The sequence below is a fragment of the Prionailurus viverrinus genome, chromosome C2 (genome assembly GCF_022837055.1).
Source record: "Prionailurus viverrinus isolate Anna chromosome C2, UM_Priviv_1.0, whole genome shotgun sequence".
In the NCBI taxonomy this organism is placed as follows: domain Eukaryota; kingdom Metazoa; phylum Chordata; class Mammalia; order Carnivora; family Felidae; genus Prionailurus; species Prionailurus viverrinus.
This window is the reverse complement of record NC_062569.1, coordinates 43,638,154-43,751,417: the sequence shown is the minus strand read 5'-3', so window position 1 is coordinate 43,751,417 and position 113,264 is coordinate 43,638,154. Positions and strand designations below refer to the sequence as shown.

The 113,264-nt window shown below is 41.1% G+C and overlaps 1 protein-coding gene across 2 annotated transcripts; it reads right to left on the bottom strand.

The window, feature by feature from the left end:
• Positions 1 to 6,360: 6,360 nt before the first annotated feature.
• Positions 6,361 to 82,039, bottom strand: GYG1 (glycogenin 1). Of its 2 annotated transcripts, none has more exons than XM_047875590.1 (7): positions 81,923 to 82,039; positions 39,058 to 39,193; positions 37,028 to 37,202; positions 36,579 to 36,741; positions 24,995 to 25,121; positions 9,716 to 9,935; positions 6,361 to 7,224 (listed from the first exon to the last, which is right to left on the bottom strand). In XM_047875590.1, exons 1-7 carry the CDS (start codon positions 81,972 to 81,974, stop codon positions 7,051 to 7,053), a joined length of 1,047 nt encoding a protein of 348 aa, XP_047731546.1. In that variant the 5' UTR covers positions 81,975 to 82,039; the 3' UTR covers positions 6,361 to 7,050. The 2 variants fall into 2 exon arrangements, with proteins under 2 accessions (XP_047731546.1, XP_047731548.1); XM_047875592.1 differs by lacking the exon at positions 81,923 to 82,039 and adding an exon at positions 41,518 to 41,645.
• Positions 82,040 to 113,264: the final 31,225 nt, after the last annotated feature.

Genomic DNA, 113,264 nt, shown 5'->3' with positions numbered 1-113,264 from the left:
TAGTAAATCAAGAAAATGTTTATTACTAGTGAGTACCAATGAAATTATCTTCAAGCAGTATATTCTGTTGGGAGAAGTCAAAGGCTTTGTATTTTTTACATTCTTTATGATACTTGCCGAAAGTTCTGTTCAGTAGGATTTGGAAGATGCATTAAAAATATGAGGATGGCGTGCCTGGGTAGCTTGTGCCCGGTTAAGTGTCTGACTTCAGCTCAGGTCATGATCTCGCGGTTCATGGGTTCAAGCCCTGCATCAGTTTTGTGCTGACAGTTCAGAGACTGGAGCCTGCTTCAGATTCTGTGTCTCCCTCTCTCTGCCCCTTCCCCGCTCACACACACTCTCTCTAAAAAATAAACATTTAGGGGCGCCTGGGTGGCTCAGTCGGTTAAGTGTCCGACTTCAGCCAGGTCACGATCTCGCGGTCCGTGAGTTCGAGCCCCGCGTCGGGCTCTGGGCTGATGGCTCGGAGCCTGGAGCCTGTTTCCGATTCTGTGTCTCCCTCTCTCTCTGCCCCTCCCCCGTTCATGCTCTGTCTCTCTCTGTCCCAAAAATAAATAAACGTTGAAAAAAAAAATAAATAAACATTTAAAAAAATATATGAGGACAAATTTTATGTTTGGTTTAATGAGAACTCAAATGTTCAATCTTAAGTTTTTAGCTATATTAACTTTAAAGTATTTGCAAAAGGCATAATACAGTTTTCCCTCAGCCATTAGTAAGTGTGTAGTAACCTTCCTTACAAGTTTACATTCTGGAATGTGGAACCTTATTTGTGCAGTACTTGTGAATAAGAAGAGCCAAAAATACTGGTAGCCGTGAATAATGACTGAGATGCTTCCCTGCAGTAATGCCTACTTCAAAGGGGAAACTTGATTAGAAACCTTGTAAGCAGACAGGTTATCTTCCCGTATTAATATATTCATACTTCTTATAAGGGAGAGTAGTCTTTTATATGAAGCCATAATAACTTATTCCATTTTAAAGGATAAATGACTTATTCTCAGTTTTTGATTAAAATGAGGTATTTTTTTTAATGTTTATTTGAGAGACCGAGCACGAGTGGGGCAGAGAGAAGGAGACAGAATCTGAGGTAGGTTCCAGGCTCTGAGCTGTCAGCACAGAGCCCAATGCAGGGCTTGAACTCAGGAACTCTGAGATCACGACCTTAGTGGAAGTCGGATGCTTAACCAACTGAACCCAGGTGCCCCTAAAAAATGAGAGGTTTCCAGTTCCTTATTCAACCTTCCTGATCAAGGGTCTCCTGACAAATTTAAACCCATTTCTACTTTTAATATAAAAATTGATTTCTATAGGAAAGGAAAACAATTTTAATAATGTTTGTATTTCAATATATATGGCATAGGCCACCCTCATTAACCTGAACCAAGTGTCCAAAAGTTTGTATTAACTAAGGTTACATTGGGACTTCATTTAGAAGGCCATCAAATGTCAAAATGATTGCTTAGATTGATGGCTAAAAAAGAATTCTAGGACAGGTCTTCGCAGGTTGAAACTCAATTCTAAGAGGCTATTTAATGGGACCAGAAAGGATATTAAGAGTCATCAAAGAGTATATATATATTGTTAAGTATGTGCTGCACTTACTGAAGAGAGATGAATATTTCAAGAAGGTTTTCAGTAAGTTTGCTGCCTTTTCAACATTCTAATTAAAAATAAAGGCAGATAAAATTAACCAGGATAAAGCTTCCTGAATGCTTAATTTATCCTTTTTGTTAGGCGAGGGAAGGGCTATTCCCTAGTGGTACATTGTAGCATTTTAAAGAAATCTTGCCCTGGTATCAGTATGTTGATAAAGAAAAGGTAAATTAAGTATTTCATGAGAAACATTCTAGTGAAGGAGATGGAGACCTAATAGGCCGCTTGCACATACAGATGAAGTAAGGAGCTAAACATTTAATTTTTTTATTTTAAAAAGTATCAGAAGAGAGGGACGGGGGGGGGGGGGGGGGGGGCGGGGCGGGGGGAGAGAGAGAATCTCAAGCAGGCTCCACATTTGGCACAGATCCCACCTGGATCATGACCTGAGCTGAGATCAAGAGTTAGACTCTCAAGCTACTGAGCCACCCAGGGGCCCCAAGATAACCATTCATTTTGTATATGAATTATAGACCTTGAGCAAGCATGGAGCTAATCTCCAAAGGCATGGGTCTGACCTTTGTGTAGGCAAATTTGTCTTACAGCCTAAAGCTGTTCTACCACTGTTCACAAGGAGATTTTTTTTTTTAAAGGATATATTGATCTTCTACAAATGTTCTTATAATCCGAGTTATTTTTGCCATTTTACACATCTTACTAGGTGACCTTTGGTATTTTAGGATCCCTGGAAAAGATTTTACAGTGTAATTGTGCAGCTTTGCATGGAAAAGTTGTACTTTACCTTCATTAAGGCATATCCTTGGAAGATAAAGGAAAGAAATCTGTCTAGGGATTCTAGAGAAGTTCAGGGACTTCTCATAGCCTCTTGACACTTTTATGCACATGTTATGCTATTTTCTATAGTATGCTTATCCTTTCAGATTCCAAGTTAATTAGCCTTCAATATATACTTATTTAAAATAAGTTATGTAAGCCTTTTTAGAGTTTTAGCTCTTATGCAATGTAAAACAGGAAACAAAAAATATTAAGGCAAAAAACATGGAGTCGTAGGTTTGATTTCCCCCACACACATCAAATTTGAGGCTTTCATATCTTTTCTCAATGGTAAAAAGAAAAGGCTTTGAATCTTGTAGTTCTTTTGCTACAGATAAGTTCCAAAATACACTTAACTATCTGGATTACCTATTGCATGGCCACAATAAAGCAGTATTCGTTGTCTGAAGACTGGGTTTCTGTTCATCTCAACCAGGGAGGGACCCAGGAGCCAGAAAGGCTTTGACCACCTAAAATAGGCTTCAGTAAATCCATATACAGTTGACCTTTGAACCAACTGTATATGGTGCTGACCCCATGTGCTGTTGAAAATCTACATATAATTTGATTCTCCAAAAACTTAGCCTACTAATAAACAGCCTACTCTTAGCCAGAAGCCTTACTGAGAACACTCAACACATACTTTAAAAAAAAAAAAAAAACAGTATAAAAAGTATATATAAAGTTTGTGTGTGTGTGGGGGGGGGGGGGGGCAGGGAAGAGCAGAGAGAATCCTAAGCAGGTTCTGCACTGTCAGCATGGAGCCCAATGTGGGGCTTAAACCCACAAACCATGAGATGATGACATGAGCCAAAATCAAGAGTCAGGTACTTAACTGAGCCAGCCAGGCACCCCTATTACATACTGTATTCTTAAAATGAAGCTGGAGAAAATTATTAAAATCATAAAGAAAATACAGGACACTGCGCCCAAAAAAAAAAAAAAATCCATGTATAAGTGTACCCTCACAGTTCAACCTGTGTTGTTCAAGGGTTAACTGTACTAGCATTCAAAGGCCCTATTTCTGAACATTTGACTCTTCCTAGAATTTTTATTCTAGGCAAACAGTAGTGAGAAATGGTAACTGTCAGAGACTGAACATCAAGAAACAAGTGAATACAGAATAAGTAAGTAGATGACAAGAGTTGAACTGCTTAGAAGGTGTAAGGAGCCCTTGCCCTTATAGGTAAATGTTGACCCCGAATACATCACAATATTATAGCATAGTCCTATAACAGAAGTAGTGTCTCTTCTAGGCCCATAAAACTGCTGAAACCAGGATAAAGAGAGTTGTAGGAAACAAAGTATGTTCAGAAGCTGAATCATGTTTGTCTCAGCCAAAACTCACAACAAATTCTATCCTTGGGTTTTACCCATTTATTTTTACATTATAATTTCAGGCAGCCTATTTAGGAATGCCTTTGTGAAAGGTATTTCCCAAGTCCTATTTCAAGCCACCGTCCTCATCCCTATAGCAAAATGAAAGCTTTTCGATTAAATTGTGTTACTCCCAGAGGCTTCTGGTATTTGTATTTCTGGTTATATAGAGGTTTCTCTGATCTCATCGGTCTGTTCTAACCATACATTTGTTTAAAGCAGAGCAGAGCTATGGAGCTTGGAGTACAAAAATTTGAATCAAAATCGTCTGCAGAGTATTTACCTCTCTTATTCTCTGATTATCTGCAAAATGAGTACACTATATATATGTCATAAGATATGAGAATTGAGATGTAAATGCCCAGTAAGTTTTCTTTCCTTTTTGCTTTTTTTACAGTTTTATTTATAGGAGATTGAATTTCAGCAGCTGAAACTCAGAGAAATAAGTTAATCAAATAACTTACCCAAGTATAAAAAGATTGTAATCCATTTGTGTATTTGTAATAACAAGCCGAGAAAAAGCAAACCATAGCAGACTATTTTAAGGACAAGCCAAATCTTACTTAATGCTCCAAGTCTCAGTGACATTAAAAAGGTAAACGCTACACAAATACATTTATAGATGTTATTTATGGTAACGTTTCCTCTATTACTCACAGAGCCGAGATTGTCTTTTGGAAAGGCTTTAATCAGAAGGTGGCCCCCCGGCTATGCAACAATCACCTCATCGCTTCATGCCTCTTCTGCTGAAAACCTCACTCCCTATTGTATTGGTATAAACACCTCAATGTATCTAGTGGTTCTCAAATGTCATTTGAGACAGTCTTTTGGACTGCCTGGTAGTTACTTGAAACGGAGATACTATGGCCTCAGCCAAGACCTACTGAATCAGAATTTGTAAGTGATGAGGTGTAAGAAACTGTACTCACAATTAAGTCTCCAGTGTTTTAGGGAGCAGTGAGGTTGGAGACACAGTTGCTTGAGCGCCTCATCTTCTGTTCCTCCTTTCTCCTCACTCCTCATCCAAGCCATCGGCGACTTCGCTGCCTTCATCCTGGTGAAAGGTATGCTGCATTACCACTGTCTCTCTCCAGGACCACTACAGTAAACTAACTGTCCTTCCCATCAAGTCTTTTGTCCTTCATTCAAGCTGTTTTCCACCAGTTGCAAAAGGAGTGTTCTTAAAACGTAAACCCTAAAGGTAAGGCAATTAGATCTTTAGGAACAACTGCAATGGACTGAAACTAACCACATTAAAATTCATTAATTCATAATGATGCTTAGAACATAATCCCCCCCAAAACCACACTGGTTACCTTTGGAGGATGCCAGGAAACCAGTTCCTTATTTGTATACACATCTTCCTCAACTTATGATGGGGTTACATCTCGATAATCCCCCCCCCCCAATACAAAGATCCTGGGATTTAGGAGTATTTTGAGAAGAGCTATCAAAGCGCCTGATGCATGGAGGCACTTAAATCTTTGGTAAAAGTGCTTTGTATACTTGAGGATTATAGCAACTCATTCTCCACCAGTCCAAATAATTGTAGTGTTACCTTCAGAAATCACTTATTTAATATTCTACAATTTTAGGGAAGTCCTCAGGTTCTTCTGGAGCTCTCTGAAAGCCAGCCTCCAGAATTCCAGCTTGCCTCCAGAATTCCATACACCCCTCTATTCATTCACACCCACATTGAATAGGGCTCACCTGTGTAACCCATAGGATATTGGGGAAAGAAGGGCAACCTTGGTGGATTAGGCCATAAAAGCCATTGCAGTTTCCGCCCAATTAATGCTCTCAAGTTTCTTCTCATCATGGTCTTCTCTCCTGTATTTTTGTTTTTCCCCAATAGAATGATCTCTGATTACTCACATTGGTTTTAAAAGGTCATTTTGGGGCACCTGGGTGGCTCGGTCAGTTAAGCATCTGGCTTCAGCTCAGGTCATGAGCTCACGGTTCGTGGGTTCGAGCCCTGTGTTGGGCTCTGTGCTGACAACTCGGAACCTGGAGCCTTCAGCTTCTGTGTCTCCCTCTCTTTCTGCCCCTCCCCCACTCATGCTCACTCTCTAAAGAATAAACAAACATTAAAAAAAATTAAATAAAGGTCATTTTTGATCCTGCCCTTCCCTGGCTTGCCAAATCCTTGCAGCCTAGAATCATCTGTACATTTAATTACTATCTTTTATACTTCTCATTTTAATTCATGAAGACACCGGTTCCAGTACTAACTGTCCTGAAAGATTATCAAATATGTTCAGAGACTGATAATGATTTGATGTTATAATATTTTCCAAAATATGAATACTCAATATGGACATAAAATGCGGGTTGACGGATTAAATACATCTGATCTCACTTTCCTCCATCAATCACACCCATCACCATCACTGGAGAACACAATATTTAAATATTTCTAGATATCTAGAAACCAATTCCAGTGTCAAGTGTTACACTGGTTTTTAAAACACTGACCAATTCTAAAACTCATGAAAAACTACTTGATACGTTTTTTTCAAGGGGAATGGGAATCCTTTATTTAGACAACCAGGATATGGCAAGAAGTCTTTATTTTCATACAGGGTGCCACTGCAGGTAACCATCAGAGAACACATGGCTGTTTACAGATACAGAGAACTGAACAAAAGCGTTTTCGCATGCTGTAAACTGTACATAGAAAACTGGTGAACAACTTCAGACACTGAAATTAGGAAATAAAATGGGTTAACACCATCTGTTGATAGGTTTATGAATCCCTCAGCAGTGTTCTAGGCTGTCTTTACCTGTAAGCACAATTACAATCGCTCTGGTGGCCTCTGGGCAATTCTAAATTGTGGGTCTAGTCAAAGGTATAACAAGCAAGCACGAGAGAGATACCCTGTCCCATTCTGAAGAGAGGCGGATTTAGAGCCTGTCTTGGCACGTTTCTAGAGTCGATACAGCCAATTTAATAGCTTGAGTTTCCCTTACCACATAGGTCAGCAAAATCAAGAATCTCTGACCGTCTGTGAATAAGCCTAGGGTTAAAAAGCAGAACACTGTCCACACATAACAGAACTGCTACTTCACAACTTTTGCCCAGTTCTCACCTGTTGTCCTGCAAAATCCCCTCATCTGATGAATTTTAATTTTAGCAAAGCTTCTAGCAACTGTAACAGACCTTGCTTAACCCAGCTCTAGATACTAAGCATCCGAAACAAGTGCCTGTGAAATGGATGTGTCCATGGGAAAATGGCAGCGTTTCTACTGGAGGTAAGTATCAAGTTTCCTCTTGATGTTGTCAAAGGAATCTGCTCCCATGTAATCGGCCTGGCCCTGTTCCCACCGCTCCTTCCGTTCTTCTGAGGACACAAAAGGCTGTGCTGTAGCTGGGATCTCCCCGAGGGACAGATGTGATACGGCTCCCGAGACACCTTCCTAAAAAGGAGAGCATAATCAGACTCCTTGAGAGCTGAAAAACAGACTGTTTTAAAAGAACGCAGGAAGTTGCAGAAGGTGAGAAAAGCCAGGATGAATTATCATGCAAAGTAGCAAAAACTGAAAAGTATTACATGAAACAAACAAACAAAAAAGACACAGGAATACAAGGGTCATATGATTTTTTTCCTAACGAAATGAAGACTTCTGGACTCAGTGAAAACATTGGGAGAACAAAGTAATTAGGGTTAATGTTTAAGTTCTGCATACCTTTCTACAGAAGCCACAAGAGAAAGCCAGTGTATAGACCAAGTCTGAAAGCTGCAAACAGTTCATTAGAAAGTGTAAGATGGATGGACAAGGGAACACAAGTCTCACGATAAATTCTCGATCTGTGTGGGCTCTGAAAGGTTGAGAACTTAAACAAAATGATACCTCAGAGTCTAAGCTTCACAAAGGACCTAACCAGAGAGCCGCACCACATACACAAGTTGTCAGGTTAGAAACGTGAGAGCTTAATTGTTTGAGACAATGCACCAAACGTCTCTGCTTGTGGAAGCTTATTATCAAGAAGCATCTCATTTTATAGCATGTGTGAATTTAATTTGCTTAATCTGGATCAACTGTTTCCATTCCCATCGCTTTTCCTTGGTTCCTAATTCTCAGTCCTTGGGTTGTGGAAGCAACAGGGTAAATGTGCAGGAAATGGAGCAAACCTACTCTACGTTAAATTAGGTTCTCATGACTTACACAAAGGCAATTAACTTCAAGTGCACAATAAAAGGATATCAAAGCTATTCTTCAAAAAGCTCTGAGGTGAGAAGGTACTAGAACTAGCAGAGAAAAAGGAAGGCGAATGAAACCATACAGGTACTGCTCTATAACGGAGGAAATGGTAGAACGAAATTTTTGATTACTGGTTTTTGTTGCTATACATATGTAAGTGTGTATGTGTGTGTTTATATATACTGGAACTCTAAGGCATCTGGGCAGATTCCAGGAGATTATTTTGTAGCTGAAGCAACATTAAGTCCTTACCCTAGATTAGCCCTGCCTTTGCTTCCACTTGCAACAGGAATGATACAGGGAGTTTCTTCCAGAATTCTCTACTTCATGATATTTGTCAGAAGGTAACAGTCTTGCAGACCTAGATTTGAGTCCCAGTTCTGCTTTTGATGAGTATATTATATAACTAACAGAGGTTATTTAACTTCTTTAGGCCTCAGTTAATGTTAATATACAAAAAGAACATAGTAACAATAATACTGGATAGAGTAGCTGTCAGGGTTCTGTAATAATAGCTAACTTTGTTTAAGCACTAAGTGCCAGGCAACATTCCAAGTACTGTGCCAATATTATTTCATAGTCCGTAGAAAGCAATTAGGGTAAGAATGTTAGTGTTATTTATTTTTCCCTTTCTCCATTTTACATATTGGTACAAGTGCTAATAAGTAAAATGGCTAAAATCTCTACTATGGCAAATAAAAGGATCTCTTACAACTTTTAGCCTCTTATAATTATACCAAGGTAATTAACTGATTAGTTAGACTGGATTATCATTCACTCATTCAATTCTATTCTTTATATCTTAATATGTAGCATAAAAGTATAATTTCTCCTCCTCTTCCCATTTTTCCAAAAGAATAAACCTCACAGGAAGACTTTTAAAGTCAGAAGAGTCTAAGCAGTTTGGTGTTTTAAATGTTAATGTCATCTTCCTCTTACAAGATTTTTTTCAAGATCCTACGTAACCATAAGAGCACAAACACAGCAAACCAAAATAATCCTAGAAAAGTATCCGTTGTTTCATGTTCATGTTATTGTAATGTTCACTGAAAAATACATTCTTCTAAGCAGATGGCAAAAATAAAATACAGATATTTAAATGTTTGCAGTTTCTTTGAAAAAGTGTCCATTCATCTAAAGCATGAAACAGGGCACTACCTAAACCTTAGGAATAACCTCAGAACCTTAGGACAATGAGCTAAGAATTCTGTAGATATTAGATACACACACACACACACACACACACACACACACACATATATATACACCTCTAAAACCCTTTCTTATGCTCTCAGATCTAATCGAAATTTGCCACAAAATCTACTACTTTAATCTTTGCTGGCACTATTTCTCCCCTCTAAGATGGACAATTTTCTACAAACATCTTTTTATTTATGTATTTATTTATTTAAATTTAAATTCAAATTAGTTAACATACAGGGTAGTACTGGTTTCAGGAATAGAACCCAGTGATTCATCACTTACACATAACACCCAGTGCTCATTCCCACAAGTGCCCTCCTTCACGCCCATCACCCATTTAGCCTATCCTGCCACTCATCTCCCTTCCAGCAACTCTCAGTTTGTTCTCTGTATTTAAGAGTCTCTTATGGTAAAATACCACTAAATACTCTACCTCTACCAGTCTATCACGTTAAAAAAAAATACAGCATTAAATTACCGGAAAGGGTAAAACAGAACCTACCACATTTAGGTACGAGTGGGGATCTTTGACAAGGCCAAACTGTTGAAGCAGAGGTAAAACGTTGGTGGTGAAGATGTCCCACCACAGGTTGAGAAACTCTGGATGAGTCATGGTGGGATCATGGGACTCGCTTTTGACACTTTTTGTTTTAGGATCATAAGTATAATTCCACGGTTTGATTCGCCCCAGGAAATGCACAACTTTGGCATTTGCACCAAATCTGCCAAGGGAACACAAGTTGAAGCCATTAGTGGATTCCGAGCACTGACGAAAAGATAAATAGCACTCTGTTCTGTAGCCTGAACAGTGCACCTTCCATCTTGCAGTAGTGGTTGGTTGGAAAAGATATGAAGCTCACAAATTTTTATACATGCTTTTTAAATCATTCAATTGTATGTTAAATATACACAAAAATCCCAAAGTAGTGGTGGATCAGTGCAACAACTAACACACCAATCCACTGCAGGAAAGGTACAACACGTGGAAAGCCATTTGGTATTACCTTGTAACATCGAAAATGCTCACGCCTCTGGCCTGGAAGCTCAGCTCCTAGGCACACATCCTAAAGAAGCTCTTAAACATGTGCAACAGGAGACATACTCAAAATGTTCACGGCAGCAGCACTGTTTGAAGCAGTCATCACTGGATACAACCCAAGTGACCGTATCTTACTGGGCTAAGATTGTTCAGCAAGTGTTCACTCCGTTTCCCAATCTCCACAGGAGGAATGAGATTCCTGCCTCACTGATAAATTGGGCATGCTCACAGCACTTGCCTTTGGCCCATGAAATGTGGGCAGAAGTGACACTGCCTTTTAAAAACAGTCCCTGCTTGTTTCTGTTCCTTCTCTCTGAGAAGCTGTGACCTCTTCCAGCAGAAGAGTGGATGAGACCCATGGAGCAGATCTGGATCAAACCTGTGGCCTGGTTCCAACCCCTGCTGAGATGATCAGAGCTGCCTCAGCCTACCCACCAACATATGAGCAAGAAATACATACTGTTGAATGTCACTGAGATTTTATGATTACTTGTCCATTTTATCTTTTTTTTTTTTTTTAAATGTTCATTTATTTTTGAGAGAGACACAGTGTGAGGGGGGAGGGGGAGAGAGGAAGGGGGAGAGAGGGAGGGAGAGAGGGAGGGAGGGAGGGAGGGAGGGAGGGAGGGAGGGAGATACAGAATCTGAAGCAGGCTCTAGGCTCCGAGTGGTCAGCATGCGGTCAGCACAGAGCCCGACACGGGGCTCGAACCCATGAACTGCAAAGATCATGACCTGAGCCAAAGTCAGACGCTTAACCAACTGATCCATCCCATTTAATCTTTTTAAAGGATAACTTATGGTGTATTCAGATCATGGGATGTAATACAGCAGTCAAAATAAACAAATTGTAGCTATACATATCATGTAGCAAATGGATAATTTTTTTATATTACAACAGCAAGTTTAATTAACATCCATAACTGTACATAGTTACATTTTTTTCTTGTGATGTGATGTAAGATTTACTCTCAGCAACTTTCAAATATGCAATACAGTACTGTTAACTACAGTCATCATGATGTACATCACATCCCCAGGTCTTTTTATTTGATAACTAGAAATTTGTATCTTTTCACCACCTTCACCCATTTTGCTCCCTCCCTACCCTCTGCTTCTTGCAGCCACCAATTTTTTTCTTTGTATTTATGAGTTTGTCTATTTGTTTTTAGATTTCACATATAAGTGAGATTTTAGAGTACTTGTCTTTCTCTGCCTTCACTCAGCATAATGCCCTTACACTCCATCTGTGTTGCCGCAAATGGCAGGACTTCCTTCTTTTTATAGCTGAATAATATTCCATCTTACATGTACATATACATTTTCTTTATACATTCATCCATCAATGAACACTTGTCTTAGCTATTGTCATTAATGCTGCAGTGAACATGGGGTGTGAAAATGGATGAATTTTAAAAATATGCTGAAAAATTCAAATTCAAATAGAAATACGTGCACAGGAATCCACTCCCATAGTGCAAAGCAAAGTACTGCTTAAAGAGTAGAAACCTGATCAACATATAAGTGTCATGATGTTGGTTACCTCTGGGGGAAAGGGGAGCATGATGGGAAACAGACACACAGGGGCTTCTGAGGTACTGGTTGTGTTCTATTTTTTAACTTGCATTTAAAAAAACATTTTTTATATATACCCTTTTGTGTATGCACTGCATCTCACAATAGTATCCTAAAAAGACTAAGAGTTAAGAGTGGTCCTATTCTGGCTGGGAGGAAATCTGTGTATATAAAACCAAATAATAAAGGTGAAGATAACATGTGCCAGAAGAAAAACGGGAACAGTGAGTGCTCTGGGAATGCAGAGGCAGGGAGGTCGTGGAAGGTAGATTCACTGGGGCAGAGACTTAAAGCTTGTACAGCAGACTGGATCTGGGTAGCTAGCAATAATACAGAGAATTCTAGGCAGGGGGATACAAGTATCAGGTGAGCATATGTGTGTTAGATGGAGGGTCCTCCCAGTGGAGCCAAAGAGGAAATTTTGCTAGGAAAGGAAGAATGGGACAGGTACTTGGGTGTTGGGCTCAAGTGTTGGATTTTAGTGGATTTATCCTATAGGCAACCAAAGTAGCTGAGCATGATGTACAGACTGAAATAATGCAAACTCTATTCATGTAACTTTTCTGATCTTAAAGAAAAAAAAAATTTTTTTTAATGCCAGAGACCTATTACATAGCTATCACTATCAGAGTTTCCTATGTTTGGGGCCCAAATTCTTTTAGGGACATGATTGGGAATAATAACAGTCTGGCACTGTAGACCTTACTAATGTGTTAACAGAGGCTCTTAGAGGCCAGGGAGTTGCCTGCAGCTCTATAGCTATTAAGTAGCAGAAAAAGGATTTCACACATTTCTGCTTCTTAAGCCTGTCCTCTTAGCAATCCTACCATGCTGCCACTCCAAAACTGAGAAAAATAGAGCCTATTGTAAACTTCCTCCTAAGACCACTGGACTATTCCACAGTTCATTTCTTCTGAAAATGCAGTAGATACCTGGTATCCCCAAGTTTGCTCTTTATTTTCTATTTTACACACCTACACACATACACACATAACCCACAGGTACACAAACACATGCATACAAATACTCTCAACTTTATCCTTAAAAGGATAGAAGTCATAATGCTCAAAATTTGTGCAGATAGGGCTATCAACTAAATAAGCACCTGCTACGCATAAGGCACTATGCTCAGTGCATGACCCCAAATGATTTTCGTCCCAACAGGGAGAGGGGTCATCTAACGTGAAAATAAGAAACGAGCACAAATGAGGCAACAAGTCAGGGCTAGCAGTGCAATGCTGACATTAGGGTCTATGAAAATGCCCAAGCAGTTAGTGCAGGTGGGGATTTTCAGAAGAGGCTTTGTGCAGGAAGTGGGGTCCAGAGGAGACCCCGGGCAAGATGGCAGTTAAGATAAAGGCCTTCGACAAACATTCTAATGGTGACGGAGGAGCCCACAGCCCAGAGACCTGACGCTTGTGTTGATGGGGCTGGCGGGCACTGCCTCATCTACAACACAAACACGCCTAAAATCAGAAGAGAGCACATGTGAAAGAACAGGTGTTGCTTCCTCCTTCTCAGACATCTCGTCCTCCCGACTCGTCTTGCCTGGAGCAACAGCCTTGTGTGCTCCTCCTAGAGTAACTGGCCATTAATTTCAATCCACGATTTTGCCTAGACCTAATATGAATGTCATAAATTATATGAAAGGTAATACTACTTAATATATATTAAAACATGAATATAGCATAAACTCTATTCCTTTCTTTCTCTTGGGACGGTTTGCAATAGATCAGGCAGGAGAAACAGTAATAGCTAACATACATGGAGTACTCACACATACCACACTGCTTAACATCTGCATGGTTTATCTCATTTAATTTCCAAAACAACTGTGTGAGGAAACCAAGGCATGAAGGTAATACTTGTCTAGAATCCCATGGCTGGGATCCCACCCAGGCGGTCTGGTTCCAGAGCCAAGGTTCTTAACCACAAGTAGGCTGTTACTGAAAGACACTCCCAGAATTGTAAGGACATCATCTGAGAGTGACATGTCACCTCAGGAATTCCCTGCCTACAGATGGTCAATCTGGAAGGTGGAAAGGATGTGCCTAATGAACCCTAGAAACACTCCAAACATAGTCAAAGACAGATAAAAGTAACTACCAGGAAAGAAAGCTACAGAACAAGCAACTTAGGGCCACCTGAGAAAGACTGTTCTCAGAAGGGTTCGGTTTGCACAAAGGTCAGGGAAGGTGGGTGGGAACAAGAACAAGAAGTGGATGGTGGTGTGCTTAGGACCAGCAGCTGACCCCTAAGTGGACCGTGCTAGACCTTGTCTAAGGGCCACCTCAGCTCCTCTCCGGCAAGTCGGTCCATGAACTGGGCCTTTGAAGCTCATGCAGAGGCAGGGCACAGTGACCCAGTGTGGTGCGGAATGCCACTGGGGTCTGCAAACACCTCACAGTGAGACCGTCCCATCTCTTCTGGAGGCAGGAGTCTACACTTCTGCCTCTGGCTCTGTCTGTGCCCCCAAGGTGGCTCGGGGGCCTCTGCAAACTGCCTGGAGACTGGGCTTCATGCTGCTTAGATCCCACCCCATGTGGCTCAGGGCCTTCCCCTTGCAGGTCAACAGAAACACCATTTGGGGGCAGTCCTCATCCTGCATTTCACTGTGGCTCAGACCTGGGATCTACCTTCCTGAAGCTGTGATCCATAGTGTCTCTTTAATGTGAAATCATGGATACCCTCTGTGGCTAGAGGAAACATCATCCTTCCTCAAAATTACCTTCTTTACCTAGTCTATCCTAACACTGTGAAAAATTGTATCCACTGGACAATCTTTTCATAGACAGGGCAGTCTTAGTTTGAAGAAAGGCTTTGATAAGCCTGTCTGAGGTAGAAACAGAGATCATAAGGGGTCCTAAATGTGGACAGAACTGCCCTTTGTGCCCAAAGGCAAGGGATTCTTTGGTGCCGGTAAGATGGGGGGAGGGATTGGGGCGCCTGGGTGGCGCAGTCGGTTAGGCGTCCGGCTTCAGCCAGGTCACGATCTTGCGGTCGGCGAGTTCGAGCCCCGCGTCGGGCTCTGGGCTGATGGCTCGGAGCCTGGAGCCTGTTTCCGATTCTGTGTCTCCCTCTCTCTCTGCCCCTCCCCCATTCATGCTCTGTCTCTCTCTGTCCCAGAAATGAATAAACGTTGAAAAAAAAAAATTAAAAAAAAAAAAAAAAAAAAAAAAAAGATGGGGGGAGGGACAAGAGGTGAGCAGGGTTGTGGAGATGTGATGTAACCGCCCAAGAGATACCCAAATTTCAGGAAAAACAAAACGAATCATGAAATGCATGATATGAATAGGTTTTTATTGCAGCCCAGGGGTACCAAGGGACAGACCAAAAAGAGCTCATGAGGATTCAGGAGTGTTACGGCCAAAGCTGCAGGTGAGAAGAAGTAAGAAAGATGCTGGGGCACACAGGAGTCATGCACAGGCTCCAGAGGCCATGAGTTCAAGCCACGATTAGCCCTACTTCTGTATGGTGAAGAACGAGAACTCTTTTTTTCAGGTATCTGAGGTATTCCTTTAACCTAGCGGCCACACACCAAACAGATTTATGGAAATGAGTAGGGGCAGGAGAAAAACAAGTTTTAGAGCAAGGATTCTTTATGAGAAGTGCAGGCCTGGACAAGTCACTGAATGTGGAAGGTTCTGGCCAGCCCACAGGCCCTCTGAGGGTGGGAGGATGGGGGCAGGGCGCAAAGTAAGGCAGCTGCTGAGTGGGAAACATGGGGCTCTGATAGGAGGGTGGGAGGAAAGTGAAGACAGTCCTGCAGTTTTGCGTAAGGTGGTCATACACAGCCGTGTTCTGGGAAATCACCTGGGGCGCCCTTGGCTTGATAGAAGGGGGACTGTTAGGCCTAACACTGGCCACTTTATAGGATGATGTGGGAGTTATATCGGTAAAACCATGTAACTGTGCTCTAGCTATAAAAACAGAACAGTATTTATTTACACAGCAGAGCAGCCTCAACGGCTTGCTCTATTAACTTTCATAATAAAACACTTTGTTTGCAAAACAGATGAGCAAAAGGTCTCAAACGCTGTTTTTGTATCCAGAGTTTCAATTAATCTAGATATGAATTTCATGTAATTATGTTTAGGTCTTAATCCTGCTCCCCAAGGAATGTTTCTAAAGATTATTTCCTATCATTTCAATCAATTCTACTTTTCAGTTATTTATGAAAATCCAAAACAACGATATCAAAATGAAGTAAGTAAAAGCACAGGTCGTAACTGAAAGGGGAAATTACTTGTTGCCTAAAAGAATTATTTTAGCCTGGCACCCCTGGGTGGCTCAGTTGGTTGAGAGTCTCTTGATTCCAGCTCAGGGCATGATCTCACGATCGATCGTGGGATTGAGCCCTGAGTCAGGCTGGATGTGGAGCCTGCTTTGGATTCTCTCTCTGCCCCCCCCCCCCCCCACCCCCAGCTCTCGCATGTGCACTCTCTCTAAAAAAAAGAGAAAAAAAAAAGAAAAAAAAAGCCTAAATCCAAAATTTGGGTATATTCTTACAGGAGGGTAAACTCAGGGTATTTTTCTAATTCTCTCCCTCTCTCTCACCAAAAGCAGCAATCAGGTACCAGTCAGAATTTATATCACCTGGCTAAAGCAAAATAGTTAGCTAGTGAATAAGGGGACATACTGATGTCAAAAGATAAAGTTTAACTGACCTCGACCCAGAACAAGGATAACTAGAAGATTCACTGACTCACTGCTTGATTTACCCACTAATTTTATCAGCCAGGAATAAAAACAAACAAACAAACAAAACATTGGGTACATATTACAATTGTCTCTAAATTACTGAGAGCCATTCATTCTGACCCAGTAATGGGGATTTGTCTCAGCTTGCATACATCTCTTAAAATAAGTGTTCTAATTTTAACTTGATAGAATCTCAAAAGAGACGTCCAGATCACAAGACATAGTTTGAACCTGAGCCAGCAATAATACTGCTTATGTTAGCCGTTAAAATAATCCCTGTGACCTGATGTTACCAAAAGATCAGATAGAATTTTCATGACTAGTTTAGCAGCTGGTAACGTGTGGATAAGACTACAGAAGTGTTTGGCATGGAAAAGGAACCACCTCCGTGACAGTGCACACGGGAGCCATTTTACTTCTCGTGAAGCGTTTTTACGTGTGATGTTCAATTAGGCGCCAAGAACAAGAAACACGGTACTGCTTGTGAGAACTTTCTCTGCGAAATGGGGCAGCACTCCCAGTCACCCACTACCCACCTCAATGACTCCTGTTCTCTGAAACATGGCCACTCACGCCTGTACCTCCTTAACGCACAATCCCTTCTGCCACTACCAGTCAGCCACCCTTCCTCTCTCACCCTCTCACAGTCTAAATCAAGGGTCATAAGCCCAGTGCCAAGGGGTGTGCTGGTCATGCAGAGTAGGAGTCAGTTTGGTGAAGGGGACCACAGAGCACAAGTGAATACATGTTCCATCACCAGAAGACAGTAGATACTCAGAGGAAAACATCTGTGGCCACCAGGGACCCACCTGATTGCCTCTCAAGCTAAATAACTTTTCTCAATCATGCCCTGGAAATCAGAACAACATCAGTACTCAAATGTGGACTTTAATAACCTACACTAGGACCTCGTCAACTACTTCACCTACCAAGGTGGCCTGTCCTCAGAGTAGGCCTGGCCACTATGGAGACTTTCCTGGTAGTATGTCAATCTCAGTCCCTCCTGGCTGACTGCTTGCTCATTCATTCATTCAACCAAAAAATATACCCACCTACCTTCATCTGTATCCATACCCTCTGCCTTCCTTTGTGCTACAAGAACTGAATCATCCTGGCTCATAACTGACACCAGCTTCCCCACTTGTGCACCAGGACACATCCTCTTTCAGCTTCTCAAAGACATGACTTCAGTAAGTCTCCCTTCAGTTTCCTGCATTATTAGTGCACTCACTCTTTCTCTTCTTGATCATGCCCATCAAGATACCAATATGTTTGAACTTCTCCCATCTTCAAAAAAACAACCCCTACCACCCTCTCCGGATCCTGTATCCCTACCTAGCTCCCAGCCCATTTCTCTGCTCTCTCTTAAAGATGATGCTTCAGAAGAGCGGTCTACATTCAAGATCTCTAATTCTCCCCTCTCTTGGATCCACTTCAAACTGGCTTCCTCCCACCACTCTACCAGACATGCTCTTGTCAAAGTCACTAGTGACCTCCACATTCTAGGTCAGTACTCATTCTCAACTGTCCTCTTATATGAGTTATCACAGCATCTGAGACAGGTGGATCCCTCCTTCCCCATTGGAACATTTTCTTTGGCTGGCATGTGCAGCACCTCACTTTCCGGGGTCTCCTCTTGCCTTACCGTTCTTAGTCTCAAGTCCCTGCTCCTCCACTTTTTCCTATTTCAGGACCTTCAGGACTCTTCCATCATAATCACTCTCTTGGTTATCGGTCTCTTGGCTATAAATATCACTTATATGTTGACACTCCCATACTTAGGTCTCACCCGGACCTCTCTCCTCAACTCCCCACTCTTTTTTTTCAACGTTTATTTTTTTTTATATTTGGGACAGAGAGAGACAGAGCATGAACGGGGGAGGAACAGAGAGAGAGAGGGAGACACAGAATCGGAAACAGGCTCCAGGCTCCGAGCCATCAGCCCAGAGCCTGACGCGGGGCTCGAACTCACGGACCGCGAGATCGTGACCTGGCTGAAGTCAGACGCTTAACCGACTGCGCCACCCAGGCACCCCATCAACTCCCCACTCTTACATCTACTTACTATTCCACCCTTTCACTAGGATGTTTAAATTTTTTTTTAATTTTTTTAATGTTTATTTACTTTTGACAGAGAGAGACAGAGCATGAGCAGGGGAGAGGCAGAGAGAGAGGGAGACACAGAATACAAAGCAGGCTCTAGGCTCTGAGCTGTCAGCACAGAGGCCGAGGTGGGGCTTGAACTCACAGACTGCGAGATCATGACCTAAGCCCAAGTCGGACGCTCAACCAACTGAGCCACTCAGGCACCCCTCACTAGGATGTTTAATAGGCACCTCAAACTTAATATAACCCAAACTTGATACACTCAGTACATCTCTGGTCAACCCCTGCTCCCACAAACCTGCTTCCCCCAGTCTTCTCTATCTCAGGGAATAGCAACTCCTTTACTCCAATTGCTTAAGGCCCCAAACCAGTAACAGTCATCAAACAGCTTTCTCCCACATCCCACCAAATATCTGATTTTTTTTTTTCAAAAGAAACTGAAAATCTAGGTTTCATGTGAAATTTCCTGATTTCTAAGCACTGGCCACGGAGTACAAAAAGAAGAAAACTATGTAAGGAAAACAAAAACACACTGCTCAGACAAATACAGTTTGCAGCCCACCAGTCTGAGACCTCAGAGGAAGGTATGTCTTCTGCTCAATCCACACACTTTTCCCCTCCCAGCTCCTACTGAAGGCATTTCTCACTTAGACTTCTGTCCATGAGATATCACTCTTTGTGCCTTTTTTGCCCAATGTCAGAGCTGCTTCTAAAGGCTGGGCTGGGACTGATGGGGAAGCTTCTCCCTTGGTGATAAGGGCTGAGATAGGGGAATGCAACTGATGACAGTAAGATCTGAGGACAGATCATCTGATGAAAAGAGATGAGGTCAGAAGGAGCAGAGGGCCATGCTGGAAACTGGGAAACCTGGGGCCCAACAGGCATCACTGACACCCATAAAGGAGGAACAGGACAGTCATGCAACCACTGCTTAATTCTTCTCCAATGCTCAAATCATGGACTGTGCCACGTGACATACAGAAAACCCTCCACATGTAAGCAGATGCAAGGCTGATTAGACTCTAGTTCCCTCATTCATCTTTGCGGCCCTCAGTGAGCAGACTGTGTGGTACCAGCTCTGTGCCGCAGGCCTACCGACTGAACGAACGGGTGAGTGAACAAACAGAAGGCAGAAAAAATAAGACGGATCCAAACTGTAGGGCCTCAGGGTTTTAGGTGAAGACGTAAGAGTGTGAAAGTAATGAGCACAGAAAGGCTAGGTCTTCAAGGACAATAGTCACAGTGGGGAGCTGGACCCAAGGGTGTCTCAGGGGCCAAGGAAAAAATCAATCGAATCAGAAATACACAAGAACGACAGAATTCAGGACACCAAAGGTTCAATTTCATTTTTGGAAAACACTGATTTTAAAGAGGTCTGATAAGGTCTTAGTGAATAAGCCACATTCCAGAAAAAGAAATAATGGACACGAACATCCTCAGAAGAATTTAAAGCAGTAAACAAGTGGAGAGAAAGAAATCTTTTAGGTTTCTACACTTATTTTCTGAGACTAGACCAGGCCAGGTCTCAGACCATATCTAAACTCAAGTAAAAATATAAAGTTAAAATATTTGGAAATTATTTGGTAAAACAAGCTCTGTAGTCAATCAGTATGACTAACTAATTTGCATGGCAATTTGAAGCAAAACCAGTGAATTCATTCCCTTTGCTTTAGGCCCATTTTATATGGCATGAAATACCATGAACAGCTTTCAGTCAGCAGACAGAATAGAAAGCGAAAATGGAAGTAAATGACTGATTTTTAAAAAGGCTAATGAGATTTTGCCTAGCACTATGCACCAGCCAAATTCTAAGTGACATCAATAAAACAGACCCTCTAGATGGAGAAAACTTCAAAGAAACTAATGTTGACTAAAAGCCTGTCATTTCCTAAACATCATGCTAGGCACTTTCAGAAATATCATTTCATTAAGAAATGCGTATATGAACTTGTTTCTCAATATGTATATTGCAAATTACCTTAAAAACTACTAAACCAAGTATTTTAGCTCTCAAATTATGTTGTGTTAAAGAGGGTCTTCTATTATAGAAAACAGTACTCATTTGTTTTTCAGAAGCTAGATTTGAGCATTCATTCAAAGTGGTAGAACCATTAAGTGTTTCCTTTATGTTTTGTTCTATCTAAATGGTATGTAGAGGAATGCATTAGAAATGCTACCTTTGGGTGCCTGGGTGGCTAAGTTGATTAAGCGTCCAACTTCAGCTTAGGTTATGATCTTGTGGTTTGTGGGTTCGAGCCCCACACTGGGCTCTGTACTAACAGCTCAGAGCCTGGAGCCTGCTTCAGATTGTGTCTCCCTCTCTCGCTGCCCTTCCCCCGGCTTGTGCGTGCTCACTCGCGCAAGCGCTCTCTCTCTCCGCCTAAAATAAACACTAAAAAAAAAGAAATGCTACCTTCATGGTTCAAATTCATGTCAAATATGATTCATATCAGGCCATCTTTAGCAGAAACTTCACATAATAACAAGGCTTCACTGTTATAAGTGTAGCATGTGTTCTAAGATCTCCAAGGCTCTAAGATTCTGGGGCATCTAAATACTGCCTTGGTGACCTCATGGCACATTGTCGCTTGGAGCTGGTAAGACAAATTCTTACTTCTTCTGCAAAGCCCAACTTGCTCTCAACCACTCCATGGTTTCTCACTCCGCCTGCCACCACCCATATGCTGTCCTAGTGACAGCACACCACAGGAAGGCTCTGTCCCGGAGACCCCCAACACTATTCTGAGCCCAGCAATGGAGCTTCACATTCATGCTGAGCTCCCAGAGGTCCACAGGGCAATCTGTGGAGTATCCCTGGCAGCCCAAATGTTCATCATCATCTACTTCAGTTTAAAAGATCTGGGTCGGGGCGCCTAGGTGGCTCAGTCGGTTAGGCGGCCGACTTCGGCCCAGGTCACGATCTCGCGGTCCGTGAGTTTGAGCCCCGCGTCGGGCCCTGTGCTGACAGCTCAGAGCCTGGAGCCTGTTTCAGATTCTGTGTCCCCCTCTCTCTGACCCTCCCCCGTTCATGCTTTGTCTCTGTCTCAAAAATAAATAAACGCTAAAAAAAAAAAAAAAAAAAAAAAGATCTGGGTCACAAATTTTGCATTAACATGAAACATATACATACATTTATACATACAAATATATATGTGTGTGTGTATATATGCATATATACACACTACACACACACACACACATATATATATATATATATATATATACACACACATATACATATTTATATATAAACTATCTTTTTTAGCTCTTCCCAACTGAATGAAAAACCTTTGGAGATGGATCCATCTTTGGAGATGGATCTCTGTAAGAAAAACAAAAGCATTTTCTGGCAGAGGGAAGGGAAAAATGAGTTCTTTGATCTGGTTTCAACATTCCTACATAGGCAGCAATGCGGTGAGACAAAGCATCGCCCCGGAAGGTCTTATCACAGAAATGTGGAGCTGACACCCCCCAGGGCGGACTGTACAGAAGCAGCAGTGGCTCCTATCAGGCCACAGGCCAGCTGACGCGCAATGGACAGAGTTGCTCCCAACTTCCCCAGTGGTTCATATACTCTACGGTTATGGAAATAAACCAGGGAGATTTCCAAAATTAGCATTAATTTGTTGAGCCAGGAAGAAGAAACCATCCTAACCATTTTGGTCATTTAGATCTCAAACCGTTTTTCTGGGAAATTCACTCAGAGGATATAAAAACAACTGGGTTTCTGAGAGAGGGGCCATGGTTCTAGCAAGTGAGTCCCTCTTCCCACAAAAAACTTAAGTTCACTCTACCTGCTTCTTGTTCTTCTTTGTCAAAACAAAACAAACGCAAGCAGCATCTGTGCAAACAAGGCTATCACTGAAAGGTACAGTGTGTTCAATCTTGGTAATAAGGAGAAAATCAAATGGAGTCCAAATGAACCATAGGGGAGACAGTTGCTAGGCATCAGGGGCCACATTACACAAAAAACACGAACCTTTAAACATTAGGTTGACTATTTGGGAACTGAGACCAACTGGAAGGAATTTCAGATTCATGCCTCCCCAACATATTCATCGCAAGACACATGCTCACTGTGCAGAATTAAGTGGGATGGTGGGTGGAATCGCTCACACTACTAATTATTCTTGCTCCTTCACCCTCTCATTTTTTTTGCTTGCTCAGCTGAATCTAGTCAATTACATTAAGCGACTGCCGTATTATAACAAATTCAGTTCTAGGGGGTCAAGCTATCATGGTATGCAGGAGCACAGCTGAAAGTAGCAGGGCGAGTTATGAGGCAATACGAATTAAAAGAATCAGGCCCACATTTCCAAGCAAGACAGGTTGGTACTTGACAAGGCCAAGGACTGAGAGACAAAATAATAATAAGAAGAAGAGGAATTAAAAAATGCTTCTCTGAATCCACCCCTTGGTAATGAATCCTGTTCTACTTGCTTTACTCAGACTACAGTTGGTATGTTTCAGAGTTTGCCTGTTTCATTCTAGACAGGGAAGACAATCAAGAACCTACAATATGTCGGAGACATATACCGAGAGAACAGTTAGGGAGGAAAGAACACAAGATACTCGAGACCCTTATCTGGGGGAATGTTGACAGAGTTTTCCCAGAAAAGAACAGAAAAGGAAACACTTCTGCCACAAAAAGCCAGACATGCTCATTACTGTGGTGGGAGACTTAAAGAGAGGACTTTGGATAATGAAACATGAGGAGTGAAATAAAGCCCTTTGTTTTCTGCTCACTCAGGAATGCCCATGTGGGACAGAGAGTGGAGAGCTGAGCCCAACTCAATGAAGAGCTTTGCTGCTCACGGCTGTGTCTCAGATCAACCTGACAGGTTGGCCTCCTTTCAAGAAGCCTGAATCATCTTCTTCGTTCAACACAAATGAGTCAGAGGCTAAAGAACAGGGCTCAGGCCCTCACTGAGACAAGCACTGCAACTAGGTTGTATTAATTGCTAAATCAGAACCACACCAGGGGGAGTGCCAAATAAGTAATGCTGCCAAAAACAAGATGTTCACTGAGAGCTTTGTGTATGTATGAACTCACTTCATCCTCATGATAAGTCCAGAAGGTAGGTATTCTTTTCCTTCTCATTTTGCATATGGGTAAATGGAGGCACAGAGCCTAAGCCATATAGTAGGTAAACAGCAGAGTGACAACACACACCCTGCTTTTCTGGCTTCAGAAATTACTCTGCTAGACCACCTCTCAAACAAAAAGGACTACTAACCTGACATTTACTGAGTGCTAAAGGTAGGTCAGGTCCTCTTCTAACCACTTCATAAAATTACCTCCCTTAGTGATCACAATTAGCCTTGGAGGACCCACAGGCAGACAAATTCAGTAACTAGTCTAACTTCCAGTGAACTACAAGTTCAGTAATTTTTAATTTTTTTAATGTTTATTTATTTTTGAGAGAGAGAGAGAGATACAGAGTGTGAGCAAGGGAGGGGCAGGGAGAGGGAGACACAGAATCCGAAGCAGGCTCCAGGCTCTGAGTTGTCAGCACAGAGCCCGACACAGGGCTCGAACTCACAAACCATGAGATCATGACCTGACCCAAAGCTGGACGCTTAACCGACTGAGCCACCCAGGCTCCCCCAAGTTCAGTAATTATTAACCAATCAGGAAGAAGCTACTCCAGAATGTGAACTGAGGTGGTTTGACTCCACAGTCCCTGCTCTTGACCACGACACCACACTGTTGCCAGCACTTGCTTGGTCTCCATAATAACCATGGAGAAAGCTATTAACACCCTCATTTTAGAGGTGAGGGAGCTGAAGCTCAGCAGCCAATATGAAGCAGAAGTTGGGTTTGTGCCCAAAGTACGTATTTTTTTTTTGTGCCCAAAGTACGTATTCTTTTTTTTTAATGTTTATTTTTGAGAGAGAGAGAGAGACAGAGACAGAGAGACAGAGAGTGAGGGTGTGGGAGGGCAGAGAGAGGGGCAGATACAGAATCCAAAGCAGCCTCCAGGCTCTGAGCTGTGAGCACAGAGCCTGACACAGGGCTTGAACTCATGAGCTGTGAGATTATGACCTGAGCTGAAGTCAGACGCTCAACCAACTGAGCCACCTAGGGGCCCCTTAATTTTTATTTATTTTTTTAATGTTTATTTAATGGGAAACTTTTCCCATAAGGCAGTTAAGTGTTCTCTGGGTCACCGCAAACATAAAGTAATTGATAACATCAAGGCCTTTCCAGATACAGCCATGTTTCTCATAAGAGAAAGACTTCCCCCGAAGTCCCCACTGGTTATTGCCCTCAGAATGATCATGAGGAACCCCCAAAATCTTAAATCCCACTCCCCTGCCCTGACCATCTCCAGTAACAGTTAAACCATTTGCACTTACGCTCTAAATGCTGGGAGGTAGGAGTATATAGAAATGCTGCTTAGATTATAAATAAATGGCAGATGTTTTCTGATATCTGTTGTTGCCCAGCCACTAAAAAATGTGTTCAGTAAACCCTGGTCCCCACCTGAAAGAAAAAAAAAAAGAATTAGTTATATACTTCAAAGAGAGGTCAATTTTATATAAATGTATAACTGGATCTTTAAGAACAGGTACGAATTCCACTGTTAAAATAAGAAACTCCATGTTAAACCTACCAAGGTCACCAGTTTTTTTTAGTTAATTCACTAATTCAACATTTGTTGAGGAGCTGCTATGTGCCAGTCACTGTACCAGGTACTGAAGACTCAACAGTGAACAAAGAAACGGTCATGATCTTCATGATGGGCAGGGCAGGAGGAGGAAATATACACTAGTACCAGCATATTAAGAGTCCATAAACAGTATCACAAATGGGGAGAAGAGCAGCAAAACCAAGTACTGGGTGCTGAGGCATGTGTGAGTGGCTCAAGACCATATACGGGGTCAGGGAAGGCTTCCATGAGGAAGTTGTATTGAAGCCAAGATCTAAGGGGTGTACAGGAGTACTTGACTAATACAGGAGGAGAAGGGGAGGGCAGATGGTGTTTTAGGCCGAACAAACAGATGTACCAAAGATCCAAGGTGGACAGGAACACAAAGCTGTGGTAAGAAGACCATGAAGGTGGCCTGTGTCAGTGGACTGCAGAATGTGGGAAGGGGTTACAGAGCACTGGGGGAGTCTCAAAGAGGCAGGCATGGACTAGACCACACGGGGCTCACACTATAGACCTTATCCTCAGTTACAGATTTTGGACTTTATGTTAAGAACAATGGGGGAAGGGGAGGGTAGTAAAAAGCAAAGAGAGCAAACTGGGATAATGGAATTGTTTTCCAGAGCCCCCAACCACTGGCTCATCAACAGACACCCAGAAGGACACATCACCCTAGTGTACTTTCCTACCACCGACCAAGCCTCTGGACAGGTCCAGGCCAGTCATCTCTGGGACCACAACCACACAGCATAGTACATGATCAGCCACTGGGGGTTCCTGATCTTCAGGTTTTCCTTGGAAAGTGCCAACCATGGCCATTCATTCAAAACAAGAATAAAAATCTAAACAGCTAAGCACCTGACCTAAATCATAAACATATAAATAACCAAATAGGTCACTAAGCCACCTCAAAACATATTCTGTCACATAGCCCATGTCCTTTCAGTTTCAGGCTCATGAGAGTTCAGAAAACATGCACAGAGCCAGAGTCTTCCTATATAGCAAAACAGTAGTTTGGGTATATGGGTGCGTGTGTGTGTACACACGTGCACGGGGGATGGCAGGCAGGGAGAATCCTGCTCTTTTGAAGTATGAGGCTAGTAATCTGAGCAGTTACTTTCCTCCTTAGTCTGCTTTGCCCCAAGACCCAGTTTCCTTCCTAAATATACAGCAGGCTCAACTGGCTGTCATTATTTGGTTTTCACTGGTTTTGAAAGACTTAAACAATCTGGATATTTAATATTTGGAACAAAGTAGGAAGACCAAGCATTAGGTTTGAAGTCCAACTGTACCTTATCCATCTTCTGTATATCTCATCCTTTCTAAATACCCTCAGTCAACTCTATGGACCAAAGGTATTTGTAGTACAAATGTCTATGGAATAACTTCTTTGTATTAGGAGGCTCTGATAGCTCCCCATTCCTCAAGGGACAAACAGCTCAACAGAAAATCAAGATTTTACCCTCATAAGTTCTAAAGGACAACAAAGATGGCATCAGGATGTGCTTCACTGGTTACGTGAACAAGAGCAGAGTTTAGCTGCACTGACATATCAAAATTTAACATATTGAGACACAAAATATTAAACCCATTCATCAGAGGCTTACTTGGGATTCTACAAAGAGACACCCCAACTGTGGGCATAGACAGTGGTGGTTGAGGTACAGAGACCTAAAGGTTTACTAATTTACTTTTACATATAATAATCAAAAATAAAGTTTGAGGAAATGTTTACAGCAGTTTTATTCATAACAGCACAAAAGTGGAAACAGTCCAAATGTCCTTCGACAGGTGTATGAATGTGATACCTCCATACAATGGAACATTACTCAACAATATAAAGGAAAAAAGTACGGAAGCCCACAGCAACTTGGATGGATCTCAAGAGAATTATGTTGTATGAAAAAAATCCAGTCCTGCAAAGTTACATACTACATTGTGCCATTTATAGAACATTCTTTACATTACAAAATTATAAAGACAGAACTTGTGGGTACCGGCAGTTAAGGAGCAGGGAGATGAAGAGAAATGGCCATGACCATAAAGGGGGGAGAATAAAGGATCCCTGTGAAGGAACTGCTCTACTTCAACTGTGTTAGTGGTCACACCAAACTACACACATAACATTGCATAGAAAACACACACACAAACATGTAAAACTGGCGAAATCTGAAAGGTGATGATCCTATCAATGTCAGTGGAATTACGTAAGATGTTACCATTGGGGAAACTGGGTGAAGGGTACATGGGGCCCTTCTGTATTGTTCTTACAACTGCATGTGTATCTACAATTCTCTCAAAATAAGCTTTTTTGAAAGTCTAAGGATTAATGTGCTTAAAATGCAAAATACAATCAAGAACTGTTAGTCATCAGACTCTAAATCCACAAAGACTATGGCTCCTTTTGCTTAGTACTATAATTCTAGCACTTAGCAGAATGCCTTACACACATGTAAGTTACTTAATGTAATGAATATACTTGATGTTCTTTAATAGCAGAAGAGTTGAAAGAACCTGAATATCCCATTACAGCAGAATGGTTAGTACATTAGGATATTAACCACTCATGGGAATATTATTCAGCCATTAAAACTAACGGCTATAAAGATGATCAGTCCACCATGCAATATAATGATTTACAGTGACACACATCATTATAACTAAGACTATAAACACTCGTATTGGAAAAAATAAACAGTAATAGTATACAAGGTGATTGGTATTTACACATATGCTCTCCCCATGACTTTTACTTAGTATAGTTTTATTACTTTTGTAATTTTATAACTTTAAAATAGTATAATGAAGGACAAGAATGTGAATTGTGCTAAACCTTTTTCTTTCTAAATATTCTTTACGTGTTCACTTATTTTCATTATGAAGTATGAAGCTATCAAGAGAAAATTATATGTATAGTTTATAAAGAACAAAATTGTATGCTCAACTTAAAAACTTGTACATTACCAATGCTGTTTAAATTCTGTGTGTGCTCCCTAATCCAATCCCACTACCTCTCCCCCAGAAGTAACTATTAATCATGAGGTTTTTTTTTCAGATTTTTTAAATGTTTATTTTATTACTTATTTTTGACAGAGAGACAGTGTGAGTGGGGGAGGAGCAGAGAGAGGAAGACAACAGAATCTGAAGCAGGCTCCAGGCTCTGAGCTGTCAGCACAGAGCCCAATGTGGGACTTGAACTCATGAATCGGGAGATCATGACCTGAGCCGAAGTTGGACACTCAACTGACTAAGCCACCCAGGTGCCCCTGAGTTTTGTTTCTAATTATCTTGATATCCTTGGTTTTACCACATATGTATGCCCACACAACATATGTAGTTTCACTTGTTTCTGAAGTTTGTAAAATTGGGGATCATGCTATATATTTTCTACTAGTTTTTCTTAGTGCCACATTATAAGACCTTTTTGAAATTAAGCAATTCTACTGAAAAGGACTACTGAGTACATGAAGCACAATGAAGAAATCTAATTCCATGAAGGTCAAAATAGTAGTTGTAAAGCAGAACTTCCCAATCGGACAGGATGATCCTGGTAAAGAGGAATCAGAGCTGTTGATCCCTCAGAGCCCCTGGCCGGCTGCCTCTGGCTACAAAAGGCTGTTTCTGTTTACCCTCAGGTACCCTACAAACATCATCAGTCCCTCAACCATGTGCCATAGCAGGGCAGAGATGCCCTGTGGGGGACAGGCAACGAGAGAGATGAAACAGGCAGAGACAACTTGTGAGTCAGTGGAACCCATTCCAATCATCAAATCTTTAAACATGCAGCAAGGACCTTGAAACTTCCACGGCCACCAACTTCATTCTGTGACTACACAGGGTCAACTTTTAGCCAAAAATTGTGGATTAAAAACAGAATTGAACTCTGCCTAAAAGGCTGAAGCTTCTCATATGATTTTTAAGTTTAGCATTCCAAACCTCTTTTTCCAAATGCCCAATTCCATATTTCAAGGTCAAATAGATGTTTTAACTTCATCAGAAAAATCTATGTTTAATGTTATCAATAGCTTCTTTTTAGAAGTCCCTAAGAGCACAACTCAAAGCAGAATGCAAATCTAAGCACATCTGTGCTACAAAACATACAAGAGATGCGAGGAAGACAGCTAAATTTTCACTACAAAACCCCCAGGACTTTTTAGTCCAGTACATTTTAGTCAGACTTCCCGAGGCAACATTATTTATTCTGACAGGTTAAGATACTTTTAATCTCAATCATCTATGAACCGACAAACATGATTAACAGCTGTGATCCACCAGGCCAGGGCGTGGCAACACAGGTGAGAGCTAGAAAGGAAAAGGAACAAGGGACACATGGCACCTGTTTTGCAAACAAAAGCAAAGATCAGATTCTACATCATCCTTCCACCTGGCTACCCAAGTATAGTAATAACCTTATAACTACTTGGTATTTTCCAGGTCTTTTGACCAGGGTCATGAACCTGATAACCAGAGACACATCACAGCATTTATCAGTAACTCAGTCTAGTATTTTATAAGACAGAAATAGAGTGGAGTGCTGTCTTTCAAATTTGTGCATTTGTTTTTGTGCTCTTCCATAGTTTGTTGGCAGTTGTCTTGACTACTGTGGGTAATAGGGAGGGTGGGTCAATTCTGGTTTAAACATGAAGGCTAGTAGCTCAGCCACAGGAATGTTCCCCCTAGAATCATCCTCCTCAAAGCGGTCCAGGTCTCTGCACCAGGAGCATCATCTGAGAGCTTGATAAATGCAGAATGTTAAGCCCCAACCCAGACCTACAGAATCAGAATCCACATTTCAGTTCCCAGGTGACTTCTTTGCATATTAGAATACATGAAGCACTGGTTTAGAATCTTTCAGAGAATGACTTTAAAAAAAAAAAATTAACATTTTTAATTAAAAATTTTTTTTAACGTTTATTTTTACAGAGAGGGAAAGAGAGAGCATGAGTGGGGGAGAGGCAGAGAGAGGGGGAGACACAGAATCTGAAACAGGCTCCAGGCTCCGAGCTGTCAACACAGAGCCTGATGCGGGGCTCGAACCCATGAACCATGAGATCATGACGTGAGCTGAAGTCGGGCACTCAACTGACTGAGCCACCCAGGCGCCCCTCATTTATCTTTGAGAGGGACAGAGTGAGCACGAGTTGGGTAGGTACAGAAAGGGGGAAAGAGGATCCGAAGTTGGCTCCACGTTGACAGCAGAGAGCCAGATGTGGGGCTCAAACTCATGAACCTTGAGATCATGACTTGAGCCAAAGTTGGATGCTCAACCGACTGAGCCACCCAGGTACCCCAGGGAATGACTTCCCCCTTTTTTTAAACTCTTACCAGAGAATGCAATGCTCAGTGTCGTTTCTACAGAAAATGTCTGAAGTTATATAAATTAGGTATAGGCATTATGGATAGGATGCTTAATAAGAGAAGTTTCAGCTCTCAAATGGTTCTCAATCTAATAAAGGAGCACAGGAGCAGATACTAAGCAAATAAAGTAAAATATACTTAATATTATAAGAAATATAGGCAAGTGCTGAAATGAAAATGTGACTCACTTGTTAATACTGACTTCTACAATATACTGGTATCATTTCTGCCTACCGCAAACATGCCAAGGATTATAGCTTATGAGTGGCCCAGATCTTGGGGATATTTCCATGAGGTTTACCAAAGATGAGAGGATTAACCCCAGGTAGTTCATGGAAATCCAGGCACTTGAAATTTGGGTTTATCACTGCATCTCACTGGCCTCAACCCATTTAAGTCAAGAAAAATTGATTTTTACCACTTCATTATAGTTTTTTTTTTTTACTTCTTTTAAAGAAAGATTCTTAATCAAGATGTTAAAAAATATAAAAATGCAAGGAAGCGTTTATTCTTAGCTTAAATTTTACTTTCTCAATTTAAGGCAGGTCATCCTAGTGTATATTTGCTTAGCATTCTGAATTTATCAGAATCACAATTACATGATTATGTGAGTTATGTAATTAGTTATTAAATTCCTGTAAGGTCTCCTATAAGCTTTATAGAGGCAAGGATAAAAGTTATTGACCAGTCTACTGCTGTCCATTAAATTCAGCATCTTGCCCAGATTAGTAAATTATGTAAATGCTGAATGGACTACCGACATGTAGCAAGTAACACTTCCAAGAATTCTTCCAGACTCACAAACCAATGCAAGACCATCAACTGTGCAGCTGATTTAAAAAGACAAAGTACTTCTAGATACTGTGGTTCACTAGAGAAGAGCAGTAAGCTGTAGACTACAGACTAGTAAGCAGTAACTGTAGTCTACTTGTGGTAGACTTGAGCTTCCATTTCTTTATCTGTACAATGCAGAATGTATCAGCTGTGCACCACTCAGAGGAAGGAATTTTAAGTAATTAATCTGTAATAAGGGCTGTGTAATAGACATTCTCCTCCATCCTGTATTATTACCAGGGTACATTTTTGTGAATGCTGCAGTATGGACTAGTGGGGAGAGAAGGAAGCACACGTACACACACACCCCAGCTACAGAGTCAAGGAACACTGTCTGGTTCAGACCTGGCTCTGCCAGCAGCTAAGGAACACTGGGCAAGCTGCTGTCCTGAATCATTATAGGAAGTTCCTAGTACTAGTCATACAGCAGGCCCTCAATAATTACCTGTTAAATGAATACATTAATGAGTGAGTGGGTGAATGAGTACCCTCACAGGACTGTTGAGAAATAAGTAAAAAAAGGAGTACGACCAGAAGAGCCTGTACATACTAATATGGACCATTAGTCCTTTCCTCCTCCTCAGTTTCTCACGGGGTTTATGATCTCTGCTGGTTACAAGGCTAGAGACAAACAGATGGCTAACTTAAAAGAAATACTCAAGGGTACAATGAGATAAAAATAGCTCTTGAGAAAAAAACATGGGTGCTCATTTGTCTTGATATTACATGTCATGACTTTTGCTTTTTGCACTTGAATTCAAGACACTTATTACTCGATCAATTAAATGATATAAATGTAAGAGAACGGAGTAATTTTCAAAGCAATTGATGAAATACCCTAAGGGCCACAAGCAGCCTAGTGTTTGGGCAGCTGGTGCAAGCCTCCAGGCAGCTGTCAAGGTAGAACCCATCAAGTCAGCAAACTAAGTGAGGCACACTTGAATTTCTGAGCTCATTTGGGTTGAACAAGACAAGTGCTATCTGGAAATACCTCTCACCTTGATTCCTTTTTTGGGCAGGTCCAATCTGAAGCCTAGGTAACTTCAAAGATTAATAGGAGGTCAATTTTACAATTTATAAGAATTTAACACCAAATCTTTTGTTATAAATTATTTTAACAACTTTTCATACTCTCTTGGTTTACTACATCTCTAAGCAGAGAAAAAAGGTCTTCTAGTTTAAGGGTCTCAATGACCACTCAGGATATGGAACATGTAGGTAGAAGGATCTCACAGAAGATCTTGGATTCTACTTAAAGTAAAATCATAGCTAATATTCTACTTCCAATTTATTGTCTCCCATTCTTTCTGAAAATTCAACCATAGACCAAAATTTCATTATTCCAATAACAAGTTTTGGGTGTTTAAGTTACAGTAACATAATCTCCAAATTTTTTTAAAAAGAACATTCCAAGTTGGAAAATATGAATTCCTCTTTTTGACTTAGGTTTTTGAAACTAACACATACAGATAAAATTTAACAGACAGTAATTATCAAACACTAAACTCTTCAACCGTACAAGTACCCTTAATTTAGGCGGCTTTAGAGTAACAGAAAAGAAAATAAGCCTCAACTTGCATTCAGATTGGTTTCAAGAGCCAAGTGCATCATCTTCGTCGTACTTGAGTATGTAGAGACAAAACTGTCGCTTAGTATCTAATATAATCGCTCTCTTCCTCTCATTGCTGAATTAACCTGATCATGTCACGCTCTCGAAAATGTTAGTGCATATATATTTCACAACAGCCATTGTTCAACTTTCAGGAAACATGTAACGTCACCTATGACGTAAGTGCCAAGACAGTCTGCAAATACAAACGGTATAGAACTTAGACGCTTCATTACGGAAAATCAGACATCAGTCATGAACGAGGTGTGCAAGTCACTCGTAAATTCTAATACTCTATTTATATTTGGAAAGAAAAGTCAAAGTGTCTAGTGTGATTGCCATTTTAGGGTTATTCTCTTGGCCAGAGGCCCTGGGGCAGGGGCGGGGGAGGCAGTAATTAGAGGGCTGGTGATTAGAAGTATGACAGTCACATTCCTCTGCATTAGAAGGGCTGGGAGAGCAGCTGCCAACACTCAGCCATCAGCAGCCTGTGTGGCTTGTCAGCGGACACCAGGCCCCATAGTTTTTGCTGAATGTATGCAAGAGATTAAGCAGGACTTGCAAGATATTCAGACTAAGATACAATCACCTACAAATGGGTTTTCTTTAGTACCAGTCTGAAGATGCTGGGTCCTAAGCCCCCTGTGGAGTAAAAATAGGGGATGAAGGTGGATGGTGAATACTTATGGAGATTAGACAATGTGAAAGGAAACATCTGAAAACGTTCCTATCTCAGTGCCTAGGACAGAACATCTAAACAAAATAGGGCAAAGCACTGAAAATCTGAAGCAAAGCAAGGTTACCACCGTCATGAGAAAGAGATGTAGCTCACAAAGAAATGTTACGTGTAAGTCTAAGTAAGTCTTTATGTCGTACAGGTATTAATTCAATAGGACAGTAAACTTCTCCAGAGTGGAACAGGCTTCCACAGTATGTTGTGAGCTTTCTTTGGGAAGTAAAGCTTAACACAACATGAAAACTACCTTTCATTTAAGAGCTGCTAGTCTTCTGTTGAATTTAAACAACATATTGAGAGTAACTGTCAGTTTCCATCTGCATAACTGAATTTTCAACTCCTTTGGTTAAGCATTTCTATTAACAGAGAAAACTCTATCCTTTGCCACCAACAAGCCAGGAAATGGAACACCTTAGAGAAAGACCAGCTCCTGGAAACCTTGCTGAAGACTAAAATATGCTACCAGGCACACAGGGAATCTCTCAGTGGTCTCAGATTCTGGCTGAAAAAGCAGAAAGTGCTTTCTAGTTGAGCACTTTTCACACATTCTGGCTTCTTAACAAAGAATTCAACTCCTCTAGTACCTCCTGTATCTCAAACAAGGTAGATGATCCAGATTGGTTTCTACAAGTTAATCAATTAGTTTTATATGCTAAAACTGTAACCTGGTACAGGTACCAGGTTTGGTACCCAAATTCTCAACTCTCAACAAAATCTAGTAGTACTCTTCTGGATTAGAAATTGAATGGATTCTCTTTACGCTATTACAATCATTGGGATTTCAGGCTGCTCCATCTACTTGAGAATGCAGTGTGTTTACTGGAGCGGAGAATTTACACTAATTTTCTGGCATATTTCCCTACTTCCTTCAAATCTGAGCAGAAGAGGTGAAGAAAGCTGTATTTTGCCAGGAAGGTTAACAGTGGACTTCCTCTGAAAGTACACTCACCTTCTTCCTTTTATGGCAAAGGTTTTAGTAATAGCAGCACAAATAGGGAACGTGTGTTTTGAACTCAAATACTAATACACTTTTCATTTCTTATATGGAGCTAAAAAAAGTCCATCAGAAAAGAAGTTGCATTTGGCCCTGACCACAGTGAACGTTCAACATGTTATTTTTTACTTAGGGTGCTTAACAGAAGACTGCACTTTTCAGATGCTGCCATTCATTACAGTTCACATATTCCTGCTAGTGGTTCTAGAGCATGCAGTGTCTTGGCCTAGCACAAAGTTTCTCAGCCTTGGCACTACTGATATTTGAGGTCTGATAATGCTTTGTCATGGGTCTGCCCTGTGTTGTAGGATGCTGAGCAGCAGCCCTAGCCTCTACCTGCTAGATGCCAGAAGCACCCTTCTTCCCAGCTGTCACAACCCAACAGGTCTCCAAACGTTTCCAAATGTCCCTTGGGAAGCCAAAGCAGCCCCACGTGGAGAGCTCCCGGTATAGAGCATAAACTAGCCAAATTATGACTCAAGATCGAGACTTAAACTTTCTTATTTTCAGTGACATTTCAAAAGCTGCATATCCCAAATCCTCAAGTGACCATTTTCTGTGAGTAGCAACAACAAATAGCAACCCAATTTCAGTTCTTTGTATACCTTTAAATGTTTTAACTTCAGCAATCTGACAAACTTTTAATCTTTTAGTTTAAAACAAGCAAACTGGAGATTTTGACTTTTAACTCTATAACTAGTTAATGGAAATGAACCTTCCTATCTATATTGAGGGCTAAACCCAAGGTCAAATGAAGAAAGCTGTTTCCCCCAGTTTCAAAAGATCTACTCCCTGCAAATCTCAGATCTGCTCTTGGAGAGGAGACAGGGGAGAAAGAATCCCCTGGAGCCAAGGCTCTGCTTCAGGGCTCAGGGCTCTTTGCCACGATGTCAAGTATCTGACAGTAAGTCACTGCTGAGAAGGCTTCGTCTTGGAGCATACCCTTCATCTTTGATACAACTGGCTTTCCTCTTTATTCAAAAGATCCATCAACATTACTGTTAGACCTGCTTTTGTCTTGGGATGGGATTATTGGGATTATTTCAGAGACTGGCCTGAAATGGAAACAGATCTAATTCATTCAATTAAATTTCTCAAAAGGATGTGGGGCCTTAAATCCACAAATAGCCAGGACCTTTCTATATATACGTGTAACTACAGATACACTTATACATTATGGAAAACAGATGCTGACCTTGCCAATGTTCGATTCTTTGGCCTTGCAAACACCACTCTGACGTGCAGCCTTATAGAGAATGAGAACTTGGAGACAAAGACTAATCATGTAAAGTTTCTATCTTCTTTTTTGTAATGTTTCCCAAGAGAATGAGAGCCAAATTATCAGGCTTATTCCTCCAATTTCCACGAAGACAATGCTTGGTCCTCCTGTTAGCTCTTCCAATTAAGCTTTCCCGGGTTTCAAGATAGTTGTTAAAGCTTTTGATTTAAGAATAGTCTTTTGAATTCTTAAATAACCATGGTTCATTTATCATACTCTAACTTAGATGCAAGAAAGCCAGTTAAAAGCAGGTGTGTAAAACTGCCTCTCCTCGTTTAGGTTAATCCCATATACTTAATAGAAGAAAGAGGCATGTATGCGAACACACAACAGTATTTTCCAACAAAAACAAATGAAAGTGTTTACTACATCTCATGCGTTGCTGTCTTCCAGGCATAAGAAATCAAAGCAATTAGATCCCAGAGAAGAGCAGCTCCTAGAAGTTACTAGCAGCTCAAATATAAAGATAACAGACACATACCATCGAAACTGCCCTGCTCGGAAGCAAGGTGCAACAGCTGATTGTAGGTTTCAACTGAGGGCTGATAAACAAAGACTCCAGAATTGAAGCAGTCAGGCCACCCTGGGTCTGGTGCCGCCGACAACTCTTCTCTCTCAAAAAGATCATCAATATTTGCTAGGACCTAATTCAAAAGGGAGATGGGAGAGGAAGCATTACAGATATGTTCTGCCCCAGCATACTCTTAAGTTCTCCCTAAGTTATCCAACACAAAAGATGCAATCTGCTGCTGATCTTAACCATTCGGATGACAGCTGTAAGGCAGCCTGGGCCAACTCTCCTTCATCACCTGATGCTTTTAATGAGTGGCTTTATCTGAACTTTACAGTCGAGTCTTAAGAGCGTTCCTCAAATGCCTAACTGGTCTCAGTTACTATATACATCTTTTCAGTCATCAGACTCACACTCACCAGAGTATCTGCATCCATGAATACACATTTTGAATACTGTGTAAGTGACCAGCAGTGGAGTTTAGTTAACGTGACACCCAATTCAGGCCTCCTCATTAAGGTTAGATGAGCAGAATCGCCACTGTCTAAGACATCTACTGTGAGGACTTCATCGAAGATGGTCTCTAAAACTTTTCTGTCAAGATAAAATCCAGAAAACAGCGCGCTTAGTGTCTTTTCAGACAAGTAACAAGTAATCCATTATTGCAGCCTTATTAGTCTATCCGTCAATTACTAAAGCCATCTGTTACTTTGATATACTATCTTAAATAGGTCTTAATTTACTTCAGGCCAAGCTGTATTAACTTGCATATGTAGTTAACATCACTAATAAAAATTGCTTTGGTGAGGCTGAAACACTGGTCTTAAAACTTTATTACAGAAGTTTCCTAATTTTTATTATACCACTGAATGCCAGGCAAATTGTAGCAACAGCCTGTCAAAATGGGACTCCCATTTGGAAAGAGCACATCTTTACAACAGACTATGTATTTAACAATGATACTTCATTAGAACGGATGCTTGCTGGCTACTGCATGTTTTTATAAATGATGCTAAATCCACAGAATACCTGCAGTGAAGCCTACAACTACCCATTTTCGCTAAAGCAGATGACAGAACCGTGTGTCCCAAAAGAAGTTAAAGGACTCAGTTATTCAGTTGCCAAGCTTTAGCACTGAATATAACCCACACTTATATGCTTAGCACTTCTGGCATGGTGAGAGACTCACTGTGGTTTGTGATGTACAACACTCCTCTGTCCCCAAAATTAACTCAAGATTTATTTTAGAAAGCAATGTTGAGGTGGGTTAAGTGGGGGTATACTTCCGTAAAACACTAGGCTCAGCACAAGGGAACACATATGATAAAAAGATCATTCAAAGTTTATAACAATATGAAACATGCAGAACAAAACTGGTGTTGTATTATCTGTCCCCAAGCTGTAGAAAAATATGTTCTAATTCACACAGTAAACTTGATCTTTTTCAAAATAAATGGTCAGTGGAGCTATTTTCCACAGCAAAGGGGGATCTAAGACTCCATCTGTCTTCTTACACACATCCTCACTAAATAGACTGCAAATTAGGACATACACATTAGGAAACAGTCTTTTTGGCATTTTCCTAAATTACCCTTTAGAAACAAGGTTAGTATTGAGATTATTTATATATACATAAGTGGTGTGTGTGTGTGTGTGTGTGTGTGTGTGTGTGTGTGTAATGCCTTTTCATAGATCCCTGGCATGTGCTTACACATCTTGTAAGAAGTTGCAAGAAGTGCATGTTCAATTTCTAAGACAAATAGAAAAACTAAACACCATACAGAGCTGTAAGTGTGCCCAGATATTTTTGTAGTATTAGGATCTAGGCAGTTCATTCAAATACTTCAAAATTTAATACCAACAAATCAAAGTGAACTAACCCAATCACAAGCAGTGTGTGTCCCCCAATCCCCACCCCCAGGAGGCTCACTTAGCATAATCCTTAGTTCAGAGAGCCCTTTGGCAAATATTCTAGTCTATTAAATGGTAAATGAGGGTCTTTAGGTTACAAATGTCAACTGACAATGGAGAAAAATGCTCCTTACTTTCAGTCACCTAGAAGTTTCCCTAGTTGGGAACAGGAAACAAAGTAGCCCTGCTACATTTGGGGAAAGGAATGTAAGTGAAGTGTGACCACATAAAAGGAATGCCTGGACTAAAACTTTCACTCAGGTCATCCTAGAAAACTTGCTTACTGGAGAGGCCTTCTCCCAGCTGGAACCAGTTAAAGCATGGGTCAGAATAGCACCTCCCAGAAGGAAGATCAGCTGGAATATCTCCCAAGAGCTAGGAAGAGGTTTCAGATCCAGGAATCCTTCACTCAGCAACTCTGATCCTTCTCCACCTACGGCTCAACCCCTGGAATGGGAACGGCCTCAATACCCACTGACACCAGAAGTGGGGTAAGGATGTGGGAGCCCCACCAACAGCTAAGCAGGGAGGTCCTCACCTCATGGAGTCCGAGACCTGCGGTGTGGCAAGAACGACCAGCTTCCTGGTTGTCCTGTGCTGTTTCAGAGAGGAGCCCAGGACCAAGGCTCCTTTGGCATAGGCATCGTTTGTGGTCAGTGTCACAAAGGCCTGATCTTAATACAAAGAGAAAAAAAACCACACTCATTATAATATCCTACCCCAGGAGTCTTTTCAACCACTAACTTGGGAAAAATTAGCTCCTCTGAGATCAACTTCCTTTGTTAATGAAGGAGCAGCCTCTTTGGGAGTGGGGGAAGAACCTAAATGATCACTTTAAGACTAACTCAAGACCATTCTTTGGCAGAAACACAGGCCAAGTTATAAAAATTAAATCCAATTTAGAGTTCGAACATGCAAAATTCTCAGACTAAATGGTAGCTTAACACCAGGTGAACCTCAGGCAATTAACAGGTGGTAATGAAGAAATCAAGAAGTACATTTTCTGTTTCTCCTACAAGTATTTTCAGCCAAGCACAAATCCAACTAATGACCTCAACTGAGAGCACCTGAAAGCAGAGGCTATCTTCTTCATTCTGATGCTTAGGCTTCTGCCAAGCCTCGGGCTTTACAGACTATTTCCTCAACCTGGAGCAAAGGCTCCCACACCACCCACCACATCTCAACAGTCACTTTGAGTCTCTGCTCAAAAATCACCTCCACAGGCCTTCCCTCCTTGGTGCTTCTATCTGAACAGTGGCCAATCACTGTTAATTGGATTTAGGGACCACTTTGTAATCACAAATAAACCTGCTTCCTTTTCCTTGGAGAAGCAAGCAGCACCCTTACCCTGCACCCTGGGACCCCCTCCCCCAACACACACACTCAATCACTCAGTCGCCAGAAGGGAAGGCAAATACACAGATTATTCTTCCTACTGAACAAGCCCCTCCCTCCCAAGACCACCAGCCCAGCCTTTAGGATTTCTCCAGTTCTTCCCTGGAACGATTCTGGGGCAGACTCTATCTCTAAGGGGATTTTGGCAAGTTGGTAGGCATCCAAATGTATAGGATACATTTGGCAGGGGTCACCTGGGACACTCTGTCCAACCAAGGAGTTGGGACATTTCGTCACGAAGTCATGCGCTTTCTCATTCTCCCCTTGCCCATTTTCCAATGTGGAGGCTAGAGGCAGAGCAAATTCCATGGAGAAGTGGGAGAAAGCTGTAGGTTATCAAAGGGGCTAGCACATGAGCCAGCCTCTAACCAGAGGGCATCTTCATACCCTGTTGGACTCTCTTCCCAAACAGGCTCACTATTAAATTGTAGAAAACTGGTGTCCCCCAACACCTCAAGGGCCATGGGCTTCCTGCCTAGTCACATTGTAGGAAAGTTCAGCACAATGACACCTGTCACTTGACATCCCCATCAATGTCTGCCTTTACTTGTTCCTTAAAACCATCGTTAAGATGGCAACATTTCAGGCAGTCGGTCCAAGAGTATTTAATATGGAGGGGCGGAGGGGACGGAGGTGGGATAATGACTAATGTTTTAACTGAAAGGCAGTCCTGATTCCAGGGGAACCTGGATAAGAGTTTAATAAGGTAAATAGGATTTAAAGAAGCAAGGATATGTATGATATCCAAAACGAAGTACAGGACAAATGCTTAAAAACATAAGCTGGAACACCCAGCAAACATTACAAATGAACAGAAAAGACCAATGACAGTTGGGTAGAATATAACCGAACTCTGGGTACATCTGCAATCTTTTAGCAGTTCAATTGCTGTAACAACCACGCGATTAGCCTCGTCAACATTAGAAGGACCGGTTATCTTGGAGCTTCTTTTTCTCGGGGCAGAGTCGACCCCTGCAACAAGTGGGCCGGCGCACGCCCACCGCACGGGGCCCGCTCCCCCAGGGCACTCCCCTGGCTCTGGCTTTCCGCAACCCAGCCCCAAAGGCCTAAAAATAGTCTCAGCGTGGCGGCCAGCGCCCGGGCCAGGGCCCGGGCGGAGGTGCCGGGCCGGGGCCGCAGGCGTCCCCGTCTCGCGGCCGGCCCTTCTAGGTGTTCCTGCTTGTGGGAGGCGGGGGCGGCCGCCCACGATCGCGCCGCGCTCCGGGGCTCGGGACCGGCGCCCCCAGGAGCCGGCTCCCCACCCCCACCCAGCCCCGCCGCAGCTGCTCCGCCCGTCCGCCCTTCACGGCGAGAGCAAGAGGAAGGGCACGGAGACGGAAGCAGGAGCGGGGGCTTCGGCAGAGGGCCCAGGGCCCGCCAGGCTGCCCCCCATGACGGCGCCCCGGGCTCCAGGCGGCAGCTCCTGCGCCAGGGGCGGCCGGGCAGCGGCTGACGCAGGAAGCGGCACGCCCGGCTGCAGCCAGCCTGCAACTTTGCGGCGGTCCTAGTCCTGCCGGCAACTCCCCCGAGGCTGAGGGGCGGGCAGACGGCGCGGGACTGGGAGTCGGAGGTCCGGGGGGCGGTGGGCGGCGAGGCGCGTTACCTGTCATGGTGCTGCCGGGTAGGGGCGGGCGGCCGCCGCAGCCGCAGGTTGGTGGCTGGGAGAAGCCGGGCGCCGGGAGGGAGCGCGGCCAAAGAGGAGGCGCGGCGGGAGCTGAGCGTCCGCCCGGAGCGCTCTTATAGCGGCTGTCACGTGGCCGCGCACGCTCCCCGCGCCCGCCGGCATCCTCCCAGCTGAGCGGCCGGCCCGGGTCCCCTGCCAGCCCCAGCACCTTCGGGGCTGGGCCCGGTTCCAGCTCTCTGGCACCTCTGGTCCTGTTCCCGAGGGGCACCTGCCTGGGACCTCGTGCCTCCGCATCCCCCACTAGACCGGGGATTTGGAGCGGGACTTTGGGACCGAGCGTGACATCAGCAGCACCAACTCCTGAAGAAGCAGCCTCGGGTTAGAGAACCCAAAGACACAAAAACCGACGACCACTGTGGTCACAATCATTCACTTGAACTGTTTGAAATAAAGTTTAAATTTCACTCTTTTCACCTACCAATCAAATTACAAATCAGCCTCTGTAAACATTTCTCAGTGTTCTCACAATGGTTTTGTGGCTTTGACTGACAAATGAATGAAACTTCATTATAGGATTTACATTCTTGGAGCCCTCTGCATCGATTAGATAGTATTTCATTTTAATCCTTATATCAGCTCGATGAGGTGGGTATTACAATACTCATTTTACGGATGAAGAAACTGAGTTGCAGAAGGGTGACATTACTTGCCTGTGGTCATTTCACTAAGTGGAGAAGGTAGGCAGTTTGGTTTACAGAACTGACCCTTCCTGCCAGTATGGCCATGACATTTCTGGTACCTTGGTGCCCTAAAAAGTTTAGCAAATTATGGTAACTGTTGTTGGGTAATGTACTTGTTTAGGTTAATCTGTTTCACAAATCATTTCTCTAGGAAGTTGAGAAATGTCTCTCTATTGTGATCACACCCTTCTCTCACCATCCCCTCCACCCAGTCCAAATATACCAGGAAAGGAGCAGGTAGTACATTTCTCTGCAAATATTAGTTGCCCTGTAAATGCTGAATGGGAGCCAAATAGGAAATTACCAACATAAATTCAAAAAATGAAATATATTCTTAAGAATAAGCATTCTATTGCAAAGGTGGTATTACTATTTCTTATAATTATCTGTTTCCTCAAGTGTATGCCTGCACCTCCTATATCAGAATGCTTAGGGCACTTGTTAAAATGTTAAGTTTTGGTCCTAAGTCCAGACCTCCTGAATCATTTTTTTATGTTTATTTATTTATTTTGAGAGAGAGAGAGAGAGGGAGAGAGGGAGAGAGAGAGGGAGAGAGGGAGATTGAGCAAGTGAGGGGCAGAGAGAGAGGAAAGAGTATCTCAAGCAGGCTCCCCGCTGTTGGTGCAGAGCCCCACATGGGCTCCACCTTATGGGCTCCACCTCATGAACTGGAGTGGAAATCAAGACTTGGTCACTTAACCAACTGAGCCACCCAGGTCCCCCTGAATCAGAATCTTAAGGGCAGAACCCAAGAATCAGCATCTTAATTATCATCTTCCAGGAGACTCTCTTGAATCCTTCCCCTTCCTCCAACCCCACCCTGGCATGGAGACCACTGATGCACTTGGGAAGACATCCTGGTTAGCTGGCTTTATCAACTTCCTTTGCAGAAAGTAGAAATGGGGGGGGCGGGGGGCAAAGGTACAGTGCATGGGTTTCCATATATTCAAACCCTGTGGCTTTAGAAGAGTTGGCACTCTTTAAGGAATATGAAGCCTGTACTTGAACTGTACCTACCCGGGAGAGGGAAAACAGTTGTATTTAAGGTCTAGATTATTTCTTTCCATGCTGGTAAGTGGACCTGGAACAGTGAGGTTTTCATCTTTCACTCAGGAACTGTGCTGCTATTAGTGACTTTTTTTTTACCACCTACTGCTTGACAGCTAAGTGTCCAGGCTGGGCTTTCACAAACGGTGAAGCTGGGCCCAAAAGGGCAAAGCCAGGAGGAAGGTCTGGGGACAACTAGAATAGCAAGGAAGCTTTCCTAAGGAACAAGTTCCTGTCTCTCCATCCTCCAGGATGTTTAAGTAAGATTGGTCACCACAGCCTTCTTTCCTGTGTTTCATGCATATTTACAGTGAGAGAAAGTGTATAGCTTTCCCCATTTTATATCAAATAGGGGCATTTTGAGGTTGCTACAATGCTGTCTCAACCAAGATTGCTAATAGCGGCCCACTGCCTAGTTTTCCTGAGGCTCTACATTGAGGTAGGAGGGCAACGCCTCTCAAACTGTAATGTACACACAAATTGGGGAACTTGTTAAAATACAGATTCTGACTCAGTAGTTTGGAGTGGACTTCCTGGGTGATATCGAGGTTGGGGACCATTTTGAATAGCAAGGTGTTTGAACATTCGGGTTGTAAGGATTTAGAAGCACTGGATAGACATACATTTAGTGAGACAAACATTTGAGAATTTAATTTGTTAACTTTTTTCTGGTGAAATTTGTGTAGCAGAATTTCTAAATCCTAAAAGAAAGATTTATATAAGTTTAAAAAGAAAAGCTACATGAGTACTAGTAACTATTAACATAACTATTAACCATTTAAACCTATGCTCAATGTGTATATTTAGCATGGTTGGTCCACAATTCATTTTTAGTTTTGGGATGCATTATGTAATTTTTTTGGCAGGATGCTTACCTTCCTAATTATGTTTTGTTTAAGATAATGTTGAAATCAGTTTGCATTCCCTTGAGCACACACTCTAATTGATGGAGGAAGCAACTGACCTGGAAATGTATTGCAGAGCAGAGGACGACCTGCTGGCCCAAGACACAAACAGTTCCCATGGATAGTCCATGAAACAGATACACCACATCTGGCTAGACACAGGAACTAACTAGTTAACTAACTATTTAAAATTTTGCCCTTAATTGGTAACACACAAAATCTGCACCCAGAATTGTTGCCAGTGATGCCAATCGAAAGCTTATTCAAGAAATATTATCCCGGGAGGCCCAAAGTTGTTCATTCTTCACTTGAATGAAACTGGAGTCTCAAACTCGACAAGTTGCAAGGACCTGTTGACTAGTTACAATGCCTTTAAAAAATTACTGAGATGTAATTCACATACCATAAAATTCAGCCATTTAAAGTATACAATTAGATGGCGTTTAGTATATTCACAGAATTGTGCAAATATCATCACAGTCTAATTTTGGAACATTACACCACTCAAAAAGAAAGCTATAGCTATAAGCAGTCACTCCTTGTTCTCTCTTTCCCTAGCCCTCAGCAACGACTAATCTTTCTGTCTCTATAGATTTGTCTAGAAAGATTTGCCTATATGTGATCTTTTGTAACTGGCTTATTTCACTTCCATATTTTCATGGTTCTTCCATGTTGTGGTATGTATCAGTGTTTTATTCCTTTTTACTGCCAAATAATATTTCATTATATGGATATATAACATTTTAGTTATTCATTTCATGAATAAACATGCTGACGAACATTTGGGTAGTTTCCACTTTTCAGCTATTACAAATAATGCTGCCATGAATATTTGTGTCCAAGTTTCTGTTCACTTGTTCTCTCTCTCTCTCTCTCTATATATATATATATACATATGTTTTAAATTATATAGTGAGGTATATATTTATTTATATATAATATATATTAATCTCCTCCTGGATATATACCAACCATAGAATTGCTGGATCATATGGTAACTCTATCTTTAACATTTTAAGATGGCCAGACTGTTCTCCAAAGTGCCTGCATCATTTGGCATTACCCTTGGTATGAGAATTTCTTAGCCAATATTGTCTTGTATTATAGCTGTCCTAATGGGATCGGAGTAGTAAGTATCTCGTGGTGCATTTTATTTGCATAAGTCCCTAGTGACTTACAATGTTGAGCATTTTTTCATGTGCTTATTGTCCCTTTGCATATCTTCTTTAGAGAAATGTCTGTTAAAACACTTTACTGATTTTTAAATTGAATTGTTTTTTTTTTATCATTCAGTTGTAAGAGTCCTTTATATATTCTGGGTACAAGCCCTTATCAGATATGTATGATTTATGATAAAGATTATAAATATATTATACATTTTTATTTATAAATATATTATAATTATATATATACATATGTGTGTGTGTGTGTGTGTGTGTGTGAGTTGCAATATATCCTCCTATTCCGTGGGTTGACTTTTTGACTTCCTTGATAGTATTTTTTGGTAGCATAAAAGTTTTAGATTTCTACACAATCCAATTTATTTATTTTTCTTTTTGCTTATGCTTTTGGTGTCATGTCTAAGAAACCACTACCTAACTCCCCATCGTGAAGATTTGCCCTTACGTTTTCTTCTAATTTTACAGTTTTAGCTCTTAAATTTAAGTCTATAATCCATTTTGTGTTAATTTGTGTGTGTCACATGACATGGAAGTCCAACTTCCTTCTTTTGCATGTGAATACTGAATTGTCCCAGCACCATTTATTGAAAAGACAATTGTTTCTCCTTTGAATGGTCTTGGCACCTTTTTTGAAAATCAGTTGAACATAAATGTGACAATGAGTTCTGGACTCATTCTACTCCACTGATCTATGTGTCTATCCTAATGCTAATTCTAGATTGTCTTCATTTCTGCAGCTTGTAGTAAGTTTGGAATTGAGAAGAGTGAGTCCTCCATTTTTGTTCTTTTTTCAAGATTGTTTTGGCTATTCTGGGTCACTTGCATTTCCATATGAATTTAAGGGTCAGTTTATTGATTTTCGCAATAAAAGAAGATGGGGTTTGATAGAGATTGTATTGAATTTTTAGATCAATTTGGGGGAACTGACCCCTTAAAAACTTAAGCCTTCTGATCCATGAACATGAGATGTTTTCTCATTTATTTATATCTTCCTTAATTTTTTTCAACAATGCTTAGTAATACATTGTCTTTTAAAACACATAACAAAATTAAAATAAATTACATCTGTTACTGGGGTGCCTGGGAGGCTCAGTCGGTTAAGCGTCTGACTCCGGCTCAGGTCATGATCTTGTGGTCCGTGGGTTTGAGCCCCGCATCGGGCCCTGTGCTGACAGCTCAGAGGCTGTAGCCTGCTTCAGGTTCTGTGTCTCCCTCTCTCTTTGCCCCTCCCCAACTCACACTCTGTCTCTCTCTCTCTCTCAAAAATAAATAAAAATTTTACAAAATTTAATAAATTAGATCTGTTAGCTGTATAAACTCCACAGGCATGACAACTGATTTTCACATCTAGTAGAGACTCTAAATTTATATTCTTGACTCAAATGGGATTTTCACTGAGCTTTATACAAGGAACAACACTGTTTTGCTTCATGACAAGACAATCTTTACAAAATTCCACTTCGGCATTGTCATTAGTGACAGCTAACACTTACCTGATGCTAAGTTTTTTATACATGTTAAATCATGTAACCTTACCAACAATCTAATGAGGTAAATCGTCTCTAACCCCCAATATAGAGGTGAGACACAGAACCTGCCTAACATTATACAGCTAATAATTTGTAGAGGTCCTTCCCACTGCTTGGTTATGTGTGTAGGTTGAATGCTATTCAAAAGCTGCAAAGGAGATGTGTGCAGTGAAAAGTCACTCCCCTGCCACCTTTTCCCTCCAGCTACCATGTTTCCCTCAGTAGAGTGGCATTATGTTCTTGGCTTTTTCTATGGATCGAGGATGCCACAGAAAAGTCACTGCGTCTTTTCCTATGTGCTGTTGATGATATTTGCTGTGTCACACTGTTTCTTCTTTCAGAGGATCCGTCGGAAAGCTTTCATCCTGGTCTTAGTATCAGAAAGAATGTTGCATCTTCTTAATAGTTTTTTCTTTATCTTGTAGACATTTTGAATCTTATATCTATACAGGTTTCCCCGTTTTTTGGTCCACTTGGAAACTCATGGCAAAAATTGCAGCTATTTCTAGTTTTTACCCTGCACTGACTTGTGCTTTAAGTTTTTCCCTCATTATTACCCTTGCCTCACTTATGAAGTGGATCCTTTGGAAGTGGGGGAGGCATGTTGAATTAATTAGTAAATAATTAAATGATCAGAGCTTTCTAGTGGGAGTAGAGCACAGAAAATGAAATTTCAGCTCAATTTGGGTGACTCTGGAGATTTTTGTAGTGGTTTGTCGGTAAAATGAAGATTCCATAAATTAGAGAGGCACGGTTGCTGATTCAGACATGGGAATAACTTTCTGTAATTAGTTTAAGATTAGTTAAAAAGACAAAGTAATTGCTTGATCTTTCAATCGTACTTTTATTATTCTACCACTAACACGATAACAACATGGTAGGTGCTCAAAAAGCAGGAATAAAGTTGTCCAGGATCTCTAACCCTGAACGCTTTGAATATATACCACCTTTAAAACTTTAGTTACCATATTTGTTATCTTTCAGTTTCTGGGTTAGTTTCTGGGTTAAATCCTTTAAATTAGTTGGTTATAAGACTAAAACTTAAGATAATCTCTTTGGCAGTCACCTTTTATTTAAAATAAGCTTTATTATAGCATAATTTATATATAATAAAAATTACTTTTTAAAAGTGTACAATTCAGTGAGCTTTGACAAATATATACTATCATATGACCATCAGCATAATCACCCCCAAAACTTCCCTCTACTGCCTTTGTGGTTAATCCCATCCCCCTGTCTTGGCCCCTGGCAAACACAGCTCTGACTTTTGTCCATTTATCTTTGCTTTTTCTAGAATCTCATATAATTGCAGCCATACAGTATGTAGTCTTTTGCATCTGACTTCTTTTAGCATAAGGTTTTTGAGGTTTATTCATGCTGTTGAGTATCAATGGTTCATGCCTTTTTATGGCTGAGTAGAATTCTTTTTCATGCATAGACCAAGATGTATTTATCCATTCACTAGCAGATGGACATTTAGGTTGCTTCTACTTTGGGTTTTATGAATAAAGTTGCCATGAATACTCAAGTGCAAGGAACAGGATTACTTGATTGTATAGTAGGGCATGTTTAAGTTTATAAGAATGGCAGTCAGCTTTCAGAGTTCATTGCCAAAACTGGATGAGTCACGAAGAATGGAAGTTATTGTTTTTATATAAAGTTGATTATCTGATCTGAGGTCCATTCATAATACACTGAGAGGGCAGGGGACATAAGTCCCCACATGTATTACTGGAGAATTAACTTTCCTTTAGCATGCCAATGCCATCTGCTTCTAACTCTCCAGCATGTGTACACTCAGAGCCTCATCTGAGAAGGATTAGAGAAGATGACCCCAAAGTTCATTACGATTTAAAGACTTAGTGACCTGTCGACTGTAAGCTTCTGCCTGAAGAGAGAATTCCATTGTCACCAAACCTCTAGGGCACAATATATATTATAGAAAGTACTCTCTTGTGGATTGTATCATTTGATCCTCAAAAAAGCCTATCAGGTAATCTAGCTGGATACATATTTTCACAAGGCCACTGGAACTCTAGCAATGATTTTATTCTTAAAAAAAAAATTAAACTTCCAGCTTAAACAACAACATCAAAACTATAGGTTGTAGCAGGCGTCTCTGCACAGTCCTGAGCCCTCTTACATTACTGGACATCACCCAAACCCTCAGGCTCACCACGTCTCTGAGCTCAGTCCCAGCCTTGAACATCCAAGGTGAGTGTGAGGTTGAGGGATGTCTGTTGAACACAGTGTTTAGAAACCCAAAAAGTTGTTTTGATTTTTCTTTTCCACCAGGCGAAAATGGCTTTCTTTGGTTCATGCAGAACTACTGTCCCTATATGACAGATGATATAACTGAAACTCAGAAAAGTTAGACAATTGCTCGAGGTCATTTGACTAGAGACTGGCATGTCTGGGTCTTCTTAAACTCCACTGCCTCCCTGGAATTTGAGTGGGAAGCAGAGCATTCCTCGGAATTTGGGACCTGAGACACTTGTTGCCAATTCAGGCAGTGTGTCAGAAAGCTCTCTCCAGCTGCTTCTCCTTTTGAGACAGAGGAAATGGAGGAATGAATGAGGCACTGGATTTTTGAAGAAGGATCAAAAGGGGCAGAAAGTAGAAGACAGACAAATGTTGCAAGCAGCTTGAGAGAGTTTCTAGCCCACAAGCAGGCAGGGAAGGAGTGAGTTGAAGTGAAAAAGAGCTAAGAAGGCTCCAAGGTCCTGAAAAAGCTGGTGTCAAAGGACACCACTTCACTTTCGGTAACTCCTAAGCAGCTTCTAGAATAGTTCCAGCCGCCTCTTGTTCCAGGGCGGGGGGCTCACCTGAACAAAGACTTAATGATTTCTTGGAATGTCCTAAACTCCTAAAATATCTTTATCCGTCTGGAATTCCTTTTACAGAGGACAAAATATTCCATCTATAATTAGAGAGAAAAATAAGTTCTGGTTGAAGGAGAAGAGACATTTATTTGAAGAGCTAATTTTATAAGGCACAGTAAGGAATACATACTACATATATAATCTCGTTTAATCTTTTCAACAGCCCTGTGCAGGAGATTTTATTAGCTCTATTTTGCACACAAAATGATGAAACTGAGGGGTTAAGAAACTGTTTACCTTTGGTGTGTGAATATGCCTTTTATGGGCCAATAAATAGATTCTGTGTCCAGAGGTATTTTTGTCATACATGAATACACACAGTTTTGCTTGAAATGATTACTGAAGATTTTTTAAAACAAGCTTATTATTAAAAAAAAAACTTCTTAATAAAGCAACATGTTTTCAGAAGATCCATTCATTGATGTATTGCTATTTTGCACACAGAGTAATTATGGTAACATATAATTCTTAGAATGATGAGTCCCTAGCGCTATTGTGGTCATTTATAAATTAAAGAGGTGTTTATATAGAAATAGACGTTTACTGAGTCCTGGCACTAAAATTTTTTAAGGAATATTTAAGGTTTTTTTCGAAATCTGTATTTTAAGGATTTTTTAAAAGTAAAGTCAGAACAAGTAACTTTTTATTATTCCACACAGATCAATATAGCCCTTGAGCTTTAAAATACTTCTTCATGGGGCACCTCGGTGGCTCGGTTGGTTAAATGTTCAACTTCAGCTCAGTCATGATCTTGCGGTTCATGGGTTCAAGCCCCATGTTGGGCTCTGTGCTGACAGCTCAGAGCCTGGAGCCTGCTTCACATTCTGTGTCTCCCTCTCTCTCTGCCCCTCCCCTGCTCATGCTCTGTCTCTCTCTGTCTCTCAAAAATAAATAAATGTCAAAAAAAATACTTTCTCCCTTCTGTTTTGTTTTATATGGCTCTTAAACATATGCTTCTGGTTGTTTTCACTTTTGCTTCTGATGAACTTTCAAGTTCTTTGTTTTTGGATTTTTTTTTTCTTGGTGTGATAACCAGATAAATCTTTGGCTCCCAAAGTTTTTCAGGTTATGTTCTGTTGGATGATTGAGATAAAAGTTTTGATTTGGATTTAAACAGCTCAAAAAATGTACTAAAATGTCTACCGCGTTAATTTTCATTGGCAAGTATTTAGGAAACATCATCTACTAACATCTATTTTCCGGAAACAGATTTGTGATCAATAGTTTAAGGGCTGGGGGGTACACAGAATCTGTGCAGTGTGGACTGACCTTGAGCTGAAGATTTTTTTGCTGCCAGTACGCATCAGGAAAACCCTTCCTGCAGGCCAGGATCTTCCTTGACTACTACAGAGCTGAAAGCTGTTGCCAGAATTTGATAAAACTACACCATACTATTGCCAAACAGGGTGCCACAGCCCAAACAGTTCGGTCACGGTACATCATTGGGATACACCCAGCCTCTGGCTGGGCCAAAAGCTTAAGAGTGGTGATTGCATCTAACCTCACTGGGCCTATCAAAAAATCAGCATGTGAACTCTTTGGCAAGTTCTGTTGGTGTCAGCTGAGGGCAGCCCTTTCTGGAGGCAAGTGAGTGCTCCCAAAGGAAGGAGGGGCAGAGCCGCCCTGCCACCTGCTAGAATCAAATTCAGGAAAGCCTGTGACCACTGTCGGTGAAACTCATAAGGGCATATCTGTAAGAAAGGTATAACTACCTGACCGACAAGCAGAGAACGGCTTTTACCAAACATATCTGTTACAGCAATTTGTCTGACAGACCTGGACTAATCGGTTCTGAAAGAAATGGCATTTGTCTAGAGAAGGTGTGTGGATGTTTTTTGAGGTCAGGAGAAAAAAAAAATACTTTTAAAGGTCCAGAAACCCTGCTACTAGTGGTTCCCAAGGAATATGCTCAGCTGGTGAGGACAGCTGGGTGTTTTCAACACGTCCGCGACATAGCACAACATGTTCCCTGCCTACAGAATCTTTTGGACTGGAGGCTTTACAGTTAAGACCTTAAACAGCAGATAAATCATCAAGACTCATAGTTGATGTTTAAGGTAAAGTTTAAATAAGAAAAAAATGGTGGAGGGGCACCTGAGTGGCTCAGTAGGTTAAGTGTCCGACTTCGGCTCAGGTCACGATCTCATGGTTTGTGGGTTCGAGCCCTGCATCGGGCTCTGTGCTGACAGCTCAGAGCCTGGAGCCTGCTTCGGGTTCTGTGTCTCCTCTCTCTGCCCCTCTCCTGCTTGTGCTCTGTATCTCTCTTTCTCTCTCTCAGAAATAAATACACATTAAAAAAATAATAAATTAAAAAAAATGGTGGAGGGTCATACAAGAATCCACATTCTTTTAAGATCTGATTTTTCTCTTTTGGAGATTTTATAAGATTTTCTTTACACTTTTATTGGTTTCAAGAAGATTGAAAATTGGGCCCAAATTTTTAGGGTTAGAATAAATAGATCACTGTGTGATGGTCTGTTAAAAAAATATGAAAAGAGTTAACTGTTTGAGGCAGTATTTCAATGCTGAGATTTTTTTTTAACTGACTGTAACACAGGGATAGGATAGACTGTTTTCATACATTTTTAATCATTTTAATTTTTTGAATAATTTTTTTAATCATTCAAAAATAAGTATAAAAAGGTGTATGGTAAAAAGTCTTCCTCCAACTCCTGTGCTACTCCCCACAGGTAACCATTTCATGCATCAGAAAAGTGAATATATAGGTAATCCCTTCCCCCAGTTTACGTGAAGGGAACATCTTATACATCTTGTTATGTGGTATGTTTTTTTTTAACTAACAAAATTTATTTTTAGAGTGGTTGTAGGGTCACAGGAAAACTGAACAGAAAGTACAGAGTTGCCATATACCCCCCTGTCCTCACACACGCACAATCTCCCCCCATCACCATCCCACGCCATAATGCCGTGTTAGTTACGATCAGTGAACCTCCACTGACATATCATTATCATCCAAAGTCCATAGTTTACATTAAGATTTAGTCTTGGTGTTGTGCATCCCCTGGGTTTAGACATATGTATAATGACAAGTATCCAGCATTGCAGTATTGTACACAATAGTTTCAGTGCTCTGAAGTTCCTCTGTGTCTGCCTATTCATCCCTCCCTTCCTCCTCACCCTGGCAACCACTCATCTTTTAGATTGGCTTTTTTCACTCAGTAATATGCATAGAAGATTCCTTCACGTCTTTTCATGAAAGGCTTGATAGCCCATTTCTTTTTAGTGCTGAATAATATTCCATTGTGTGGATGTACCACAGATTATCTGTCCATTCACCTCCTGAAGGACATCTTGGCTGCTTCCAAGTTTTGGCAATTATGAATAAAGCTGCCATAAACAGCCACGTGCTACGTTTTCAGTTCCTTTGGGTAAACACTAAAGATCATATTACATATACAATGGAATACTACTTGGCAATGAGAAAGAATGAAATCTGGCCGTTTGTAGCAACATGGATGGAACTGGAGGGTATTATGCTACGTGAAATAAGTCAGGCAGAGAAAGACCGATACCATGTGTTTTCACTCATATGTGGATCCTGAGAAACTTAACAGAAGACCATGGGGGAGGGGAAGGGGAGAAAAAAGTTACAGAGCGGGAGGGAAGCAAACCGTAAGAGACTCTTAAATACTGAGAACAAACTGAGGGTTGGTGGGGAATGGGGGAGAGGGGAAAGTGGGTGATGGGCATTGAGGAGGGCACCTGTTGGGATGAGCACTGGGTGTTGTATGGAAACCAATTTGACAATAAATTATATTTAATATAAAAAAACTCTGAAGAGCATAACTGCTGGATATATGGTAAGAATGTGTTGAGTTCTGTAGAAATTGCCAAACTGTCTTCAAAACTGTATGTGCCATTTTGTATCCCCATTAGGAATGGGTGAGGGTTCTTGTTGCTCCGCATGCTCACCAGTAGTTGTTGTTGTCAGTGTTCTAGATTTTGGCTATTCTAATAGATGTGTAGTGGCATCTCATTGTTTTAATTTGCACTTCCCTAATTATTATTTCTTTGTGTATTATTTCAAAGTGTTCTTTGTATATTTTGGGCAACAGTCTTTTATCAGATAAGTCTTTTGCGAGTATTTTCTTCCAGTCTGTGGCTTATCTTTTTATTCTCTTGATAGGGTCTTTCACAGAGCAGAAAATTTTAATTTTAATGAAGTCTAGCTTATTAATTCTTTCTTTTGTGGACTGTGCCTTTTGTGTTATATTTAAAAAGTTATTGCCAAACCCAAGGCCATCCAAATTTTCTTCTATGCTATTTTCTAGGAGTTCTATAGTTTGGTGTTTTACATTTAGGTCCATGACCCACTTTGAGTTAATGTTTGTAAAAGGTGTAAAATCTGTGCCTAGTCTCGCATGTGAATATCCAGTTGATCTGGCACCAATTGTTGAAAAGATGAATTTTTTTCCATTGTAGTGCATTTGCCCCTTTGCCAAACATAAATTGATTATATTTGTGTGGGTCTACTTCCGGGCTTTTTATTCTCCTCCATTGATCTATTGGTCTATTCTTTTGTAATACCACATTGTCTTGATTTTTGTAACTTAATAGTAAGTCTTGAAGTCAGGTAGTGTTAGTATTGCAACTTTGCTCTTCTTTAGTCTTGAGTTTGTTATTTGGGTCTTTTGCCTCTCCATATAAAATTAAAAAGAAATTTTTTTTAATGTTTATTTATTTTTGAGACAGAGAGAGACAGAGCATGAGTGAGGGAGGGGCAGAGAGTGAAGGAGACACAGAATATGAAGCAGGCTCCAGGCTCTGAGCTGTCAGCACAGAGCCTGACGTGGGGCTTGAACCCACGGACTGTGAGATCATGACCTGAGCCGAAGTCGAATGCTCAACTGACTGAGCCACCCAGGCGCCTCTCTCCATATAAAATTTATAACCAGTTTGGTAATATCCACAAAATAACTTCCTGGAATTTTGACTGGGATTCTTTTGAATGTATAAATCAAGTTGAAAAGAACCTACATCTTGATGATATTGAGTCTTCTTACCCATGAACATGGAATATCTCTCCATTTATTTAGTTCTTCTTTGATATCTTCTACTAGAATTTTATTGTTTGCCTCATATAAATCTTGTACATACTTTGTTAGATTTATACTTAAGTATTTCATTTGGGGGGATGCTGAAGTAAATAGCCATGTGTTTTAAGCAAATTCCATTTGTTCACTGATGGTATATGGGAAAGTGGTAAATTTTTGTATATTAACCTTGAATCCTGCAGTTTGTCTATAATTGCTTATTAGCTCCAAGAGTATTTTTTTTTTTTTGGTCAATTGTTTCAGATTTTGTACATAGATGATCACGTCATCTGTGAACAGTTTTCTTTCTTTCTTCCCAATATGTATACCTCTTATTTCCTTTTACTGTCTTCTTGCATCAGCTAGGATATCCAGTGTGATGTTGAAAAGCAGTGGTAAGAGGGAACATCTTTGTATTCTTCCTGATCTTAGTGGGAAAGCTTCAAGTTTCTCACCACTAACTATGATGTTAGGGTTTTTTTTGTTTTTGTTTTTTATGTATTTATTTATTTATTTTATGGTGGCTCATTATCAAGTTGAGGAAGGTCTGCATTTCTAGTTTCCTGAGGGTAACTTTTAACAATAAAGTTTGATGAACTTTCTATTATGAACATTAAGAGATGCCTTATTAGTAGTATTGTTACTTACAGCTGCATAGTACTCCATTGCATGGGTATACTATAGTTTATTTAACTGGGTCTTTGTTAATGAGTATTTAGGTTATTTCCACATCTTTTGTTACCACTAACAATACTTCAGTGATTACCTATATAAATAGATCATTTTGCCTGTGTAAAAATTCCTAAAAGTTGAAATAGTGAATAAAAGCATGTATATAGATTTGTTATTTTAATTACTAAATTTTACTCTATAGGGGTTGTACAAATTTATACTCCTAGCAGGAATATATGAGATATTTGAAAAGTTGTATTTCTAATGCTATTCTCTCTTTTTTTTCTTAATTTGCTTTCTTAATGTTTATTTATTTCTGAGACGGAAAGAGACAGAGCATGAGTGGGGGAGAGGCAGAGAGAGAGGGAGACACAGAATCAGAAGCAGGCTTCAGGCTCCACGCTGTCAGCACAGAGCCCTACGTGGGGCTCGAACCCACAAACCGTGAGATCATGACCTGAGCTGAAGTCAGTCGCTCAACCGACTGAGCCATTCAGGTGCCCCTGAAAAGCTGTACTTCAATGTGGTTTTGATTTGATGAGTGAAGTTTAGCATATCTGTGTTTATTTCTTTTTATGTTTATTTATTTATTTAGAGAGAGAGAAACACTAGCAGGAGAGGAGCAGAGAGAGAGAGAATCCCAAGCAGGCTCTTCACTGTCAGAGCTATTATGTAGTAGCCCTCCATGTTATAGAGATTATCCATTTGTCTGATATGAATTACAATTGTGTGTATGTGTATAGACTATTTTAACACAAAGTAGATGCTCTGCTCCAGAGTTGTTCACACATATGATTACTTGGGGGGCACCTGGGTGGTGCAGTCGGTTGTGTCCGACTTCAGCCCAGGTCATGATCTCACAGTTCATGAGTTCGAGGCCCGTGTCAGGCTCTGTGCTGACAGCTCAGAGTCTGGAGACTGCTTCGGATTCTGTGTCTCCCTCTCTCTCTGCCCCTCCCTAGCTCACGCTCATGTGCACTTTCTCTGTCTCTCTCTCTCTGTCAGGAAATAAATAAACTTTTAAAAAAACCATATGATTACTTGGTAGGAGTATTATAGCAGGTATTCTTGGATTAGATCTCTGGATTACATAATTTTTTTAAAGTTTTATTTATTTATTTGAGAGGGACAGAGACAGCACGAGTTGGGGAGGGGCAGAGAGAAGGAGAGAGAGAATCTCAAGTAGGCTCCACACTGCCAGTGCAGAGCCCAACGTGGGGCTCAAACTCATGAAACCGTGAGATCGCGACCTGAGCTAAAACCAAGAGTTGGATACTTAACTGAGTTCCCTAGGCACTCCAAGGCCATATGATTTTTAAAGTACATTCCCATTCTCAGCTTTTATGATTCACTGATCACACATTGCCTTATTTAGACTAGCAAACATAGGTTTAATTAACTATGTACTCTCCACATAAAGCAGTTTGCTTTAACATGGTCTACTCAGCATCTCCTTAGAAGACAGAACCTGAACACTTGGCAATCACACGTTTGTCAAGTATCCAGTGCCTCGCATCTTTGCACCATTTTCCTTAGGAAGAAGGAAGCAGCTGCAGCCTATCACCTTTGTGTGCTTTGGCCCGAAGCCTGGCATCTTGGGAATTTATCCTGCATGCGTTTCAGAGGTATTTGGGCACTTTTATAAGAAAGCAGAGTCACTAAAGGAAACCAAGAACATTAAAGATTTATGCATCTTGTGTAATTTGGCGGCAAGAAACAAAGCCAGTTTCTGCTCAGCACTTAATCTAAGATGGGCTGAAAACTGCAAAGAAACATGTTTAAAGGTAATTAATAAATTTGTATAATATTTTTGTCAAATCACTCACACCGCACATTTTACAAGCAGCTTGAAAACATTTTTCCTACTAGAAAGATGAAAGCATTTGATATTTGTTTCCTGGAGGTGGAGGGACTAGAAGAGTCCGGGTTTTTGGAGTCCCCAGAAGATGAATCTGCATATATTGCACATATATTACCGACTGCTTGAAATCAGCAAGGCCTCATTTGGGACTTTGGACATGTCACGAAACAGTATGGGGCTGATTGAAGTGAATGGCAATGAGAGATCAGCAATTGCTAGGGATTTTTGTTCAAGTGGTTTTTTTTTCTTTCTACTTTTTACTTTCTAAGTTTAACAGCAAGACCTCACTAACTTAGAGTACTTAAAGCCAGACATTTTTCTGAAAAGGAAGAAGTTAGTTCAGATGATATCAAACAGTTCGGCACTTCATTTTTTTTCTTTTTTTTGAGAAGTTTTCCTTCTCTCAACTTTTTTTCTAATCAGTTTTCTGAACCCTATAACCCTGCCCCTCACTTTTTCCCCTTCAAATTTCATCCTTCCCTATCTCCAGCAGGTCTAATCAAAGGAATATGTTCTTTTACTTTCTTTTCGCCTTCTTTCCTTGAGGGCACATCCCCTGTGTTTATGGACGACCTGACATTGTTCAAGAAGGATGAGTTCTGGATCCAAAAATAGTGCTAGATGCAGCAAAGTGCACAGTTGTGACCACAATGCTCCACTGGGAGGTGGTGTTAGGAGAAGCCAAGAATGAACTTGGTTATTCTGGGCATTTGTCATGGCTGATATGAAGGCTGACCGGCTCCATAATGGAGCTGATGCTCTGGGAAACTGTGGACAAGCCAGGCCATGCTAGGATTCATGAAAGCCAAATAATAGTTGGGCCCACTATATTTGGCCCGCCACGAAGAACGCCCCAAGACACCCCACCGGTCATGCACCAGGTAGAAACAGCCAATCTTCTCTGTTGGTGAAAAAAGTGAGGAGGGTGGATGAGAGGAAGGGAGCAGGGGAGACGGAGAGAGAGAGAGAGATTAAAAAGCAGCAGCATTTCTTTTCTCTCCAAAGTTACAAGACTCCCAGGTTGAATTCACAATAAAAACAGGGAGGAGAAAGTTCAAATGGATATATCCCATGCATGGCATTAAAAATGGAGCCTGAGCATATGCAAACAGCATGTCGACTGCAGATCTGAGGTGATGGTGAGGCACAGGCTCTGGGGGTGAGAAATAAGCTTGTGCTGAGAAACCATCTGGGAAAACTCTTAGACTAATTTGAATTGAACCAAGCTGAGACCTTAAGCATTTCTTTCCAATGAGATCCAAGCCAAACAATGACACGAGCTGATGTTCGGTTGTGGAGATGCCCATGTGTCCTCGCCTAACAGCTGTCACGGTAAAGTCCACATCGCTCCTGAAAGCTAGATAATTAACTGCCGTTTTCTTTGAAGTCCATGGAAAGCTGCTTCCTACTGTGGTACATTTACAAGTTCTACAACTGCCATGTCAAATGTTCAGTGCCTTGACTGCATCAGTCCCACTAACTCCTTTAGATGTTCAGGTTTCTCAAAGGTATTCAAATCCCTGAAGCTGCTATGTGAGGTCTTTCAAGACAGATGTTTAAAAAAATATGATGTATTTTTAAATCATTAGATTATTAAATAAGTTTGCCAAAAACATGACTAGGAGTCATGGATGCTTGTAGTTGATTTTTTTTTTTTTTTTAACTGAGGGAGAGCTGTTTCCAAAGGCGTCAGATTTGGAGGAGTGGATATGGAGTCGTTAAATCTATAGAATTGTCCAGCTAGTGCATCACGCTAAGAAACATGAATAAGAATATGTTAATAATTTTTTTAAAAAGCTTAATAAGGGGACTAATTTCTCTTCTCTCCACGTTAGAAGTTTCAAAATAGGCCTTGGGAATATTATTTATAAGAATATGGAGACATAGGTTCAGAACAAAAATAAGTTTAAACTAGTGCCTGTACGTGTTGAAGGTAATGGGGAAAAAAAGCACAAATGACCAGACAATCTGAGTTACCTGCATTCCACATATATCTCTCTGTGTCAATGTGACAGTGCATCTCTGTAAAGGACTTTGGTTTCTAGCTCTTCATCATTCAAGCCAAAGTGAATATAATTTTACTTTGAGACTGTTGTAAAGGGAAAATAACTAACATGATAGTTTTAAAGATAATGCTTCATAGCATAAATGTGAAATGGATTACTAAGACTCTTTGTGAAATTACTTCAGTTAATTCTATATAGATTACACTCTAGTAAGAAAAATGCCAGTGTTTTCACGCTGAGATTATTTGGTAAGGTTAGCAAAGGGTAATTGCCAGTTTGAGTTTATCTTTGTAGTAAAAATCAAATATGGACTGCACTGAGACAGAAATTCAGGACTTAACCTGTCCTATGGAAATCATCTGCACTGAGCAAAGCTTCACAGTTCTTTTTCTTTTAAATTTATGTTGTTTTGCCTTTAGGGAGTTGATGGAAAGGCATTGTGAGTGTTTTTGTGGGTAAAGGTAAAATTGTTTCATTAAATGTTAATGGACTTAATAGTCCAGTTAAAAAGAGCCCATATATTAGCCTGTATCCAGCACTTAATGCTGACGTGGCTTATGTTCGGGAATTGCATTTGGCCCACAGAGCTGAACATCATATGTGAGCATAGGTTAGTAACGGGTTTTGTTCTTTTGCTATAAGGAAACGACCATTCTGTTTATAAATGACTCTGGTTTTTAACAAAGCAGCTATTTCTGATGCAACCAATTGGTTTATTTTGGCCCAAAGAAAGATTCGGACATCTATTTGAACATTAGGAACACAGCATGGCTCACTGGACCCAACAACTGAATAGAATGTGAGTTATAAAAAGTCCATAATGTGTCTCAAACTTTCTTTAGCACCTTCACTACAAAGTGAGTTAACAATACTATTGGGAGGAATTGCTGATTTTAAAGTATTCTGCAAATGTGCAAGAGATTTTTGTTGATTTTTTTTTTTTTTAGAAAGGGAACTATTAGACTACAATAAAGCTGTGTCTTGAAAGCTGCATTTTTTTTCTTGGCTGGTGTAAGAGATTTAAAGCTGTGCCATTCCTAGGGCACCTGGGTGGCTCAGTCAGTTAAGCATCTAACTCTTGATCTCAGCTCCAGTCATGATTTCCCAGTTCGTGAGTTCAAGCCCCACATCAGGCTCTGTGCTGATGGTGTAGAGCCTGCTTGGGATTCTGTTTCTCCCACTCTTCCTGCCACTCACCTGCTTGTGCTCTTTCTCGCTCTCAAAATAAATATTAAATAAACTTTAAAAAATAAAGCTGAGTCATTCTTTCAGATGAGATGAGAATATATATATATATATATATATATATACACACACACACACACACATATATATTTTGTAGTTTTGAGCAGTTAAAAATAGATTATGTAGAGAGAGCAAGGCATGCAGGCTCAGCATAGCTCATAATTCCACATGACCTCCCTTATTCTTATCTTCAGGAATCACCAAATTATGTGGCTGTGGATACATTGTTGCCAGCTCTTCTGCAATCAAACAACACTCATTTTAATATATCTATAAATATTTGGAAATAGAAATGCTTCATGGCACATGTGGCTATGAACCATATGGAGTACATGTAGGCTGAGAACCTGATAATGCACGATGGTCTCTATTTCCTCCTCCTGCTTTATAAAATGCTGAGGAAGTCCATGATCACAAGATAACATGAAATGACAGCTTAAAGGACTTTTGTTCATTCATTTAACATGCAGTTTTGAGCACCACTTTTTGTTTCCACCAAAAGAAATGTAAAATCTGCACAAAAGTCTGTAACTGCCTTTAGCTGCAACAATTCTAGCATTACAGGTATGGGTGGATTCATAGAAAAGAACTCAGAATAAGCAACATATGCAAAATGATGACAGAGATGGCAAGACTAGACATGAAGAGCTTGAGACTCACCAACATGACCTTGAGGAAACAACTGTGTGTTTAGCAAATGAGGGATGGGCTGATAACTTGAGAGACTCCTGCTCACTCTATGACTCTCTGGATAACAACAGAAATCACCGCTGACGATTACCCCAGGACAATGAGGGAGATCGGCACTCTGGGTCCTCCCAGTGTCATGAAATTTTCTAAAATTCCCTCTTGTTTTTAGCTAATTCAAGTGCATAACATTGTATAATGTTTGAGTGCTTCGAAGGCTGCTAGGCACTTGATAAATGCAAGGCATATTTATTGAAAGACCATATCTCTTCAGGGTATAAAACACAATCCATGGATAAGTTTCTAAGTTCAAGTCTCCACTTTGAACTTCTTTTAGAGACAAATGGGGGAAATCGGGAAAGAAAGAACACAAAATAAAATGAAAAATTAGCCAAGCCAAGCCTGCATAGATATTCATCTACCTCTCGAATTTTATAGAGTTGTTACCTTTAGGGAATCTAGATAAAGCTATTGCCTTCGTGACCAGAGAATGCTTGGTTCTTCAAGAGTTTTTACATGTTAATGCAGTAATTTCATCAACATTCAGAACCATAAAGCCAGTCAGTTGTGGGAACACAACAGAACAAAATAATACCTAACGTTTGTTTCTTCCTTTTGCCAGGTGACTTTCTAAGCTTTTTACATATACTAACCCATTTAATCCTCACGGTGATCCCCAGAGAGGTATTGTTATTCTTCCTTCATGGATAAGGAGATCAAGGCACAGAGAGGGCAGATGACTTGCCTGATGTCACTTAAATTACAAATGGCAAGGCTGGGATTTGAACACACGCACTCCATTTTTATGGCCTATGCTTATGTCCACAGCAACGTAGCTGCCTCGTAACGTGACTACTGATTTGTCATTTTTACAGTGACACGCACCAGTAGCTAATAACCAAGAGTTTTCACCTGGCATTTAAGCCAAGCACTGCTGCGCTGGAGGCAGGACCACCTTTATCTTTTAAGAGCTGTAAGCCCGGGCCTAAGGCCCGAGAAAAAAATGTAAATTTCTTTTAAAATCAGAAGAAAAAAAATGAGTATACTCTAACCTGGTTCATATTTGACTTTATATTGGCAACGCCATAATTTATATATTTTTTAATGTGCCCAGGAATGGCATAAGGTGGGCCTGAACGAAGGGTGGAGTAGAGGCAGAGAGGCTGTGGGCGAAGGGGCCTTCAGGGCGAAGGGGCTGTGGCGAAGGCTGCCACCAGAGGCTCCTTGTGTGATCCCTTCCCTCCCGGTGACGGGCTCCCATGCAAACTGCTGCAGAGCACATTTTTGGCAAAGCTGCTCAACCCACCAGACCTTTGCATTCTCTCTGAAGCTCTGCCCCTCCCTCTTGCCTTTGTCCACCAGGTGGATACTGACTCTTACCCACCCTTCGCCCACACGCTGTACTGAGACGAGCTTGCGAACAAGTTTCACTGCTGGCCTGCAGCTGGATTTGGTCTGGTTTGTACAGTTTTGTTTTTTTTTTGAATGTTTATTTATGTTGAGAGTTAGAGAGCACACGAGCAGGGGAGGGGCAGAGAGGGAGAGGAGAGAGAGAATACCAAGCAGACTCCATGATGTCAGCACGGAGCCCGACACGGGGAGCAAACCCATGAACTGTGAGATAGTGACCTGAGCTGAGTTTAAGAGTCCGACGCTTAAATGACGGAGCCACCCGCCTGCCCCTGGTCTATAAGGTGTTTTAACAAGCCATAGTTAGTTGTCAACATTAGAAAAAGGGAAGGGGTGGATTTCACATATAAAAGTGGCTTTTGGGCTTCTTCGGGAACGTCAGCAGACTTGGCAGGAGGAAGGTGGGCCATGTTGCCGGGGCTCACTGGAGCTGTTCGCTTCCGTCCCCTCCTAGCCCTGCCTGGCCCTGTAAGCCTAGAATTTCAACCTTTGCCCTAAGATATACAAGACAGCTTGAAGTATTATCTTTCCTTAGAATTCCTGCGGGCTCACGGAGAAGGAAGAAAGCTGTACAAATTATCCAATAACGAAGGAATTCGAGGCTTCAGCTAGTGGAAAGACCCAGAGGGTACACGGGCCGCTGCATCTCCTGTCAGGAAAGGCCTTTGCCTACTGTCATCATGAGCAAGTCTTGTCCTGAGCCTTCATAGAGGGGGTGTAACCAGAGCAGCCTGGCTTTCCAGGAATCAAGGTAAGAGAAAGGGCAAAGTTAATGATTTGCCACCCAGCCCCGCCCAGCCACCTACACACCCACCCGTCCCTTCAAGGGCTTCATCTTGCCGAAACCAGATGAAATATGAATTGAATACAGAATTCTTGCATCCTTTATTTTAAACCTAATTATGGTTATTATGATTTTGAAAGATAGGACTTCAAAGACTCTAGCAGGTGCTAATTTCAAAGAACACACATAAAATATTGTCCAGACAGTTCAGTTCTGCCGGGCAACTGTGTGCAAGGCCATCAGACATTCAAAGGTGGAAGGAATTTTTACTTTGGTTTCTTGTTAGAAACGTTTTGATTCACAAATGAGATTTTATATTTTCTCCGTAACAATGCAAGATTTATGAACTTTGCCTATGTTTTTACTGGCACCCATGTGAGCTTTCTGTGTAGGAAAAAAATATTGCTGTTGCCCACCTATTGATATTGGTACTGAAGACTGAAGAAATGTATCTTTTAACTTTTATAAAGCTCTTCAGATCTGTTACCATTCCCTCCTAGAAGTCCACATCGCTGTGCACAGTTTCTACATTTTATTCAGTCACGTTGATAGCATTTCCCTAGAAAGTTTGTAGTTACGTATACTCAGTGCTTAAAATAAATATGTAAGATATCTGATTACTTAGGTAGCTAGTTACTGAATATAGGGGTGAACAAAATAAGATGTCGGAGACCATGCTGCTGGGCTACCTTCCTCCGAATGACAGGGAAAATGACCTTGCATCGAATAGCCCCTTTTGTCTGCAGAAAAAGGATGGCTTCACTGACATAATACGATCATTTTATTTCGTTTTTTCCCCCAATTCAATGCCTAACAACCTAGAATTTTTTCTGTGTTAGTATTTATTGACCACATATAATATAAAGAATGGCTTGTAAATACATGACACTCAAATGATGTATAGGATGTAGAGACCTGGTTCCCGGCCTCAACGAATTTAGTATAACCGGTGAGCTAGGATAAGGAAGAAAGCTCTGAGCCTTATAAGTGCTGTACATTAGGCAGTAAATTGGAGATATATCTGCGACTTAGTGTGCCAGCTGTTCAAGAGAGGAGACAATCTTTTTGGGAGGGGCTACAGTGGGTCTTCGGCTGGGCTTCAAGGCTTGAGAGTGAGGACACCCAGTATACGGCATGATGGTGGGGGAGGTCGCTGGAGTTGGGAAGGTGGGAACAGAGACACAGAGTGATGGAGTTGAGGCCAGATTGAGGCAGGAATGGAGGAAGGGTACGCTAAGGAGCTTTGTCCTATAGGTAATGCTAAGCCATTTTTATGCAAGGGAGGAAAAGATTTGATGAAAGCAATGCTCTAGGAAGATTAATCTGGAAGCTTAAAGTGATTAGAGCAATAGATGCTGCTGCACGGGTTTGGAAGGCCAGTTAGGATGCTCTTCAGTAATCCAGGCATAAAGCGAATGGAGCCTGCATTCCGGTGGGAGAGCGGGGAGAGGGTGATTTTAGAGAATCATCCTTTAGAAAAGATAACCAAATATAGTGGGATGAAGCAAGGAAAAGGTTGGAGGAGTAAAAGGCATCTGTAGTTTCCATGCTGGAGGGGAATAAGAACCGAGAACCGTGCCCTACCCTTCATCCCACTTGCTCACTTTGTCCAGCCACACAGATATCCTTGCTGCTCCTTGATCAAGGCCTGCAAAATCCCACCTCAAGGCCTTTCTACTTGCCAGTTTCTCCATCCTGAACTTTCTGCCCCCAGCTATCCACCTGACTTGCTTCCTCACTCTCAGTCCCTACCTTGCCTCTCCCCAAATTTATTTTACCTTCCTAATTTGAAAACTGAAAATTTCAACCAATACACTAAACATGAAAATATTACTCTCCCCTAAAGTTCTTGCAGGTTCACAGACATTGCTAAAATGTACCCTCATTAGAGAGGCCCTCCCTGACTACTCCATTCCTCTCTTTCCCCTTACGCTGCTTGATTTTTCTTAGTATTTCCTCATCTAACAATATATTATGTAGTCATTTGTTTGGTTATTTTCTGTTTTGTTTGTTACTAGGATGTGAGGGCAAATGGACAAAGACTATGCCTCATTTTTTTTTTTTTAACAGTTATTTATTTTTGAGAGACAGAGAAAGAGTGATCGGGGAGGGGCAGAGAGAGTGAGGGAGACACAGAATCTGAAGCAGGCTCCAGGCTCTGAGCTGTCAGCACAGAGCCCAACCTGGGGCTTGAACCCAACGAACCGTGAAATCATGACCTGGGCCGAAGTCAGACGTTTAACTGACTGAGCCTCTCAGGCAACCCAAGACTGTGCCTCAGTTTTAACTCTGCCCTTAACACTGTACCTGGCACATAGGTTCTCAACAGATAGGTGAATTAAGTAAATGAAATAGGAAAGTTAAAAAAGGAGGCTAATTTGGGAAGAAGAAGAAAAGGAAGATGATGAGTTACCTTTAAACATAGATCAGCTTAGGGGCTGGGTGGCTCAGTCAGTTGAGCATCCGACTCTTGATTTCGGTTCAGGTCATGATCCCAGAGTCATGGGATTGAGTCCCTTGTCAGGCTCCCCACTGAGCATAGAGCCTGCTTAAGATTCTCTCTCTCTCTCTCTCTCTCTCTCTCTCTCTCTCTCCCCCCCACATTCTCTCTCTCTCTCTAAACAAACAAACAAACAACCTCCCCCCCAAACCCAATTAAAAAAAAAAAACACGGATTAGCTTAGAAGAAACAATAGTTTAGATGGTGGGTGGCAGGATTACAAGGCTAGGGACCCCGTTTGGTGCTCTCTAGGTTTACCTTCTTTATAAGTATCAGAAGAACCTCTCCTAAGACAGTCCCCTTCTCTGGGTGGTTATCTCAGTGTTTTTCACCTTCCTTTAAGAGTCCAGTTTTCCCCCTGTGTGACCTATCTCTTTCCCGGGAGAGAGGGGGAGAGAACAGCTTCAGAATAGGGTATTTACCCAGAAGCTGCTGAGTCTCCAAGAGAATATCCTAGAAACCACATTTTATCTCTTGTGTGTCCATCAAATAAATATCTGATGCTTCCCAGAAATTTGAAATCTGCTTATTGGGATGATCTACTACAAACTTTTTGAAATATATTTGATATAGCCCATAATAATCCAAGCGAGACCCAGAACAAAAACAAGGCACACCTGTAGCTCATTTGTTTCCACTTTCGATGGCTCCAATTCCCACTTTTGCCAGGAGCATATTAGGATCACCTGCCAAACTGACTTATGATTTAATGAAGCATCTCACGTACATACATTTGGTTCTCCAAAATAATCCCTTTAAGAAAACACATTTTTCCTTTTCAAATGCAGTTCACAGCCTTTTCTTGATATGAACCACTTTCTAACATTACTACTGACTATATTGAAATGAATGAATACATTATAAAGCACTTTATCTTTATTGCTGCCTGAAGTGATCCACAGAGAGTATAATTGCCAGCTGTGTATCCTAGGCACATAATTTCATTACCGGGCTCTTATGGAGCCATCAGTCCTGTGGATGGTCCTCTGCCTGACAAACCAGCCACAGAATTCCAAACTTGACTTAATGTCAAGTGCCGTATTGAGGTCAGTTCACCTTAGCCTGAATCCAGGAGATGCTACAGAAGCCTGGGGTGCCTGGGCCATTCTTAGAGTCTGCTCAAAAAGCCTGTCATGTTTCTGATAACCTGAGGACACAGCTTCTGAGCAAAGGGTCCCTCTAGGATGAAGTTGACCTATGGTTCCTTGGACTGTCCACAAATATTCTTAACAGGTGGTAACCCTAATTTTAATTCTCTAATCATATTTGTGTTCAAGGCAAGGGCCAATCACCTTTCAGAAGTGGGGTGGTGAGGAGCTTAATACTGTTGTGGTCTTCGTGTGGGGGCTGGGGGCAATCCAGTTTCTCTCAGTATCTTGAAATATCACTTAACCTACCAACTGGAGATTAGTCCCAATTCGAGGGAGTGTGGGTGGTTAAAAAATTTCTGCCAGCACGCAAATATACCCTGGCTTCACACTTGGCTATGAATTTCTGTGGAATTATAGGAATTTAGAGGTAACCTTGTTCAGATCTCTCATTTCATAGATGAGGGATGAGAACTCACATTTACCTAGACCTCTTGAGTATCTAGTGCAGTTAGGAGCTTTTCATTTACTCTTTAGTTGGCTGATGAGGGAACTGATGATACCTTTGCCTGAGCATGTACAAAACATCACAGTCCCAAAGGAAAAAGAGTTTTGATTAAAGAGGAGAGAAAGGGGCACCTGGGTGGCTCAGTTGGTTAAGCGTCCGACTTCGACTCAGGTCATGATCTTGCAGTAAGAGACGTGAGTTCGAGCCCCACGTCGGGCTCTGTGCTGACAGCTCAGAGCCCGGAGCCTGCTTTCCGATTCTGTGTCTCCTTCTCTCTCTGCCCCTCCCCCACTCGTGCTCTGTCTGCCTCTCACAAAAATAAAAACAAACATTAAAAAAGAAAAAAAAAGAGGAGAGGATAGGGGTGCCTGGGTGGTTTAGTCAGTTAAGTGTCTGACTCTTGATCTTGGCTCGGGTCACGATCTCACAGTGTGTGACTTCGAGCCCTGCTGACAGTGCAGAGCCTGCTTGGGATTCTGTGTCTCCCCCTCTCTGCCCCTACCCTGCTCATTCTCTCTTTCTCTCTCAAAATAAAGAAAATTAAATGAAAATAAAGAAATACATACATACGTAAAGGAGAGGGTAAGAAGAGGAGCAGCCTTGGGGCAGGGCAGATATGGATGAGTTTGCTGGAAGATGGAGGAAGGGTGACAGAGGGAGGTTGCCCAGGATACACTGAACACACTCTGTACCTCAGTGAAAGACACTGGAAGTACAATCTCTGAGCCCATACCAGGACTGCCTTTGCCACAATATTCCAGGTTGTTGGTGTGCACTTTCAAGGTAAGTTTGATTGGAATCTAGAGAGGTGCGTTCCACCTCTCAAAAGATAAGGTGCTAACAACTGCTATGTGTATGATGTATCTTTATTTAAATTAATTTTTACAATCACCTTGGAGGTTGGTATGGTCCTTATTTTAGAGATGGACATTTCTTGGCCAGGTTCTCCCAGCAAATGGCAGATCTGGGATTAGAACCCAGGTTTGTCTGGCTCCAAATTTATGCGACAGAATTTCAAATGAGTAATTTAATCTCTACTCATTAAAAGTAGATTAAGGGGCACCTGGGTGGCTCGGTCGGTTAAGCGTCCAACTTTGGCTCAGGTCACGAGCTCATGGTTCGTGGGTTCAAGCCCTGGGTCGGGCTCTGTGCTGCCAGCTCGGAGCCCGGAGCCTGCTTCAGACTCTGTGCCTCCCTATCTCTTTGACCCTCCCCCACTTCCACGCATGCATGCTCTCTCTAAAAAATAAACAAATAAAACACTAAAAAAAAAAAAAAAGTAGATTCAATGACCTCATCCCTCCATTTTTAGGCTGTTTAAGCCAGTGCAGAGCACAATAGCACTGAGCATAACAGCATCGGAGGAAACAACCAGCAATAAGATAAGATGCCCCTTCAGCTTTTTCTAAATTCATGGTCTTAAGTACCTGTGTCATGTTTGCTAGCCTTCCAAATTCCTGTTGTAGTCTCCTTGAGTCCAGATGTCCAGCAACAGTTTATGATTAAACAGAATCCCCTCTCCTTATCATACCCTTCAGATAGAGTCCTACCACAAGAAACACAGCATCCCAAAACACTTCTCTTTGATTTAATGTTGATAGTCATTCTTGATTAATTAATTAATTAATTGATTGATTGATTAATATAATCATATGAAAATATGGTACTGAGTGCCCTTAAAAGTCCACCAAGAAGAAAAATGTAATTAGGCGATATCGGGGTAAAGAAGTAAATCTTGGGAAGTGGCAGAAAGAGGAGGAAAGACGAATTCGGGACTGAGCGAATGTCACAGACTAACCAGGCAGGTTTTACCTGCACGGGGCGTGTGAGGGCATGTGTTTATCTGAAACCCTGGAAATCCTCCAGATTCAGTCCCACGAGCTATGTGACAACGGGCCGTCTTTGAAAGGAGCAAGGACACATCACTTTGGTTGGAATTCCTGGTCAGAGAGTGTGCGAGGAAAGATAACAGGCTGGCTTCCAGGTCTGATTAACCCTCTCCGTGGGTGCACCTGGCAAAAAGAACCCGCTATGGGAGGAGGTGTCCAGGGACGGGGGCTGGGGGGCTTTGGGCCACAGAGGGGAAAGGACGCACACAGGAAACATCCAGGACTTTACCAGTGTTGTTCTGCCGGGGGATTCCTTGGAGCCTGTAGCTCAGGTTTGCCAGAGTTGCCAAGGACAAACGCTTTCCCCTGCTGTCCCTTTCACTTCCCAAGTTAAGAAAACGTTAAGTCACCACAGAGGCTCCTAGGAAACGTCCAGCTGTCCTGCGAGGGCGGCTCATCTCTGTCCTGGAGGACCATGACTCTGCACTTCTTAAGGAACAGGTTGTTTGTTTGCTCATGTGTATCTATTTGTTTATATATCTTCATTACCCCTCCTCGTTTACTGGAGAAAACCTAGCTTTCTCAGTATGTAGCTGGAAAGCACATGATGGGGAAGATGTGGGTGTTTATAGCCATCTGTGGCCTTGAACATATTACCAGAGTCATTTGGATTTCTGTGGCTTTCTGTATGAAGCGAATCTCATAGGTAAATACAGAAATATTATATTCTTCGTTGAGCAACATCACATCACCATCTTCTTAGAAGAGATGAAAGTCTTTCACCTTACAGCTCGTTCTTTTACTGTGAACAATCTTTTCTAACAGGACTTTCTTGGGATCACAAAATGTTACAACCAGAAGGGAGATAATGAATGAAAAAAAGAACTTTTCCACTGTAAAGGTCCATTCAAACACAGAAGTCCTTACAAATGCCTATATTAGGGGGAAAACATCCAAATCCCCATGCTGCATTTGGAGTCTGTTTTCTGTTTGTTCTGTTCTCAGTAGGGAGAACAGCTCATTACTGTCCTGGGCACGAGCCTTTTATATACTTGAAAACCATTGCTGGCTAACCCTGTAACCCTCTCGCCTCTGAACAGAATTACCTTGGCTCCTTTAACCTCTCCTGATCTTTATTCCTCAGACCTCTAATCTCTTCTGTGGCTTTCTGTGAACTGACTCCAGTTTCTCCCTCTCCCCTATTAATTGCAGCCCTGAGGAAGGGTCTGCCCTGGTTTGTGTGGCTGAGCAGGGAAGACGGGAATGGAGAGGCGGGCAGTGACAGCAGAACTTGTTAGTGGACAAACACAACGGAAAACGGGGGAGGAGTAGGCAGTCTTTCCAGAAGTCAGAAGTCAGACTTCGCCATCAAATCATTTTCATTTCAGAGCTTTCCAAACAATGGCACACAAGTACATCAATGAACCATTTGCTTACCATTTAACAAGGCTTTGCTATAGGCTTGGCACTATAGGCCCGGGATCCAGGACACTGCCAATTCTTGGTCCCCAGGCAGAACCCTGCCTGCAGACGGTATATGTTTTGCTGTCATAAGTTAAGTCTGTGTTTTAATTGGTTACCGGTATTTTAAATTTAAGATATTACATCTACAATTTCACCTACAATTTTCAGTTTCTTTCAAATCCTGAAGGTTGGGGAATATGAGGCTTGTGTGTCAGGCCTGGGATCGTGTGCTAGAGCTGAGTAGTAGCTCCCCCGTATGAGTGGGGAACTGCCTTCAGTTTTCTTAAACCCCATCTGGCCCTTTGTTATGGACTGAACCGTGTCCCCCCAAATTCATGTTTTGAAGCCCGAATCCCAGTGTGACCATATGTGGAGATAGGGCCTTCAAGAAGGCAATTGGAGGCAGGGGGGACAGGGTGCCTGGATGGCTCAGTTGGTTAAGGGTCTAGCTCTTGATTTTGGCTCAGTTTGTGAGTTCAAGCCCTGCATCGGGCTCTGTGTTGGTGGTGCAGAGTGTGCTTGGGATTCTCTCTCTGCCCCTTCCCTACTTGCACTGTCTCTGTTTCTCTCAAACAACAAACTTAAAAAAAAAAAAAAAAGAAGGCAATTAGGGCCAGTGTCCTTATAAGAAGAGGAAGAGACACCAGAGAGCTCTCTCTCTCTCTCTCTCTTACCATGTATATACAGAGGAGAAGGAAAGGCCCTCAGACAGAGAGAAGGCAGCCATCTATTAGCCAGGAAGAGAGCTCTCACCAGAAACCAATGCTGATGGCACCTTAGATCTTGGACTTTCAACCTCCAGAGCTGTGAGAAAGTAAGCTTCTGTTGTTTGCGCCCCTGCTCTGTGGTGTTTTGTTATGGCAACCCAAGCAGACAAATACACCCATGTACTTCACTTTCTGCCTAGCTTCTGTGGGCATTTGAGTTTGAGACCCCTGCTCTATGTGCTTGGGAGTTAAAAGACTGAATATCTGGTTGGGGTATTTTGTCTACTTGTAGAGAAAGTTAAATGGAGAAATAATTTGTAACACAGGACATAATGTAAGAGATGTACAAACTGATGTCAAAGGATGGAACTGTCAATGGCTGGGATGGGAGGGAGAATAGAGATGTCTCCTTTGTGGGGAGATAGTGTGTCAGAAGGTTTTCGAGAGATTAGCAGGATTTCAACAGATGATGATGGAACATAAGGCAGCAGCAAAGGTTTGCAGGCATGAGAGTGGAGGGTATATTACTAGGTTTGACTAGCGTTCAGGGTCCATTGCGGGGGCAAAGGTGTGATAAGAGATGAGGCCAGAAAAGGAGAAGAAAGTCAGATTATGAGCCATGAATGAATGCCACACCGTAGGGTTTGGTTTAATTCTGGAATGAATGAGGAGTACCTGAGGGGATGGAGGATAGAATTGAGTGGATGAAAGGTATGGTTTAATTAATTCATTAAGCACATATTTGTTGGGAGCATCCAAAGTGCCAGGTACTTGCAAATACAGCCCTGGGCAAGGTGGGACGAAGTCTCTGCCCTCATGGAGCTGGCAGAAATAAACAATCGGCTGCATAACATAATGTCAAGGAGTGATGAATCCTATGAAGAAAAATAAAACAGTGCAAGAGGAGTAAGAGGGTAGAGGGTAATACGGCAGGTACTGCTTTGGATGCCCATGGTCAGGGAGGGCATGATATTTAGGCACAGCCTGAACGAAGTGAGAGAATGAATCATGTGGGTATTGGAGAATATAATTCCAGACAGAGAGAACAGCAAGTACAAAGGCCCTGAGGCAGCAGCACAGTTATGTTCATGGAACAACATAGAGGCCAATCTGGCTGGAGTAAACAACGGGAAGAATGATGGGCAGTGAGGCTGAAGTAGTCAAGGATCAGATCTTTATCTAGGAAGGGAACTCCAGTGCAATGGTGGGGGTGAGGAGGTGGGGGCGGAAGGGGGGTGGGACTGATCGAGGACCAGGACTGGAGCAGGGAGACACCCCCTAGGAGCTCATAGGAATGAAGAGGGCTGGATCAGGGTGGGCAATTGAGTTGCAATTGTAGAGTCATACATACTCTAGGAGAAGGATATATTTTGGACATAACGTGAAATCCCCAAACAGAGCTAGTCTTGGGGAAGACAGGACTTTGGGGACAGAATGAGGTGGGGTACTGACCTCCCAATCTCTGGATCAATCATGTTTAATAACAGCTGTCAGAGGAAGAGGATAATCAAAAGGTCTACAGTCTGCAACTGTCCCAAAGAAGGGTGAAGGCAGAGATTAGGGTTCATCTGTTTCCACAGCTCACAAGCCCAGGCACTGTCCATGGGGCATAAGGGAGAATGTAACCGTTCTTCCCCCCAAAAGTAGAACACTATCACTTAATACTACAGATTTCTGGCAAATGTCCCCAAACCTGGTTTGGTCTGGCCCTAGAATGAAATGACTTGTTCTAATAAATGGAAATAAAAAGAGTTGAAAGGCAATACAGAGGGAGTGGTCAATGCAGACCAGAATGTGGTTGGCTTGGTATAGTTTCCCTTGGGCATTTTTTTTTTTTTTGTTTTGAGTTTTAGTGACGAGGAGGTAAATAGTCCTTTGAGAGCCATATAAAGCTCTGCTTCCAGACTGCAATGGCCAGGGAGCATGGTCATCACCTTTGGCATTGTTCTCTAGATTTTTTACCCTTGGTGTTTTTCCTTTTCCTTGCTTGGCTGGGAGAATTATGAGCTCCTTTGGAAAGAATGCCGGGCTTTCTCCCTTGGCCCTGCTGTGGGCAAACGTTCAAAAAAATGTTAATTGTAAATATCTGTGATAAGAGTGCCCTCTTCTGGTATACCCTATTTGTCTTCAGCTGCTGTTTCCCTGACAATGCTGCATTTTTAGGCTTAATTATCTTTTTTTATTAAATTGACAAAGGAGAAAGGCAAAAGTCATTGTTGGGGATAAATTAATTTTACCCACTGTTTCTAGAACTTTCTTCCACAGTCCTAATCCTTATTTGGCCATAGTCTCTGAATCTTCTGACCCAATCTTTCTTTGGAATTTACACGTAACCTTTTATTAATTCACACACACACACACACACACACACACACGTAAAAATGGCAGAAAATCAAAGTGTGGAAGGGGTGTTGATACAATTCATTTGATCGCTTTTCTGCCTGTTATTTATTGAGTGCCTGCTCAGTTTGTTGAATGCTTGAGGCATAAGCCTTTTCCTAGGACCTTCCGGATCCTAAATGAGTAAGGTACAGTCCTCATCTTTGCCGAGTTTGGTGGTGGGAAAGATGGATGAGTAAATATAAAATTATAACGGCAAGTGACAAAAAACTGAGGTGTGAACTGTGAAGTGAGTGGTCACAGGGGGACGTGAATTAATATCTTTGGTGATTCAAACACAAAGATGAAAAAAATGTATGCCTCCCTGACCTGAATTATTTCTCCTGACAGTCACATTTCTCTGTGCACTAGACCTCAGGATTCTACCCACAAATAATGATAGGTTTAATATATTTCTGTGTTACTAATGTCACAAAGTGAGTTTGGATCTGAAAGGGATGTGTGAGTATACACACACACACACACACACACACAGTTTTCTCCTAATTTTTTTCTTCTATGTTCAAGGGAAAATGTTTCCTTTTATACCTTGAATATTTGGAGAAACTCGACATATCTAGCTTCAGCAAATTAAATATTGCTTTTAATTGCAGAATACCAGTGTACAATGAAAAAGGTTATGTATGGGTTTTGCTAGAAAGCATTGTTCTGATAGAAATTATTTTCCTCCATATAAAGGAGGAGTTATCTTTAATGAGACCCTCCAAATTTTGTTCTTTGCAAAGGAGAGGCTTGCTCCCCTCCTGGTCTCTTGTGACATTTATCCATTGGCTTTAACCCACAATCTTGTATCTATGGGGCTCTGAAAGTTACCCAGTTTCCCAATGACTCTTAACCTTTTATTTTGTTTTATTTGGAAAATTTATTAATGCAGTTTTTCTATGTCACTAATCTTCTGCATAAGAAAAGCTTTAATTAAAACTGGGAGAGAGAGTGAGTCTATAGTGAATTACATTGGTTCCTCATATCTATCCTTGGCTATACATGCAAATGAAATGTATTGGTGATATTTTGGGGGTATACTTCTCACCAGACATAGATGGTATTGTTTATTATTTTATTTTTATTTATTTTAGTTATTTAAAGTATTTATTTTATTTTTAATCACTTAGGATTCCTTTTGCATCTGCATAAATTTGGTCATCTTTTTAATTTCTTTCTCAATAATGGTTTTAACTCTCAACTATGTACTAAAAGAAAACTTTTCTTTCCCTTAAAGTCAAACTGAAAACCTTCCTTTCTCGTAGGACAGCTATCCCTAGGACTCTTGTTTTGGTTCACTATGCTTCTGTTGCTCATTCTGCACCCTGTCCAAAACTATCTTCTAAACTCAGGAATTTCTAAGAGAATCTTAGAGAAGTAGCCACAAAATCTGTAAGTTATACCCTGAGAAACCCTGATTTGGGGCATCATCTTGGTGATTTAAAATAAAAACCTCAAGTGGACTTGGAGAATACAGAAGCTCAGTGTAACTCTGAATCTGGTTGGTCCTTAGTCTGTCTCAATGATCCACTATGGGTGGAGCCACGAGGGCTGTGCCTCTACACCCGTGGTGGACAACTGAGCCTTCCAATTCTGTTGACTTGGTTTTTTTTTTTTTTTTTCTTTTGGTGGCGGCAGAAGTGCTAAATCAAAAATAGAAGTGAAACACAATATTCAAAATGGCAGTGAGAAGTAAACAGAGGTGAGGGAATCAGTAAGACAGAGGGGACAGAGTCAGGGCACTCGAGTTCCATTGGCTCTGTCACTCATGCGCTATTGCCCTAGAGCAAGCCATGCATGTGCTAGGGGCCTCATTTTCCCTACTCTAGAGTGACCAGGGCATCTTGTGGGAGGTTCAGGTAGGATGAGGAAAAGGAGATGGGGTGAAATATTTGAGGCTTAGGGTCCCCACCCTGGTTTCAACCTAAGCACCTCAATTTCATTCTGTTTTACGTGTTTTGCTTCATCATAAGACCTTGTGTGAAGAAAACAAAAGATCTTTGATCCAGCAAAACAAAACAAACACCTTCATTAGACTTAACGATTTCCAAATTTCCTACTAGCTCTACAATTCTAGGAGAATCAGAATGGTGGTATTCGTTGTTTTCCTGCCCAGTATCAAATGATGACTTCCTTCTGATTTTCCTGCAGTCATCTTGTGACTATTATGGCAAAGCCTGAGGCTGTCAGAGGCCACCACAGACAGCTTAGGCATCGAGCCAGTCCCAAGGCAGCCAAACAGAGGTGGATCCTGGTGGCAGACTTTAATTTCAGGATGAAGCGTCACCTGTGGCTATAGTGTCTTCCAGGATTTTCAGTTACATGAGTCAATAAATTCCACCCCCACCTCCCTTTCTGCTTAAGCCATTTAAATTCAGTTTTTCTGTCACTTGCAACCAAACGATTCTAATTGGATCAGATAGTGTTTAAAATATAGTCAACGAATGTTTACTGCAATGTCATAGAGTACCAAATAATAAATGCTTGAGATACAAATCAAGGAACTATTTTTGTCATCAACAACTTAACTTTAACATGCTGACCTTTGTGTAAGGAAATCAGTCCTGATTTACTACCAATAGGACATTCCCTTTGACTTGTTTAATTAACTAGTGATGAAAACTCTTACTTGTGAAGCAATTAAATGGATAGTTTTGGTCTCACTAACACGTTGAGGCCATTTGAACTCATATGGAGGTGGATAAATCTACCAAATGTAAAACCAATAAAAGCAGATAATTGCAACACTACAAAGCACATTGAAGGAAACAGGGCTAAAATCTCCCCTACTCATCTTTGTGAGAATGTACATTGTAACAACTCTTTTAGGGCAATTTGACAATATTGCCCAAAGCCTTAGAACTGTGGTCCTATTTGGATTTGGCAATCTCACTTCTAGAAATGTATCCTAAGAACTAACTGTGGATATACACAAAATCTTAGATATGGAGATATCCATAACTACATTGATTACAAAAGCATAAACACACACACACACACACACACACACACACACACACAAACTGTTATGGGTAGAACTGTATCCCCCACCCACCCAGCCCAATGCATATGCTAAAATGCTAACCTTCATTACTTCAGAATGTGACTGTATTTGGAAATAGAGCCTTTGAAGAGGAAATAAAAATAAAAATGAGGTCATATAATTGGGCTCTAATCCAATATGACTGGTGTCCTTATAAGAAGAGGTGATTAGAACACAGACACACACACACAGAGAAGATCATAGGAGATACCAGAGGAAGACAGCCATCTACACACCAAGGAGAGAGGCTGATAACCTTGATCTCAGACTTCTGGCCTCTAGGACCTTGAGAAAATTAATTTCTGTTGCTTTAGCCACCAGTCTACGGTACTTTGTTATGGCAGCCCAAGAAAACCAGTGCACGCACACACATGCACTTACACACACACACAGGCATGTAATGTCGAGCAGTATGGGACTAGTTAAATATGTATGGCTCATCCACACAATGGAAACCCGTTTATCCCATTTAAAATGATGCAGATAAGTACTGTTATGAAAAACTCTTGCTGATATGTTATTAGGTAAACTAGATTATCACACAGTATGTATAGTATACTCCTTATTTATAAAAACATCTATGTGTACATATATAATGGATATTAATTTGGTCTAAGAGAAAATACTTTCCTTTGTTCAGAAAAGTGAAAAATGGCTCTGCTAGCAGTTGGATCATGATGTTGCCAAGTGGAAATTAACAATGTTTACAGAATATAAAGAATGCTCATACAGTGACATTCTGGCTATGTTTGGAACAAGATAAAGACAAGGCCACTCTATAACCATAAAGATAACTAAATATCTTCTCTAACACTGATGACTGCTGCTTTCTTTTTATATTTTTATTAAAACATTTTTTTAACTTTATTTATTTTGAGAGAGAGAGAGTGAGCAAATGGGGAAGGGGTAGAGAGAGAGGGGCAGAGAGAATTCCAAGCAGGGTCTGTGCTGATAGCAGATGTGGGGCATGATCTCATGAACCTTGAGATAGTGACCTGAACTGAAATCAAGAGTTGGTCACTTAACTGACTGAGCCACCCAGGCGCCCCATCTTTTTAAACTGATATCTCTCACTTCAGTTTTTTCCTTTCAGGGTGAAAATTAAGATAGTCATCAGCAAATTCCCTTTCTTTTTGACAGAATCCAATCCAAATTTGATCCCTGTTGCCCTAATGTCTCCTTAAAAGTATCCATATAAAACCTCACTGCCCTGAGAAGCCCCTCTCAACTCCCTTTTCAGTGGCTTTGGTCAATAGGCTTTAAGAGTTCTAGATGAGGTAACTTTGGCCCTCTCCCACTCACCAGAACTGGCTGGAAATTCCATCTCAGCTGAGTTTTATATAGAGGACAGCAAACAGAGGGGTTACAAATGGTCAGGTCTCTGTGGGAGCTCATTATCCTTTTTCTAAGATGGCAGCTTCATTTCCTCAGCCAAACTGGGTACGAGGATCTTATGCTATAGGATAAGGCCAAAAATCTTGGGCTCAATTCCCCATTCACAGGAGGCTCTGTGGGGTGGACCCTGGGTCTTCCCCATTCACAGAACCCACTGCCACTGGCCTCCTCCCTAGTGAACCTTCTGTCCTCCTGGCTTAGACCTCCTCTACTCAACACCAGCCTCCTTCTGGGTAGGGGAGGCCTCAGCCTTCTTGCGCCCCCTAGCTTCCATTTCTAGTTCTGCAATGGAGCTATGGAGCTCAGGCTCAGGATGCAGAGTTGGCTTAGGAATGAAAAAGAATAAAATACTTCTCATTCTTTTTTAGCAGTGAGTTCAGCACACATCAATCTGTGACTAATACCCTGGCACATATTCTAGAAAGGGTTCTGAATATATAACCTGAAGGGTTAAAGTAAGTGTCTCTACAGTTGTATTATGGAGCTTTAAAAAGGTTTCTGTAGGTTGGGGCGCCTGGGTGGCGCAGTCGGTTAAGCGTCTGACTTCAGCCAGGTCATGATCTCCCGGTCCGTGAGTTTGAGCCCCGCGTCAGGCTCTGGGCTGATGGCTTGGAGCCTGTTTCCGGTTCTGTGTCTCCCTCTCTCTCTGCCCCTCCCCCTCCCCCGTTCATGCTCTGTCTCTCTCTGTCCCAAAAATAAATAAAAATGTTGAAAAAAAAATTAAAAAGGTTTCTGTGGGCTACTTACTTTTTCTTTCTAATTTTTGTTACATCGAATATTTGCTTTCAAAATAAGAAAAAAGTATGTCATTTATTTTTAACTAATGGAAGGGAAAATCAGAGAATAAGAAGAGGTGGAGGGTGAAAGGAAGAAACCAGGGCCTTCCATGGTGGGTGCAGAGGTGTATCACTGCAGTGCGAACACAGGACAGCCCTGGAGGTTGGTATTCCCTGGAATTCTGGAGTAAAGACATTAGCCTTTTGGCTCTGATTTGCACTTGTAAGAATATTTTAAGTGGCTTTTTTACCCTCTGTTTATCAATGAATACAAGGTAGCCCCATGGAGGCAGTAGGCGGTAATGGGAGTTCCTAACTGGGGAGAAATTTTCTTTGGAAAGGGAAATGGCATGATGGGTTTTATCCCTGGTTTTATATTAGAATTACTGATACCTGGGCCATACCTCCAGTGATCTAGTTGGTTATTGCTTAAAGGAAGCAGAGGGTGGGTGAAGAATGGAGCCCTCAATACAAAATTCTCCTATTCATAATTTTCCCTAGGGCCATCTTTGAAAGGAAAAGTGGGACTACAGATTATTTCTTTCCATCAGTGTTTTCTCAGGTATGGTATGTGTACCATTGGTACAAAAACTATGCATGTCGTTGTAGGGAAAAGCATTTCAAAACAGTTTTTAATGGTGTATACTTATTATATTGTATATTAGAAAAATTAGAAAAAATATACATCAAAGTTATGATTTTATAGTAGTGAAAGAACTTTAAAAAATGAAATTCATTTATATAAAATGCAAGTCATTTATATTTATATATTTATATATTTATATTAGGTAAATCAGATACAGATAAGTTAGATAAATTAGGTAAATTGCAGTGCAGGTGGTACATGGACATGGCAAAAATCAAGATGGTATGCATGTCTTTAGACTGGGAAATACAAGCAAAAATTGCTTTATCACACCTTTTTGAAAGAGGTGAGCTTTGGGCAGTGATTCAGAGTCATGCCTCCAAACACTGGACTGAAAATATGTGGGGCTGGCTGAGAGCTTGCAGAAAGAGAGATTCCAGGTTTTAGTTCCTAAGACCTGGGATGGGGTCCAGGACTGTGTCTTTTCCTGAAGCTTTCCTGGTGGTGCTGGCCTAGTCTGGTCTGGGGACCTTGAAGAAGGGAGCAATGCCTCTTTGGGCCTGGAAGAGCAGTAGTTCTTTAAGATAATGAAACTTATTTTAAGTATTTGCTGGCTGTGAAGCCTATTCATTGTTGTTGACTGTCATCAGCATGGCTTTGTAAACTTTTAATTTTTAAACTGCGCCTCTGGGTCTCAGCATTGAGCGAGTGTGTGAAAATTAAAATACACACAAGCAAGCACACTATACCCCTGCCAAAACCACATTTCAATCTGATTTAACCAATTAAACAAACAGGAGTGAATTACACCATTAGGCTCCACAGGGCTGCCAGAGCAAACCGACAGCGTGGTGCAGACCGGGCATGGGAGTCATAAAGTGCATGTTTCTAGTGGAAAGGAGATGCTCGAGTGGGAGCTGTTTCATGGCAAATTGATGTTTACTCAGTGAGTTTCAGAGGAATCATTGTGAGGCAGCTGGGAGGGAGCACTCTGGGATGGAAACCCTGCATTGGGGCCCAGAGTCCTGTGAGAAGGCGATAAGAGAGGAGTGCCGAAGAAGAGACATCAGACACTGGAAAGCTGCAATCCCACCAGATTGGGGATGGGGGGCGGGGACAAGGGGGAGATGAAAGACTAAGAGAAAGCTGGCAGCACCAGAGGGCACAGAGACTTTACTGAAAGGCTGGTGAAGTCCTCCACTTGAACAGCAGCAAATAGTTGCTGTTGGGGAGAGGGGCGCAAAATATTATCCTAGAGGACACTTAGGGAACAGAATAAATTCTTTAAGGAAATCATTAAGAGCAAATACCCATCTAGGTAGTTTCAGCAAGTGACTATCTTGAATCTCCTGTGGCAGTCCTTAGTTCAATGGCTCTGTTTTATGGTCCAACTGGGTGTTAATGTCATATGCCCTGATTTTAGGGTCAGAAAAAAATGAGGAAAGGATCTGGGGTTAGAAGGCCAAGATGGCATCCCGATGGCCCTGCTCCAGTGTAAGCTGGGACATGTGAATTGCAGAAGCTGATAGACTGGGGGCAAGCATGGATTCCTGGACCTCCCAAGCAAAGGGGACAATTGCCAGGGGCCAGGCCACTCAGCAGGGTTTCCAGAGGTAGTGGCCACTGTTTTTCACCTACTTCCAATTCAAAAAGTCCTACTCACAGACTCCTAGTCAAATTCAAATTGTTCTCTTTATCTGATGGAAAATTTTCATACCATGCCAAAGAAACGGGACAAAGATTTGTCTTATTTCTATTTACTGTTGCCTTTCCTTATCAGTTTCTTCATACATACATACTTTTAAAACTAGTTCCACTATTTCGGTCCCCTTTTGCTGTTATTCTTATGGAGACTGATGTTACAGGATTTTGGATACGATTTTCAAAGACATGGGCATTATGACACTTTGATTATACTGTGGAATAATTTTATAAAGTAATTTGAGTTTTGGGGGGAGATAGAAAATAGAGCTTAGCAAAGTTTTTCCACTAGGTGTCACTCTTGATCCAATTAAACCCGCTAGCGGTGTTTATAAATAGAAGTATATCTATAAAACATTGATATCCTTGGTTACGTAAACATGAATAACAAAATGTCCCCACCTGTGTGTTCTGAAGTCCTTTCCCGGTAATCTCTGTCATAAAAGGCGACCATACATCAGTTCTCTGGAGGACTAATTCCTATCACAGCCACTTTTGTTGTGAGACCTTGAGACTTCTTTGGCGTTGCCAGCTGGCCGCTGAAGTCGGAGCCTTAATTCGCTGGGTTTTTTTTTTTTTTGTCTTTTTTTTTTTTTTTTTTCTTCTTTTGTCACAGGACCCTGCCCCTTCGGGATCACGTTGGAATCTCCTGTGATTAGAGCTCATGTTTCCAGAATGCCACATTTCCTGTTGCTGCTCCCAGGAGTGCTGTCTGCGGGTCTCTCCAGGCTGCACCTTCAGCGGGCCCCACGTGTCCTGCATCCCCGCGCGCTCCCACCCCGCCGCTTCCACTGGCCGCAGTGAGCCTGCCAAAGGGCATGGGGAAGTTCAGGGACACGCGGCCCTGGGAGGTCGGCTCTTACCGCGGCCGTTCTGGGGCGGGGCTGGTAAAGTCGCTGCTGGCAACTTTGAATTTCAGAATATGGGATTATTGGATTGGTCACGAGTACTGGCCAAATTTGACTCGTTTCTCGTTTGCACTGCTTCAGGGATAGAAATAGCAACGATCCGATTCAGAGAGACTGTCTGGGGTTTTAATTAAAAAATAGGCCTTATTCTTATTTTAAAAATGTTATTCTTCAATATATAAGGAGATCACCTTCAGAGAAGAAATAGGGCACTGATAACTAATATTTATGTAGCACTTTCTGATTCATGAGGTTGTCTCGAATTCATTACCTGTGTTACCTTCAGCATAACCTTGGGAGATGAGTATTAATACTACTGTGTTTCTGACTGGGCCTACAGCTGTGGTGTTCCATGCTTGCTAAACTGGAATTTTAATCCAGACAACCTGATTCCAAAAGCTATGAAGTCCCTTAAACCAGGTTCTTAAGTAAGGTGTACATCAAAATGTCCTGGTGAATTTTTCAGTATATGTGCTCCCAGATCCACGCTGAACATTGTCAGAATTCCCTGATACTGTGTTCATTCAACAGTAAAACACAAAATAGGCATATAATATCACATTAGGTAATGATAGATGTTTTGGGAAGAAAAAACAAAGCAGACTGAGGAAGTAGAGGGTGACGGGGTGCTATTTTAGGAAGGATCAGTTGGGGAAAGCCAATCTCTCCAAGGAGGGGATATCTGAACTCAGGCCTGAATGAAGTGGGGCCGTCAACTTTGCAGCTGTAGGTGGGAAGGATGTTTTAGCAGAGGGACTAGCAAGTGCAAAGGCCCTGAGGCAGGAGTGTGCTTGGTGTGTGAAAAAAGGCCATGTAGCTGGAATGGAGTTAATTAGGGGAGAGTGCCAGGAGACGGGCTGGGAGATAGCCTGGAGCCAGATGTTAGGCCTTCAACTGGTGTTGCACGACTTTAAAAACAGGTGCGAGCACAAGTCTTCACTCCTCTAATGATCTTTTTTTCTTTTACCTTGCTGAGCAATGAAAAGGAAAAACAGGGAAGATAAAAGCACAGCTAAAATACAGCCCTGATGAGCTGCCACCATTGCAATCCCCATGAAGCTGCAGTCAGGGCTGTTCGAGAGACCAAGTAGACTGAAAATGGTTAGTGGTGAATGAGTAGCTGCTAATTTGATAATCACCGTGAATCCGAGTGAAACAGATTTGTTCGCCTCACTGTCTACAATTTACTTTTATTTGTGATTGAATTGTAATTTCCATTTAAAATCATTATAAGGAAACAATACGTTCCCATCACGCTCACTTAAGTGCCATCCTGGAGTTTTTAGTTTTGCTTTAACATTAAATCTGGTCATGCTGTCTTTCATCCCCACCATCAGGATTTTCTCTTAAGATGCTGTTCTTTTCCTTGTTGTGTTTATCACATGGGGGCAAACTACGCATGCCTGGAGAAACAATGATCACATTTCACTTCTAAGGTAAGTACAGATTGGTTACCTTTGACATTTTCTCTTAAGAGCATTAAAGATCTCCCATAATTTTGGGAAAAACAATCTTCCACAGAGGTAATTTTAAAAATATATTTATTAAAGCAGGAATAGAATGCCATATCCACACAGTTTAAGTCCATGACAAATACAGTTACGTTAGATAGTACTCATGTTAACTTGTTTTCTATATGCCCAGATTTATTATTTTAACTACCATCTGGAAAATAACATGATATGCTATGATTAGGCACTTGTTTAAGCTAGCTGGAAAAGTCAGAGGAGGGGGACTCTAGGTGAGAAATGCAGGTAATTTTGCCTGGGATAGCCCACTCATGAGCCCACACTCCGAGTGGCCGGCACACCACAGTTAAGGAATAACTTCACACACACCTTCGATGACATCAGAATATGGCAGTAATGAAGCAGATTGTGAAACCGGATGTAAAATGTGATCCTATATTTGGTAAAACAAAGTCATATGTTTATATATGCATTAAATAATTTCTAGAATTATATTCTCAGAATATTGCCAGTGGTATTCTTAAAAAATTTTTTTAAATGTTTATTTTATTTTTGAGAGAGAGAGAGAGACAGAGTGTGAACAGGGGTGGAGCAGAGAGAGAGGGAGACACAGAATCTGAAGCAGGCTCCAGGCTCTGAGCCCTCAGCACAAAGCCTGACATGGGGCTTGAACTCACGAACCGTGAGATCGTGACCTAAGCAGAAGTCGGACGCTTAACCAACTGAGCCACTCAGGTGCCTCACCAGTGGTGTTCTTTTAATGGAAGGTGGTTTCTGAGTGATTTCATTTGTATTTTTTGCGTATCCATACTTCCTAAGATGAATATCTACTTGTGTAACAAAGAAAAACGCGTACAATAAAGTTTGTGTACTTTTATATTATAGAAAAACACCACTAAAAGTTTTCTTTTCTTCTTTTTTTTTAAACTGGTGTTTGCTGCATGGTTTCCTCTCAGCCTCATTGCTTGTTTAATATCTCACCAATGAATGATTGATTCCTACTTATTTTACTTCAGCACAAACTTTGCCTTCCACAATAAAAAAACATAGCTTGATGCCTCTGTACATTTTTTCTGTTTTTATTATAATCACTCCATCTCTACACCACAGAGGAAGAGATGGTTTTTCCATGTGACTGTTAATGGTCTTCTGGAAATAGGCCTCAGGGAGTTCAGGATTCTGGATCCCACTGCCTGCTATTTCTCTTCCGTCCACTAGAGGGAAGCAGATGACAGAAGGACTCTTGGGCCATCAAGGTTTACTTGTGTTGACAGCTTTCTGGGAGATAAGTGAGAAATGGCCCAGGCATAGTTAGTTGGCTGGGTGTCACAGTGACTCTGTCATTCAGAAAGCCATATGGTTTATTTGTATTGGTGCAAATTAACAACAGAATGTTTCCCTCTCCCCTGAACTATGGAGATGCAGAAAATTAACTTCTGCCCCGTTGTTAGGAGTTTCCGAAGATACCAACCACACGAATGCGCACCCGTAGGAATAGGACTTGCACCACATAAGGTTTTGTTTTGTTTTTGTATGAGATTTGTGCTCTCTACACTACGTACTGTTGGAGGTTCTGGTTAACTAAATTTGAGGCAGGGCTGACCTAAAGTTGAGGTATGAAACAAAGGTGAACTGTTCTTGCCCTTCTGGTGTATAGAATACAAAATCCAGATAATGGGGGTAGAAAATCTACATACAATTAAGGGGATGTAAAGGGATGGTGACTAGTGAAGAAAATACTGAAGAAATACATTTGACTCGGAGTCAGGATTTAAAGAAAGTAATGTCTACAAGATCAGAGTGCAAGCAGGGGTTGAAAACTGGTGCCTGCTGAATCCAGGCTGTGGAAGTACTTTGAGCAACCAAACATTTTCAAGTTCTTAAAATTTGAGTTTATTTATGTGGGGCAGGAACCTTTTAGTTTGCTACACTTCTCACCGTTCCCATCATTGTGCACTTAGCACTTCAGACATTTCCCTGACCTTCCTGGTCCTCAAAGACAGTTGTGATTGCAACCCCATCTTAGAGGAACTGGGGGGGGGGAGGACATCCAGGAGCTGAGGCATGAATATTGGGCCAGAACTGGGAACGGGTAAGTTGTGTGGAGGGTGTGTCCTCATAGGGCTGGTATATACAGACAGGGTTGATTCAGATCAAGGGGCCATGTTGGACAATAGATTGCAAGGAATTGAGGGTGACTTGAGGAGTAGTTCAGTTGTGGTACTGCTGTGGGTAGCTCTTAAGTGCTTGAGAATGAGGGAATCAGGGAGTCCTAGAAGAAGATGCAGGAATAAGCCTGGAGAAGCGCTGGAGAATCTGTTTCCTGTTCACTCTGATATGTGTTTTCCCTATGGGTTTTGATGACTAGAACTGCTCTGCTGGAGAGAAACGGTGAACTCTGGAGTTGAACATGATTGACGTGTATGGATGTTGCCCCTTACCACCACCACAATGGACCTCACCACTTTCCTGCGTGTCTCCAGAACAGGTGGGGGCTTGAGATAATCAGCTCCCCACATCTAGGACACGGGCTTCTCCTTGCCAGATCTACGAAGCACCAACACACTGCAGTGGAGTCAGTGCTGGTCCCGCTCCAGGTACCGAGCATCAGAATTTAAAGGGATTGCGTGAGGCGACCTCAGAAGATTTGTTCAGCATTAGTTTCCGATGACTGGAACTCAGATAAGAAAGGCTAAGACCCAGCTCTTAAAAATAAGCCAACCAGTCAACTAGGCACTGTGCTCTGGAAAGTATTGGTAGCATTACGTTATGGGAGGAAACAGTGGCAGGCAGGGGTGAAGAGGGACAAAGAGGGTAAAGTGTAACAAGAGTAGACATGGGTTCCAATTCTAATTCTGCCTTTTCCGAACTGAGCTACCTTAGGGAAGCCACCGAGCTTCTCCCTGCATCAATCTAATTTGCCAAACGGCGATACTGAGATGTGACTGGCCGGGTTCTCTGGGAACGTAAATGAGAAGGTGTTTGTAAATGTCAGGCATGTCTTCATTTCCAGCCTCCTCCCAGTAGGAAGTCATTCCTGTGAATCCTGGACTCCTGTCTGGGAGAGGGACTTCGAGTGAGAAGGAGCAATGTCTCAAGGACGCAACATCAAGAGTTCATCTATATGAGAAGAACTGCAGAGACCATATGTGCTGACGTTCCTTGATTAACTCAATTAAAACTCTGAATGGTTAATATGCTGTTTTCAGGCAGTTTTGATTGCCACAGCATTTTCCTGTTGCTTTTTCATCAAGAGAATCAAAGGAAGAATTGTGTTCAGGATCCAGAGGCTGCTTCTAGAAGAAGTGGGGAAAGCGCTGGCTGCCCATTGTGGTGATGTGGTGGGTGTTGAAGAAGAGCCTCTGGCCCAGACACGGCTCTGCCTACCTGTCAGCGAGGCCTGTAGGTCCTCACTGGGGCTTCCTCATTTGGACATAGGTTGCCTTGTTCTCCCCAGAGTCATTTGATTATCTCCAGCAAGAGCCATGCTTTTCAGTCTACCAGAGGGATATGATATGCACTCCTCTCTTTAAAAAAAGTTTTGTTTTTAATGTTTATTTATTTTTGAGAGAGAGAGAGAGAGAGAGAGAGAGAGAGAGAGTGTGCGAGCAAGGGAGGGCAGAGAGAGAGACACACACAGAATCCAAAACAGACTCCAGGCTCTGAGCTGTCAGCACAGGGCTCAATGTGGGGCTCGAACTCACGAGTTGGAGGTGATGACCTGAGTCGAAGTCGGACACTTAACCAACTAAGCCACCCAGGCACCCTTGCACTCCTCTCTTTAAGAGAGGCCCAGTAGAGTGCAATTGTTCATAGGGGAGGAAGGAAGTAGAGTGAGGAGGAGTATCTCTGGGTGATTTAAGCAAGCCCTCAGCAGGTGCCTCTGTGATCTCACAATTGCCTCTAGAAAATCTCAGTCAGGAGTCTAAACTAATAATAACGTAATCCAATCAATAACTAACTAGAAAGGCCTGTCTTGTTAGACTTATCATCTCCTTCGATAAAAATCTGTTTTGGGTAGAACTCTGGATGGTTTGTAAGGCATGATGTCGTTCATTGTGGTTTCATTGTTTCACAGCCTAACAAAGGAAATCTCTTAGGCTGATTTTCTTCCTTCTTGAAGTGAGGTCCAGAACTACTTGTTAACCTGTACAATTCTTGGAGGCTTGTCCAAAACTCAGCCGCAGATTCCTGAGGCCAGGGCAGCTTGGTTGAGTTAGGTGAGAGCAAGGCTTGGGATGGTGTGGGAAGGAGTTGGGGGCCGAGGGTGAGATTCAGATGGGAGAGGAGCCACAGCAATTGGTTTTTAGGTAGAAGAAACAGCCCCTGAGATGACTGCCAGGGCTGAGGAACACTTGTGGGAGCCCATAGCAGGTCAGGGCTAGGGTAAGTAAGGCACCTGGGGTGCTACATTTAAGGAGGCACCCACTGTCAGGTTCCTGCGGGTACAGGGTGGCAGACTGAGAGTGAGCACCTCCTTAAATTTTCCTCCTGGGTGGGGCTTGGCTTGCTTATCCTACTCCAGGGTCATCCAGCAGTGCAGGATGGAGGGACCTTCTGGTTCCTCCAACATAGTTTCAACCTTAGCTCCTATTTTGGTTACCCAGAGGTTCAGATGAAAAATCTAAATAGCACACCTTTGGGAAGGAAAGTCTCAGATCATTATGAAGCTTATACTGTAGTAAAGATAGAGATCACAGCTTAACAAGATGTAGACATTTGTCATTTAAGGTAAAAAAAAAAAAAAAGTAAAAAAAAATCTTCCAAATTGGGGTCTGTTTATATCCCAGGTATATGGCTGGAGAGCTGAGATTTTTTTTCCTCTTTCCTTCCCTTCTTTTCCTCTAGCTTTTTTCTTTTCTCTTTCAACTCTTTCCTTCTATTTCTTTCTCCCCTTTTCCTTCTTCTCTGTTTGATACTACTGAAGTGACTGCCCTTCTTCTTCTTTTTTTTTTTCTTCCTCCTTCCTTTGCTTCCGTGGCTTAAAACAGATTCTGAGGGAAGAAAAGAATCAAATATCTGTTTCACAGCCATTTCATAAACAATACTGGCTCCTTTCTTTCGGTACCACAGGCAATGAAAAACACCGTGGGAGGACATTTGTGACAGTATAGTGATGAATTCATGACGACTTGGCAGAGTAGACTTGAAACAGGTCCACTGTGTTTCTCTGCATTTAGCTGAGACCAAACCAGAATGAATGCCCATGGGTGCACAGCTGGATACGTGAAACAAAGAGGTTTTCTAGTTTGTGATGAAAGGAAAATAATTTGGCGGCCGGGAGGGAGAAATGCTACCCAAACCAGAAGTGGAGTTTGTGTTTGCTTCAGCCAAACTGCTTCAAGCCCTGTCACACACTTCCGTGGACCTCAATTGTTGCAGAAATGTTTTTAAAGCCTTTCAGCTTTTGTTAAACCTCTCCAGAAGTTTATTTCAAAATAAAGGAGTTACTAACACAGCTTTTCCAACATGAGATCATATTCAACATATTTAACTTTTAAACAACTTGAACTTTTTGAACTAAGTTCTTTTTTCAAAGATTGCATTTGGGTGTAGTCACATCTCAAGTGAAACAGATTTTCAGAAGGATTAAAATATTCCAGTCTATCACACAGGAGGAAAGATTAACATGGTTCATACCATTCTCATTTTTCTTGCTGTTTAAAACTTTTGGTGATAAAGGATATGCTACAGACCGTATGAAGACAAGAAAACAAACGTGCAGTGGGAGCTGGAAGGCTGCATGTGATTGTGTAGAATGCGCACTACACAATGCTGGTGATTCTGTTCACATCAGAGCCATCGTACTTTGGTGTACCTATTACACTAATTCTCACCAAGCAAATCACTTGGAACCGTCTTGGGCAAGTGACCCCTACCCCATCCACACCCTCCAATTTGCAAAAAGGTGCCATCTGGGAAAGCAGTGGCCCTGATGCTGAGTTGATATTTGAATGGCTTATTTTTGCTCCTTTGGTCCTAGGCCTGTAACTGAATTGAAATGATTAGTTTATGGTGGTTGTATCCTGCTGTGCTTAAACTTAGGACCTTTCTCCTGACTTGCAGATCATTCGAAAACAAGCAAACCAAAAACAAAGCATGGGGTATTTGCATTCTTCAGGTCCCCTGGCTTCCATTGCTTTCTCCTGAGCCTAAATTGCTTCTTGCTGGGTTCTTCCTCTTAGTCCTCATTTTATGTCACTATGCTTGAGTCTTATGCTCTTAACCCCCCCTTTTTTAAGGATGAGGAAACTAAGGCCCAGAGAAGATAAATAATTTTCCTTTGGCTACTAGGCTTTGAACCCAGGCAATATGGCACCAATGTTCCTGCTCTTAACCACTCTGCTCTTCTGCATCTCCCAGGTTGGTCTCTTTTCCCTGAACCCGCTGCTTCAGTTCGTAGTTCTAATTAAACTGCTCTGGCCATGCACTGCCAGACAGTGGACATCCCAAGGCCTTTACTGTGCCGCTCAATTAGATCTCTGCTGGACACTCATATGGCACTTGCTAGACCTCGTTGAAGACCAGCCCCAATTTGGACCGATTCCCAAAGCCCTGGTCCCTTCCAATTTCAATTTTCTCCTGTCTTCTGCTGACCCACAGCATGCCTTCTGGTGGGCTCCCCCAACCCCCACCCACCTTAAGACAGATGAAGACAGGAGGGGGCAATTGCGTTGAGGACCGTGCATTTCCTGAGCCTTGATATGCTGCCGAAGTCAGGAATCCTTTCACTCTTCTTCAACCTTCAGACTCACTGTGGCAGGTTCCTTCTTTTTAAGGGACTTATCTTTATATCCTCAGCACTTCACATGCCAGCCCCAATATCTCTGCTGCATAGGTGGAATTTTATTTCTTTATATTCACTTATCCCCTGACTTATTCCAGAAAGGATTTAAGAGAGGTCTCAAGTACATGCATGTATAAATGCAAAATAATGAGATACATAAAATAAAATAAGTGGATAAGGAGAGTGGGACAGAAGAAAAGTGAGAGGCTTTGGAAGGGTCCGATAAAACCATGAGTAAGGCAGGTACACGATACATGTGCTGTAAGGCCCTGCACATTCACTGGTGACAGGGTTTGGGTGGGTAGGTGAGTGAGGCAGGCAGAGCAATGTGGAGAGAGGAAGAGAGTAGGCAAAACAATGCAATCCAGGATCACTGCTCTTGGCTGGATTGACAGACACTGGTATAGATCTTACAATGTTTAATGTGATTTTAAAACCATGTTCTTTTAAAAAAAAAATGTTTGTTTATTTACTTATTTTTGAGACACAAAGAGAGAAGGGAGGGGGAGAGAAAGGGAGACAGAGAATCCCAATCAGGATCTGCATGCCCTCAATGTCCTTAAGCGCAGAGCCCAATACAGGGCCCGAACTCACCAAACATGATGAGATCATGACCTGAGTCGAAATCAAGAGTCCAATGCTCAACCGACTGAGCCACCCAGGTGCCCCCAAACCATGTTCTAAGTAAAACTACTTCCATGGAATTTAATAAGGAATAAAAGGAAAATGAGGTGATGGCTGTGGTTTGTGATTTAGTAAGTTTGGAAAACATAGAGTTAGCAAAGTAAATACACTTCTGTTTTTTTTTTTAAATGTTTATTTATTTTTGAGAGACAGAAGGGGGGAGAGAGAGAGACAGAGACAGAGAGAGAGAGACAGAGAGAGAGGGAGACACAGAATCCAAAGCAGGCTCCAGGGGCATGTGGGCCACGAACCCATGAACTGCAGAATCATGATCTGAGCCAAAGCTGGACGCTTAAATGACTGAGCCACCCAGGTGCCCATGTAAATACATTTTTTTTTTAACTGAAAGATTTTTCTTACTATGCTCAGAGATATGGTAAGGAAGGTAATAGGGTTACATTTGTTTCTAGACTTTTGACCACAGGGATTATTCTTTTGGAAATTTAGAGAACCAATGTACTTAGAGAGACTTTGGGAAAGGGAGTATTGGTGGACAAGAAATGCTTTCCTGGAGGAGTTATTTTAAAATAAATGATCAAGGGGCACCTGGGTGGCTCATTTGGTTAAGCAGCTGACTTTGGTTCAGGGCATGATCTCGCGGTCCATGAGTTCGAGCCCCGTGTCGGCTCTGTGCTGACAGCTCAGAGCCTGGAGCCTGTTTCAGATTCTGTGTCTCCCTCTCTCTGATCCTCCCCCACTCATGCTCTGTCTCTCTCTCTCTCTCTGTCTAAAAAATAAATAAACATTAAAAAAAATAAAAAAAATAAATGATCAGTAATTTTAAGTAATTTTCAGTAATTTTATATACTTTAAGTATATAAAAATTAAAAATATCCACATTGGAAAAATATTATAGAAAAGCCAAGGGAAAATGACAAGCTGAGAAAGGATGACAGATAAAACAAAAAGCTAATTACCTTAATATATAAAGATTTGTGACCCATCAATTTATAAGATTACAAACCCACTAGAAAAATGGGCAAAGGGCATGAACAGGTAGAAAGAAAACATACTTTATAAACATGTGAAAAATATTTATCCTCGCTCACAAACAGAAAAACACAAATTCAATAATAAAAAAAAAAGAGCTGCTACTTTTTTACTTATCAATGTGGCAAAACTTCAGGAGATTATTAATGTGTTGCATTGGCCAGGGTGTGGGGAAACAGGAAGTCTCCTTTGTTGGTGGGGAGATAAATTGCTGCAATCATTTGGAGGGGCAATTTGGCAACTTCCATCACAACAGTCAAAATATAGCTAAACTCTGACCACATTTTAGCACCTCCACTACTGCTATCCATATCTGAACCACCACATCTCTCATTTGGAGTGCAATAGCCTCCTGCTTCCACTCTTGCTGCCTGTATTCTTTTTTTTTTTTTTTTAATGTTTATTTTTGAGGGAGGGGAGGGGCAGAGAGAGAGGGAGACAGAATCAGAAGCAGGCTCTGAGCTGTGGAGCTCAAACCCATGAACCATGAGATCATGACCTGAGCCGAAGTCACTCAACGAACTGAGCCACCCAGGCGCCCCTGAAGTCTATTCTTAACATGCATTCAGACCAAGTATTTCAAAACAAAAGCCAGATCATGTCACATGTCTAGCTCAAATCCCTCTATTGGCATCCCATTTCATTAAGAGCAAAAGCCAAAAACCCCCATAATGGGCTACACTGCCCTACATAATGTGGTCCTAGAATCTCTTTGATCTTATCTCTTATTTTGTCCTTCTTGCTTCCTTTGCTCCAGCCACACTGACCTCTTTGTTTTATCTTGAACATGTCAGTGATCTTTCCATTCTAGAGCCTTTGCATGGCATGTTCCCTCTGCCTCGAATAGTCTTTCCTACATACATGCAAGTCCAAATTCCTCACCTCCTTCAGGTCTTTGCTGAAATAGCACCTTCTCAGTGAGGACTTTACTGACCTAGAATTGCAACCTCCTGATCCCATTTCCTCTTGATCTTCTTTACTTATTTTTGTAGCTATTACCATCTTCTAGCATATTATAGGACTAACATATTTATTGTGGTTTTGTGTGGTTTTTTTTCTTTTCTGTTAGAATCTAAGGTCCACAAAGGTAGAAATTATTTTGTTTTATCTACTGACAGTGCCTGACAACTGTTAATGTTTATTTATAAATATATATATTTAAACATTTTTAGTGTTTATTTTTGAGAGGGAGAGAGATAGAGCGCAAGCAGGGGAGGAGCAGAGAGAGGGAGACACAGAATCTGAAACAGGCTCCAGGCTCTGAGCTGTCAGCACAGAGCCTGATGTGGGGCTCGAACCCAAGAACTGTGAGGCCATGACCTGAGCTGAAGTCAGACGCTCAACTGACTAAGCCATCCAGGTGCTCCTATATATATTTTTTAAATATTTATTGAATATTTTTGAATGATCCAGCAATTCTACTTCTAGGAATTTATTCTTTGACACACTTATGTACACAAAGCAAAATAAACATTGATAGTCATTGAACATAGTTTTTTGTAGCAAAGACCGAGCAGTTCTCCCAAGAGATTGAATATTTTCCGAAGGCGGTTATTGAAGGGATTGGATAATGTGTCAAACCAGTTAGGTTTAACTTGATTCTTGTCCCACCACCCCTTAGAAGTTGGGGGCTGATGTTGAAGACCAGATCGATTATAGTCAAAACAAACTACACCTCTGAGTAAAAACTTGGCATATGTACATGTATGTGGTATTGTACTTTTCCTATTTCTTTCAAATTGATGAATAAGGCTCAAAGTTGAGAACAGAGGTGTTCAGTTCCCACATGCTAAAGAAAGCTGCCAACAATTATGATCAGACACTTCCCTTTGGGCTTACTAAGAGGTGCTGAATTAGTACTGTCATCTCAAACATCACCTCTTTATCCACATACTTATGTAAAAAGATTGAGGAATAACTCCAATGTTCGTTCTCCCAAGATATGAAGGGGCTCCAGAAGCCTTATTCACCAGGATGGGGGCTTATTCACCAAGAAGGGACTGAGGGTGGCTGACATTTCTTCTCCTGGCTGGATATAATTCCATGTGGAGACTTACTGTGCTGTTATCACTGGAAATGAGTTTACTTCTTGGAAGAGCTAACAGGTGCTCGGGTGGTTTGGAGGTGATCTGAACCCATAAAATCTTTCTTATATGGAGATTTCTGCAAGGAGGCTTGCAGGGGCCATTGCAGAGCAGTAAAAAAAAAAGTGATGGGGGTAGTTTGTGTTGGGAAGAGGAAGCAAGCAGCCCCACCTGCAGTTCTCCATGTCCTTTGGAAAAATGGAAGATGAATTTACAGGCTACTGGATCTTCCTGTGAAAGAGCATGAAGCAGAGAGTTGAGATATAGGCCAGGAGGTTGTCCAGGCAGCCTCTGGTCCAACTGGATGTATAGGATTTGGAGGCTGTATTAGTTGGCTAGAGCTGCCATAGCAAAATGCCACAGATTGGGAGGCTTAAACAACAGGAATTTATTTTCTCATAGTTACGGAGGCTAGAAACCCAAGATCAAGCTGTTAGCGACTTTGGTTTCTTTTTTTTTAAAAATTTTTTTTTTTCAACGTTTATTTATTTTTGGGACAGAGAGAGACAGAGCATGAATGGGGGAGGGGCAGAGAGAGAGGGAGACACAGAATCGGAAACAGGCTCCAGGCTCTGAGCCATCAGCCCAGAGCCCGTACGCGGGGCTCGAACTCACGGACCGCGAGATCGTGACCTGGCTGAAGTCGGACGCTTAACCGACTGCACCACCCAGGCGCCCCAACGACTTTGGTTTCTTCTGAGGCCTCTCTCTTTGGCTTGCAGATGCCTACGTGCTTGCTGCGTCCTCACATGATCTTTCCTGTGTGTGTGTGCAGCCCTGATATCTCTTTGTGTGTCTACATTTCTTTTTCTTAAAGGGATACCAGTCATATTGGATTAAGGTCCACCCTAACAGCTTCATTTTAACTCAATCACTCTTTAAAGGCCCTATCTCCAGTCACATTCTGAGGTACTGGAATTTTGTACTTCAATAATGAATTTTGGGGGACACAATTCAGCTCATAACAGGGGCATAGGTTTTTTTTTTTTTTTATGAAAAAAGCTGAAAGGAGACACAGATGCCACTTTCTGAGGTGGCTCTCCACAATAGAGGAAGGTGTGGTGAAGCTGGGCACAATTCCAAGAAAATCATCCCACCTCTGGAGACACCTCTGTACCAGCAGAAGCTACCAGTAGCAGGTGGAACTAGATGGAGCCAGAGAAAGACTAGGCGAGCCTCTCAAAGATCCATAGGCTGCTAGTGATGTAAGAAAGTCTTTGCTTCTAAAGTAAACATTAAAAAAAAAAAAGAAAAAAAGAAAGGGGCGCCTGGGTGGCTCAGTCGGTTAAGCGGCTGACTTCGGCTCAGGTCATGATCTGGTGGTCCGTGAGTTTGAGCCCCGCGTCGGGCTCTGTGCTGACAGCTCAGAGCCTGGAGCCTGTTTCAGAATCTGTGTCTCCTGCCCTCTGACCCTCCCTCGTTCATGCTCTGTCTCTGTCTCAAAAATAAATAAACGTTAAATAAATATATATAAAAAAAAGAAAGTCTCCGCTTACGGTCTTCCCCACCCCCATCCAAAATGCCAAATCCAGAAAAGGAACCAGAACCTCTCCTTCTTCATCCACACAATGAAAGAGCACCTTCCCAACTCCAAGACCTTTGAAGCAGTGCTAGGTCCTCACTGAAGAGAGGTGGGGAGAAGAGACTTAAAAGTGGATATGAGGTGGGAATTTTAAACAAATTAAAATACAATTTAACTGATAGTGGCAAGACAGTTCCAGGATCTGCCAAAGAGGTCACCTAGGACAAGAAAGGAGATTCTTCAGAGCTCAGTTGAATGCAGTGCTTAAAAAAATAAGCTCTCACAATTTAAACTCCACTATTTGATATTTCTCCATAAACTGGATTGCTATCTCTCTGTATAAATAAAGGAGCATGTCTTGGAAAACACAACTGAACTATTTTTAGTAGTTATCTCCGGAAGGGGAGCTCACGATGAAGGCTGGTATGAGAAGAAAATGTACTTTTCACTCTATGCCCTTTTGAACTTTTAAAATAAGTATCATTGTACATGTATTACTTAAGAAACCTCAAACAATTACAAACTAAAATAGTTGAAATTGTATGGTATTAATGAGCAGAAGACTGAGTTCAGAAATAACCCTGAAAGATACATGCCAATTCTGTGTAAACTATTAAAGGAGTTTCTTAGCAGTGGGAACAATAGTTGTTGTAGGGCGAACCAGGGAAGCTCATAATGGAAAGAAAGAGAGGTGTGCTGGGAGGAAACCTAGTCAATGCATTTGGAGCAAGGTGTGAAGAAGATGGAGGGGAAGAGACTCGAATGTTAGAAACCAATGTGAACGCTGCTGCTGGCTTGCAGGGAGATAAATGTTGTGACAGATGCCTGCAAAGCTTTTGGCAAGGAATGGGGTTCCATTTGGTATGATGCATTTCAAGGTTAAACTCCTTTGTGTCATGTATATGTGGCATGTTTTTGGCTCCAGGCTGAACCTTGGGGTTTGGGATTTATATAATTGTGAAAGGCATTAAGTCAAGAGGCAATGCACAATGATTTGGTGAGTGACATTTGCTCTAATTCCTCACACATACGTTGAAGCAACAGACGTCACCCCCAAAATATCATGAAAAGATTCCAGCAAAATAGGAAGAGAAGAGAGAGGGGGTCACTTGAGTCAACACATGGATTAAGTTTATGCATGTACCATTTGTTTCCCTATACATGATTAATTCTTGGGTGTGTTGAGTGAATAAAAATTGTTAAATCATCGCAAAAACTGGCTTGAGAGTGGGGTGATAACCCTATCATCTTCCTGGAACTGACTTGGGCCAGGAAGGAAGGAGTTCTGATAAAGTGAGATGCAAAACTGGATATTGGACTGATGCAATAAACGTTACTCATCCACACTAGTGCTTGCCTCAGTTCTTTTTGTGATATTTGAAGAGATAAAAGGAGGTAAAACTATAAAATGGTACTATAAATAATAAAAGCTGCAGGCGTCTGCCTTATTGTAGAAGGAATCTTTGCTGTTGAGGAGCACACTCCAAGGAGTCTACTGGAGCTTACAAAATGCAGCTGTTGGATTTAACTTGATGCTTGATAGAAAGTTTAGAATATAAAAAGTAGAAGAGCTTAAAGGTTTAGAAAGGAAATAAAAAATAAAAAGGAAATACTATAAAAATAAAACCAAAAAATCCAGAAGATTAGAGAAAGAGAGGAAAAAAAAAAAACCCAAAACAAAACCCAGTCCAAAGTCAGTCAGCAAGAGCTGCACACAAAGTTCAAGGTGGTCGTTGAAAAAAAATTCTGTTGATGGGATGTCTTCCAGGGGGCAAAGAGCCAAGAAAGCAGAAAGCTCTTAGCTTGAGCAGTTACCTGTAAGTACATAAGGATGTCTGCTAATTACCAACACAGAGCAAAACAGCAGGGGAAAAACCCAGCCTTCTCATCCTTGGGAAACTTGAAAAGTGTTACTCATCTCCCTCCACCAGCACACACACAATAGGTGCTTGTCCAATTCTTTATTGTCTGAAAATTTGGCATATTATGCATACAGACAGCCCATACAGCCTAGTTACAGTCAATTAGACAATTGGCAGGAAAAGCAGGGAGTCACTGCATTCCTTTTTTCAAACAATTTCCTTTTAAAGAAGAAATATATGGAGAATATGACAGCAATAAAATAGCCCAGCTATAACTGCCAAACATCAATAAAACTATGATTCCAAGTTTACATGAGATGGCGCATTTTAGCTTTGTGTTCAATAGTCATTTAGTTCCTGCAATACTAAAATAAAAAAGCTATTCTATGTCCAACTTAATAAAAAATCTTTACAGCATTTTTGCATAACCAACACTTTTCAGCTGAGATTCAGATAAAAAAGAATTTATTTATTTATTTATTTATTTACGTATGTATGTATTTATGTATTTATGTATTTATTTATTTATTTATTTATTTAGAATTTACTGCCAAACTAGTTTCCATACAACACCCAGTGCTCATCCCAATAAGTTTCCTCCTCAATACCTATCACCCACTTTCCCTTCTCCCCCACCTCCCATCAACCCTCAGTTTGTTCTCTGTATTTAAGAGTCTCTTATGGTTTGCCTCCCTCCCTCTCTGTAACTTTTTTTACGTGGATGGAACTGGAGGGTATTATGCTAAGTGAAATAAGTCAGTCAGAGAAAGACAGATACCATATGTTTTCACTCATACGTGGATCTTAAGAAACTTAACAGAAGACCATGAGGGACGGGAAGGGGGGAAAAAGATATAAACATATAAAAAAGAATTTAGTTTAAATTGAAAAAGTTTACCGGGAAAAATATTGGTATGAATTACCTCACTAAGCTCTTAGAAAAATTAGAAATAGTGGAAAGTCAATTCTCTTATTCCTGAAAACTCAGGAGACAAAACCCTAACTCCATGTTGAGACTCTAGAACAAAATGAAATGTGAAATTTCAAGTTTCTCTCTTTTTGTATTTAATCTAGAATGTTTGGAAAACATGTCCATTCACAAAACCTATTTTGTCTTTACTAGTCTATAGTATAGAATTTATCCTGAGGCACCTGGGTGGCTTAGTCATTTGAGCGTCTCATTTTGGCTCAGGTCATGATTCCAGGGTTGTGGGATTGAGCCCCATGTTGGGCTCTGTGCTGCTTAAGATATTCTCTCTCTCTCTCTGTCTCTCTCTCCGCCCCCCCCCCGTCTCTTTCCCCTGCGCGTGCTCTCTCTCTCTCTCTCTCTCTAAAAAAAAAAGGATTTATCCTGTAACATTGTCACGTTTCTTTTTCCTTGCAGTATTTCCCGAAATATCTAATTTCATATATTTTATGAAATTCACTTGGAATGCCTGTGATGGTTAAGTTTATGTGTCAATTTGGCTAGATCATGGTACTCAGATGTTTGGCTAAACATTTATGGATTATGTAAAGGTATTTTTTGGATGAGATAAATGTTTAAATTAGACTTTGAGTGAAGAAGATGACTTTCCATGATGTTGGTGGGCCTCATCCAATACGCTGAAGGTCTTGAGAAAAAGACTGACCTCTCTGAAGAAGAGGGAATTTTGCCAGCAGATGAATTTTGCCTTTGAACTCCAATTACAGCATTATTTCTTCCCTGGGTATCCAGCCTACGTGCCTGCCTTAGAGAGTTTGGACTTGCCAGTCTCAATAATTACATGAGCCAATTCCTTAAAATAAATCTCTCTCTCCATATATGCGCATATTCTACTGGCTCTGTTTCTCTGGAGAACCCTAATATAATATACGTATTCTTTGAACAGCAAAGAATTAAAGGAAATTTATTTTATTTTATTTTGCAACCGAAAATGCATTTGGCTCAGAAAAAAAAATAATTCTGATCAATAGAGTGCAATATCAAAGTGTTGTCTACAGCATCTCAGAGGAATGTAGGTATCTTAACTCTTTCTCCATTAAACATTTCTTATAAGAAACATATTGGATTGACAGTTTTAATTATTATGCGATCTTCAGAGGTTGCTAATCTCTGGGATTCCAAAAAGTGAAGTCACATCTAGTCTTCCCAGTCAAGCAGTCCTCCATGCCCTATATCAAGAACTTCATACAGAAAAAATACATAATGGTTTTCTGATAACTGCAAGCATTTGTTTAATAACATAAATCATTACTCTAGACAAATTTTTGACATGCATTAATTTTTAGCATCCTCTATATTACTGATTCTGAAAAGACAATTATATAAAAGAAAGTTTTGTTTGTTCTCTAAATATTAAAAAGTCTTTTTTAAAGGCAAATTTGCAAGTCAATCCTAGACTCTATTTAAAGAGTAAGAGGACAGAAATAGCAAAAACAATTTGAGAATATGGACTGAGGAATGTGGCTTAGCAGATAGCAAGACTTTTAATGAAGCGGCAGTAATAAATGATATAGGAATAAACCAACAGACAAATACAACAGAATAGAGAGCCAGAAATATTGTCATGTATATATAGATGTTTGGTAAATGAATGACTTGACATTATAAAGTGGTGGGATAGACCCACAAACCTCAAATCATAAAGGAAAATATTTTTGCCTGATAAATTTAGAATGTAAGCCTGACATGGCAGAAGATTTCATAAGTGAGGTGAACAGAAAAGCCATAGACCGTGAGAAATTATTTTCAAAGTATATAACCAAGTAAGAATACTTTGAATATGCAGAAGAATTTTTTAAATGCTATTTATTTTTGAGGGGGGGGAGGTGCAGAGAGAGAAGGGGACAGAGGATCTGAAGCGGGCTCCATGCTGACAGCAGAGAGAGCCCGACGCAGGGCTGGAACTCAGCAACAGTGAGATCACAACCTGAGCTGAAGTCAGACACTCAACCAACTGAGCCACCCCAGGCCCCGTGCAGAAAATTTCTATAAATCAGTAAGAAAAAAAAGCGTAGTTGGAAAATGGACAGGAGATATGAACAAGTGATGAACAGAATTACAACCTGAGTGGCCAATAAGCATATGACAAAATGCTGAAGTTCACTGATAATCAGGAAACTTAAGATTTAAAAATGAGATTACTCAAAGTGAGCATTTCATACTCATTGGAAGCCTAAAAATATTAAGTATTATAGAATATGAAGGGAAATAGAAACCCATACCCTGCTGATGGCAACATAAATTGGTATATACTACAGTAAGTTGAATACATCTAATATAGTCATAGATTTCTATACTCTTACATAGATGCCCGAGAGAATGCTTAGAAATATGCATAATGAGACACACAAAAATGCTCTTGGGAGTATAACTTCTAATAGCCAAAATGTATATACAACATATTAATAGAAGAATGGACAAAAAATTGTGGCATATTGAATATATGTAGCAGTTAACACGAACAAACTGTTGTATCATTTTGAATAAATATAGAAAACATGGTACTAAATGAAAATGCAAGTTGCAGAAGGATTCATAGGCTAGACTAATATTGAAGTAAATCTTTTAAAGTATCCCATGCTATTATATATTTGGGACAAATACACACATAGTAAGAGTATAAAAATATAGACAGAAATGATAGACCCCATATTCAGAGCAGATGAATAAGGATGAATGAAGACTTTGGGAAGGTTACAAGGGAGTTTTAGATACACCTATACTGTCCTTTTACTTACAATGAATCTGGTGAGGATGGGCTAGAAGTGGAAGAGGAGGGAGCCAGCATTTGTTGGAAGCTTCACTGCAGTAGAGGAGTGGTTACTCCATTGTTTGGTTGGCAGTGTCTTCGCATTTCTGAGCCAGCGCAGACAGTGGGGAGGGGCAAAGCATCTTTCTACCTTCTTTTCAGCCATCAGGTTTTCTGCAACCCAGTGCCAACACATTCATGGATCACCAATTATATTTCTCAATCCAATTCTAAGGGCTTTACAAATAGTGGCCATTTCTCCAGATTTGGGCAATTGAGTGCCAGTGCTAGTTTTCATTGCTGTGAGTTCTCATCACTTATTGGGGCTCTTTTTAGGCATCTGTATTAGTCAGAATAGGTTAGACTGTAGTGTAATAATAAATAAACATTGCAAATCACAGTGGCTTAAACCGGTCCAGGTTTCTTTCTAGTTCCTGCAGTATCCAATGCAGATGTTTGTAGTCAGGAGGCTCTCTAGGGTGGTTCTCCAACCAGTATACTACTGGATTCAGGCTTCTTACCTTGTGCAGCTCTGTCACCATAGCCATAGGGATGGAGGAGAAAGATAGTGACAGATTGTGAAGGATGTTCAGCAGCCAGTTCTGAATGTGGTATACTTCACTTTTGGCCAATGCCACCAGCCAGAACTCAGTCACATAGTCCCACCTGGCCACAAGGGGTCCAGGGAATGTAGCCATTCTCTCGACCTGAGAGGAAAATAAATGAGTTTGGTGTATTTATAGCATTGTCCAGCCACCACATTTTATTGAGAATGTAAGACTCTGAGAGAGAATTTAAAACTATTGTGTTTCATTTTTTAACTTTTGCTTTTAATTATTGACTTAGTTATCATTAATCACATGATAAACCCTGCAAACTCACCACCCTAAATATGAGCAAGGACCTTGATAAAATCCTACAACTAACTAAATGGTCTTCCCTTCTTCTATTCCCTGACTCTCCACACAAGATTACCATCATTCAGAAACTGTACTGATCATTCCATTGTTTTTCTTTCTGTAAAAATATCAGGATTATCCTGAGATAATTTGAGATTCACATACCCTTTCAGTAGTATCAGAGAGAGATCCTGTGTACCGTTTACCCAAATTCCCCAAGTGGCGACATCTTAAAAAACTATAGTACAACATTATAACCAGAATGTTAACATTGATATAGTCAAGATATAAAATATTTCCATCATGAGGGGCACCTGCCTGGCTCAGTCTGTTAAGTGTCCATCTGACCCTTGACTTCAGCTCAGGTCAAGATCTCACAGTGGTGAGATGGAGCCCTGTGTCCTGCTCTGTGCTGACAGTCTGGAGCCTGCATGGGATTCTCTTTTACTCGCGCATGCTCTCTCTCTCTCTTCCTCCCTCTCTTTCTCTCAAAATAAATAAACACTAAAAAAATATTTCCATCACAAAAAGGATCAGTTATGTTGTAGTCATACCAGCTTCCCTCTGGCCCTCAATCCCTTCTTAGCCCTAGTAACTTCTAGATTGTTCTCCACTTTTAAAGTTTTGTCATTTCAAGCATGTTTTAAAAATGGATCTGCTTCATTTGGGGATTTTTTGTTTGTTTGTTTGTTTTTGTTTTTTTCCCTCAGCATAATTCTCTGGAAATTCATCTGGACTGTTGCATGTACCAATAGTTCATTCCTTTTAATTGTTCAGTAGTATTCCATGGTAGGGATGTACTACAGTTGTTTAACCATTTGCCCAACACGTAATAACTGGATCGTTTTCAGTTTTAATTTATACAAGTAAGATTTCTCTGAATATTTGTGAACAGTTTTTTTTTTAACATAAATCATCATTTCTCTGAGATAGATGCCCAGGAGTGCCCTTGGTGAATTTTTATTGTTCCCTTGCCTTTCCATATAAACTCTAGAAAAACATCTTTAGAACTCTAGAATAACTCTTTAAAACATCTTGCAGGGATTTTGGTAGAAATTATGTTAAACCTGTGTATCAATTTGGGGGGAACTGACAGCTTTCCTATGCTGAATCTATTAATCCACGAATGTGCTGTGGCTCTTCTTTTATTAAAATCTTTATTAATGTTCTATAGTTTGTAGTACAAGTCCTGTACATGTGGTGTTAGATTTACACATATTTTTGTGCAATTTTTAATGATATATTTTTAACTTTGGTGTCCACATGTATTTATTGCTAGTGTATAGAAATAGAGTTGATATTTCTGTTTCTCTTGTATCCCACAACCTTACTGAATTCACTTATTAGTATTAGGAGGTTTTTTTATTTTAATTCCTTGGGATCTTCTTTCTAATTTTAGTAAATGTGCTGCGGAAGGAAGCACCTTCGGATTTTCTATGTAGACAATCCGTCCTCTGCATAGGGACCCTTTTATACCCTCCTTTCTGATCTGTATGCTTTTATTTCATTTTCTTGCATTATTACACTGGCTACACCTTCTAGTAGAACATAGAACAAAAATGGTCAAAATGGATACCCTTATCTTATTCCTAATCTTCAGGGGAAAGCATTAGTCTTTCACCATAAATATAATATCAACTGATAGAAGGTTTTTTTGTTTTTTGTTTTAAAATTTTCACCTGTTGGGATGAGCACTGGGTGTTATATGGAAACCAATTTGACAATAAAGTTCATATTAAAAACAAAAAACCAATTATAGATTTTTTAAAGATGTTCTTTATTAGGTTCTTTATTCTTGTCTTTTTTTTCTGAGAGTTTTTTTAAGTAAATGAGTATTGAATTTTGTCAAATATCTTTTCTGCATCTATTGATACAACCCTGGGATTTTTCTTCTGGGAATTTGTAAGGCTCCATTTGGTCATAGCTTAAAATTCTTTTTATATACTGTTTAATTCTAGTTGCTGATATTTTATTTTTATTTTAAGGATTTTATTAAAATATTTTGTTTTAAGGATTTTGCATCTATGTTCATTAGGGATCTTGGCCTATAGATTTCTATTTTAGTACTGTCTGTAGTTTTGGTATCAGGCTAATACTGGCCTCATAAATGAATTGGAAAATATCCTTTTCCTTTCTATTGTATGCATTCTTGTTAGAAGAGATTTTGCAGAATTGGTATCTAAAGTTCTGTTGATATTTTTGGTTGAATTTTTTCCTATTGTTTAGATTCGTTAGTTTCTACTTATTTTATTCTACTTTTTATTTGTCCATCCATTCTGCTATTGATCCAATCCAGTGAGGTTTTTATTTAATTAAAAAAATTTTTTTTGAGTTTTAAAATTTCCATTGGCTCTTCTTCCTACCTTCTTTGCTTATACTATGTTTTTTTACTGAGACTTTTTATTTTTTCATTTGTTTCAAATGTGCTTATAATTTTGCACATGCGTTTTATATCACAGCTGCTTTAAAATCTTTATTAGATAATACTAACATTACTATCATCTCTGTCTTTTCAAATAACTATCTTTTTTAAAAAAATGTTTATTTTTGAGAGAGAGAGAGAGACAGAGCATGAGCAGGGGAGTGGCAGAGAAGGAGGGAGACACAGAAGCTGAAGCAGGCTCCAGGCTCTGAGGTATCAGCACAGAGCCTGATGTGGGGCTTGAACTCGTGAACTGCAAGATCATGACCTGAGCTAAAGTTGCACATTGAACTGACTGAGCCACACAGGTGCCCCTCAAATAACTTATCTTTTTAATTCAGCTTTAGATCTTCATGATTTTTGGTCTGATAAGTGATTTTTCAAATAAAACCTGAACATTTTGGGTATTATGTTATGTGATTCTGGATTTTATTTAAACCTTTTATTCTGTTTGGCTTCCTCTGATACCTCTGTGGCAGAGTAAGGGAGGGCCCTGCCTCATTACTACCAGGTAGGTGTAGAAGTCCAGGTTCTCTACCTGGCCTTTGTTGACACCCAAGGGTGGGAGTTTTAGTTACTGCTGGGCAGGATTGGGAGTTCTGGCTCCTTACTAGGCATCAGTGATACTCCCCTGGCAGAGAGGGGCATGGATACCTCAGCTGCTCCTCATGTGATCTCCCTGTAGCCTCATTATTGCTGATTGATTGGTGATGAAGGTCCTGAATCTCCCCAAGGCTTCCTCTCACACCACCACAATGGAAAGAAAGAGCACTCTGTTACTGCCAGGTTGAAGGGGAAATCTAGGTTCCCCACCTTGTCTCCACTGAACCCAGGGAGGACTTCATTACCCTGTGGTGGAGATGAAAGTCCTGGCTTCCCACACTACTGTCTTTCACATTAGTGGTTTGGAGTTCTTTGTTATAGCCTCAAGTGGTGGTGAAGGGGGTGATGGGATTGTGGTGGTGGTGGGGTAGAAGTCGAGCCTGTTCACTTAGTTTTTACTGGCATGGGCTGGGCCATAGTTTTTCTGGGGTGTTTGCTAGAATAGAGCAGTTTTTGCCTACAGGTTCTCTGTCTTGCTAGGCTGTCCCTTTCCTGGCTCTTTGACTAGGGAGAGGAGGCGTTTGTTTGGGGCTTTTTTTCTCTGTGTCCATGGGTGTTTCTATGTTGCTGACTTCTTCAGCTTTAAGTCTGGTGTACATAAAGCAAAGAGAAAACACAGAAAGCTCACCAGCATATCCTTCAGTGGGTCCCAACATCCCTAGATGGCTCTCTACTTTTCAGGTATTCTGATATTTGTTTTTTTTAATTTATAAATTTGAGGTATATAATATTATGTTAGTTTCGGGTATACAACATGACGATTCTACATATATTGTGAAATGACAGCAATAAGTCTAGTGAACATCTGTCAGCATACATAGTAGCAAAACATTTTTTTTTCTTGTAAGGACTTTTAAGATCCACTATCTTGGCAACTTTAAAATATGCAATACAGGGGCGCCTGAGTGGCTCAGACGGTTAAGCGTCCGACTTCAGCTCAGGTCACGATCTCGCGGTCTGTGAGTTCGAGCCCCGCGTCAGGCTCTGGGCTGATGGCTCAGAGCCTGGAGCCTGCTTCCGATTCTGTGTCTCCCTCTCTCTCTGCCCCTCCCCCGTTCATGCTGTGTCTCTCTGTCTCAAAAATAAATAAACGTTAAAAAAAATTAAAAAAAAATAAAATATGCAATACAGTATTATTGATTATAGTTACCATGATGTACACCATGCTATATAAGCTGACCTCAGCAAACTGCACTTGAACTGCCATGGTGAGATTTTTTTTTTTAAGTTTCAGTCTATGAAGAACTACTTGTTGATATATATACTTATATATCTATTTATTTATTTTTTAATTCCAGTGTACTTAACATACTACTTTCTTATGCCATACACAAAAATCAACTTAAAATGGATTAAGGACCTAAATGTAAGGCTTGAAACCATAAAAGTTTTAGTGGAGAGCATAGGCAGTAATCCCTCAGACATTGGACACAGCAACATCTTTCTAGATATGTCTCCCGAGCCCAGGGAAACAAAAGCAAAATTAAACTATTGGGATTACATGTAAATAAAAAGCTGCACAGCACAGGAAACAACCAACAAAACTAAAGGAACCACTGAATAGGAGAGGATATTTGCAAATTACATAGCTGATAAACAGTTACTATCCAAAATATATAAAGAACTTTTACAACTCGACATCCAAAACACAAATAATTCAGTGAAAAGATGGGCAGAAGACATGTACAAACATTTCTCCAAGGAAGACAAACAGCTGACCAACAGACACATGAAAAGATGCTCAATATCACTCATCATCAAGGAAATGCAAAGGAAAGCCACAATGAGCACCTCACACCTGATAGAATGTGACAATTTTTGAGATGGAAGACCAGCCGCTCTGGGACTCCAACGTCCTCCTGGCGAGGGAAGAAGAGGCGTTCCTGCACCAGGCTGTGAAGCAGCTGTGGCACGAGATCCCCAGGCCTCAACTCAAGGAAGAAGGAACCAAGAAAGGCGGTGCTATCTGTGCGCTTGAAAAGCAGTTTCCACACGGAGGCAGCTCCACCGTGGCGCTCCAGCGTGATGCGGCTTGACGGGAAAATCGATCCCAGGTGGGTCCTGTTACCAGAGCGAGGCGCAGAGCAGTAACTTTGCACCGGAAGAGCTTCCAGCGGATCCAGCCACGTGGTGCGCACTCAGTCCGCGGGGGAACGTGTGGAGTACGGCTCCCCAGGAAGAAGCCGCAGCCCCGCTTTTTTTTGTCCCAGCAGATGCCGCTGGTTACTGGGCCGGAGGAATGCCGGCACAGTCCAGGACCTGGACGGCGGTGTCCGCAGTGGCCTCTGCCATCTCTGTCTGCTGCCTCCATGGGACCCGTTGGGCAGCTGCGTGAGAAGCCCCAGCCCCATCCATCCTGCGGAAGTGAAGATAAGCCTCCCTGCCCCGAGACCCACCAATTGTGGACAGGCTTGCAAAGCATTCTGATGAGTTCTGGCTGATTGTGTTTCCAGTGACAGAGAAGGGAGACGGCCCCGTAAGCCACGTTGCTTCATGTCTACACCTCTTGGCAGCCTCCACCAAGTTGTTAATCGCATTCATCCACCACTGCCCACCAAAAATGTTTCAGAGGTGCCTCCGGGGCAGCTGTTGTAATAGACCCTGACATCTGTTGATCATATCTCCATTCCGAAGAGGTCAGTTGCCAGGAATACCATGACATGGCACGTTATTTACAGAGTTACAGATTTTGGGAAACCTCTATAACCTAGAGGTGAGGGATTAAGCATGCGGACTGCTGTTTTCCTGATGAACAGGAGCTGCTATGATTTCAGTTGTCATGTCAATTTTTAAGCTCTTCTCAGGCAGGAGGAGGTCATGTCCCTCCAGCTGACAAGCCTGAGGAATCCCCTGAATCTGAGCTTCATTCTTAACTTCTACCGCTGTCTCCCCATTCGGGTACAATCCTGGCTTCTATGTGTTTAGCGACTGGATGAGCTGAATGAAGAAACGGAAGCTGTCAAAACTATACTGTGTGAAATATCTCTTGGTCTCCGGAAAAAGATATTTCTTCTTTTGCTGATGGCTAATGTAAGTAGATACGATTGAGTGGTGAAGAGAAAATTCTACAACAACCTCTAAGTACCAGCAGGTGGAGGCCACTGGGTGTTGTTTTGTTGGCTGGGGTCACCAATACTCCAGGCATATCCTAGGTGGGTGAAATAGATGAAGGGGGTCAAAGGTACAAACTAACAGTTATAAAATAAGTAAGTCACGGGGATGTCATGTACAGCATGATGTTTGCCTTATATATTAAAAGCAGAGGTTTTAGTTCTACTTAGTGGGAAGAATAGGGAAAGATACAACTATGCTCCCAGAAGTGGAAGTTACTTTCCTTTTTATACAGATAGATTAATTGTATTTTTACTTATTTTTATGTAGCCTTTATTTTAGTTATTTTTAACTTTCCAGAAAGAACATCATGCTCAACTTACTCTTTAGGGACTTTATTTTTCCACTTTAATAGCTTGTTGTTAGGAGTTATCTTATGCCAAGCAAGTCCCTGTGTAGTTAATTAGTTCTACTATATATATATATATATATATATATACACACACACACATATATATATATTTTTATATGTATATATGTATATATATACACACATATATATACATATGTATATGTGTGTATATATATACACATATACATATGTATATATATACACATATATATATGGCATGCTTCATTCATGCATTTTTCCTGTGAATAAATATTTGTGATGTTTTCAGGTTTTTGCTATTGTGAACAGTGCTTGTATGAACAGTCTTTTACATGTATCCTGTCCTACATGTGTTAGAGTTTCTATTGAGATATACCTAGGAACAGAATGAATTGCTAGGCTACGGACTATGTAAATCTTCAACTATATAATATAATGCCAAATTCTTTAACAAAGTGTTTGCACTAATTTGCGTTACAGATTCTTACTAAATTGAAGTCTAAAATCTCTCCCAAACAGTAAGCTGATGGGGTGATTGTGGGACTCCCCTCAAATTTCCCTTCTCTCTGGCATCATTTGCTGTCAATTATTGCATAATGACCAATATCTAAAAACTACTGTTCCATATATATTTGCTTTTTTTTGTTGTTGTTGTTTCTGGCAGATGAGTCAATCTGATTTTTCCATCGTTTGGAATTAGAAGTCTTTTAAAATCATTTTAACTCTTATTTTTCCTATAATAATTGCCTCTATAAAATCATTTGTATCTTTTCTCTATTTATCTTGATTAATTTTGCCAAAGTTTATTTACTTTGTTTTTCCAAACAGCCATATTTTGGCATTTTAGCTTTGTTAGTCTTCTCTATTCTTTGTTTTCATTTATCTCTTGTATTTTCTTTACCTTTATCCTATTGTTCCTTTTCTGATCTCTTAAGATGGACAATTAATTCATTGATTTTTGAGGCTTTCAATTTTTTCCCTCAATAGTCATGTTTAAGGCTATAAATTTCTCTCAGATCACTGCTTTTTTTGCATCACATAAATTTTGATATAGAATTAAAAAAAATTAAATCAGTTCTAGATATTTTATTTTATTTTTTTAAGTTTAAAAAAAATTTTTTTTTCAACGTTTTTTATTTATTTTTGGGACAGAGAGAGACAGAGCATGAATGGGGGAGGGGTAGAGAGAGAGGGAGACACAGAATCGGAAACAGGCTCCAGGCTCCGAGCCATCAGCCCAGAGACTGACGCGGGGCTCGAACTCACCGACCGCGAGATCTTGACCTGGCTGAAGTCGGACGCTTAACCGACTGCGCCACCCAGGCGCCCCTTAAGTTTGTTTTGAGAGAGAGAGAGCATGCGCAAATGAGCAGGGGAGGGGCAGGAAGAGAGAGAGAGAGAGAGAATCCCAAGCAGGCTCTGCACTGTCAGCACAGAGCCTGATGAGGGGCTTGAACTCATAAACTGTGAGTGAGCTCATGACCTGAGCCAAAACCAAGAGTTGAACACTTAACGGACTGAATCAACCAGGGGCCCCTCAGTTCTAGACATTTTAAAATTTCCATTATGATGTCATTTTAATCCACAAGTCATTTATCAAGGCTTTGAAAAATAAATTTTGAGTAAGTGGGAATTAAAAATTTGTATTTGTATATTAATGTCTAATTTAATTGCATACTTATTTTTATAAAATTATTGAGACTTTCTCTATGTCCTAATTCATGATAATTTTTATGACTAGTCATCTGCACTTGAGAATAGTATTTTTATTCTAAGTGTCAAATGTTCTTTAGGTTAAGTTTTTTAGTTGTGTAATTCAGATCTTGTATATCTTTGTCATTTTTTTCTCTTTGACTTCTCAATAATTGAGAGTAGTGTGCTGAAATCCCTCTCTAAAATAGTGGATTTATTACTCTGTTCTTGCAGTTCCAATAAAATTTACTTCATATACTTTCAGGCAATTTTATTAGTAACTACATATTTAAAACTATTTTATCTTCTTGGATAATTGCATTAAATAGTGAATTGAATTCTCCGTCCTTAATAATACGTTTTACTTTGACATTTATATGTTGTTAGTAATGGCTGTAGCAACTTTCTTTTTGTTAAATTTGCTTCATATTTAATTTTCTATCCTTTTACTTTTAACTTTTATGTGTTCTTACGCTTTAGGAATATCTTTTATAAACAGCATATTTTAGATTTTATAAAATCCAACTGTGACTTTATCTTTTAAAATTTAGTTAATATTTATTCTAAGTATTAATATATTTGGGGTTCAAAATATGTCATTATTTCTGTTTTTTTTTCTCTATTCCTATTTCTTTTCACCCACTTCATCTTCTCTCCTTTAAATTAATAGCTAAACCTACTCAAAATGCTCATCTGGGAATTGTTACTGATCCATAATGAGGTAAGGACCTCATGTACCATTCCTTTCATTGAGAAAATCTTTATGTAAACATCATGTTACCTGAACTAAGCAGTATATTTAGTGATGTGATTGATACTTGGGTGCAAGAAACTTCTCTTGTCAAGAACTGACAAGAGACCAGCTAGGTTGGTGAACTAGTTTGAGTTCTTTACATCCCTTGTGAGAACCTAACTCTCAACACACTTACAGCATCTAAGCTTTTGAATACGGTTTTATTAGAATGTTTCTTCTTTTATTTTGATCACAGATTTCTTTCTTGCCCTCTTTTTAATATAGCAACCAACTTTAGGATTATAACCAAGATATCTCTTTTATTCACTTATCACTTGCAGCGTCTCTTATATTTGTTTGTCCTCTTCTTTAAGCATATCCCCACCCTGTTTTCATCATGGATCTTTGCATAGCAAACCTTTTGAGGCCTTATATTTCTGAGAAATCCTTATATTTCTGAGATTTGATTTATTTTTGGGCTGGATATAATATCCTAAATTCTAAGGTTTTTTCTTCAGTACTTTGGAAATTCTATTTACATAGTTGCTAGGGCAGTGTTGCTTCTGAGTAATTTGATTTTTATTTCTTTGATGTGATAAGCTTTTTCTTTTGGATAGCTTTTATGGTTTTTTTCTTTATCTTTCTTACTCTCTTTTTTTTAAATTTAATTAAAAAAATGTTTATTTAGCTTTTTGAGAGAGACAGAGACAGAGAATGAGCAAGGGAGGGGCAGAGAGAGAGAGGGAGACACAGAATCCAAAGCAGGCTCCAGGCTTTGAAGTGTCAACACAAGAGCCTGCCATGGGGCTCGAACCCACAAACTGTGAGATCATGACCTGAGCTGAAGTCTGATGCTTAACTGAGGAAGCCACCCGGGCCAGCGCCCCTTTTATTCTTTTTTTTTTAGTTGCTTATTTATTTTGAGACAGAGAATGAGTGGAGGAGGGGCAGAGAGGGAGAGAGAGAAGCCCAAGCAGGCTCCTTTGTCAGTGCTGAGCCTAACTTGAGGCCCCACCCAGGGGCCCCTGTCTTTCTTAGTTTTAATTATATAATGTGGTGTGGATCTTTCTTTCTTTCTCCTTTTTGTCACTCTGTAAGCTCTTTCCATCTTAGGCCTGTTATCTTTAAGAAAATCAAACATTTATCTACATCTTCAAATTTTTAATCCTCTTTTAAAATTTCTTCTATTTTTGTAATTTGGATTTTAGCACTTCTCTTTCTAGTCCTTCTTTGCCTTTCATTTCTCAGTAGTGTTCTTTTTCACCCACGAATTGTGACATCTGAGCCAAAATGAAGAGTCAATGACTGAGCCACCCAGGTTCCCCCCTGCTTCACCCTTTTAATATATTTTTAATCATAGTGATACATTCTTTCCTTTAAAAATATTTCATTAAGCTGATTTAAATTTGTTGATGTGTATGTTTGTGCTTCTGGTGGAATTTAAAATCCAGGTAGTTGTACTTCTCAAATATCTTATTCTTTTGATTTATGGGCTTGTTTTTCCTGTCAAGCAAAACATATAGGGGAAGGTCATACCCCTGTTTCTGTCACTTGTTAGCTCAGGGGGTGAGCAGTGGGGTATATGCATAAGCCTTGGTGTGGAGAGGCTCAGGCAGTGAAAAACTGAGTCAATATCTCCTCACCCTAACAGAAGAACTTGATGTGGGGCTTTGCTCTTTGTCCCTCAGGAAAGAGCAGCTTTAGGTGGGGATCCTCTGTAAGCGTAGCAACTTAACCAGAGTCATTACTTCCTTTTCACACCACATCACAGTAGCTTCTGCCTGTGATATGCCTTTGTTTTTGAGATCACTTGAACCAAATCTGATTTGCTATAGGTGTAGGGTGGGTATTCTTTATCCCAACAGTAGTTTTTCTTTCTTTCTTTCTTTCTTTCTTTCTTTCTTTCTTTCTTT

Excerpts from the sequence above, each read along its gene's own strand:
- GYG1 (XM_047875590.1), bottom strand. The coding sequence starts at position 81,974 with ATGGTCGCCTTTTATGACAGAGATTACCGGGAAAGGACTTCAGAACAC. Across the intron at positions 36,742-37,027 it reads TCATGGATGCAGATACTCTG|GTCCTAGCAAATATTGATGA; the intron begins GTGAGTGTGAGT and ends CTTTTGAATTAG. Across the intron at positions 7,225-9,715 it reads CCCACTCGTACCTAAATGTG|GAAGGTGTCTCGGGAGCCGT; the intron begins GTAGGTTCTGTT and ends TCTCCTTTTTAG.